Source organism: Scyliorhinus torazame, chromosome 5 (assembly GCF_047496885.1).
Source record: "Scyliorhinus torazame isolate Kashiwa2021f chromosome 5, sScyTor2.1, whole genome shotgun sequence".
Lineage (NCBI taxonomy): Eukaryota > Metazoa > Chordata > Chondrichthyes > Carcharhiniformes > Scyliorhinidae > Scyliorhinus > Scyliorhinus torazame.
In genome coordinates this window covers 72788013-72931458 of record NC_092711.1, presented here as the reverse complement: position 1 = coordinate 72931458, position 143446 = coordinate 72788013, and the positions used below count along the sequence as shown (strand labels likewise).

At 46.9% G+C, this 143446-nt stretch overlaps 4 protein-coding genes, 7 long non-coding RNA genes and 1 other non-coding gene across 22 annotated transcripts in view; 6 read left to right on the top strand and 6 right to left on the bottom strand.

Annotated features, from left to right (window-relative positions):
- LOC140418434 (uncharacterized) overlaps positions 1-30091 on the top strand; it is a 36491-nt gene extending 6400 nt beyond the window's left edge. The window contains exons 1-2 of one of the 2 annotated variants that reach the window (XM_072501905.1): positions 18141-18165; positions 28545-30091. In XM_072501905.1, coding sequence (XP_072358006.1) covers positions 28841-29884 — 1044 coding nt within the window. In that variant the 5' untranslated portion in view covers positions 18141-18165; positions 28545-28840 and the 3' untranslated portion in view covers positions 29885-30091. Of the gene's footprint in view, positions 1-18140; positions 18166-28544 lie in introns of those variants that run through there. The other variant, XM_072501904.1, reaches the window with a different exon arrangement.
- On the bottom strand, positions 8984-10671 carry LOC140418433 (uncharacterized). The gene has a single exon (XM_072501902.1). The coding sequence runs from the start codon at positions 10073-10075 to the stop codon at positions 9272-9274; it is 804 nt and encodes a 267-aa protein (XP_072358003.1). The 5' UTR covers positions 10076-10671; the 3' UTR covers positions 8984-9271.
- Positions 30092-40613: 10522 nt separating the features above from the next.
- Positions 40614-44118, bottom strand: LOC140418432 (uncharacterized). The gene is made up of 2 exons (XR_011945039.1): positions 44048-44118; positions 40614-43291 (listed from the first exon to the last, which is right to left on the bottom strand). It is a non-coding gene; the product is annotated as an uncharacterized lncRNA (long non-coding RNA).
- Positions 44119-46680: 2562 nt separating this feature from the next.
- LOC140418425 (uncharacterized) lies at positions 46681-51020 on the bottom strand. 3 transcript variants are annotated; one of them, XM_072501894.1, is made up of 2 exons: positions 50527-51020; positions 46681-48815 (listed from the first exon to the last, which is right to left on the bottom strand). In XM_072501894.1, the coding sequence occupies exon 2, from the start codon at positions 48382-48384 to the stop codon at positions 47194-47196; it is 1191 nt and encodes a 396-aa protein (XP_072357995.1). In that variant the 5' UTR covers positions 48385-48815; positions 50527-51020; the 3' UTR covers positions 46681-47193. The 3 variants fall into 3 exon arrangements, with proteins under 3 accessions (XP_072357995.1, XP_072357996.1, XP_072357997.1); XM_072501895.1 differs by having other exon boundaries at positions 50573-51020; XM_072501896.1 differs by having other exon boundaries at positions 50945-51020.
- An 8960-nt stretch (positions 51021-59980) lies between these two features.
- Positions 59981-78902, bottom strand: LOC140418430 (uncharacterized). Its single transcript, XR_011945037.1, has 3 exons — positions 78720-78902; positions 70800-70906; positions 59981-67277 (listed from the first exon to the last, which is right to left on the bottom strand). It is a non-coding gene; the product is annotated as an uncharacterized lncRNA (long non-coding RNA).
- On the top strand, positions 72961-73033 carry trnak-cuu (transfer RNA lysine (anticodon CUU)). Its single transcript has one exon. It is a non-coding gene; the product is annotated as a tRNA-Lys (tRNA).
- Positions 78903-79239: 337 nt separating the features above from the next.
- On the top strand, positions 79240-81280 carry LOC140418428 (uncharacterized). 2 transcript variants are annotated; one of them, XR_011945035.1, is made up of 2 exons: positions 79240-79421; positions 79600-81280. It is a non-coding gene; the product is annotated as an uncharacterized lncRNA (long non-coding RNA). The 2 variants fall into 2 exon arrangements; XR_011945034.1 differs by having other exon boundaries at positions 79240-79430.
- Positions 81281-85136: 3856 nt separating this feature from the next.
- Positions 85137-88389, top strand: LOC140418427 (uncharacterized). Of its 2 annotated transcripts, none has more exons than XR_011945032.1 (3): positions 85137-85226; positions 86754-86878; positions 87351-88389. It is a non-coding gene; the product is annotated as an uncharacterized lncRNA (long non-coding RNA). The 2 variants fall into 2 exon arrangements; XR_011945033.1 differs by lacking the exon at positions 85137-85226 and adding an exon at positions 85287-85864.
- A 3749-nt stretch (positions 88390-92138) lies between these two features.
- On the bottom strand, positions 92139-101675 carry LOC140418426 (uncharacterized). Of its 4 annotated transcripts, none has more exons than XM_072501899.1 (2): positions 101591-101675; positions 92139-98376 (listed from the first exon to the last, which is right to left on the bottom strand). In XM_072501899.1, the coding sequence occupies exon 2, from the start codon at positions 98043-98045 to the stop codon at positions 97059-97061; it is 987 nt and encodes a 328-aa protein (XP_072358000.1). In that variant the 5' UTR covers positions 98046-98376; positions 101591-101675; the 3' UTR covers positions 92139-97058. The 4 variants fall into 4 exon arrangements, with proteins under 4 accessions (XP_072358000.1, XP_072357999.1, XP_072357998.1 ...); XM_072501898.1 differs by having other exon boundaries at positions 101543-101674; XM_072501897.1 differs by having other exon boundaries at positions 101484-101653.
- Positions 101676-106286: 4611 nt separating this feature from the next.
- LOC140418431 (uncharacterized) lies at positions 106287-107894 on the top strand. The gene is made up of 2 exons (XR_011945038.1): positions 106287-107484; positions 107660-107894. It is a non-coding gene; the product is annotated as an uncharacterized lncRNA (long non-coding RNA).
- Positions 107895-110806: 2912 nt separating this feature from the next.
- Positions 110807-117068, bottom strand: LOC140418429 (uncharacterized). Its single transcript, XR_011945036.1, has 2 exons — positions 115755-117068; positions 110807-111697 (listed from the first exon to the last, which is right to left on the bottom strand). It is a non-coding gene; the product is annotated as an uncharacterized lncRNA (long non-coding RNA).
- A 12979-nt stretch (positions 117069-130047) lies between these two features.
- Positions 130048-138539, top strand: LOC140418424 (uncharacterized). Of its 3 annotated transcripts, XR_011945029.1 has the most exons (3): positions 130048-130141; positions 134191-134281; positions 135564-138539. It is a non-coding gene; the product is annotated as an uncharacterized lncRNA (long non-coding RNA). The 3 variants fall into 3 exon arrangements; XR_011945030.1 differs by lacking the exon at positions 134191-134281 and having other exon boundaries at positions 130056-130141; XR_011945031.1 differs by lacking the exons at positions 130048-130141; positions 134191-134281 and adding an exon at positions 130719-131414.
- Positions 138540-143446: the final 4907 nt, after the last annotated feature.

Below are 143446 nucleotides of genomic sequence, written 5' to 3'. Positions count from 1 at the left end.
TACCAGGATGTTGCCTGGTATGGAGGGAAAATCTTATGAGGAAAGGCTGATGGACTTGAGGTTGTTTTCGTTGGAGAGAAGAAGGTTAAGAGGAGACTTAATAGAGGCATACAAAATGATCAGGGGGTTGGATAGGGTGGACAGTGAGAGCCTTCTACCGCGGATGGATATGGCTGGCACGAGGGGACATAACTTTAAACTGAGGGGTAATAGATATAGGACAGAGGTCAGAGGTAGGTTCTTTACGCAAAGAGTAGTGAGGCCGTGGAATGCCCTACCTGCTACAGTAGTGAACTCGCCAACATTGAGGGCATTTAAAAGTTTATTGGATAAACATATGGATGATAATGGCATAGTGTAGGTTAGATGGCTTTTGTTTCGGTGCAACATCGTGGGCCGAAGGGCCTGTACTGCGCTGTATTGTTCTATGTTCTATGATCCTGGTGACATTCCACTTGTCACATCTTACCCACCCAGAAATGACCCATTTATACCTACTGGCTGCTTCCTGCTCGCTAACCAATCCTCTATCCATGCTGATATGTTGCCCCCACACCATGAGCTCTTATTTTGTGTAATAACCTTTGATGTGGCACCTTGGGAAATATCTTCTGGAATGGAAATGGAAATCGCTTATTGTCACAAGTAGGCTTCAACGAAGTTACTGTGAAAAGCCCCTAGTCACCACATTCCGGCGCCTGTTCGGGTAGGCTGTTACGGGAATTGAACCGTGCTGCTGGTATGCCTTGGTCTGCTTTTAAAGCCAGCAATTTGGCCCTGTGCTAAACAGCCCCAGATAATCCAGATAAAGCACATCTACAGGTTCCCCTTTATTGACATTCCTTGTTACTTCCTCAGAGAACCTTGATAAATTAGTCAGTCACGATTGATTCCCTAAACCCATTTTCAAACACTGTATCAAAAGAAAATTCAAATCTCCTCTACCCCTCTGGCTCCTTTGCCAATTACCTTAGAGGGACTCACTTTCTGTTAAAGAGCCTGTCAACCCCTCTCACCCACTCTCCCGAAAGTGAACAAATTTAATCAGGAAAAGTCCAACAAATTCAAATATTTTCCTGTTAAAAGTTTATTGACGAAACAGAACATGGTTAAAAAAAAACTAACAGAAAATTACTTGAGGATCAAAGACAACCAGAGTAACAGGATGTTCACAATGTTCTGGTCCCTAATGGTTTCCCTTCGGCTCCTCTGTACCCTGTTCCCGTGACTCCCTGCTTTCGACACAGGGGCACTGAACCCTGGGGGTCACATCATCATCAGCCCCTGTGATTCTCCCCCCACCCCCTCCCCCCACAAAACCTGATTGGTTGGAGGTCCAGTTTCCAGTTTAGCACAGGGCTAAATCGCTGGCTTTTAAAGCAGACCAAGGCAGGCCAGCAGCATGGTTCAATTCCCGTACCAGCCTCCCCGAACAGATGCCGGAATGTGGCGACTAGGGGCTTTTCATAGTAACCTCATTTGAAGCCTACCTGTGACAATAAGCGATTTTCATTTCATTTCATTTCAGTCAGGCGTCTAGCACCTTCCTGTCTCTATTAGCGACGCCCATGGCAGTTCCCCTACTGGGGAACAGGCCACGTTATTCTCAGCTAAATTCAGCGAAAGTCAGCTCTCAGCTTCATCACCTGGCTGTCACCGACACGAGCAATAGAGACAGAAAGGTGCCCGAGGGTCAAATAGGAAGACAAAACTTGTGGATTTGGACCCCCATAAAGGTCAGCAACTTCTTAGAAAAAAATCAAATTCCCAGTAAATAAATTAAAGGATCACACAACGGGACTTCAAGTTTTATAAGTTTTAATACAACAAACAAACGCACTAGAAGCTACTTTAACTTGGAAACCTACACAGTAAACTATAAACTAGAACTTTGCCCTTTTACACTATCTAAAATCACACTCCACCATCATAGTTACTCTGTCCTGGAATTTAATTGTCTCAGAACCTGTCCAAAGTGATGATTCATTCCTGAGGATTTACTTCCGTTCTTCAACCAAGACACTGAGAAACAAAAGGGAGAATAGAATAGAATGTGAACTGGCAAAATACATAAAAATGGACTGTAAACTCTTCTGTGGCTACGTAAAAAGGAAATGTTTGTCCGTTCCAGATAGAGTCAGGAGAATTTAGAATGAGGAATAGAGATCTCTCCAGCCACCTCGTTCAACTCTGGGATGTAGATCATCAGCTTTTGGGGATTTATTCCCTTTCAGCCCCATTAATTTCTCCAGTACAACTTTTTCACCAATACTAATCTCTGCCAGTCCCTTGGTTCTCTGGTGTTTTGGGGACAATTTCTGTATCTTCCTCTGTGAAGACAGACACACATTGTTTAGTTTCTCTGCCATTTCCTTACTCCCCATTCTAAACTCTCCTGTCGACTTCCGGTTGCGGCTATGCGGAGCTAAGCCGCACGAGTCAGCAGCTCCCGCGAAGACGGACTTTCGGGCTCGATAGAAGAGCCCCAACGGAACTTTTCACACAGCCAACCCGTGGGGAAGAGAGGAGAGAGGTCCCCCACTAACCTGTATGGACCGGACCCGCAGCGAAGGACCGGACCCGCAGCGAAACGGCCAAAAAAACGGCACTGGAGCAGCGGGAGAAGAAGAGTAAAACTCCATTATCATAGAATTTACAGTGCAGAAGGAGGCCATTCGGCCCATCGAGTCTGCACCGGCTCTTGGAAAGAGCATCCTACCCAAGGTCAACACCTCCACCCTATCCCCATAACCCAGTAACCCCACCCAACACTAAGTGCAATTTTGGACACTAAGGGCAATTTATCATAGCCAATCCACCTAACCTGCACATCTTTGGACTGTGGGAAGAAACCGGAGCACCCGGAGGAAACACACGCACACACGGGGAGAATGTGCAGACTCCGCACAGACAGTGATCCAAGCCGGAATCGAACGTGGGACCCTGGAGCTGTGAAGCAATTGTGCTATCCACAATGCTACCGTGCTGCCCCAACAATGTTACCGTGCTGCCCCAAACAAACAAAATGGCTGCGGCTGGGGACAAAGAAGAGATGCAAGAATTCATCAAGCGCTGCTTCGAGGAGCTGCGCAAGGAGATGGTGGCGCCTATGCTGGCAATAATTGAAGGACTTGGGGCAACCCAGAAAGCCCATGAGGTGAAGATCCAGGAGATGCAGGACAAAGTGAGTGAAAATGAGGACGGGTTCTTGGGCCTGGCGGTGAGAGTGGAGCGGCACGAGGCGCTACAAAAGACGTGGGCGGGAAGACTCGAAGACCTGGAGAACAGGTCGAGGAGAAATAACTTGAGGATCCTGGGTCTCCCAGAAGGAGTGGAGGGGGCCGACGCCGCGGCATATGCGGGCACAATGATCGGGGCGCTGATGGGCGCAGAGGCCCCCCCCCCGGGGTTGTTGGTGCTGGCGAGGAAGCCCAAGGCAAATGAGCCGCCAAGGGCGATGGTGGTGAGATTTCACCGGTTTACAGACAGAGAGAGGGTCCTGAAATGGGCCAAGAAGGAGCGGAGCAGCAAGTGGGACAATGCTGAGATTAGAATATACCCGGACTGGAGCACGGAGGTCGCTAAGCGGAGAGCGGGTTTCAACTGGGCCAAAGCGGTGCTGCATCGGAAAGGAGTGAAATTTGGAATGTTGCAGCCAGCGCGACTGTGGGTCACATATAACGGCCAACACCACTATTTTGAAACGCCCGAAGAGGCGTGGACCTTTATACAAACTGAAAAGTTGGACTCTAATTGAGGGTTTGTGAGGGTGGGGGGTATTTGAGGGTTGCAGTATGATGGCGGTTGTATATAGGGAGGCAAGCACGCGCAGGGAATGTTATATGGACTGGGGACGAGAGACAAGGCCGCAACAGAAGCTGCGTCGGGGGGGGGGCGGGGCAGGCTCTGGAAAGTGCGGGGTTTTTCTCCTGCGCGCGGAAAGAAAGGTGGGAGGGGGAACGTAGGAACGTCTACTGATGGGGAGATTCCCACACGAGGGGGTCAAAGGGATGGCGGGGGAAGCCGGGGTCAGGAGACTTACGGGAGTGATATGGGGGGAGCAAAAAAGCTAGACAGGGATCTGGGCGGGGGGGGGGGGGGGGGGAACGGTTGCTGCTGCACTGGCCGAAAGGGAATGGGATACAGAAGAGGTGGCCGGGATGGAGGTCCCCCGATTGGGGGCCTGGAGGGCGAGGTAGACGCGGACACGGGACTGGCCCAGAGAAGGAGATGGCTAGTCGGCGGGGGGGTGGGGGGTGAGAGCCCCTCCAATCCGGCTGATAACGTGGAATGTGAGGGGCCTGAATGGGCCGGTGAAGCGGGCTCGAGTGTTCGCGCACTTGAAGGGACTGAAGGCAGACGTGGCAATGCTCCAAGAGACACACCTGAAGGTGGCGGACCAGGTTAGGTTAAGAAGGGGATGGGTAGGACAGGTATTTCACTCGGGACTGGACGCGAAAAACAGAGGGGTGGCAATTCTGGTGAGAAAACATGTTTCATTTGAGGCCAAGACTATCAAAGCGGACAAGGGAGGGAGATACGTGATCGTGAGTGGTAGGTTGCAAGGGACGTGGGTGGTGTTGGTAAATGTATACGCCCCGAACTGGGATGATGCTGGATTTATGAAGCGCATGTTGGAGCGCATTCCAGACCTGGAGATAGGAGGACTGATAATGGGAGGGGACTTTAATACAGTGCTGGATCCAGTACTAGACCGCTCCAGATCAAGGACGGGGAGAGGCCGGCGGCGGCCAGGGTGCTCAGGGGGTTTATGGACCAGATGGGGGGAGTGGACCCATGGAGGTTTGCAAGACCGCAGGCCAGAGAATTTTCTTTCTTCTCCCACGTGCACAAGGCATACTCCCGGATAGACTTCTTTGTGCTGGGCAGGGTACTTATCCCGAGGGTGGAGGGGATGGAGTATTCGGCCATAGCCGTTTCGGACCATGCCCCGCACTGGGTGGAAGTGGGGCTGGGAGAGGAGAGGGACCAGCGCCCGCTGTGGTGGTTGGATGTGGGACTGTTGGCAGATGAGGTGGTGTGTGGTAAGGTAAGGGGGTGTATTGAAAGGTACCTGGAGGCCAATGACAACGGGGAGGTGCGAGTGGGGGTGGTGTGGGAGGCGCTGAAGGCGGTGATCAGGGGAGAGCTAATCTCCATCAGGGCCCATAGAGAGAAGACAGAGGGCAGGGAAAGGAAGAGGTTAGCGGGGGAGATTTTGCGAGTGGACAGGAGATATGCAGAGGCCCCGGAGGAAAGATTACTTGGGGAAAGACGACGGCTCCAGATGGAGTTTGACCTGTTGACCACGGGGAAGGCGGAGGCACAGTGGAGGAAGGCGCAGTGGGCGACCTACGAGTGTGGGGAAAAGGCCAGTTGGATGCTGGCACACCAGCTCCGCAAGAGGGCGGCAGAGAGGGAAATAGGGGGAGTCAAAGATGGTGGGAGAGTCATGGCCCAGAGTGCAACGGAAATAAACAAGGTATTCAAGGCCTTCTACGAAGAGCTGTACAGATCCCAGCCCCCGGGGGGGAAGAGGGGATGGTAAGATTCCTGGACCAACTGCGGTTCCTGAGGGTGGAGGAGCAAGAGGTGGCTGGTCTGGGGGCACCAATCGGGTTGGAGGAGCTGAGTAAGGGCTTGGGGAGCATGCAGGCGGGGAAGGCCCCGGGGCCGGACGGGTTCCCGGTGGAGTTCTATAGAAAGTATGCGAACCTGTTGGCCCCGCTATTAGTGAGGACCTTTAACGAGGCAAGAGAGCAGGGGACCCTGCCCCCAACAATGTCGGAGGCGACAATTTCCATGATTCTGAAGCGAGACAAGGACCCACAGCAATGTGGATCGTATAGGCCGATTTTGCTCCTTAATGTGGACACTAAGCTATTGGCAAAAGTGCTGGCCACGAGGATTGAGGACTGTGTGCTGGGGATGATACATGAGGACCAGACGGGATTTGTAAAGGGCAGGCAACTAAATACGAATGTGCGGCGGCTCTTAAACGTGATAATGATGCCATCGGAGGAGGGAGAGGCGGAGATAGTGGCAGCCACGGACGCGGAAAAGGCCTTTGACCGAGTAGAGTGGGAGTACCTCTGGGAGGTGTTGCACAGGTTTGGGTTCGGGGGAGGGTTTATTAGCTGGGTTAGGCTTCTCTACAGCGCCCCGGTGGCAAGTGTGGTGACGAACCGGCGGAGGTCGGAGTACTTTCGGCTGTACCGAGGAACGAGGCAGGGGTGCCCTCTGTCCCCCCGTTGTTTGCATTGGCGATCGAACCCTTGGCCATATCACTGAGGGAGTCCAATAAATGGAAGGGGGTGGTCCGCGGGGGAGAAGAGCATCGGGTGTCGCTATATGCGGACGACCTGCTGCTGTACGTGGCGGACCCAATGGAGGGGATGGTGGAGGTCATGCAGACTTTGAGGGAGTTTAGGGAGTTCTCGGGCTATAAGCTCAATGTAGGGAAGAGCCAGCTTTTTGTATTACAGGCAGGGGACCAAGAAAGAGGGATAGGGGACCTACCGCTGAGGAGGGCGGAGGGGAGCTTTCGGTATCTAGGGATGCAGATAGCCAGGAGCTGGGGGGCCCTACACAAACTGAATCTGACGTGGTTGGTGGACCAAATGGAGGTGGACTTGAAAAGATGGGACATGTTGCCGCTCTCGTTGGCGGGTAGAGTGCAGTCGGTCAAAATGGTGGTCCTTCCGAGGTTTTTGTTTGTGTTCCAGTGCCTCCCCATCTTGATTACCAAGGGCTTTTTCAAGAGAGTAGGTAGGAGTATTATGGGGTTTGTGTGGGCGAACAAGACCCTGAGGGTAAGGAGAGGGTTCCTGGAGCGCAGTAGGGACCGAGGAGGGCTGGCGCTGCCAAACCTAGGGAGCTACTACTGGGCAGCAAACGTGGCGATGATCCGCAAGTGGGTTATGGAGGGAGAGGGGGCGGCATGGAAGAGGATGGAGATGGCGTCCTGCAAAGAAACGAGCTTGGGGGCGCTGGTGACGGCACTGCTGCCGCTCCAGCCATCGAAGTACACCACGAGTCCGGTGGTGGCGGCAACGTTAAGGATCTGGGGCCAGTGGAGATGGCATAGGGGTGCAATGGGAGCCTCGGTGTGGTCCCCGATTAGGAGTAACCACCGGTTTGTCCCGGGGAAGATGGACGGGGGGTTCCAGGGCTGGCACCGGGCGGGGATTAGAAGAATGGGGGACCTGTTCATTGATGGGACATTTGCGAGCCTAGGGGCACTGGAGGAGAAGTTTGAGCTACCCCCGGGAAATGCATTCCGATATATGCAGGTGAGGGCTTTTGTGAGGCGACAGGTCAGGGAATTTTCGCTGCTCCCGGCACAAGAAGTTCAAGACAGGGTGATTTCGGGTGTATGGGTCGGGGAGGGCAAGGTGTCGGCAATACACCAGGAGATGAAAGAAGAGGGGGAAGCGCTAGCAGAAGAGTTGAAGGGTAAATGGGAGGAGGAGCTGGGGGAGGAGATCGAGGAAGGTTTGTGGGCGGACGCCCTGGGTAGGGTTAATTCGTCCTCCTCATGTGCCAGGCTTAGCCTGATACAATTTAAGGTGTTTCGCAGAGCGCACCTGACGGGGGTGAGGTTGAGTAGGTTCTTTGGGGTAGAGGACAGATGCGTAAGATGTTCAGGGAGCCCGGCGAACCATGTCCACATGTTCTGGACATGTCCGGCACTGGAGGGGTTCTGGAGAGGAGTGGCGGGAGCAATATCTCAGGTGGTGAAAGTCCGGGTCAAGCCAAGCTGGGGGCTAGCAATATTTAGAGTAGTGGAGGCCAGCATTCTGGCCTTTGCGTCCCTGGTAGCCCGGCGAAGGATCTTGCTAATGTGGAAGGAGGCAAAGCCCCCTAGCGTGGAGGCCTGGACAAATGACATGGCTGGGTTCATAAAGTTGGAGAGGATTAAGTTTGCCTTAAGGGGGTCTGCGCAGGGGTTCTACAGGCGGTGGCAACCGTTCCTAGACTATTTCGCGGAGTGTTAGAGGAAGGTCGGTCAGCAGCAGCAGCAACCCTTGGGGGGGGGGGGGGGGGGAGAACGAGAGACTGCTTGAGAGGACGGATGAGCGGGAGATAACATGGAGGGTGGGGGAAACTGGCACGAATGGGCAAGAGCCAGTGTATAAAGCTATGTAAATATATCATCTTACCATGTATATATCTTGCTCAGGGTGATTTTGTGTTATTTTGTTACGGGTGGGGGGGGGTTTATTGTTTGTAAGGGGAAAAATTGTTATGTTTTGTTAAAAAACTTTAATGAATATATTTTCAAAAAAATAAATAAACTCTCCTGTCTCTGCCTGGAATGGACCCACATTGGCCTTCGCTAATCTTTTCCTTTTCACATTCCTGTTGAAGCTTTTCCAGTCATTTTTTATGTTTCTCGCCAGTTTGCTCTCATCAGTTTCTTGGTCCTCCTTTGCTGAATTCTAATGGATCTCATGGAATCTTTAACTTTTCTTGTTAGCCACGGTTACATCACTTTTCCTGTTGGAATTTTGTTCCTTAAAGGAATCTATATTTGTTGTATATGTGTGAAATTAAAGTTGTTCAATCACAGAGGACCGTAGGCTGCTCTCACCTTTGACAGAGAGAGAGCTGACTGGAGGTGATTTAACCCGAGGGTCAGCACACCTCAGACGAGGGGCCTGGTTGAGAAGGCGGGGCCTTCATGAATAAACTCAGCCAGTACGGGAGTTGAATCCTCACTGTTGGCCTTGCTCTGCATCACAAACCAGTCGTCCTGACAACTGAGCTAACAAACCCCCTGATAAATATGTAATAATTCCTTAAATATTAGGTATTATCTGTACCAATCAGTTTCCCAGATCACCCCAGACAAATTGCCCCTCACACCGTGATAGTTTTCCTCTGTGAGGAACACCCAGATAAATTAAACAAAAAAAACATGTAACCACCAGGGCCCATCTCCATGGCAACATGGCTTGGGGGGGTGGGGGGGGGGGGGTTCCAAACAGAAATTGAAACTAAATATCTTCAAACTTCCAAACCCCCTTTCACTCTGTGATCCTTGTGCAATTTGAAGCCAGGGATTAGCAACAAGGCTCAAAGAGCATCAGCCCACTGGAGGCAAAGTGGTGAGACCGGTCAGTCCAGCAGAAAGAAACCCTCCGACCATCCCCACTGACCACCTGTCAGAATGAACAAAATGCAGTCCTGGGTGTAGAGCAGAAACAATAACAGCAGAATCTAACCCCTGTAATCGATTGTGAAATTGTTAGTGTCACAGCAGATGCGATTAAACATGCAATCCCGTCTCACATTGAGAGGTGGACGGTCTCTCCCCAGTGTGAACTCGCTGGTGTCTCCGCAGGTTGGATGAATCACGGAACCCTTTCCCACACTGAGAGCAGGTGAACGGCCTCTCCCCAGTGTGAATTCGCTGGTGTGTCCGCAGGTAAGATAACTGAGCAAATCCTTTCCCACACTGAGAACAGATGAATGGCCTCTCCCCAGTGTGAATTCGCTGATGTCTCTGCAGGGTTGATGAATCACGGAATCCCTTCCCACACTGAGAGCAGGTGAATGGCCTCTCCCCAGTGTGAACTCGCTGGTGTGTCTGCAGGGCGGATAACTGAGTGAATCCCTTCCCACACTGAGAGCAGGTGAATGGCCTCTCCCCATTGTGAATTCGCTGGTGTGTCTGCAGGCCGGATGACTGAGTGAATCCCTTCCCACACTGAGAACAGGTGAATGGCCTCTTCCCAGTGAGAATTCGCTGATGTCTCTGCAGGGTTGATGAATCACGGAATCCCTTCCCACACTGAGAGCAGGTGAATGGCCTCTCCCCAGTGTGAACTCGCTGGTGTGTCTGCAGGCCGGATGACTGAGTGAATCCCTTCCCACACTGAGAGCAGGTGAACGGCCTCTCCCCAGTGTGAACTCGCTGGTGTGTCTTCAGGGCGGATAATTGACTGAATCCCTTCCCACACTGAGAGCAGGTGAATGGCCTCTCCCCAGTGTGACTGCGTCGATGAGTCTCCAGCTCTGATGGGGCTCGGAATGCCTTGCCACAGTCCCCACATTTCCACGGTTTCCCCATGTCTAGGGTCTCCCCGTGGCTCTTCAGGTTGGATGATCAATTGAAGCCTCTTCCACAGACACAACATGGGTATGGTCTCTCCCTGCTGTGAATGTTATGTTTATTCAGGCTGTGTAACTGGTTAAAGTTCTTTACACAGTAAGTTCACTGGAACTGTCTGTGCGGAGTCTGCACGTTCTCCCCGTGTCAGCGTGGGTTTCCTCCGGGTGCTCCGGTTTCCTCCCACAGTCCAAAGACGTGCAGGTTAGGTGGATTGGCTGTGATAAATTGCCCTTAGTTTCGGAAAAGGTTGGGTGGGGTTATTGGGTTATGGTGATAGGGTGGAGGTGTGGGCTTAGGCAGGGTGATCTTTCCAAGGGCCGGTGCAGACTCGATGGGCCAAATTCTGGGAGTCTATGTACTCTCTCACTTGGTTGTGTGTTGTGTGGGTCTCGGTGCTTTTCCAGTCACACTGATGTTTGAAATCATTAGCTGACAGTTCGGGTAAACATTTCTCCTTCTAGATTCAAAGGCCGATGATGTTCAGGTTCCAAGTGACTCTGTCAGATCGAGACGTAATGTTTGAGATTTCTGTCTGTAATTCCTCCTCATCTAATATCCTGTAAAAACAATTTACAAAATTCATCACTGTTAGTACAGGATCAAAACTTAGAACAGACAATTCTCGTTTCTATGGAACATTTGTCCTCTCCTATTCCACGAAAGCTGTAAAGCTCCATCCCACATACTCTCCCTCCATTATCACTCTGCTGTATCTAATATTCACCCTTGCAATTCCCCTTAAGGTGCGGATTCATGTTGATTGACAGATCCAAGCTCACAGCTTCCTGTCCAGGAGATCACAACAAATATGAGCTGCAGTCGGCCATTCGGCCCATCGAGCCTGAACCATTCAATGGGATCATTGGCTGACCTACCTCAGCACCGTTTTCCCACACTATCCCCCTGTCACAATGGTCAGCACAGTGGTTAGCACTGTTGATTCACAGCTCCAGGGTCCCAGGTTCGATTCCGGCTTGGGTCACTGTCTGTGCGGAGTCTGCACATCCTCCCCGTATGTAGCGTGGGGTTCCTCTGGGTGCTCCGGTTTCCTCCCACAGTCCAAAGATGTGCAGGTTAGGTGGATTGGCCATGATAAGAACTAGAAGCAGGAGTAGGCCATCTGGCCCCTCGAGCCTGCTCCACCATTCAATGAGATCATGGCTGATCTTTTGTGGACTCAGCTCCACTTTCCGGCCCGAACACCATAACCCTTAATCCCTTTATTCTTCAAAAAACTATCTATCTTTATCTTAAAAACATTGAATGAAGGAGCCTCTACTGCTTTACTGGGCAAGGAATTCCATAGATTCACAACCCTTTGGGTGAAGAAGTTCCTCCTGAACTCAGTCCTAAATCTACTTCCCCTTATTTTGAGGCTATGCCCCCTAGTTCTGCTTTCACCCGCCAGTGGAAACAACCTGCCCGCATCTATCCTATCTATTCCCTTCATAATCTTATATGTTTCTATAAGATCCCCCCTCATCCTTCTAAATTCCAGCGAGTACAGTCCCAGTCTACTCAACCTCTCCTCGTAATCCAACCCCTTCAGCTCTGGGATTAACCTAGTGAATCTCCTCTGCACACCCTCCAGTGCCAGTACGTCCTTTCTCAAGTAAGGAGACCAAAACTGAACACAATACTCCAGCTGTGGCCTCACTAACACCTTATACAATTGCAGCATAACCTCCCTAGTCTTAAACTCCATCCCTCTAGCAATGAAGGACAAAATTCCGTTCGCCTTCTTAATCACCTGTTGCACCTGTAAACCAACTTTTTGCGACTCATGCACTAGCACACCCAGGTCTCTCTGCACAGCAGCATGTTTTAATATTTTATCATTTAAATAATAATCCCTTTTGCTGTTATTCCTACCAAAATGGATAACCTCACATTTGTCAACATTGTCTGCCATCTGCCAGACACAAGCCCATTCACTTAACCCATCCAAATCCCTCTGCAGACTTCTGGTATCTTCTGCACTTTTTGCTTTCCCACTCACCTTAGTGTCGTCTGCAAACTTGGACACATTGCCCTTGGTCCCCAACTCCAAATCATCTATGTAAATTGTGAACAATTGTGAGCCCAACACTGATCCCTGAGGGACACCACGAGCTATTGATTGCCAACCAGAGAAACACCCATTAATCCCCACTCTTTGTTTTCTATTAATTAACCAATCCTCTATCCATGCGACTACTTTACCCTTAATGCCATGCATCTTTATCTTATGCAGCAACCTTTTGTGTGGCACCATGTCAAAGGCTTTCTGGAAATCCAGATATACCACATCCATTGGCTCCCCGTTATCTACCGCTCTGGTATTGTCCTCAAAAAATTCCACTAAATTAGTTAGGCATGACCTACCCTTTATGAACCCATGCTGCGTCTGCCCAATGGGACAATTTCCATCCAGATGCCTCGCTATTTCTTCCTTGATGACAGATTCCAGCATCTTCCCTACTACCGAAGTTAAGCTCACTGACCTATAATTACCCGCTTTCTGCCTACCTCCTTTTTAAAACAGTGGTGTCACGTTTGCTCATTTCCAATCCGCCAGGACCACCCCGGAGTCTAGTGAATTTTGGTAAATTATCACTAGTGCATTTGCAATTTCCCTAGCCATCTCTTTTAGCACTCTGGGATGCATTCCATCAGGTCCAGGAGACCTGTCTACCTTTAGCCCCATTAGCTTGCCCATCACTACCTCCTTGGTGATCACAATCGTCTCAAGGTCCTCACCTGTCATAGCCTCATTTCCATCAGTCACTGGCATGTTATTTGTGTCTTCCACTGTGAAGACCGACCCAAAAAACCTGTTCAGTTCCTCAGCCATTTCCTCATCTCCCATTATTAAATCTCCTTCTCATCCTCTAATGGACCAATATTTACCTCAGCCACTCTTTTTTAAAAATATATTTGTAGAAACTTTTACTATCTGTAACATCTGTTACATCTTCTCCAGTCCTTCGAGATCCATTTTACAATATGGAGACTTGAACTAATCTGAGCAGCAGACTCACCGTTGTCCTCAAATGCCTGTATGTTGCAGTATTTTACACATTTTACTATTAGCTGAATGTACGATGGGACAGAATAAGATCCAACGGGCCAGTCTGTGACACTGTAGAACATCGGGCAGCACGGTAGCACAATGGTTAGCACAATGGCTTGACAGCACCAGGGTCCCAGGTTCGATTCCGGCTTGGGGTCACTGTCTGTGCGGAGTCTGCACGTTCTCCCCGTGTCTGCGTGGGTTTCCATCGGGTGCTCCAGTTTCCTTCCACAATCCAAAGATGTGCAGGGATATGTGGATTGGCTATGCTAAATTGCCCTTAGCATCCAAAAAAGTTAAGGGAAGGTGGGGTTACGGGGATAGGGTGGAAGTGTGGGGATAGGGTGGAGGTGTGGGGTTAGGTAGGGTGCTAAGGCCGGTGCAGACTCGATGCGCCAAACGGCCTCCTTCTGCACTGTAGATTCTGTGATTCTGTATCTACAAACTTGCCTCTTCCCCTTACTGCTAAAAAGTTGGCTTTTTCATTCTTAACCTGTCAGTGATGACATTAAGAATAATGTGTCAGAGAAAGCCTGGATTTCAGCTCGGTGACACTGGGCCAGACTAAAGTTTAATTCATAGGATTGTTGAGCTAATGTCTCCATTTCATTTGATGGACCTAGAAGGACTGAGGAAGATACAGGAAAGTTTATCGGAATGAAGCCTGAACGGACAGGTTACAGCCAGCAAGAAATGCAGAGGCTCGATGAGCCGTATGGTCTGCATCCACTCCCATTTCTTGTGTTTTCATGAACATCACGGTCAGTCATTTCCATGCAGACACAACCAACTAACAGTTCATCGCCATCCTTCCCATATTCCAGGATTCCAAACACACTTTCCAGGTGACAGTGATTTACTTGTACTTCTTGCGATCCAGTATTGTGTATTCACTGCTCACGATTTGGTCTCCCCCACACTGAGGAGATTAAATCTGGATTGGTGACTGTGGAACATCACCATTCAGTCTGCAAGCATAATCCTGAGCTTCTGACCATTTAATATTTTAATTCCCTGCCCCACTCCCACTCTGTCCTCGGCCTCCTGCACTGCTCCAATAAAGCTCAAAGGAAACTCGAGGAACAGAACCTCATCCTTGATCAGGCAATTTCTGACCTTCCAGACACAACATTCATTTCAGTAATTTCAGATTATAATCATCACTCCGATATTTTCAGACAGTTGGTGCTGGTAACGGTTCTGCTGTTGCCATTTATACCTCACCTGGACCTGTCTTTTATTTCTTCTCTTATCCTATTAGTTTATTTACTGATCTCATTGTCTCCCAGTTTTGTCTTGCACCATTATCCCCTTTGTCATTTAATCACTTCAGCCTCACATCCTCCCAAACTGCCCCCTCTGAAATGGCCCAGCAAGCCACTCAGTTCAAGGGCAATTAGGGGTGGGCTCAGCCAGCGACACCCACATCCCAAGAACAAATAAAGGAAAGTCGGCAGTTAGAAAGGCAAATGCAATGTTCGCATTCATTTTAAGAGAGCTACAATACAAGTGCAGGGATGTACTGCCATGCCTCTCATCAGACCACATTTTGAGTATTGTGAGCAGTTTTGGGCCCCGTGTCTAAGGAAGGATGTACTGGCCTTGGAGGGTGTCTGGAGGAGGATCACAAGAATGATCCCTGGAATGAAAGATTTGTCATATGAGGAGCGATTGGGGACTCTGGGTCTGTACTCGATGGAGTTTAGAAGGATGAATGGGAATCTCATTGAAACTTACAGAATACCCAGATAGAGTGGACGTGGAGAAAATGTTTCCACTGGTAGGAGAGATTAGAATCCGAGGGCATAGCCTCAGACTGAAGGGACGATCATTTAAAACTGAGGGGAGGAGGAATTTCTTCAGCCTGAGGGTGGTGAACCTGTGGAACTCTTCGCTGAAGAAGACTGTGGAGGCCAAGTCACATAAACATCGAACTTGATAGTGCAGAAAGACGCCATTTGCCCCATCAAGTATGCACACCGACCCTCTGAAAGAGCACCCTACTCAGAGCCACTCTCCCACCCTATCCCCTTAACCCCACCTAACCAACACATCCCCGGACACCGAAGGCAATTTAGCATGGGCAATCCACCTAACCTGCACATCTTTGGACTGTGGGAGGAAAGTGGAGCATCCGGAAGAAACCCACGCAGACACGGGGAGAAAGTGCAAACTCCACACAGACAGTGACCCAAGGCTGGAATTAACCTGCGTCCCTGGCACTGTGAGGTAGTAGTGCTAACCATGTGCCACCACGTGATGTCAGTCACTGAGTGTTTTTAAGATAGAGATAGATAGGTACTTGATTTATAAGGGGATCAGGTATTACAGGGAGAAAGCAGGTGAATGGGGATGAGATACATATCAGCCATGGTCAAATGGCCTAATTCTGCTGCCTTATCTTTTGTAATTATGGTCTCTTGACTTGTTTAGCCAGGCTCAAACTGTGACACCATTACATTAGCTCTCTCGCTACAAACGGTAAAATGGTCGGTAAGGGACCAACCATGAGAGGAACCCGGGAGGGAGCGAGCAGGCAGTGTATATACCGTATTGTAAATGAATCTAGTTCTTTACTCAGTGTGGATTCTCCAAGTCCTTATTATTATTTTTTTAAATTTAGAGTACCCAATTCATTTTTCCAATTAAGGGGCAGTTTAGCATGGCCAATCCACTACCCTGCACATCGTTGGGTTGTGGGGGCGAAACCCACGCAAACACGGGGAGAATGTGCAAACTCCACATGGACAGTGACCCAGAGCTGGGATCGAACCTGGGAACTTGGTGCCGTGAGGCCACAGTGCTAACCCACTGCGCCACCGTGCTGCCCTACCGTGTCCATATTAAACTTCCCCTGCAAAAGTCACAGAATTAGAAGTGAGATAATCAATCTCTCGCAGACATCATGTCTGTAAACATTTAACCTAGCTTTTCATAATATTACTGCAAAATACAAACTATGAAGTATGACCATTTCTTATATTTATCACGTTCGTCTCCCCCTCTCTTTCCCGGCCTCTGTACTTGTTGATAAACTATTCAATTTCCAAATTCTTCCAGCTTGGATAAAAGGTCACCGGCCTGAAGCATTCACTCTGGTCCTCTGCACAGATGTTGTTTGGCCTGCTCCGTGTTTCTACTATTTTCTGTTTTGAGGTCGGATTTCCAGCATCTACAGTATCTGGTTTTTGGGTCACTGTGGATCAGGTTTCTCTCACTGTTCCCTGTTTTTAAAATAAATTTAGAATACCCAATTATTTTTTTTCCAATTAATGGGCAAGTTAGCGTGACCAATCCACCTAACCTGCACATCTTTGGGTTGTGGGGGTGAAACCCACGCAGACATGGGGAGAATGTGCAGACTCCACACGGACAGTGACCCAGGGCCGGGATTTGAAATCGGGTCCTCATGCGCCATAGTCCCAGTGCTAACCACTGCGCCACGTGCCACCCTACTGTTCCCTGTTTAAAGGTGAAGAAGGAGTTTTTCAAGAATGAAACACATGAACTCTCACCCTGTCCAACATGAAACTGAACTCACTGTTAGTTCCTTATCAGTAACAATTTTAAACACAAAGTTTCCAGGCGGGATCGAAGCGGGAATTTCTCATGTAAAGTAAAGGTGATCAACAGCACACTGGGTAATGAGTTTGAATCCCCCCCACCCCCGGACAGAGGGGAACTGACCATCCACCACCCCCCCCCCCACCCCGGACAGAGGGGAACTGACCACCCCCCACCCTGGACTGAGGGGAACTGACCATCCCCCCCCCCCACACAGGACAGTGGGGAACTGACCATTCCCCCCTTCCAGGACAGAGGGGAACTGACCATCTCCCCTCCCCCCCCACCCTGGACAGAGGGGAACTGACCATCCTCCACACCCCGGACAGAGGGGAACTGACCATTCCCCCCCCACCCAGGACAGAGGGGAACTGACCATCCCCCCGCTCCCAGGACAGAGGGGAACTGACCATCCCCCCCCCACCCTGGACAGAGGGGAACTGACCATCTCCCCACCCCTGGACAGAGGGGAACTGACCATCCCCCCCCCACACAGGACAGAGGGGAACTGCCCATCCCCCCGCTCCCAGGACAGAGGGGAACTGACCATCCCCCCCCCCACCCCAGACAGAGGGGAACTGACCATCCCCCCCCCCACCCCAGACAGAGGGGAACTGACCATCCCCCCGCCCCTGGACAGAGGAGAACTGACCAACCCCCCCCACCCAGGACAGAGGGGAACTGACCATACCCACGCTCCCAGGATAGAGGGGAACTGACCATCCCCCCCCCCCCACCCTGGACAGAGGGGAACTGACCATCCCCCCACCCCCGGACAGAGGGGAACTGACCATCCCCCCCACACAGGACAGAGGGGAACTGACCCCCCCACCCCCACCCCGGACAGAGGGGAACTGACCCCCCCCCCCACCCCGGACAGAGGGGAATTGACCATCCCCCCACCCCGGACAGAGGGGAACTGACCATCCCCCCCACCCCGGACAGAGGGGAACTGACCCCCCCACCCCCACCCCGGACAGAGGGGAACTGACCATCCATCTCCAGCTCTAATTCGCAAACACAAAATGCCGCCAAGAATCAGCCAATCAGGCTGAGCCTGTGGCTGCGCCACAACACCCCATTTGCTTTACTATCTACTCTCTCAATATATCTTGCAGATATACAAAATCCTTTTCCTTCACCTCCCGCCTCTATCTCTCTCCTTTCGGAGACCAGGTGGAAGGTTTCCTCCCCGAAGGGCAACTTGACCAGAAGTTTGACAAATCTTTCAAACCTTCAGCCTCCATCACCATAAAGCAGCAGTGCGAACCACCGTGCGACCGGAGACTAGGAAGAACTGATGATGAAAGTTACTGGATTATTGTGAAAACTCAACTGGTTCACCAATGTCCTTCAGGGAGGGAACCTGCCACCTGATCTGGACCTACACAGGACTCTGGCCTCTACGAAAGGAGAGAGATAGAGGTTTGAGGTGAAGGAAAAGGATTTTGTATATCTGCAAGACATATTGAGAGAGTAGTTAGTAAAGCAAATGGGGTGTTGAGCTTCATAAGCAGGAATACTGATAGAAAAACCGGGAAGTGATGCTGAATCTTTATAACGCTCTGGTTATTGTGTCCGGATCCGGTAACCAGACTTTAGGAAGGAAGTGAAGATTCTGAGAAGTTGCAGATTTACCAGAATAGTTTGAGCAAAAGAAGCTGAGGGGAGATTTCATTCAGGTTCTCAAGATTCTGACGTGTTTGGATAAGGTAAACAAAACAATCTGGGACAGAGATTTACATTTTTGGATAAGAAATAGAGGGGGATGTGGGGGAGAATATTTTTACACAGTGAGTGATAATGACCCAAAACCTGCTGCCATGAAGGGGTGGAAATAGACACGATGAATAATTTTGAAGGACATTGGAGAGACACTGGAGGGAAATAAAGCTGCAAGGACACGGGATAGAGCAGGAGAATGGGATTGACTGGATTGCTGTAGTGAGCTGGCATGGTTCAATGGGTGGAATGGCCTCCTCTGTACCATTCTGACTCTATGGCTCTTTCCAAGAAATCCTTAAATCCTTACAGTGCAGAAGGAGCCCATTCGGTCCATCGAGTCTGTACTGACCCTCTGAAAGAACACCCTACCGAGGCCTACTTTCCCACCCTATTCCCATAACACTACCTCGCCTTTTGTACACAAAGGGACAATTTAGCACGGCCAATACACCTAAACTACACATTTTTGTGGGAGGTAACCGGAGCACCCGGAGGAAACCCACGCAGACTCGGGAGAATGTGCACAGTCCACACAGCCTTTCCTGTAATTGTACCTTGTAATTTAACTCTGGGCGTTCAGATATCACTCGGGTAAATCTGTGCTACATTCTGTCCTTCCTCAGGTTTGTTGCCCAGAGCTGAACACAGTTCTCCAGGTTTGGCTTAACCAGGGTTTGTGAATCTCGGGGCTTTTCCAGTCACACTGAGACCTGAAATCTTCCCTCACAGACAGAACAGACAAACCTTTTACCTTCCACACCCAGATGCTGCTGATATTCAGGGTCTGATGAACCGAGTGACTCTGTCAGATCGCGATGTGATGTCTGGTTTGAGTTTCCGTCTGTCAATCCTCCACTTCCAGTATCCTGCAAATGTACAGAAACCATCACCTGTCACAGTTAACTTCTCCGAACAAATGATTCACAGGAGCATCAGAGCAGATTTACGAGATGTAGCCAACAAGCATTCTCGCTGAACTAATTTTATTGTTTACACAAAGTGGCACAGTTCTAACTTTCTGAACACATGCACAGTCACTGTTTAAAGTTTCAATCTGGTATATATAAACACGCACTCTCACCTACCCTTGCAGGCACCGCTTATCTTGTTATTGTCCACTGTCCCTATCTGTTACTGAGACAGCCGTTACCTCCTGTTCCTTGTTATTGAAGCTCGCTGTCCTTGCGAGAACACAGCTGCAAATGCTGCTGACTTGTGCGTTCAGTTTTACAAAGGTCAATTAGAATCTTAGTAACAATCTGTAACCCCGTATCTGTTGTTTTATTCAGTCTGAAACCTCATTCTTAAATCATATTATTACCTTAACATGTACTATTTATTTCCCCTTTACACAGTGCAGGATAGAAATCCACAGCATTCTCTCCACCTGCTCCCTGGTCCAGGATGACCGCTCCTGCTCCCTGGTCCATTGTCCAGGATGACCGCTCCTGCTCCCTGGTCCAGGATGACCGCTCTTGCTCCCTGGTCCAGGATGACCGCTCCTGCACCCTGGTCCAGGATGACCGTTCCTGCTCCCTGGTCCAGGATGACCGCTCCTGCTCCTTGGTCCAGGATGACCGCTCCTGCTCCCTGGTCCAGGATGACCGCTCCTGCTCCCTGGTCCAGGCTGGCCGCTCCTGCTCCCTGTTCCAGGAAGACCGCTCCTGCTCCCTGGTCCAAGATGACCGCGCCTGCTCCCTGGTCCAGGATGACTCCCCTGCTCCCTGCTCCAGGATGACCGCTCATGCTCCCTGGTCCAGGATGACCGCTCCTGCTCCCTGGTCCATTGTCCAGGATGACCGCTCCTGCTCCCTGGTCCAGGATGACCGCTCTTGCTCCCTGGTCCAGGATGACCGCTCCTGCACCCTGGTCCAGGATGACCGTTCCTGCTCCCTGGTCCAGGATGACCGCTCCTGCTCCTTGGTCCAGGATGACCGCTCCTGCTCCCTGGTCCAGGATGACCGCTCCTGCTCCCTGGTCCAGGCTGGCCGCTCCTGCTCCCTGTTCCAGGAAGACCGCTCCTGCTCCCTGGTCCAAGATGACCGCGCCTGCTCCCTGGTCCAGGATGACTCCCCTGCTCCCTGGTCCAGGATGGCCGCTTCTGCTCCCTGGTCCAGGATGACCCCTCGTGCTCCCTGGTCCAGCATGACCGCTCCTGCTCCCTTGTCCAGGATGACCGCTCCTGCTCCCTGGTCAAGTTGACCGCTCCTGCTCCCTGGTCCAGGAAGACCGCTCCTGCTCCCTGGTCCAGCCTGACCGCTCCTGCTCCCTGGTCCAGGATGACCGCTCCTGCTCCCTGGTCCAGGATGGCCGCTCCTGCTCCCTGGTCCAGGATGACCCCTTGTGCACCCTGGTCCAGGATGACCCCTCGTGCACCCTGGTCCAGGATGACCGCTCCTTGTCCCTGGTCCAGGATGACCGCACCTGCTCCCTGGTCCAGGACGACCACTCCTCCCTGGTCCAGGATGACCGCTCCTGCTCCCTGGTCCAAAATGACCGCTCCTGCTCCCTGGTCCAGGATGACCGCTCCTGCTCCCTGGTCCAGGATGACTGCTCCTGCTCCCTGGTTCAGGATGACCACTGCTGCTCCCTGGTCCAGGATGACCGCACCTGCTCCCTGGTCCAGGATGACCACTCCTCCCTGGTCCAGGATGACCACTCCTGTTCCCTGGTCCAGGATGACTGCTCCTGCTCCCTGGTCCAGGATGACCGCTCCTGCTCCCTGGTCCAGGGTGACCGCTCCTGCTCCCTGGTCCAGGATGACTGCTCCTGCTCCCTGGTCCAGGATGACCGCTCCTGCTCCCTGGTCCAAAATGACCGCTCCTGCTCCCTGGTCCAGGATGACCGCTCCTGCTCCCTGGTCCAGGATGACTGCTCCTGCTCCCTGGTTCAGGATGACCACTGCTGCTCCCTGGTCCAGGATGACCGCACCTGCTCCCTGGTCCAGGATGACCACTCCTCCCTGGTCCAAGATGACCGCTCCTGTTCCCTGGTCCAGGATGACTGCTCCTGCTCCCTGGTCCAGGATGACCGCTCCTGCTCCCTGGTCCAGGGTGACCGCTCCTGCTCCCTGGTCCAGGATGACTGCTCCTGCTCCCTGGTCCAGGATGACCGCTCCTGCTCCCTGGTCCAGGATGACTGCTCCTGCTCCCTGGTTCAGGATGACCGCTCCTGCTCCCTGCTGCACATTGACTCTTGTTGTCATCAGCAGTCGCTCGATTCAAGGATGGCGTCTTCTCAGGTTTGTGTGTTTCTGCCCTGGGTCTTCATGAGACTGAACAGAGCTGCAGATTTTTGGACACATGGGGCAGGACATCCCATCAGACAGTGGGATCCAGAGAGCAGAATTTGCTTAATATGCTTTCCTCTGCTGCTGTTCTGCTTCATTAATCAGGCACCTGGGTCTCTACAAACCAGGGTCATGGTTGTCAAATTACCCAGGTCAACGGTAATGCAGTTTGATGGTCACAAAGAACAAAGAAAAGTACAGCACAGGAACAGGCCATTCGGCCCTCCAAGCCTGCACCAACCATGCTGCTCGTCTGAACTAAAAGCCCTTACCCTTCCGGGGACCGTATCCTGCTATTCCCATCCTATTCTTGTATTTTTCAAGACGCTCCTTAAAAGTCACTATCATCCCTGCTTCCACTACCTCCCCCGGCAGCGAGTTCCAGGCTCCCACCACCCTGTGTGTAAACAAATGTGCCTCGTCCATCTTCTTCAAAGCTTGCCCCTCGCACCTTAAACCTATGTTCCCTAGCAATTGACTCTTTCACTCTGAGAAAAAACTTCTGACTATCCATTCTGTCCATGCCCCTCATAATCTTGCAGACTTCGATCAGATCGCACCTCAACCTCCGTCATTCCAGTGAGAACAAACCAAGTTTCTCCAACCGCTCCTCACAGCTAATCCCTCCCTACCAGACAACACGCTGGTAAATCTTTTCTGTATCCTCTCCAAAGGCTTCCCATCCTTCTGGTAGTCTGTCGACCAGAATTGAACTCCATATTCCAAGTGCGGCCTAACTAAGGTTCTATAAAGCTGCAACATGATTTGCCAATTTTTAAACTCAATGCCCCGGCCGACGAAGGTAACATGTCATATGCCTTTTTGACTACCTTCTCCACCTGTGCTTCCACTTTCAGTGACCTGTGTACCTGTACACCCAGATCCCTCTGCCTATCAATACTCTTGAGGGTTCTGCCATTTACTGTATATTTCCCATCTGTATTAGACCTTCCAAAATGCATTACCTCACGTTTGTCCGGATTAAATTCCATCTGCCAACTTTCCGCCCAAGTCTCCAACCAATCTATATCCTGCTGTATCCTCTAACGGTCCTCATCGCGATCCATAATTCTACTAATCTTTGTGTCACCTGCAAACTCACAAATCAAACCAGTTACATTTTCCTCCAAAACATTAATATATATTACAAACAGCAAAGATCCCAGCACTGATCCCTGAGGCACGCCACTAGTCACAGCTCTCCATCAGAAACGTACCCGTGCACTGCTACCCTCTGTCTTCTCTGACTGAGCCAGTTCTGTATCCATCTTGCCAGCTCACCTCTGATCCAGTGTGACTTCACCTTTTGTACCAGTCTGCCATGAGGGACCTTACAAAGACCTTACTGAACATAGAACATACAGTGCAGAAGGAGGCCATTCAGCCCATCGAGTCCGCACAGACCCACTTAAGCCCTCACTTCCACCCTATCCCCGTAACCGACCCACTTAAGCCCTCACTTCCACCCTATCCCCATAACCGACAAATTAAGCCCTCATTTCCACCCTATCCCAATAACCCCTCCTCACCTTTTTTTTTTGGACACTAAGGGCAATTTAGCATGGCCAATCCACCTAACCTGCATGTCTTGGACTGTGGGAAGAAACCAGAGCACCCGGAGGAAACCCACCCAGACACGGGGAGAGCGTGCAGACTCCGCACAGTGACCCAGCGGGAAATCTAACCTGGGACCTTGGCGCTGTGAAGCCACAGTGCTAGCCACTTGTGCTAACGTGCTGCCCATGTAGTCCTTGTAGACAAATTCCACTGCCCTCCACTCATCAATTATCTTTGTCCCTTCCTCAAAAACTCGATCAAGTTAGTGAGACACGACCTCGCCTTCATAAAACCATGTTTACTTCTCGCTAATATGTCCACTTATTTCCAAGTGGGAATAAATCTTTTCTCAAAAGAATTCTCTCCCATAATTTCCTGCCACTGACGTGTAATTACCTGAATTATCCATGCTACCCTTCTTTTTTTTATTGGGTTTTTGAACAAAGTATATTTGGCGTTATGTACACAGAATATGATATATATATATGTACATATACATAGAAGAGAAGGGCACACAAACATATCACAAAAAAAGTAACAATAAAAAAGAAATAAAAAATCAAATGAAGTAACTGGTCGAGTATTATGCACCAGCTCAACAGCAGCAACTCTGTACAATTGGCAAAATTATTTATAGCACCGAAGTAGGCATCTGTTTGTGTGTGTGTGTGTGTGGTGGGGGGCGGGGGGGGGGGGGGCGGGGGGGGGGGGGGGAGACTGGGGAGGTAGATATACACTTGGGTGCCGGAGAAACAATTACAGAGGGCAATACTTGATGGGTCTGGTGTTGGTGTTGTCACTTGCTTCTCCCAGGCGGACTTCGCTGCCAGTATCGTCTCGCGCTCACCCGCGCTTTGGCCATTCCTCCCGTCTTTCACCTGTATACTATCCTTGCTACCCTTCTTTGTTTTTTTATAAATTTAGAGTACCCAATTCATTTTCTCCAATTAAGGGGCAATTTAGCATGGCCAATCCACCTAACCTGCACATATTTTTGGGTTGTGGGGGTGAAATATATTTTAGCAAATAGCTGCAGTGATATCAGAGTGTGGGTGGAGCTGGGCTGTCCATCTTCACTGCAGCTATTTGATAAACACCAGGTTCTTAAAGGTACTCTCACATGACAATTCTGAATTCTCCCTCTGTGTACCTGAACAGGCTCCGGAATGTGCTGACTGGGGGCTTTTCACTGTAACTTCATTGCAGTGTTAATGTAAGACTACTTGTGACAATAAAGATTAGGATTATAAAAAAATGTTCCAGCAAATTTCCATCCCACCCGCGATGATTCTCACGGCCGGAATTATGACCCCAACAAATGGGGTGAAGCCAAATCTTTAAAAGTCAATCTGTATTTCAAATTGTTGCCGTGCTGTCAGAGAAAAGGTTAACTTTTCTGCTTGTTTACAAAAGGGAAGAGGAAACATTCACAAAGCTTCCCACAACTTGTGAGCTCTGAAACATAATTTCAATGCTGAAGTTTATCTTCAGAGATTGAAACGTTTTGGTGTCTTTTCCAATTGGACCAGTAAATTGTGATTCGCACTGAAAGGTTTACTTTCACTCAGTAATTAGAACATTTCACTTTCTCAGCACTGACACTTCAGATCAAATCCCAATTGTTCTCTTCCCTTGTAGCTGGTGTGTGGAGATCAAGTTCACTGTAGATCTGTCAGCACAGAGACCGCACTGTGCTTCTGGATACACTCAGTTTGCAAGTAGATGAATCTTTTAAACATCAGCCAAGTGAAGGTCTTCCCCTGACTCTAAGGAGTGAGATGTCCCTGTAGTTGATGCTGTCTCCCTGTCACTGCTGTTTTTATTGCATCACACATGTTCCGTGGACCAGTCTCACAGCCCAAAAGAGGAGGGCAGGAAGGTGTGACAGTCGATGGGACTTTCTGTGTGTGAGCAGTTCAGCTGGAATTCCATCCTTGCCGGGTGCTTTCTGCTTGCTCAGCAATCAATGGCCTTTTCCAGCTCAAATGATGAGAATTCCTTGTCCAACTCAACCAAGATAGGAAGCTGTAGGAGAGTCAAACAGAGACTGGGCGATGCCCTTCTCACAGGGGTGCAGCTCACTGTTGTGTTCAACCCAGCTCCTCCTCACTCTCTCACCATGACTGACACTGAGCATGCTCAGAGCACACACCCACACTGCACCTGTGCACTGGCCTCGTACACTCACTGATCGGGAACTTTCTGCAGCGTGGGGGATTCTGGGTAACACAGCCGCCATAGAGCAATTAGTAAACAGGAAGATTCTATTTCCCAGTCAGCAAAACAGAAGATCCACAGTTAGGCAAGATGCTGGGCATGAATCACAATGAGAGGTTTGGATACTTTATTTAATACAGAAGCACATTATTCTGATAAGATATCACTTAGACATGGGCACAAGCAGGCTGATCTACAGTATGTACAGTATTTACAACACCTGGGACACGGTAAATCATCGCATCAAATCAGTGATAGATTTGTTTACTGTTCATAATTGTGACTGGGTCACACTCACGATTCATGCAAAATGCAACTCCCCAGGTTTTTTGACCCACTCCCTCCAGACCTGTTTTCACTCCAAGGGTCTTGACACCTGCCTTAGTCTTTATCAAGCCATGATCAGCTCACACTGCCCAACAACCAGCCTCTCCTGCACGGGGGCACAGGGTTTCCATCACCAAATATCTGTCCTGGTCCACGCACATCGACACTACCACCAAGAAAGCACAACAGCACCTATACTTCTTCAGGAAACTAAGGAAGTTTGGCATGTCCACACTAACTCTTCCCAACTTTTACAGATGCACCATAGAAATCATCCTATCTGGCTGCATCACTGCCTGGTATAGCAACTGCTTGGTCCAAGACCGGAAGAAACTTCAGAGAGTAGTGAACACAGCTCAGTCCATCACACAAACCTGCCTCCCATCCATTGATTCTATCCACACCTCCCGCTGTCTTGGGAAAGCGGGCAGCATAATCAATGACCCCTCCCACCAAGCTTACTCACTCTTCCAACTTCTTCCATCAGGCAGGAGACACAAAAGTCTGAGAACACGCAGAAACAGATTCTAAACAGCTTCTTCCCCGCTATTACCACTCCTAAACGACCCTCTTATGGACTGACCTGATTAATACTACACTCCTGTATGCTTCAACCAATGCCTTTGTCTATATATTTACATTGTGTACCTTGGGTTGCCCTATTATGTATTTTCTTTTTAGTTTACTTACTTTTCATGTACAAAATGATCTGTTTGAGCTGCTCGCAGAATAATACTTTTCACTGTACTTCGGTGTCCGTGACAATAAACCAATCCAATCCATATCGAGGGAGTAATCTGCCTCTCTTGCATTGGTGCACTGCATTTCCCTCATAACACAGTGTCATAGAAAGGTGACAGCACAAAACAAAGGCACTCAACAAATTGTATCTGTGCCAACTTTCTGCAACAGTCACAATCCCCTGTCCTTGGCCCTGAACTCTGCAGATATTTTTCTCCTCAAAAGATACGAACAGATGAGCAAGGAGCTGGAGTTGGCTATTCAGCCCAGTCTGCTCCACCATTTAATAACCTCATGGCTGATCTGACAGTAACAGATAGTTGTCCAATTCTCTTTTCAAGGCATCAATTGAATCTGCCTCCACCACATTTTCGAGCAGTGCATTCATGATCCCACATGCAGCACAGAATGGTTTTCTTCACATCATAAGACATAGGAGCAGAATTAGGACACACGGCCCATCGAATCTGCTCCGCCAGTAAATCATGGCTGATATTTTTCCCATCTCCATTCTCCTGCTTTCTCCCCATAACCCTTGATCCCCTTATTAATCAAGAACCTATCTATCTCTGTCTTCAAGACACTCAGTGATTTGGCCTCCACGGCATTCTGTGGCAAAGAGTTCCACAGATTCACCACCCTCTGACTCAAGAAATTCCTCCTCATCTGTTTTAATTCCTCCTCATCACCTGAGGAAGGAACTGTGCCCCTGAAGCATGTGATTCGACACAAACCTGTTGGACTTTAACTTGGTGTTGTAATACTTCTTACTGTGCTCACCCCAGTCCAATGCCGGCATCTCCACATCTAGACTAGTAAAGCAGAGAACCAGGCTGAAGCCCTGGGGATCGGGGTTCCACACGGCAGATCAACTCAGCAACCCAATTCAAGGGCAATTCAGGATGGGTGTAAATGAATACTGAAAATGTCAATCGCGTAACTTTTCCACACACAGAAATGAATGGGGTTTGAGAATGTTTCTGTGCAGTTTTAAACCGAGGGCCTTTAAGCAAACATGATAATCACTACACTACAGAAACAGGGAACAGCACCTTCCAAACCAACAACCACTCCCATCTAATCAGCAGATACCCTTACATCAAGAACACACCAGACACTCCCCGCACACATTGACTGACACACCCACACACTCAGGCATGCAGCCACTACCATCTAGGACAGGAGCAGCAGATATATATTTTTTTATTCAATTTTTGGCGGGATGTGGGCATCGCTGGCTAGGCCAGCATTTATTACCCATTCCGAGTTTCCCATCAGAAGGTGATGGTGAGTTGCCTTCTTGAACCATTGCTGTCCTTGAGGTGTAGGTACACCCACTGTGCTGTCAGGGACGTAGTTCCAGGATGTTGCCCCAGCGACAGTGAAGGAGCGGTGATATATTTTAATGTCAGGGTGCTGAATGACTTGGTGAACCTCCAGGTGATGGGGTTCCCGATGTCTGTTGCTCATGTCCTTCTAGATGGCAGTGGTTGTGGGTTTGGAAGGTGCTGTCTAAGGAACCTTGGTGAGTTACTGCAGTGCATCTTGTTGATGATTCACACGGCTGATTGGTTGATTTATTGTCACATGTACCGAAGAACAGTGAAAAGTATTTTTCTGTGGCCAAGGGAACGTACACAGTCCATACATAGTAGACAAAAAGAATAATTGACAAAGAAAATAATTGATTTTATTGTCAGTCTGCAGACAGGAGCTGGAGAACTGAACCCAGGCAGAGGAGAGGGAGGGAGAAAACTGGGAGTGGAGGAAAGAAATGGTGCAGATGGGGAGATGGGTTTGGATTTCAGCCCAGGGAGGAGGGAGAGTGTGTGGGAGGGGGATTTACAGCTTTGTGGGAACAAGAGAGGAAAAAATGTTCCAGAGAAACTAGAATTGTCTGTTCAGAATTTATATGCTCCACTGACAGTGATGACGTTTGTAAATTCCTTTTACAGGATATTAGAAAGGAGGATTTACAGATGTGAGACTGAAACTAAACATCATCTGACAGTCACTCAATTCATCAGGACCTGAAAATCCTCAGACTTTGAATGTTGAAGGAGAAACGATTGTCTCTTCTGTCTGTGAGAAACACTTTTAAACATCAGTGTGACTGGAAAGATATTGAGACAAACACACCTGAGTGAGAGTGTTCCAGTGAACTGACTGAGGAAAGAGCTTTAACCAGTTACACAGCCTGAAGAAACATCACGACCATTCACATTGGGGAGAAACCATACATGTGTCCTGTATGTGGAGAAGACTTCAAGCGATCATCCAACTTGGAGAGACACAAGGACACTGCACCATGGAGAGACCGTGGAAATGTGAGGGATTCAGTTACCCTTCCCTGCTGGAAAACCATTGGCGCAGTCACACTGGGGAGAGGCCATTCACCTGCTGTGTATGTGGGGAGGGATTCATTCAGTCATCTGGCCTTTGGTCTCACCAGCGGATTCACACTGAGGAAAAGCTATTCATCTGCACCTCCTGTGGAAAGAGGTTCAGGCATTCTTCAGCACTCACTGTACATCAACGCACTCACACTGGGGAGAGGCCGTTCGCCTGCTCCGACTGTGGGAAGGGATTCACTCAGTCATTCCACCTGCTGTCACACCAGCGTGTTCATAGAGGTGAGCGGCCATTCACCTGCTCTGTGTGTGGGAAGGGATTCACCGGATCATCCCACTTGCTGTCACACCAGCGAGTTCACATTAAGGAGAAACCATTCAGCTGCACTTCCTGTGGAAAGAGTTTCAGACAGGCATCCTCCCTCCTTGTACACCAACGGCTCCATACTGGGGAAAGACCGTTTACTTGCTTTGTGTGTGGGAAGGGATTCACAGTTTTACCCACCCTTCTGAGACACCAGCAAATTCACACTGAAGAGAAACCATTTGGCTGCACCTCCTATGGAAAGAGTTTCAGGCAGTCATCCAACCTCACTGCTCACCAACACACTCACACTGCGGAGAGACCATTCACATGCTCCGTGTGTGGGAAGGGATTCAATCGGTCGTCCAACCTCACTGCTCACCAGCGCACTCACACTGGGGAGAAACCGTTTACCTGCTCAGTGTGTGGGAATGGATTTGTGAAGTCTTTCAACTTGCTGACACACCAACGCACTCACACTAAGAGACCATTCAACTGCTGTGTGTGTGTGGGAAGGGATTCACTCAGTCACGATGTCTCCAGAGACATCAGCAAGTTCATAAATGACTGCAGGGGTTGGATTCTGCTGTTGTTGCTGTTGTTTAGTATTGATCATCTGACAATATTTTGTACTTGCTGATGTTAACCCCTATAACCGCTGGAACTTAATCTGCTGAAAATGTCATTTATTGTGGGGGCCACAGTGTCTATTTTTAAAAGCACCATCTGTGATCTTTCCCCTTCATTCAAGAACTCTCAGCAGAAACCTGTTTAGAATAAATTTCTGAACTTTTGCTTCTATTTTAAATAAATCTTTGGTGTAAAATCTACAATTCAGCATCTGAAAGATCCGACTCCAGGGCTCAAAACATATTTTTTCAATGGCTCGTCTTGAGATTTTCTCGAGAGATGCTCTCTGATTTTCAGGAGTTAATTTTTGGTTTCCATGGTCTCCTTTTCCACTTTCACTGACTCCTTTATTAAGTGATGTAGTCACGCAATCACATTCCCGTCTGTACAAGGGGCTGTTTAGCACAGGGCTAAATCGCTGGCTTTGAAAGCAGACCAAGGCAGGCCAGCAGCACGGTTCAATTCCCGTACCAGCCTCCCCAAACAGGCGCCGGAATGTGGCGTCTAGGGGCTTTTCACAGTAACTTCATTGAAGCCTACTTGTGATAATAAGCGATTTTTAAATTTCATTTGTGTTGAGTATTTTTTTAGTTTACTTTTAGTAGATGAGATAGCTCAAATACCAAAGACTGTGTACATATTAAATCTTTTAAATTGGAATCTATAAATTAGGGGCGGGATTCTCCGACCCCCCCCCTCCGGGTCGGAGAATCGCCGGGGGTCGCCGTGAATCCAACCCCCACCGTCCTCCAAATTATTCGGCACCCCAAAATTCAGCCCGGCGTGAATCGCGCCGCCCGCCTCGGAGAATGGCGGGGGCCGGCGCGACTCAATGGGCCCTGGGGCTGCCATAATTCTCCGGCCCACAATGGGCCGAAGTCCCGCCCGTTTTTTGCCAGTCCCGCCGGCGTAAATTGGAGTAGGTCCTTACCGGCAGGACCTGGCGACGTGGGCGCCCTCCGGGGTTCTTGGGGGGGCAGGGGGGATCTGGCCCCGGGAGGTGCCCCCACGGTGGCCTAGCCCGCGATCGGGGCCCACCGAAATCCATATACACCACATCAACTGCTTTACCCTCATCCACCTGTTTGGTCACCTTCTCAAAGAACTCTATAAGGTTTGTGAGGCACGACCTACCCTTCACAAAACCGTGTTGACTATCTCTAATCACATTATTCCTTTCCAGATGATTATACATCCTATCTCTTATAAACCTTTCCAAGATTTTGCCCACAACAGAAGTAAGGCTCACTGGTCTATAGTTACCGGGGTTATGTCTACTCCCCTTCTTGAACAAGGGGACAACATTTTCTATCCTCCAGTCTTCTGGCACTATTCCTGCAGACAAAGATGACTTAATGATCAAGGCCAAAGGCTCAGCAATCTCCTCCCTAGCTTCCCAGAGAATCCTAGGATAAATCCCATCCGGCCCAGGTGACTTATCTATTTTCACACTTTCCAGAATTGCTAACACCTCCTCCTTATGAACCTCAAGCCCTTCTAGTCTAGTAGCCTGAATCTCAGTATTCTCCTCGACAACATTGTCTTTTTCCTGTGTGAATACTGACGAAAAATATTCATTTAGCACCTCTCCTATCTCCTCGGACTCCAAGCACAACTTCCCACTACTGTCCTTGACTGGCCCTACTCTTACCCTGGTCATTCTTTTATTCCTGACATATCTATAGAAAGCTTTAGGGTTATCCTTGATCCTACCTGCCAAAGACTTCTCATGTCCCCTCCTGGCTCTTCTTAGCTCTCTCTTTAGGTCCTTCCTAGCTAACTTGTAACTCTCGAGCACCCTAACTGAACCTTAATGTCTCATCTTTACATAAGTCTACTTCCTCTTGACAAGTGTTTCGACTGCTTTAGTAAACCACGGTTCCCTCACTCGACCACTTACTCCCTGCCTGACAGGTACATACTTATCAAGGACACGCAGTAGCTGTTCCTTCAACAAGCTCCACATTTCCATTGTGCCCATCTCCTGCAGTTTTCATCTCCATCCGATGTATCCTAAGTCTTGCCTCATCGCATCATAATTGCCTTTCCCCAGATATAACTCTTGCCCTGTGGTATATACCTATCCCTTTCCATCACGAAAGTAAACTTAATCGAATTGTGGTCACTATCACCAAAGTGCTCACCTACTTCCAAATCTAACACCTGTCCTGGTTTATTACCCAGTACCAAATCCAATATAGCCTTGCCTCTCATTGGCCTATCTACATACTGTGTCAGGAAACCCTCCTGCAAACATTGGACAAAAACAGACCCATCTAAAGTACTCGAACTATAGAGTTTCCAGTCAATATTTGGAAAGTTAAAGTCCCCCAGAACAACTACCCTGTTGCTTTCGCTCCTGTCCAGAATCATCTTTGCAATCCTTTCCTCTACATCTCTGGAACTTTTCGGAGGCCTATAGAAAACCCCTAACAGGGTGACCTCTCCTTTCCTGTTTCTAACCTCAGCCCATACTACCTCAGTAGACTAGTCCTCATCAAACGTCCTTTCTGCCACCATACTGTCCTTGACTAACAATGCCATCCCTCCCCCTCTTTTACCACCTTCCCTGAGCTTACTGAAATATCTAAACCTCGGCACCTGCAACAACCATTCCTGTCCCTGCTCTATCCATGTCTCCGAAATGGCCACAACATCGAAGTCCCAGGTACCAACCCATGCCGCAAGTTCACCCACCTTATTCCGGATGCTCCTGGCATTGAAGAAGACATACTTTAAACCACCTTCCTGCCTGCCGGTACACTCCTGCAACTTTGAAACCCTACTCATGACCTCACTACTCTCAACCTCCTGTATACTGGAGCTACAATTCAGGTTCCCAAGCCCCTGCTGAACTAGTTTAAACCCTCCCGAAGAGCATTAGCAAATTTCCCCCCCAGGATATTGGTACACATCTGGTCCAGGTGCAGACCATCCCGTTTGTAGAGGTCTCACTGACCCCAGAATGAGCCCCAATTATCCAGAAATCTGAAACCCCTCCCTCCTGCACCATCCCTGTAGCCACGTGTTGAACTCCTCTCTCTCCCTATTCCTCGTCTCGCTATCACGTGGCACGGGTAACAACCCAGAGATAATAACTCTGTTTGTCCTAGATCTAAGTTTCCACCCTAGCTCCCTGAATCCCTGCCTTACATCCCTATCCCTTTTCCTACCTATGTCGTTGGTACCTATGTGGACCATGACTTGGGGCTGCTCCCCTTCCCCCTTACGGATCCCGAAAACACGATCTGAGACATCACGCACCCTGGCACCTGGGAGGCAACACACCAACCATGAGTCTCTCTCGTTCCCACAGAATCTCCTATCTATCCCCCTAACTATGGAGTCGCCAATGACTAATGCTCTACTCCTCTCCCCTCTTCCCTTCTGAGCAACAGGCACAGACTCTGTGCGAGAGACCTGTACCCCATGGCTTAACCCTGGTAAGTCCCCCCCCCCCCCCAACAGTATCCAAAGTGGTATACTTGTCACTAAGGGGAACGGCCACAGGGGATCCCTGTATTGACTGCTTCCTCCCAGCCCCTCTCACCATCACCCATCTATCTTTATTCTTCGGAGTAACTACATCCCTGAAGCTTCTATCTATGACCACCTCTGCCTCCCGAATGATCCGAAGTTCATCCAACTCCAGTTCCCTAACGCAGTTTCTGAGGAGCTGGAGATGGGTGCACTTCCCACAGATGAAATCAGCAGGGACACTAATGGCGTCCCTCACCTCAAACAGGAGGAACATTGCACTACCTTCCCTGTCATCCCCTCTAGATTAAAAAAAAGAAAGAAAGAGCTTACCTGTTATTCACTCCCCTTCTCAGCAAGCACTCACTCAGCAACCTCTGCGCCCCGCACGATAACACATGAGGGAAAATAAATAAAAACTACTTACAAGTCACCAGCCAATCCCTTACCTGCAGGCTGTGATGTCACGGTTCAACTTTCCACTTCTACCTGCCCTCGAGTCTTCCTCTTGATCCTTACAGCGGTTGGTTATTTTTGGTTAGAGGAGGGGGTACGGAGTGAAACACTGAAGAAATGTTTTGGGTTTAAGTGTCACTTGACAAGAGCTCCTCCACAAACCACCTCCAAGTTAGGGTGAGCACACGGACGTATGCAAATTTCCCCTGCAACGGCCAATCAGCAGCTCCGCTCTACTGCCCTCTGCTGCTAGGTGCAGACTCGATGGGCTGAATTGCCTCCTTCTACACTGTAGGAATTCTATGGTTCTAAGTCATTTATATTGATCTAAATAGTTGTGGCCCCAACACTGATCCCAGGGGCAGTCCATTAGTTAATGTGCCAATTTGAAAATGACCCATTTATCCCAACTCACTCTTTTCTGTTAGTTATCCAAGCCTCTATCCATGCTAAAAAATCATCCCCAACACTATAAGTCCTTATCGTGTGCAATAACCTTGTATGTAGTACCTTACGGGTTCAATTCCCATACCAGCTTACCCGAACAGGTGCCGGAATGTTGCGATCAGGGGCTTTTCACAGTAACTTCATACTTGTGACAATAAAAGGTGATCATTATTATTACTGAATGCCTCTGGAAATCTAAATTGAACTTGTTTTATTGTCACGTGTACTGAGGTACAGTAAAACGTATTGTTCTGCCTTCAGTCCAGACAGATCGTTCCATGCATGAAAAAACATAGGACATGCATAAATACACAATGTAAATACATAGGCACAGGCATCGGATGAGAAGATTTGTGAAGAGATCAGTTCAGTCCATAAGAGGGTCATTCAGTAGTCGTAACAGTGGGGAAGAAGCTGTTTTTGAACCTGTTAGTGCTTTTTCTCAGACTTTTGTGTCTCCTGCCCGATGGACGAAAGAAAAACACAGATGGGAGGGGTCTTTGATTATGCTGTCTGCTTTCTCAATGCAGCAGGAGGTGTAGATAGAGTCAATAGATGGAAGGCGGGTTCGCGTGATGGATTGGGCGGTGTTCACAACTCTCTGTTTCTTACGGTCTTGGGCAAACCACATCTACTGGTTCCCTTTATCCACCCTGCTTATTATATCCTCAAAGAACTTCAAGCTCCTCTTTTTGGAGGTGAGGATAGGGGATACAGAAGAGAGGGAGATCCCTTCAAAAGGAACTAACTTGTGTTGGAGATATTAAAAACATCTAACTGATTTGACTTTAATCCGGAATATTAATCCTATAACGGGGCTGGACTTGCTTTTCTTTAGAAACACACCCAAATGGATAAACAGCAAAGTTCTATCAAAGTAGTTACTTGTGAGCTCGCTGGTGTCTCAGCAGGGTAGATGAGTGAGCAAATCTCTTCTGACATATGGAGCAGTTGAATGGCTTCTCCCCAGTGTGAACTCGCTGGTGTGTCAGCAGGGTTGATGACTGAGTGAATCTCTTCCCACACGTGGAGCAGCCAAATGGTCTCTCCCCGCTGTGAATACGCTGGTGTTCCAGCAGGTCGGTGGACCCAGTAAATCCCTTCCCACACACAGAACAGGTGAACGGTCTTTCCCCAGTGTGAACTTGCTGGTGTTTCAGCAGGGCGGAAGAATTAGTGAATCCCTTCCCACAAACAGTGCAGGAGAATGGTCTCTCTCCAGTGTGAACTTGCTGGTGTGTCAGCAGGCGTGACGACCAACTGAATCCCTTCTCACACTTTTTGCAGGTAAACGGCTTCTCTCCAGTGTGAATTCGCTGGTGTACAGTGAGATCAGATAATTGCCTGAACCCAGTCCCACAGTCAGAGCACCTGAGGTCTCTCATTACTGTGAATATGTTGGTGGCGCAACAGTTTGCCAGAACTTTTATAGCAATTCCCACAGTCTGGGTATTTAAAAGGTCTCTCTTCAGAGTGAACACGCTGGTGAGCCAACAGGTTGCAAGACAGAGTGAATCCCTTCCCACACGTGGAGCAGGTGAACGGTCTTTCCCCAGTGTGACTGCGCCGATGAGTTTCCAGCTCAACTGGATAATTGAATCCCTTCTCACAGTCCCCACATGTCCATGCTTTCTCCCCGTTGTGTCTGCACTTGTGGTTCAAGAGGTCAGATGATTGGCTGAAGTCTCGTCCACACGCAGAGCATGTGTTTAGTTTCTCCCAACTGCGAATGGTGCTTTCTCCTTCCATATTCAAAATCCAAAGATATTCAGGTTACGATAAATTGGGCGACTCAATCAGATCCTGATATGATACCTAGTTCGAGTTTCCCAACTGCAAATTTGTCCCTTTCTCATACTCTGTGAAATTGATTAAAACCAGAAAAAGGTGTAAGTGCAAACCTACAAAAAGACAAAGGCAGGTTGTGAAACTGAGCCAACTGAATCTGGTGATGTGTGGGACCGGCACAAGGAAAAAGTGACCATAAAAACTGCTGAATGTTGTAAAAAACAAACTGGTTCAATTATGTTGTTCAGGGTAGGGAACCTGCCAAACTTGAGTTCATACAAATTTCTGCTGCCATGCCCCCTGAACTGAATCCCACTCACTCACTCATCACTCCTGTGCTCACTGATCTACATTGGGTCCCGGTTAAGCAACATCCTTGTTTGCAAATCTTGCTCCACCCTATTTCCAGCTACACAGATGTTTAAATCTTGAACCCAAATAAAACAGAAACACTTACATTCAGGTACTAATAAACTGAGTTTCTCTCAGGTTTTGAAGTGAATCTTGGGTGAGTTATTCACCTTAAAATTCTGCTTTCCTAATGTCCTGTAAAAAGTCATCACTGTCAGTCCAGGATTAAAAATTCAGAAGAGAAAAACATTTCTCTTGATTTGAGTTTGCTGTGTGTAAATCCTCCCCTTCTAACCTCCAGTAAAAAGAGTTTCCAGAATCCATTCCTGTCAGTCTAGAAGAGAAATTCACAACATTTTCTCCTCCTCCCACTCCCCCCTGATGTCATGTGCAGCCTCCCGGATGTTGCCCCGCCTGGATTAAACATTAGATTCTTATTCTGCCATCTCCACAGGGTGTTTATGGAGCCTCCACATCCATTCCGCCACCTCAGTTACCCTTCTATAATCAGCCGTTATTTACTCATTGAGGCATTTCTCATCCATTAGCAGATTTAGATCAACGAGTCAAAACTTTTCTCTTCTGGTCACTGGGACCCTGAAGCCCCGCCCACTCCATTACGTAAAACAAATAGTCCCGCGTGCGCACTGCTCCTGCTGAAACAAGATGGTCTTCAAATCTGGGCCTATTCTCAGGAAAAACCCTCCGATCTACAAACTCCGGACTTGCGGGGTCATATTTGGTCTTGGGGCCTACACCAGGTGTTTCTGAAGCCTCCGCTCCCTACCCACCCTCACCTCCCGGCTCCATTCCTCCCTCCGCCCCGCCCACTCTCTCCCATTAACAAAAACCTCTCCCGCAAGATGACGGGTCTCCCCAGGTTCCTGTTCGTTTTTCAATGCCTCCCCAGTTTCATCCCCAAGTCCTTTTTTAAGCAGGTGAATAGGATTGTTATGGGATTTGTGTGGGCGAATAAAACCCTGCGAGTTAAAAGGGCATTCGTGGGGAGGGGGAGGGGGAGGACTGGCTCAGCCGAACTTCTACAGCGATTATTGGGCGGCCAATGTGGCCATGATTAGAAAGTTGATGATGGAGGAGGGGGCAGCTGGAGACGGCGTCATGCAGAGGCACCAGCCGAGGGGCACTAGTCATGGTGCCGCTGCCGTTCTCACCGGCGTGATACACCACAAGTCTGGTGGTGACGGCGGCACTGAGGATTTGGGGACAGTGAAGGAGGCACAGGCAGGAGGAGGGGGCCTCAGTGTGGAGCCTGATACGGAATAACCACAGATTTGCTCCGGGTAGGATAGATGGGGGGTTCCAAGACTGGTATAGGGCAGGCATTAGGAGAATGGGGGACATGTTTATAGACGGGACTTTCCCCAGTGTGCAGGCGCTGGAGGAGAGGTTCGGCCTGCCCCTGGGGAATGCATTCAGGTACCTCCAGGTTCGGGACTTTCTTAAAAAGCAGGTGGGGACATTTCCGCTGCTGCCCCCGCGTAGGATACAGGACAGGGTTGTGTCTGGCATCTGGGTAGGGGAGGGGAAGGTGTCGGACATATATCAGGAGCTGCAGGAGGCTGAGGATGCCTCAGTGGAGGAGTTGAAGGGCAAGTGGGAGGAGGAGCTGGGAATGGATCTGGATGAGGGCCTGTGGGCTGATGCCCTGGGCAGGGTAAATTCCTCCTCATTATGTGCCAGGCTCAGCTTAATTCATTTTAAGGTGGTGTATCGGGCTCACATGACGATGGCGAGAATGAGTAAGTTCTTTGGGGTGGAGGACAGGAGCGCAAGATGTGCAGGGAGTCCGGCGAACCATGCCCATATGTTTTGGGCATGCCCGGCGCTTAAAGAATTCTGGCAGGGCTTTGCGAGGGCGATGTCCAGGATCTAGGACACTCGGGTGAAGGTGAGCCCAACAATAGCGATATTTGGGGTGTCAGAGGATCCGGGAGTGCAGGTGGCGAAAGAGGCTGAGGTATTAGCCTTTGCCTCCCTGGTAGCCCGGAGATGGATCTTGCTAATGTGCAGGCACTCAAAACCCCCGAGTGTGGAGACCAGGGTTAGCAATATGGCGGGGTTCCTCAGCCTGGAGCGAATAAAGTTCGCCTTGAGAGGGTCTTTGATGGGGTTCTCTCGGCGGTGGCAACCTTTCCTTGACTTTCTAGGGGAGCAGTGTCAGCAGCAGCTGCATCCCGGGGGGGGGGGGGGGGGGGGGGGCAGGGGGACACAGGTGGGGGGGAATTGTGGATATAATGTGAATTTTGCTTTGTATAAAGACAACACCCACCTTGTTTGTTTAATAATTCTCGTTTATTTTTGTTATGTAAAAACGTTGGTTGGAAAAAGCTTGAATAAAAACATTTATAAAAAAACCTCTCCCGTACTCACCCGCCTCTGGGCAAGGTGACACTGCGCATGTTCCGCGGAGTTCAGCACTGCGCCTGCGCACTGACCTCCCGCAGTGTGAATAGGGCACATTCACACCCGCAGGGAATGCTGGGTAACAGCAACGCCATTGAAGCATCCAAACAGAAGGAAACCAATTTTGTTACGCAATTCAAAGAAATTAATAAATACAACACATACATTCTTGTGAATATCTGCGCTGTTGTATGCCATTACTAAAAAACCTTTATTTTCCTGTCAGTACATGATTAGTTTTTTGAAATTTTTCCAACTTTTCCCTGACTCCTCTCAGGGTGCTAAGTCTGTGCGTCAATCCCACAGTCACTGGTTCCTCTCCTTCTCTATTTACTGATGCTGAACTGCAATTCAATGAGGGAAAATGTGAGATTGTTCATTTTGGAAGAATGAATGAGAAGGCGGGTTCTTGTTTAAATGGTGAGACTGCAGAAAGCTGTAGCCCAAAGGGACTTGGGGTTCTTGCTCATGAAGCTCAGAAAGCTAGCAGACAGGAGCAGAAGCTAATAGGGAAGGCAAATGTGATGCTGGTGCTTATGTCAAGAGAGATTTGGTCCCCTCATTTAAGGAAAGATATAATATAATTGGAGGCAGTACAGAGGAGATTCACTGCAATGATCCCGGACATGGAGGAATTTCCATGAGGAAAGATTAAACAAGTTGGGTCTGTACTCCTAGGAGTGCATAAGTACGAGAGGTGATATGATTGAAACATATAAGATTTTTAGAGGGTTAGACAGGGTAAATATTGGATGGATGTTTCCACTGATGGTAGAATGTAGGACCAGAGGTCATAGTTGCAGAATAAGAGGATTTGAGGAAGAATTTTGTCTCCCAAAGAATTATGTGAGAGAACAGAGAACATACAGTGCAGAAGGAGGCCATTCGGCCCATTGAGTCTGCACTGACCCACTTAAGCCCTCACTTCCACCCATCCCCGTAACCCAATAACTCCTAACCTTTTTTGGTCACAAAGGGCAATTTATCATGGCCAATCCACCTAACCTGCACGTCTTTGGACTGTGGGAGGAAACCGGAGCACCCGGAGGAAACCCACGCAGGCACGGGGAGAACGTGCAGACTCCGCACAGACAGTGACCCAGCAGGGAATCGAACCTGGGACCATGGCGCTGTGAAGCCACAGTGCTAAACACTTGTGCTACCGTGCTGCCAGGAAGCTTTGGAGGCCTCGTCCTTGAACATTTTCAGGGCTGAGATCAATAGGTTTTTAATAATTTATGGAAATCAGGGTTATGGAGAGAAGGCAGGAAAGTGGACTTAGTGTTGGATCAGACATTTTTTTAGTAAATGGAGGAGCATGCTTGAAAGGCTGAATGGCTTACTGCTGTTCCCATTGAATATTAATTATTCTATGGAACGATACAGCACGGATGAAAACTATTTGGCCCATTGTACCAGTGCTGGCTCTTTGGAAGATTCCTCCAATTAATTCCACAGTCATAATAATGATAATCTTTATTATTGTCACAAATAGGCTTACATTAACACTGCAATGAAGTTACTGTGAAAAGCACCTAGTCGCCGCACTCCGGCGCCTGTTTTGGTACACTGAGGGAGAATTCAGAATGTCCAATTCACCTAACAAGCACGTCTTTCGGGACTTGTGGGAGGAAACTGGAGCACCTGGAGCAAACCCACAAAGGTACGGAGAGATCGTGCAGACTCCGCACAGTGACCCAAGCCAGGAATTAAACCCGAATCCCTGGCGCTGTGAAGCCACAGTGCTAACTCTGTGCTAATGAGCCGCCCATTGATTAACTATGATTAACACAAACTGATTTGACTTGAATTTTATTCAGAATTAAATTTCTTACAATAGGGTTGGAGTTTAAGAACATCATCATCATAATAATAATAATCTTTGTTCTTGTCACAAGTAGGCTTATATTAACACTGCAATGAAGTTACTGTGAAAATCTCCTAGTCGCCACATTCCGGTGCCTGTTCAGCTACACTGAGCGAGAATTCAGAATGTCCAATTCGTGTAACAAGCACGTCCTTCGGGACTTGTGGGAGAAACAGACCCCAATGCCTATGGTTCAGTCCAGGCTGTGATGCCCAAAACAATCCAATCAGTGAAGTTACTTGTGAACTTGCTGGTGCATCAGTAGGTTGGAATCTGAGTGAATCCCCTCCCATACTGGGAGCAGGTGAATGGCCTCTCCTCTGTGTGAAGACGCTGCTGTACAGTGAGGTGAGACGATTGTCTGAACCCTGTTCTTTGAGTGGTAAGCTGCCGATTGGGCGGCACGGTAGCACAGTGGTCAGCACTGTTGCTTCACAGCTCCAGGGTCCCAGGTTCGATTTTCAGCTTGGGTCACTGTCTGTACGGAGTCGGCACATTCTCCCTGTATTTGCGTGTGTTTCCTCCGGGTGCTCCGGTTTCCTCCCATAGTCCAAAGATGTGCAGGTTAGGTGGATTGCCATTTTGAATTGCCCTTACTGTCTAAAAGGTTTAGGTGGGGTTACTGGTTTACGGGATTAGGGTGGAGGTATAGGCTTAAGTCGGGTGCCGACTCGATGGGCCAAATAGCTTACTTCTGAACTGTAAATTCTGTGATACAGTGAGAGCATCTGAATGGTCTCTCTCTTCAGTGTGAATATGTTAATGGGACATCAGTTCCCCAGAATCTTTATAACACTCTTCACAGTCTGGGCATTTAAATGGTCTCCCCCAGTGTGAACTCAGTGGTGTCTCAGCAGATTGGAGGAATGAGCAAATCCCATCCTACATAGGGAGATGAACAGCCTCTCCCCCATGTGAACATGTTGGTGTGTTTACAAGTGGTATGAGTGTGTGAATCCCTTTCCATACTCAGAGCACGTGAAAAGCATCTCCCAGCATGAGTGCACTGATGAACTACCGGCTGGAATGGCTAATCAAATGCCTTCCCACAGTCCCCGCCTTCCCACAGTCCCCACATTCCCATGGGTTCTCCCTAGTGTGACTGCATTTATGTTTCGAAAGGCCAGATGACCGACTGAAGCTTCGTCCACACATAGAACACGTGTACGGTTTCTCCCCACTGTGAACGTTGCTTTTTCCTTCCAAGTTCAAAATCCGATGATATTCAGTTTACGATAGATTTGGTGAGTGTTAGATGCTGATGCGATGTTTAGTTTGTGTTTCCTAACTGCAAATCCTCTCTTTCCAAGACCAACTACATTAACACCTATAACTGAGCTGGAGTTATTTTTCAATTCAGCAGAAACAGACTCAAATGAACATGGTTCAATCCTGAATATGATTAACAGCATAATCCAATTACAACAGTTACTTGTGAATTTATTGGTGTTTCAGCAGGTTGGAGGACTGACTGAATCCTTCCCACACATGGAGTAGGTGAATGGCCTCTCCCCAGTGTGAATGTATCGATGTGCAAGTAGGTGGGATGATTGTGTGAAACAATCAAGTAGGTGGGATGATTGAGCAGCACGGTAGCATTGTGGATAGCACAATTGCTTCACAACTCCAGGGTCCCAGGTTCGATTCCGGCTTGGGTCACTGTCTGTGCGGAGTCTGCACATCCTCCCCGTGTGTGCGTGGGTTTCCTCTGGGTGCTCCGGTTTTCTCCCACAGTCCAAAGATGTGCAGGTTAGGTGGATTGGCCATGATAAATTGCCCTTAGTGTCCAAAATTGCCCTTAGTGTTGGGTGGGGTTACTGGGTTATGGGGATAGGGTGGAGGTGTTGACCTTGGGTCGGGTGCTCTTTCCAAGAGCCGGTGCACACTCGCTGGGCCGAATGGCCTCCTTCTGCACTGTAAATTCTATGAAACCCTTCCCACACTGGGAGCAGGTGAATGGCCTCTCCCCAGTGTGAACTCGCTGGTGTCTCAGCAGATTGGCTGAGTGAGTGAATCCCTTCCCACACTGGGAGCAGATGAATGGCCTCTCCCCAGTGTGAACTCTTCTCGTGTGTCCGCAGGGTATATGAGTGAGCAAATCTCTTCCCACACTGGGAGCAGGTGAACGGCTTCTCCCCAGTGTGAACCCGCTGATGTAATGCTAGGTTAGTTCACCAATTGAATCCCAACCCACACACAGAGCACGTGTATGGCCTCTCCTGAGTGTGAATTTGCTGGTGTCTCAGCAGAGTGAATATGTGAGCAAATCCTTTCCCACACTGGGAGCAGTGAATGGCCTCTCCCCAGTGTGACTGCGTTGATGAGTTTCCAACTGGCATGGGTAATTGAATCCCTTCTCACAGTCCCCACATTTCCATGGCATCTCCGTCACGACTGCAATTATGTTCCGAAAATCCAGATGATTGGCTGAAATCTTGTCCACACACAGGACACATGGTACAATTTCCCCCACTGTGATCGGTGCTTTTTCCATTCATGTTCAAAATCCAATGATGTTCAGGTTACAATAAATTGGCTGGCTCCATCAGATTCTGATATCATGTTCGATGTCAGTTCCCCAATTGCAAAGCCTCCTCTTATAATACCCTGTGAAATGGATTTAAAACAGAAAAAAGGGAGTGAGAGAGAACCCACAAAAACACAAAGGCAGGTTGTGAAATTGATCTGAATCAATCTGGTAATTTGTGGGAAACAGGAAAATGTAACCATGAGAACTGCTGGATTGGCATAGAAACCCAACTGGTTCACCTCTATTGGAGTAGAGAAAGTGAAAGGGACTGTGGGAGGAAATCAGAGCACTCTGAGGAAACCCACGCAGACATGGGGAGAACGTGCAAACTCCACGCAGTCACCCAAGGTCGGATTTGAACCCGGGTTCTAGCACTGTGAGCAGTAGTGACATCCACTGTGCCACCCCGTTTTTTTCTTCTCTGCCACTGCGCTGCATCGGTAAGACATTGGGATTCAAAGGCTAATGCAGTTTGCTGGACAAGTTGTCTCCAGTCTGATCAATGGGTAACAAGCTCCTCCTAGTGGGGAGCAGAGGGGAGTTGGTATTGGTTATCTACAATGTTGTACGATTTTTCTTCTGCTTTGGTTTATTTTTATGAAAATGCTCCACCCAGTCACTGGACATTTGCCCGCTACAAAGATGGCGATCACGCATGCGCCCTGATGCACATGACATCTATTAAAGATGGAGGCCGATAACCTGGGCCTGCAGCCCCGCTCGCTGCAAACTGGGTGGTCCAGTAAGCTCTTTTCGGAGATTTGTGGTTTACATAACATATTCACGCAGCGTTTCCGTAGATTCACGCGATTCCTCGCTCCCTCCGTACTTACCAATTTCGGAGCTGAATAAACCGCTCCCGACGCCATTACCCACACTGCGCATGCTTCCATCACAGCGGGCCCCGCCCCTGATTCACTCCGATTGGTTGGAGGACCAGCCGCTCCCGGTCGGTGCTCCAGACCCGCCCCCTCTTCTTATTGGTCGGAGCTGCCGTCAATCACACATTGTGAGGGTGACAGATCCGCAGGGAATTGGGTCTCCAAATAAAACCTGCTGATGGCCACAAGGTGAGAATAAAAACCTGCTGGTCCCAAATCGGCTGGTCTGGGGCTTTTTCCTGGGAACAGTCACAGGCTAATGACTGCCATCTTGATTCAGGAAGTACAGTAAGAAGTCTTACAACACCAGGTTAAAGTCCAACAGGTTTGTTTCGAATCACTAACTTTCGGAGCACTGCTCCTTCCTCAGGTGAACGAAGAGGTGGGTTCCAGAAACATATATATAGACAAAGTATTCAAAGTATCGTCCTGCATCTTTGACTTTGTCTATATATATGTTTCTGGAACCTACCTCTTCGTTCACCTGAGGAAGGAGCAGTGCTCCAAAAGCTAGTGATTCGAAACAAACCTGTTGGGACTTTAACCTGGTGTTGTGAGACTTCTTACTGTGCTCACCCCAGTCCAACACCGGCATCTCCACATCATGGTGACTCCCTGAGGAGTAGCAGAGCTCATGTACGGCCATCATGGTGAGGGAACAGGAAGTGGGTGGGGCTTCAGTGACTAGGGGAGAAAATGATTGAGTCGTTAACTTCACTCTGTACAGAGGTTAGAATTGATCCAAACCAGAGTAGAGGATGGGAGAAAACTGGGAGTGGAGGAAAGGAATGGTGGAGATGGGTCAATGAGTTAATAATCTTTATTAGTGCCACAAGTAGGCTTACATTAACACTGCAATGAAGTTACTGTGAAAAGCTCCTCGTCACCACACTCACCCGGTGCCTTTCCGGGTACACAGAGGGAGAATTCAGAATGTCAATTAACCTAACAAGCACGTATTTTGGGACTTGTGGGAGGAAACCGGAGCGCCCGGAGGAAACCTATGCAGACACAGGGAGAACATGCAGACTCCACACAGACGGTGACCCAAGCGGGAATCAAACACGGGACCCTGGCACGGTGAAGCAACAGTGTTACCCACTGTGCTACCGTGCTGCCTTTATGGCTAACAGTTATTCGATTCATTAGGATCAGAATGTTACAGACGTTGAATGTGGAAGGAGTAATGTTAAGTCTATTCTGCCCATGGGAAAAGATTTCAAATATTATTGTGACTGGAAAAGTGCCGATACACACACACCCAAGTAAGAGTGTTCCAGTGAACTGACTGTGAAAAGAGATTCACCCAGTTACACAGCCTGTAGAAAGATCATACTTTCGTCAGTGGGAGATATTTGGCAAAGTATAATTTGGGGAAAAAGTGAAGTTAATTTAAATAGAGAGACTGCAGAATACCACAGTAGAGAAGGATCTATGTTTCTTATACATGAAGCACAAGTGTATTTATTACCTCACACTCCTCCAGATTGATCTCCATTTGCTTCGTTGCTGCCCAGCTGATCAGTCTACTGATATCTTCCTGTAGTCTACAACTTTATTCCTCACTGTTAACCACAACACTGCAAAGGTCTCAACCATGACCCTTTGTTGAAGTCTAAATCATTAATATATAACACACAAAGCATGGAATCCTGTCCTGAACAATCCAGAACTCCGCTGGAAACAGTCTTCTGGTCACAAAAATACCTCTGGACCAATCCCCTTTGCTTCCTGCTGCTCCAGCTGATGTTTCCAGCATAATGGAAGTGTCCTGGTTTTCCCACATGGAACTGGATGTGTATTCCACAGGGCTGGGATGTGCTGTCATATCTTTATTTATTTCATTATTAACTGACTTGAGTCAATAAACTTCACAATAAAACAAATAAAGATTCAGCAGATACTCACCAATTAGTGTTTTCCATTATCCTGAAGTCACCTTATTTTTATAGGAAGTTAACTGAAGTGTTTTCCTGACCTCTCCCATTATCTAAATGCCTCAGATTTTTATTCACTGAAAAATTCAGATTGCGTCACTGTTCAATCGCTTGTTATTTAGCTTCCTCTTCATCCCTAGATTTGATTTATTGAACACTGACCGTAATTATATAATTAATTTCAGTTTTAAGCTATTTCATGAATTTGGTTTTAATTTATAGTTGATTCCTGCAGTAACCAGACCTGTGCTCAGTCCTCTAGCTGTGCACTGACGAGTTTTTAATGAAGTTTGAACATAATCTCCCTGCTCTATATTCTGGTCCTGAAACAAGGAAAGTGTCCCAAATGCCTTCTGGACCACCTGATCTACCTGTCCAGCCACCTTCAGCGGTCTGTGGATATGCAGTCCAAGGTCTCTCTGTTTCCCAATACTTCTCAGCATCATCCTATTTATTGGTCATTCCCTTGCCTTGTTTACCCATCCAAATTCATTTATCTCCCACTGCTCCAGATTAAATTCCATTTAGCACTTTTCTGTCCATCTGACCCAGTCCATGGCTTTCTCCCTCATTCACTAAAACATATGAGCAACGTTTGTATAATCCTGGTGCATACATTTAAGTCTCAATCATTGATATAGACCGGAAAACTGTAGAGCCCCCCAGGAAACAGACGTCCAGGCATCATTGAGTCCCAGATGTGACTAACAGCAGCAACAACAGCTGAATCCAAACCCTGCTGTTGTCTGTGAACTTGCTGATGCCTGTGCAGGTTGTTTGACTGAGTGAATCTCCTCCCACACACGGAACAGTTAAACAGCCTCTCCCCAGTACGACTCCCACGTGTGGGCCACACGGTAGCACAGTGGTTAGCACTGCTGCTTCACAGCTCCATGGTCCCAGGTTTGATTCCCAGCTTGGGTCACTGTCTGTGCGGAGTCTGCATGTTGTCCCAGTGTCTGCGTGGGTTTCCTCTGTGCTCCGGTTTCCACAGTCCAAAAATGTGTAGATTAGGTGGATTGGCCATGCTAAATTGCCCTTAAATGTCCAAAAAGGTGAGGTGGGGTTATGGGTTAGGTTGGAGGTATGGGCTTAAGTCGGGTGCTTAAGTCCAAGGGCCGGTGCACTCGATGGGCCAAATGCCCTCCTGCACTGTAAATTCTATGATTCTGTTTCCGTGTGAACTCGCTGGTGTCTCTGCAGATTTGGTTTACTTTTAAATATTTTTTCACAGTCAGAACATTTAAAAAGTTTCTGACCAGTGTGAACAAGTTGGTGTCTAGTCAGGTGGGATGACTGAGTGAATTTCTTCTCACATACGGGGCAAGTGTACGGTCTCTGCCCAGTGTGAACTCGCTGGTGTCTCAGAATCTGGGATGAACGAGTAAATCCCTTCCCACATAGGGAGCAGGAGAATGGCCTCTCCCCAGTGTGAGTGCGTTGATGTATCAGTAAACAGCTTTTACTTTTAAAGCTCTTCTCACAGTCAGAACATTTAAACGGTCTCTGATCAGTATGAACAAGTTGATGTGTCATGAGATGAGATGACTGAGTGAATCCCTTCCCACACACGGAGCAGGTGAATGGCCTCTCCCCAGTGTGAGTGCGTTGATGTATCAGTAAATACTTTCTGCTTTTAAAGTTCTTCTCACAGTCAGCACATTTAAAAGGTCTCTGATTAGAATGAACCTGATGGTGAGTCTGGAGATTTGATAAAGCATTAAATCCCTTCCCACATTCCAGACACGTGAATGGCCTTTCACCGGTGTGAGTGCGTTGATGTATCAGTAAATCCATTCTGCTTTTAAAGCTTTTTTCACAGTCGGCACATATAAATGGTCTCTGATCAGTGTGAACAAGTTGGTGTTTCAGAAAGTGGGAGGAACAAGTGAATCCTTTCCCACACACAGAGCAGGTGAACGGCCTCTCCCCAGTGTGAGTGCGTTGATGTATCAGTAAATCCTTTCTGCTTTTAAAGTTCTTCGCACAGTCAGCACATTTAAAAGGTCTCTGATTAGTGTGAACAAGTTGGTGTTTCAGGAGGTGTGATGACTGAGTGAATCCCTTCCCACACACGGAGCAGGTGAATGGCCTCTCCCCAGTGTGAGTGCGTTGATGTATCAGTAAATCATTTCTGCTTTTAAAGCTCTTCTCACAGTCAGCACATTTAAACAGTCTCTGGTCAGTATGAACATGCTGGTGTGTGATGAGGTTGGATAGCTTAGTGAATCCCTTCTCACACACAAAGCAGGTGAATGGCCTTTCCCCAGTGTGAATACGTCGATGAGTTTCCAATTCAGACGGGTAATTACATCCTATCCCACAGTCCCTACATTTCCACGGTTTCTCCATGGTTATTGACAGGTTATCAGGTGACGGTGGGATGCAGATTTGAAGTCACTATCAGATCAGCCGTGATGTTATTAAATGGTGGAACAGGCTCACGAGGCTGAATGTCCAATTGCTGCTTCTTGATTCCTTTGGTGCGAATGTCCTTATGTCTCTTCAACTTGGATCATCAGTTGAAGCCTGAGTACGGTGTCTCCCTGATGTAAATGTTGCAATTTAATTTCATGCTGTGTGATTGGTTAAAGCTCAGTCCAGCTAACTGTGGAAAATTACTTCGATGTCTGTGTCTCGGTGCTTTTCCAATCACAGTGATTTTTGAATGTTTTCCCAAAGACAAAACAGACAAACATTTCTCCTTCCACGTTGAAAGGCCGGTCCTGATGAATCAAGTGACTCTGTCAGATCTCAACATGATGTTTGCATCTGCAAATATTCTGTAAAAGGAGATTACATTGAAATACTGTGAATATATAAGACACAAACAGGCCATTTTGTCACAGATTCTGCTGCTGTCCATACTCGGCACTCGTCCTCGACTGTCACACCTATCAATTCTCAGCCTTTCAGCTGATTTTCGATTCCATTTTCTCTCATGTGCTTGTCCAGTTTCCTTTTGAAAACATCTCAGCACTTTCCTCAGCTCATTTCTATGTAATGAATAACACATTCTAAACCTGTGATGAATAAATTTGTCAGTATTGCCCCCTTTGATTTATTTGTAGCTGTCTTGTATTTATGACTCAATGTTTATTCCTTGTTTACGATAGAATAAATGCCCACTCCATTTATTCCTTTCTGAGAGCTATAATCTGTCATTTTACAGAAGTCATCACAGTCAATGCAGGACAGAAATCACAAAGAGATAAACCTTTCTGTTGGATTGAGTTTGTTGAGTGTAAATTCTCTCCTTCTAACCCCCTGTGAAAGGAGTTTACAAAAGTCATCACTGTCAGTCCTGGATAGAAATTCTAAACAGACAATTCTAGTTTCTCTGGAGCAATTGTCCCCCTCTTGTTCCCCAAAGCTGAAAATCCCTGTCCCACACACTCTTCCTCCTCCCTGGGCTGAAATCCAAACCCATCTGCACCATTTCATTCCTCCACTCCCAGCTTTCTCCCTCCCTCTCCTCTGTCTGGGTTCAATTCACCAGCCCCTGTCTGCAGACTGACAATAAAAACTGACAATAAAAAGGCAGCACGGTAGCCTTGTGGATAGCACAATTGCTTCACAGCTCCAGGGTCCCAGGTTCGATTCCGGCTTGGGTCACTGTCTGTGCGGAGTCTGCACATCCTCCCCGTGTGTGCGTGGGTTTCCTCCGGGTGCTCCGGTTTCCTCCCACAGTCCAAAGATGTGCAGGTTAGGTGGATTGGCCATGATAAATTGCCCTTTGTGTCCAAAATTGCCCTTAGTGTTGGGTGGGGTTACTGGGTTATGGGGATAGGGTGGAGGTGTTGACCTTGGGTAGGGTGCTCTTTCCAAGAGCCGGTGCAGACTCGATGGGCCGAATGGCCTCCTTCTGCACTGTAAATTCTATGAAAAACAATGGGTCTTATTGTGGGTTTGGGGCCTCCAGCGGGTGTTTGTGAATCCTCCCCTTCCACCTGCCAGGGTTTACTTCCTTCCCAGAGATCAGAGTCCTCATTGATTTGAGTGCAAAGTGTAAGCTCTTATTTATTGTCCCCATACCCCATCCTCTGATGTGAACCATCCTCCAGTGTCTGAAGCAGGATGGTGCCCATTAACCTGGGCCTGTTCCCGGGAGGGAGATGCCCTGCAGCTGCAAACCAGGGAGCTGACAATCATAGAATTTACAGTGCAGGAGGAGGCCTTTCGGCCCATCGAGACTCCACCGGCCCTTACAAAGAGCACCCTACTCAAGCCCACGTCTCTACCCTATCCCTGTAACCCCTATTTAAACTTTCTGGACACTAAGGGCAATTTAGCATGGACAATCCACCTAACCCGCACATCTTTGGACTGTGGGAGGAAACCGGAGCACCCGGAGGAAACCCACGCAGACACAGGGAGAACGTGCAGACTCTGCACAGACAGTGACCCAAGCCAGGAATCGAACCTGGGACCCTGGAGCTGTGACGCAACTGTGCTGCCCTGCTCCAGAAGGAGCTACGCTCTGAAAGCACAAACCTGTTATACTTTAACCTGGTGTTGTCAGACTTCTTACTGAGCTCACCCCAGTCCAACGCCGGCATCTCCACATCATAATTGTGAAGGGTTTGCTCCAGGTCACAATGCCCGGGGACTGATTGACGGCGCGTTCGGAGCAATAGTGAGAGGGGGCGGAGCTAGAGGACCGACGGAGAGGGGCTAGTCCTCCAACCAATCAGAGTGAATGGGAGGTGGGGCAAATCCCGGGCTTTCGCTCACTACGCATGCGCCCCGCCGCACACTTCGTCCACTCGGGCCTGTCTCGGGAAAAAGCCCGAGCAGCTTTCGCCGGTTCAAATGCCGCATCCGAGCTTCATATTCTGGGCTTGGGCCGACACGGAGTGTTTATGAAGCCTCCCGACCCATCCACCGGCTCTATCCCTCCCTCATGACTCACTGAGCGTGATCTGACCGGCTCAAGATTTCCACCCGACCGCCTGAATCCTGAACTGTCACCGGCACTGCGCATGCTCCCGCTCACATGGGAGACACCGGGTCCAGCCCCGCCCCTCATTCTCTCCGATTGGGTGGAGGACCAGTCGCTCCTCCACGCACGACCCTGTCTTCCTATTGGTCCAGAACTGCCGTCAATCACTCCCTGCGCATTGTGAGCTGAAGCATGCGCAGTGTCGATGCTGGACTCGGCCGGGAGGTTTCTCTGAAACCCGGTGGAGGCTCCAAACCCCAATAAGAAGTTTCCGGGCCCGGGTTTGCATCGAGCGGGGGGGACAGCTGCGGCCTGCTCCCGGTGACAGGCCTGAGTTAACCGCCGCGGTCTTTAAAGAGGCTGCAAACACACAGAGGAAAATAAATCAGAGATAGAGTTAGTTGTGAAATCAATGGGATATTGTAAAACAGGAGGTCAGGGTTACAGTCAACAACAACAACTTCTATTTATATAACACCTTTAACATCATAAATCATCCCAGTCAACCTCACAGGAACATTCTAAAACAAAGTGAGACACCCAGACACAAAAGGAGATTTAGGGCAGGTGACCAAAAACTTGGTCAAAGAGGTGAGTTTTAAAGAGTCTGAAAGGAGGTAAGTGAGAGGAGACGGGGAGGTTCAGGGAGGGAATTCAGTGCTTGGGACCGACGGAACTCCGCCAGGAATCGCAGTCAGATTCATGGTGGAGTAATTAGATTCGGGGGTGTACAAGAGTCCAGGATCAGAGCAGATATCCCAGGGGGTTGTGGAGCTGGAGGAGATGACAGACACAGGGAGAGATGAGGCCATGGAGGGATTTGAAAACAAGGGTGAGAATTGACTGGGAGTGAATGCAAGTCTCGGAGCACAGGGATCATAGGGGAAAGGAATTTGCTGTGAATTAAGACATGGGTAGCAGACATTTGGATGGCTTTACGTTTACAGAGGTAGAAAGTAGGAGAGCAGCCAGGTGTGTAATGGAATTGTCGAATCGGGAGGTGACGAAGGCATGACCGAGGTTTCAGCCCCAGCCGCACAGACACAGGAGAGAGGCCGGATAATGTAACGCAGGTGGAAACGGGCAGTCTTACTGATAGCACAGACATGAGTCCAAAGATGTGCAGGTGAGGTGGATTGGGCATGCTCAATTGCCTTAGTGTCCAAAAAGGTTAAGTGGGGTTACTGGGTTATGGGGATAGGGTGGAGGTGTGGGCTTAGGTAGGCAGCCTTCAGGACGTGCGGCAACGCAGTATCGCCAAGCAGAAACTGATAGCCAAGTTCCATATGCATGGGTACAGCCTCAACCGGGATCTTGGATTCATGTTGCATCACATTCACCCCCCCCCCCCCCCCCCCCCAAATCTGGCCTGGGGTTGCGAAATCCTATCAACTGCGCTGGCTTGAGACAGTTCACACCTCTTTAACCTGTGATTATCCCTCTCTTCAGTTGCACTGTCTGGACCTGTAAACACTTAATTACCTGCAAAGACTCTCATTCAAAGTATCATCTTGCATCATTGAATTTCATAGCAGTCATAGAATTTGCAGTGCAGAAGGAGGCCATTTGGCCCATCGAATCTGCACCGGCTCTTGGAAAGAGCACCCGACCCAAGGTCAACACCTCCACCCTATCCCCATAACCCAGTAACCCCACCCAACACTAAGGGCAATTTTGGACACTAAGGACAATTTATCATGGCCAATCCACCTAACATGCACTGGACTGTGGGAGGAAACCGGAGCACCCGGAGGAAACCCACGCACACACGGGGAGGATGTGCAGACTCCGCACAGACAGTGACCCAAGCCGGAATCGAACCTGGGACCCTGGAGCTGTGAAGCAATTGTGCTATCCACAATGCTACCGTGCTGTCTATATATGTGGTTGTGGAACCCGCCTCTTCATTCACCTGAGGAAGGAGCTGCGCTCCGAAAGCTAGTGATTTGACGCAACCCTGTTGGACTTTAACCTGATGTTGTAAGACTTCTTACTGTGCCCACCCCAGTCCAATGCCGGCATATCCACATCAAGACTAGTAAAGCAGAGAACCAGGCTGAAGCTCTGGGGATCGGGGTTCCACACGGCAGATCAACCCAGCAACTCAATTTAAGGGCAATTCAGGGTGGGTGTAAATGAATAATGAAAATGTCAATCATGTAACTTTTCCACACACGGAAATGAATGGGGTTTGATAATGTTTCTGTGCGGTTTTAAACAGAGGGCCTTTAAGCAAACATGAGAATCACTGTACTACAGAACCAGGGAACAGCGCTTAGCGCACTGACCGAGAATAGTAAACAGTGCGTCCTTATTGCACTGACGAACCTCCTATTGTGTGAGTACAATTTGACTGAAAATTAGGCTATTGGCGGAGAAATTGATCTGACATTAGAATCATAAAATTCCACAGCATAGAACATAGAAAATACTGCACAGAACAGGCCCTTCGGCCCACGATGTTGTGCCGAACCTTTGTCCTAGATTAATCATAGATTATCATTGAATTTACAGTGCAGAAGGAGGCCATTCGGCCCTTTGAGTCTGCACCGGCTCTTGGAAAGAGCACCCTACCCAAACTCAACACCTCCACCCAACACCAAGGGCAATTTGGACATTAAGGGCAATTGATCATTGGCCAATTCACCTAACCCGCACATCTTTGGACTGTGGGAGGAAACCGGAGCACCCGGAGGAAACCCACGCAGACACGGGGAGGACGTGCAGACTCCGCACAGACAATGACCCAATCCGGAATCGAACCTGGGACCATGGAGCTGTGAAGCAATTGTGCTATGCACAATGCTACCGTGCTGCCCTTAAGAACAAATAAATCTACACTATATCATTTTACCGTAATCCATGTACCTATCCAATAGCTGCTTGAAGGTCCCTAATGTTTCCGACTCAACTACTTCCACAGGCAGTGCATTCCATGCCCCCACTACTCTCTGGGTAAAGAACCTACCTCTGATATCCCTCCTATATCTTCCACCTTTCACCTTAAATTTATGTCCCCTTGTAATGGTGTGTTCCACCCGGGGAAAAAGTCTCTGACTGTCTACTCTATCTATTCCCCTGATCATCTTATAAACCTCTATCAAGTCGCCCCTCATCCTTCTCCGCTCTAATGAGAAAAGGCCTAGCACCCTCAACCTTTCCTCGTAAGACCTACTCTCCATTCCAGGCAACATCCTGGTAAATCTTCTTTGCACCTTTTCCAGAGCTTCCACATCCTTCCTAAAATGAGGCGACCAGAACTGTACACAGTACTCCAAATGTGGCCTTACCAAAGTTTTGTACAGCTGCATTAGAAAACCATTCACAACTAACACGTGTCAACTCTGACTACAATTCCTGCCATTCTCCATCACAGTATTTTGCAGGGTATCATTTGGAACTTTGCGGGTGTAAGGTAATGCATTTGTTTAACTATTGAACAATAAATAACAATGATACAACTTATCTGCAAATTTAGATGAGTAACGTCAACAATGTTTCGAATAATAATAATATGGGACATTTGGTGTGTGAGGGGAACGTGATAACCAGTACACTGAAAAAACAGCTGATTGGCAATGAGCCCATTGGACTGGTGTTTTGAAAATCTGGTGTGTTATCTGTAAAAATGATAAAAGTCGAATAAAAATATAGATTGAAAAAGAGCAAATCGATTAGTCTCAATGTCCTCTCTGTGATCTTGAAGTTTCTCTATTCCAATTATTTTTCCAATTTGCTTTTGAAAAAGGAGTTTCTGCAGAATCCTTGCTCAGTTTGATTTAACGAGAACGTTCCCCTGGTCCAATGATCAGAAGATTTGGACCTGAAGATGGTGTACTTTACGATATAAACATTATGTAACCATGCAATTGGTTTCATATTGAATTTTTTTGCTGAAGTATCTTGTCATTATTTCTGAGTTGATAACAGAATCTAATTACATTTGATCTACATCCTGTTTACAGAGTCTGTCTATTAGAGAAGGAAAGGATTTGTGAAGCTTAACAAAGCCCTCTAGAGATCACTTTGCTGAATTAGTTTACTTTATTAGATTTCAAATGAATTATGAAATGTAGAAATGTCCGTCCAGCAAATATTTCCTCTCATTCAGTAATAATATAATTCTTACGTTCCTTCGAAAAACATCAAACAATTTTACTCAGTATTTGTTGCGTTACTCAAAACTTGATATTATTTGACATTTATGTCCTCATCTGAAATTGAGACTCTCTGAAATATACAACATTGAATTGCAAACATGACTGACAAAGAAAATAAATCGAGTCACTGGGTAATATAAATTCTGTTGAGTTCATTTGAGATTGGCCACATCAGTTTTTAAACACAATCAAATATCTTCACAGGTAGGAGATTAAAGAATGATAGGTTTATTATATTTGACCCTCTTTGTTCTGGGTATGAAACATTCCGCAGCCTAAATCCAGTTCATGTTAATGAAAGGAGGGGTGACAGCAAACACGCACTGAGCCTGGATTTCCTCATCTCTGAGTGGCTTTTCCTGTTTCTCTACCACAAAGCCCGATTTTCAAAGGTGTTTTAGTTAAATCTCTGCTATTTTCTCTAATTCAGTTAGAGTATCATTTGTCTCTGTCTGTGTGAGCACACATTACCATTAGATATGTTTCAGATGGTGATTAAAAATGTTAATCTACATCCATAAATCCATTAAATTTTGTAGTGGATTGAACAAACTGAGAATAACCGAACTGTCAAAATGGGATCATCTTTTTCTGATCTTTGCTTCTTCAATACTCACTACCTCCGACTTCTCTGAATGAAGTTTGAGGCCGAGATGAGACCAAATATATATCTAATACACGGGATTCAGATGGCATGCAGAAACAAACGCATGTTCTCCAAACTTCCCTTAAACTAAGTGAGAAGTATTCAATGTTCCTGCCCAGTTTTGAATGGAGGACCTTTCGCGGCGTTAGATGAACATGATAACCACTACACTACAGAAACAGGCAGCAGCGGAGCAGCCAATGGGCCTATGCTATGTTCAACTGCAGTGTCTTGCTGCAGCTTCTGATGGTTAGGCTGAGACGCCATGTCATTTATTACTCTCCTCTACCTTCCCCACATGTTTATTTCCAGCAACTTATTTTTTCTTCCATCGATCTGTTTTTCCCCCACCAATGTGCCCCCCCCCCCCACTTGGACAATCTGCTCCCTGTTCCTAGTCTTCCTTTCACTCACTGCTTACTTTTATTCTGCCGTTCAGGTTCTAATCTCTTAACGTGCCTCTATCAGTACTGTTCTTAGCCTTTATAACCCCCATTTACATTCCCTTTTTCTTTCTGTCCAAGTCATTTTAGTCATTCTCCACCTATCGCTGGCCCTCTATCCAGCCCCACATCTCCACGAACCCCTTGCCCCCTGTCCCATTCACCACCCACCCACAATAGTCTAAATCTGACCCTATTTCCACTTCAGATTTTGCTGAATCAATTTTTGTGGCTGATGGAAGACCAAACCTCCTATTCCTCTCACATACAAGATTCAGGTAATATTCAGGGACAAACGGATGTTGTGGAAATTTTTCCTCAGACTAAATGAGAAGCATTTAATGCTTCTGCCAGTTTCAAACCGGGGACCTTTCACGTGTTAGGTGACTGTGATAACCCGTACTCTAAAGAGCTGACAGCACAGGACCCAATGGACCTGTGCAACATTCAACTGCACAGTCTTGCTGCAACTTTCAATGGGCAGCACATGTGGCTAGCACTGTGGCTTCACAGCGCCAGGGTCCCAGGTTCGATTCCCTGTTGAGTCACTGTTTGTGCGGAGTATGCACGTTTTCCCCGTTTCTGCGTGGGTATCCTCCCAGTGCTCCGGTTTCCTCACACAGTCCAAAGACGTGCAGGTTAGGTGGATTGGCCATGCTAAATTGCCCTTAATGTCCACAAAGGTGAGGGGTTATTGGGTTATGGGATAGGGTGGAAGTGAGGGCTTAAGTGGGTTGGTGCAGACTCGATGGGTCGAATGGCCTCCTTCTGCACTGTATGTTCCATGTTCTAATGGTTCAGCTGAGAGGCCGTGTCACTGATTACATGAAGACAACTATTTCTTTAAAACAGATGTCTCAACTTGTAAGACCGTAAGATATAAAACTGATATTAAACTTTAGCATTTGTTCAGTAACTATCGAACGGAATAATGCTCTCTGTTCAATCATTAATGCATCATTCTTATCTTCCTACAGAAAATTTCCCCCAATTTTACTCAATATTTTGTTTTATTATTCAATGTTGAACATCAGTATATTTATTTGTTATATATGACTTCATTTTGAATTGAATAGCCCGAGTCTTCACCCTGAATAACTCTGAAATATACACCATTGAATTGCAAACATGACTGACCAAGAAAAGAAAGCGTTTCACTGGGTAACAGAAATCCCATGAATCTTTGTTCAGTTTGACCACAGTCAGCTTTTGAACAAAGTCAAATATAGTTAAATGGAAGTGAATTGAGAATTATGAGTTGCTTATATTTGACCCCTCTGTGTTTTGGTGTGAAACATTCTGCAGCCTAAATAGCGTTCACATATAAGAAAGGAGGGGTGACAGCAAATCCGTACTGAGCCTGGATTTCCTCATCTCCCTGAGTGGCTTTTCCTGCTTCTCTGTCATTAAGGCCGAATTTTTCAAAAATGTGGTTCAGTTAAATCTCTGTCATTTCCTCAAATTCAGTTACAGTATCGTTTGTGTTTGTCTACATGAGCATACATTACATGTAGATATGTTTTGTACAATATTAAAATATTAATCTACGTCTACAAAGCCATTAAATTCTTTTGTGAACTGAACAAACTGCCAAGATCCGCACTTTGTTTTTTCATGTATGGAACGATCTGTCTGGACTGTACGCAGAACAATACTTTTCACTGTACCTCGGTATACGTGACAATAAATCCAATCCAATCAAAGAGACAGTTTCTTACTCATCTTCAGATTGAACAATGAGTCTTCTTAAAAATTATTCATTCATGGGAGGTGGGTGTCACTGGCTGGGCCATCATTTACTGCTCATTTCAATGGCCCTTAAACTGCGTGTCTTGTGAGGCTATTTCAGAGGGCACTTACAAATCAACCACAACATTGCTGTGGATCTGGAGTCACGTGTAGGCCAGGCCACATACGGAGAGCAGATTTCTTGAAGGACATTAGTGAACCAGATGAGTTTTCACAACAATCAAGAGTGTTATCATTAGACTTTTAATCAATTTCAGCATCTGCCATAAGCAGATTCGATCCCAGATCCCCAAAGCATTAACCTGGGTCTCTGGATTATTCGCCCAGTAACAATACCATTACTCCAATGCCGAGCCCACATATTCTTGACAGAATATGGTGTCTCATGTTGTGTTCTGTGATCTTGTCTTGCAATGATTCTACAGAACTGCTGGTGAATTAGCCAGAACGATGATTTATTAATGTACACGTGGTAAGGTAATGATCAGAATGCTATACAGACTAAGTTATCACAGAGTTACATTAGACTCTGTTGGAACTACCCTGATGTGCGACTGGCCTCGTGTATGCCTGGCAACCTTCTGCTGGTAGCCGGATGTCACCTGACTGATGCCTGACGCCAACTACTGGTGGGAGGTCACACTGCTGAGTACATGTAATATTATATACAGGCTTATCACCACATCTCATAACTTCTCAAAATTATTGAGTAATTTATTTTTTCAAACAAATTCTGATCGATCTGCAGTTTCTGGAAACATTTTGGTTGATCGTGTTATTTTTTAAAATAAAGATCTAGATCAAGCAGGACGGGTTGCATCTGAACCAGAGGGGCACCAATATCCTGGGAGGGAGGTTTTCTAGTACTCTTCGGGAGGGTTTAAACTAATTTGGAAGGGGAATGGGAACCGGATTTGTAGTCCAGCAACTAAGGTAGCCGATATTCAGGATGCCAAAGCGTGTAATGAGGCAGTGGGGAAGGGAACACTGACAAAGGAGAGTACTTGCAGGCACGGAGATGGGTTGAAGTGTGTATACTTCAACGCAAGAAGCATCAGGAATAAGGTGGGTGAACTTCAGGCATGGATCGGTACTTGGGACTACGATGTGGTGGCCATCACGGAAACTTGGATAGGAGAGGGGCAGAAATGGTTGTTGGAGGTCCCTGGTTATAGATGTTTCAATAAGATTAGGGAGGGTGGTAAAAGAGGTGGGGGGTGGCATTGTTAATTAGAGATAGTATAACAGCTGCAGAAAGGCAGTTCGAGGAGTATCACCCTAATGAGGTAGTATGGGTTGAAGTCAGAAATAGGAAAGGAGCAGTCACCTTGTTAGGAGTTTTCTATAGGCCCCCCCAATAGTAGCAGAGATGTGGAGGAACAGATTGGGAAACAGATTTTGGAAAGGTGCAGAAGTCATAGGGTAGTAGTCATGGGCGACTTTAACTTCCCAAATATTGAGTGGAAACTCTTTAGATCAAATAGTTTGGGTGGGGTGGTGTTTGTGCAATGTGTCCAGGAAGCTTTTCTAACACAGTATGTAGATTGTACGACCAGAGGAGGGGCAATATTGGATTTAGTACTGGGTAATGAACCAGGGCAAGTGATAGATTTGTTAGTGGGGGAGCATTTTGGAGATAGTGACCACAATTCTGTGACTTTCACTTTAGTAATGGAGAGGGATAGGTACGTGCAACAGGGCAAGGTTTACAATTGGGGGAAGGGTAAATACGATGTTGTCAGGCAAGAATTGAAGTGCATAAGTTGGGAACATAGGCTGGCAGGGAAGGACACAAATGAAATCTGGAACTTGTTCAAGGAACAGGTGCTACGTGTCCTTGATATGTATGTCCCTGTCAGGCAGGGAAGAGATGGTCGAGTGAGGGAACCATGGTTGACAAGAGAGGTTGAATGTCTTGTTAAGAGGAAAAAGGTGACTTATGTAAGGCTGAGGAAACAAGGTTCAGACAGGGCATTGGAGGGATACAAGATAGCCAGGAGGGAACTGAAGAAAGGGATTAGGAGAGCTAAGAGAGGGCATGAACAATCTTTGGCGGGTAGGATCAAGGAAAACCCCAAGGCCTTTTACACATATGTGAGAAATATGAGAATGACTAGAGCGAGGGTAGGTCCGATCAAGGACAGTAGCGGGAGATTGTGTATTGAGTCTGAAGAGATAGGAGAGGTCTTGAACGAGTACTTTTCTTCTGTATTTACAAATGAGAGGGGCGATATTGTTGGAGAGGACAGTGTGAAACAGATTGGTAAGCTCGAGGAAATACTTGTTCGGAAGGAAGATGTGTTGGGCATTTTGAAAAACTTGAGGATAGACAAGTCCCCCGGGCCTGACGGGATATATCCAAGGATTCTATGGGAAGCAAGAGATGAAATTGCAGAGCCGTTGGCAATGATCTTTTCGTCCTCACTGTCAACAGGGGTGGTACCAGGGTATTGGAGAGTGGCAAATGTCGTGCCCCTGTTCAAAAAAGGGACTAGGGATAACCCTGGGAATTACAGGCCAGTTAGTCTTTTTTCGGTGGTAGGCAAAGTAATGGAAAGGGTACAGAAGGATAGGATTTCTGAGCATCTGGAAAGACACTGCTTGATTAGGGATAGTCAGCACAGATTTGTGAGGGGTAGGTCTTGCCTTACAAGTCTTATTGAATTCTTTGAGGAGGTGACCAAGCATGTGGATGAAGGTAAAGCAGTGGATGTAGTGTACATGGATTTTAGTAAGGCATTTGATAAAGTTCCCCATGGTAGGCTTATGAAGAAAGTAAGGAGGCATGGGATAGTGGGAAATTTGGCCAGTTGGATAACGAACTGGCTAACCGATAGAAGTCAGAGAGTGGTGGTGGATGGCAAATATTCAGCCCGGATCCCAGTTACCAGTGGCGTACCGCAGGGGTCAGTTCTGTGTCCTCTGCTGTTTGTGATTTTCATTAATGACTTGGATGAGGGAGTTGAAGGGTGGGTCAGTAAATTTGCAGACGATACGAAGATTGGTGGAGTTGTGGATTGTAAGGAGGGCTGTTGTCGGCTGCAAAGAGACATAGATAGGATGCAGAGCTGGGCTGAGAAGTGGCAGATGGAGTTTAACCCTGAAAAGTGTGAGGTTGTCCATTTTGGAAGGACAAATATGAATGCGGAATACAGGGTTAACGGTAGAGTTCTTGGCAATGTGGAGGAGCAGAGAGATCTTGGGGTCTATGTTAATACATCTTTGAAAGTTGCCACTCAAGTGGATAGAGCTGTGAAGAAGGCCTATGGTGTGCTAGCGTTCATTAACAGAGGGATTGAATTTAAGAGCCGTGAGATGATGATGCAGCTGTACAAAGCGTTGGTAAGGCCACATTTGGAGTACTGTGTACAGTTTTGGTCGCCTCATTTTAGGAAGGATGTGGAAGCTTTGGAAAAGGTGCAAAGAAGATTTACCAGGATGTTGCCTGGAATGGAGAGTAGGTCTTACGAGGAAAGGTTGAGGGTGCTAGGCCTTTTCTCATTAGAACGGAGAAGGATGAGGGACGACTTGATAGAGGTTTATAAGATGATCAGGGGAATAGATAGAGTAGACAGTCAGAGACTTTTTCCCCGGGTGGAACAAACCATTACAAGGGGACATAAATTTAAGGTGAAAGGTGGAAGATATAGGAGGGATATCAGAGGTAGGTTCTTTACCCAGAGAGTAGTGGGTGCATGGAATGCACTGCCTGTGGAAGTAGTTGAGTCGGAAACATTAGGGACCTTCAAGCAGCTATTGGATAGGTACATGGATTACGGTAAAATGATATAGTGTAGGTTTATTTGTTCTCAAGGGCAGCACGGTAGCATTGTGGATAGCACAATTGCTTCACAGCTCCAGGGTCCCAGGTTCGATTCCGGCTTGGGTCACTGTCTGTGCGGAGTCTGCATGTCCTCCCCGTGTCTGCGTTGGTTTCCTCCGGGTGCTCCGGTTTCCTCCCACAGTCCAAAGATGTGCGGGTTAGGTGAATTGGCCAATGATCAATTGCCCTTAATGTCCAAATTGCCCTTGGTGTTGGGTGGAGGTGTTGAGTTTGGGTAGGGTGCTCTTTCCAAGAGCCGGTGCAGACTCAAAGGGCCGAATGGCCTCCTTCTGCACTGTAAATTCAATGATAATCTATGATTAATGTAGGACAAAGGTTCGGCACAACATCGTGGGCCGAAGGGCCTGTTCTGTGCTGTATTTTCTATGTTCTATGTTCTATGGAATGTGGTTCACGCTGTAATCACTAATGGCTTGAAAAAAGAACAATAGAGCTTTAGTTACTGGACTCTTGTCACCTCGTTGTCATGGAATTCAGCCCTTGTCCTTGACAGCAGCATAAGCATAGTGTCAAATTGACTTGCAACTGTGCAGTTTTAATCTATGATGGAATTATGCTGTTTCATGTATCTATTGAAGCTATATGTTTTGAGATGACCTGAGGTTATGGGTGCTGAAATTCTCATTTTTAAATGGGTATTTAAAACTGGGGCTAAATATTTATGCTTAAACAGCTATCTTTTACATAGAACATAGAACATAGAACATACAGTGCAGAAGGAGGCCATTCGGCCCATCGAGTCTGCACCGACCCACTTAAGCCCTCACTTCCACCTTATCCCCATAACCCAATAATCCCTCCTAACCTTTTTGGACATTAAGGGCAATTTAGCATGGCCAATCCACCTAACCTGCACGTCTTTGGACTGTGGGAGGAAACCGGAGCACCCGGAGGAAACCCACGCAGACACGGGGAGAACGTGCAGACTCCACACAGACAGTGACCCAGCGAGGAATTGAACCTGGGACCCTGGCGCTGTGAAGCCACAATGCTATCCACTGTGCTACCGTGCTGCCCTAATACCGTGCTTTACCTATACTAGTTGTATTAGAAATACCTGGCTTCTACACGGTTCAATTCCCGGTTTGGGTCACTGTCTGTGCGGAGTCTGAGTGTCCCAGTGTTTGGGTGAGTTTCCTCCGGGTGCTCCAGTTTTCTCCCACAAGTCCCGAAAGATGTGGTTAGGTGAATTGGACATTCTGAATTGTCTCTTGGTGTACCAGAACAGGCTCCGGAGCGTGGCAACTAGGGGATTTTCACAGTAACTTCATTGGAGCGTTAATGTAAGCCTACTTGTGACATTATTTTTATTGTAAATGTCCTCTACACCCCCTCGAAGAACTTCACATCCTTCCTAAAGTGTTGGGTTCATCTATAGGGTTCCATTCTAGAGGGATAGAATTGAAAAGCACGGACAAAATGTTCAACTTGTTTAGAACCAGGGTTAGACTACACTGGGAGCACTGTCAACATTGGTGATCTCCATTTAGAAAAAGGAAATAAAGGCATTGGATAAAGTGCAAGATTCATAATATACAGAACTGAGAGCATTTAACACTCAGGAAAGGCTGGGGCTGCTTTTTTCTGGAAAAGAGAAGACTGATGGGTGACCTGATGTTATCTTTCAGACTGTGAAGGGATTCAATAATCCAATAAGAATTTCAGCAGAAACCTCTTTACCCAGCAAGTGGTGAGAATATGGAACTCACTCCACAGCGAGTGGGTGAGGTGAACAGCATGAATACATTGAACGTAAAGCTAGATACATACACGAGGGAGAAAGAATAGGAGATGCTGATGGGGGAGATGTAGAGGGGTGGGTGGAGGATCATGTGGAGCATAAATACTGACACAGACCATGGATAATCTCAGCCGGTATGGGAATTTAACCTGTGCTGTTGGTGTCACTCAGCACAAACCAGCCATCCAGCCAACTGAGCTAACCGATCCCAATGTAAATCTGTAATAATTCCTTAAATATTGGTGATTGCCTGTCTCCCACCATCCTATTTAATGTAGTTTCCCAGTGCACCTCAGATAACTTGCCCCTCATACCCTGATAGTTTTCTTCTGTGAGAAGCATCAAGATAACTTAAACAAAAGAACCATCGGGCAGCACGGTGGCGCAGTGGGTTAGCCCTGCTGCCTCACGGAGCCGAGGTCCCAGGTTCAATCCCAGCTCTGGGTCATTTTCCATGTGGAGTTTGCACATTCTCCTCGTATTTGCGTGGGTTCACCCCTACAACCCAAAGATGTGCAGGCTAGGTGGATTGGCCACGCTAAATTGCCCCTTAATTGGAAAAAATGAATTGGGTACTCTACATTTTAAAAAAACAACAAAAGAACCATGTCACCACCCTAGCCCATCTTCATGGCAATGTGGCATGCTTTTTGGGGTTTCTAAACAGAAATGGCAATGAAACATCTTCTAACCTCCAAACCCCCTTTCACCCCTTGTGAAAGGGTAGCACGGTAGCATTGTGGATAGCACAATTGCTTTACAGCTCCAGGGTCCCAGGTTCGATTCCTGACTTGGGTCACTGTCTGTGCGGAGTCTGCACATCCTCCCAGTGTGTGCGTGGGTTTCCTCCGGGTGCTCCAGTTTCCTCCCACAGTCCAAAGATGTGCGGGTTAGGTGGATTGGCCATACTAAATTGCCCATAGTGTCCAAAATTGCCCTTAGTGTTGGGTGGGGTTACTAGGTTATGGGGATAGGGGAAGCTGTGGACCTTGGGTCGGGTGCTCTTTCCAAGAGCCGGTGCAGACTCGATGGGCTGAATGGCCTCCTTCTGCACTGTAAATTCTATGATCTATGAAATGTGCAACCAGATATTCGCAAGAAGGCTCAGAGAGAATCAGCCCACTAGAGGCGAAGTCGTGAGACCGGCCAGTCCAGCAGAAAGAAATCCTCTGACCATCCCCATTGACCAACAGAATGAACAAAATGCAGTCCTGGATGTAATTGAGAACAGAAACAAGAACAGTAGAATCCAATCCCTGTAATCAGTTGTGAACTTGTTGGTGTCTCAGGAAGTGCGATGAATTACAAAATCCCTTCGCACATTGAGGGCAGGTGAACGGCCTCTCCCCAGTATGAACTCCCTGGTGTGACTGCAGATGGCATAACCGAGTGAATCGCGCAAATAGAGGTAAACGGGTGTGAGATAATCGGGATTATGGAGACATGGCTGCAGGGTGACCAGGGATGGGAACTGAATATATTCAGTGTTTAGGAAGGACAGACAAAAAGGAAAAGGCAGTGGTGAGGCAGTGCTGGTTAAAGAGGAAATTAATGCAATAGTGAGGAATGATATTAGCTCCGACAATGTGGAATCTGTATGGGTAGAGCTCAGAAACACTAAGGGGAAAATAAATCAGTAAAGAGACCCCCAAACTGCAGTGGTAATGTTGGGAATGGCCGAATACAGGAAATTAGGCTGAAGTTTCTATGGGTACATGAAGAGAAAAAGATTGGTGAAGACACATTTAGGTTCCTTTCAGCCAGAAACAGGGGAATGTATACAGGGGACAAAGAAATGGCTGGGCAAATAAATACATAATTTGGTTACGTCTTCACAAATGAGGGCACAAATCAGATACCAGAAATGTTGGGGAACGCAGGGTTTAGTGACAGGGAGGAACTGAGGGAGATCAATATTAGTAAAGAAATGGTGTTGGGGAAATTTATGGGATTGAACGCCGATAAATCCCCAGGGCCTGATAATCTGCATCCCAAAGTACTGAGGGAAGTGGCTCTAGAAATAATGGATGCATTGGTGGTCATGTTCCAGGATTCTATAGACTCTGGAACAGTTCCTGCAGATTGGTGGGTGGCTTCTGTAACTCCAGTATTTAAAATGAGAGAGAAAACAGGGAATTATAGATCAGTAAGCCCGACATCAGCAGTGGGAAAAATTCTAGAATCCATTATCAAAGATTTTATAGCAAAGCACTTAGAAACCAGTGGCAGGATCGGACAGAGTCAGCATGGATTTATGAAGGGGAAATCATGCTTGACGAAATTGACTGGAATTCTTCGAGGGTGTAACTGGTAGAGTTGACAAGGGGGAGTAAGTGGATGTGGTATATTTGGACTTTCAGGTGGCTTTTGACAAAATCACTCACAAGAGATTAGTGTGTAAAATTAAAGCACACGGGATTAGGGGTAGTGCATTGAGATGGACAAGAAACCGGTTGGCAGACAGGAAACAAAGAGTAGGAATTAATGGTCTTTTTCAAAGTGGCAGGCAGTGACTAGTGGGGTACTGCAGGGATCGGTGCTAGGAGCCCAGATGTTCAGAAGACAGATTAATGATTTTTTTTAAAATTTAAAATACCCAATTCTTTTTTCCAATTAAGGGGCAATTTAGCATGGCCAATTCACCTACGCTGCACATCTTAATAATAATAATCTTTATTGTTACAAGTAGGCTTGCATTCACACTGCAATGAAGTTGCTGTGAAAAGAGTTGAATGATAAGCCTTGATCATAATGAATGGCGGAGCAGGCGTGAAGGGCCAAATGGTCTCTTCCTGCTCCTATTTTCTATGTTTCTATGTAATCCCTTCCCACACTAAGAGCAGGTGAATGGTCTCTCCCCAGTGTGAACTCGCTGGTGTGTCTGCAGGATGGATAACTGTGTGAATCCCTTCGCACAGAGGGAGGTGAATGGCTTCTCCCCAGTGTGAACTCGCTGATGTCTCTGCAGACTGGATAACTGTGTGAATCCCTTCCCACACTGACAGCAGGTGAATGGCCTCTCCCCAGTGTGAACTCGCTGATGTTTCTGCAGATTGGATGAATGTGTGAATCCCTTCCCACAGAGAGAGCAGGTGAACGGCCTCTCCCCAGTGTGAATTCGCTGATGTTCCCGCAGGTTGGATGAATCACTGAATCCCTTCCCACACACAGAACAGGTGAACGGCCGCTCCCCAGTGTGAATTCGCTGGTGTCTCTGCAGGGTGGATGAATCACTGAATCCCTTCCCACAATGAGAGCAGGTGAACGGCCTCTCCCCAGTGTGACTGCGTCGATGAATCTCCAGCTTCGATGGGGCTCTGAATCCCTTCCCACAGTCCCCACATTTCCACGGTTTCTCCATGTTTTGGGTCTCCTCGTGTCTCTCCAGATTAGACAATCAGTGGAAGCCTTGTCCATACACAGAACATGTGCACACTGTCTCTCCTCACCGTGAATGGTGTGATGTTTTTTCAGGCTGTGTAACTAGTTAAAGCTCTTTCCACAGTCAGTTCACTGGAACACTCTCACTCGGGTGTGTGTTGTGTGGGTCTCGGTGCTTTTCCAGTCACACTCACGTTTAAAATCTTTTGAAGCCGACAGATCGGACAAACATTTTGCCTTCTCGCCGAGGATATTCAGTTCAGGAGGAATCGATTGAGTTTGTCACATCGAGACGTGACCTTTGAGATTTCTGTCTATAATTCCTCCTCTTCCAATATCCTTTGAAAACAATTAGCAAAAGTCATCATTGTTAGTACAGGATAGAAACTCAGAACAGACAATTCTAGTTCGTATGAAATGTAATTTCCTCTATTGTTCTCCAAAAGCTGTAAATCTCCATCCCACACAATCTCACTCCATTCTCACTCTGCTGTATCTAATATTCACCCTCCCAATTCTCCTGAAGGTGCTGATTCATGCTGATTGACAGATCCAAGCTCAGCTCACTGCTTCCTGACCAGGACACAGAAATTATAACAGGAGCAAGAGTAGGTCATTCGGCCCACCAAATCTACTCAACCATTCATTGAGATCCTTGGCCGATCTACTTCAGCACCATTTTCCCACATGGTCCCCATATCCCTCGATATCTTCAATATCTAGAATCCTATCAATATTTGTCTTGAACATACCTGATGACTGAGGATCCACATTCCTCTGGGGTAGAGAATTCCAAAGCTTCACCACATCCTTGAGTGAAGAGATCCCTCCTCATCTCAGCTTTCACTCTATTATCATACCTGTTCCCCATAACCCTGAACTCCATTGTCAATAAATTATCTGTCCAACTTCTACTTCAATATATTCAATGACCCCCCCAGATACAACTGGTCCCTGTGGAAGAGAAATCCAAAGACTAACAACTCTCTGAGGGAAGAGTTGACTGGAAATCTATAACGTAACTACAGTCTTAGATTACAAGGCGAGAAATAATAATACGTTTACTGTATTACAGAACGGTAAACAATATATCCAATCTGTACCATGTAACAACACTGGACATATCTCTGTCCATTATTAATTTAATTGCCCTGAAATGCCAGCCATCTCCTGGGGAACTCACCCCTTTAATTGTGAACATGAGGAAAGAGACAAGCCTTTTTTGAAATTTAGAGTCCAATTTTATTTTTGCAATTAAGGTGCAATTTAGCCTGGCCAATCCACCTAACCTGCACATCTTTGGGTTGTGGAGGCGACACCCACGCAGATACAGGGAGAATGTGCAAACTCCACACAGATAGTGACCAGGGGCCAGGATCGAACCCGGGTCCTTGGTGCTGTGAGGCAGCAGTGCTAACCACTGTGCTGCCAGAGACCATCCTTTTAGTCAGTTAAATAAATGCATCAACTTGTTAAGGAGATGGGTGGGAGGAGATGGAAACACTTTGTGCAGCCGCTATCCTTCATGTAATTTTTTTCCCCAATTAAGGGGTAATTTAGCGTGGTTCCAGGTTGGGCTCAAAGCATCAATGAAGACTCTGATCTCTGGGAAGGAAGGAAACCCTGGCAGGTGGGCGGGGAGGATTCACAAACACCCGCTGGAGACCCCAAACCCCCAATAAGACCCATTGGTTTTATTGTCAGTCTGCAGACAGGAGCTGGAGAACTGAACCCAGGCAGAGGAGAGGGAGGGAGAAAACTGGGAGTGGAGGAAAGAAATGGTGCCGATGGTGAGATGGGTTTGGATTTCAGCCCAGGGAGGAGGGAGAGTGTGTGGGACGGGGATTTACAGCTTTGGGGGAACAAGAGAGGAACAAATGTTCAAGAGAAACTAGAATTGTCTGTTCAGAATTTCTATCCTGGACTGACAGTGATGTCTTTTGTTTATTTTTAATTAAAAGTTTTCTTTTTTAAAAGAGTACCCAATATTTTCCCCCCAATTGAGGCGTAATCTTTGCGAGGCCAATTCACCGACCTGCACATCTTTTTGGATTGGGGGGTGAGTCCCACACAGACACGGGGAGAATGTGCAAACTCTGTACGGGCAGTGACCCGGGCCGGGATCAAACCCCGGTCCTCGGTTAACCAGATGGAAACTCAAATCAAACATCACATCATGACTTAAGTCACTTCATTCATCAGGACCTGAATATCATTGGCCTGTGAATGTGGAAGACAAAATGTTTGTCTGTTCTGTCCGTAGGAAAAGATTTTCTTTTTTTAAAATAAATTTAGAGTACCCAATTATTTTTTTCCACTTATGGGGCAAGAGAGATAGGAGAGAGAGAGAGGAGAGAGAGGAGAGAGAGAGGGGCCCGTTGGAAACTAGATCTAGTAAGGGAATGCATTCCGAAATATGTTTTACCCTCGAAGTGGGTAATATTGTTGTTTTGCTTTTCTTGTTGTCCTAAGAGAGCTGCCCCGGCAGCAGTAAGCTGGTGAATGGGAGTGAGAAGGGGGGTGGGTAAAGCTGCAGCCGGTGAACCAGTTTTGGCTGGTTCGGCAAGCTTAGCTTCTGGGTCAGAGCCGGGGGAGTGGGTTTGATTTCAATTTGTGTGTCTAGGTGGGGCGTTGGTGGGAAATGGGGGCATGGGGGGAATGTGGTAGCTCACTGATGATGACTATAGAACTGTTTTTGCTTTACTCTGAGGATATGGGTATGGCGGTCATCTAGGGTGGACTCTTGGCTGTACTTTTTGAAGATTTGCTGGATAGTCCCTCACGGTGGAAATGGCTGATTCCGTGATTTTCATTGAATTTTACAGTGCAGAAGGGGGCCATTCGGCGCATCGAGTCTGCAATGACTCTTGGAAAGAGCACCCTACCCAAGGTCAACACCTCCACCCTATCCCCACAACCCAGTAACCCCACCCAACACCAAGGACAATTTTGGACACTAAGGGCAATTTATCATGGCCAATCCACCTAACCTGCACATCTTTGGACTGTGGGAGGAAACCGGAGCACCCGGAGGAAACCCACGCACACACGGGGAGGATGTGCAGACTCCGCACAGACAGTGACCCAAGCCGGAATCGAACCTGGGACCCTGGAGCTGTGAAGCAATTGTGCTATCCACAATGCTACCGTGATGGGAGGGGGCGGGGGGGGGGGGGGGATCCCCTAATTCAGGGCAGGTCACCTGGACCGTAAAGGAATTGGGTGAACCAGTGAAGGTCAAGGGTTTTCGCTCACCTGAAGATTCTAAATGCTGGTGTGGTGTTCTTGCAGGAGACTCACTTGCGGGTTAGAGATCCGACCAGATGCGGAGTGGTGAGCCAAGTGTTTCACTCGGGCTTTGACGGAAGGGCTCGTTATGCTGCAATTTTAATCAATAAAGGGGTCACTAGGGTCATTGCGGACACTAATGGGAGATACATGGTGGTCAGTGGGTTATTGGCAGGTACATTGGTGGTGCTGGTGAATGTCTATGCCCCTAACTGGGACGATGTGTCATTTTTAAATTAAATTGTTGGGACCCATCCCAGACCGGGATACACATCAATTAATCCTTGGAGCGAACTTCAATTGTGAACTGGATCCAAAAATGGACTGATCCAAGCCCATTTGGCCACTACAAACACAGAAAAATGGAGTGAAATCTGGACGAACCAACCGGCACGACCCAGGCACCGGAAACGACCACAGCAAACCCGGCAAAGGATAAAGAAATCTGTTCCCATCAGTAGATTGTAAAAGGATTATGGGACACAGATTTAAGATTGTGAGCAAGATCTACAGGGGGGATATGAGGAAGAAATTTTACACAGTGAGTGGTAATGACCTGAACTCAATGCTTACACACAAAGGTCGATAATCTCCAGGTCCTGATAACTCGAATGGTGCTGTCAGAATTTGATGTGAGGATTGGTTGTGAGTTTCCTGTCTGCGAATCCCTTTCTAAGCCCCTGCGAAAGAAGTTTACAAAAGGCATCACTGTCAGTCCAGAAGTAAAATTCTGGAAAGATAAATATTTCTCCCGGTTTGAATTTACTGTGTGTAAATCCACCCCGACTAATCCCCTGTAAAAGGAGTTTCCAAAATTAATCACTATCAGTCCAGGATAGAAATTCACCACATTCTCTCCTCCTGCTCCCTGGTCCAGGATGACCGCTCATGCCCTCCCCCTCCCTCTCACCGCTGCACACTGCCCTCATCATCAGCAGTCCCCTGATTTTAGGGTGATATTGACTCAGGGTTGTGGGTTTCTGCCCTGGGTCTTTGTGTGACTGAACAGAGCCTCAGAGCTTTCGACACATGGGACAGGACGTCCAATGAGACAGTGAAATCCAGAGACCAGGATTGGCTTCCTTTCCATCTCTGCCACCGCTTTGCATCATCAATAAGACATTGGGACTCAAAGGGTGAGGCAGTTTGATGGACAAGTTGCCTCCATTCTGAACAATGAGGAACAAGCTCCTCCCACTCACTGAAACATCACCCCCGACAAAGATGACAAACGCGCGTGCGCCCTGATGCACATCCAATAAAGATGGTGGTCATTAACCCGAGCATGAGGAGCCGTAGCTCCGCTCAGTACAAACTGGGTACCGTAAACTCTTTTCCTTTTTTTAGAAAAACTTTTTATTGGCATTTCTCATATTTATAAACAATCTTAAACTCTTTTCTGAGGTTTGCGGCTTACAACAGCTTTACACGACGTTTCCGCCCACCCCCACGATCTCTCGCTCCCTCCATATTATTAATCGCCTCTCACCGATTTCGGATCTGAAGACACAGCCCTTCTGCATCTCCATTACCCACACAGCACATGCTTCAATCGCAGCGGGCCCCGCCACTCATTCATTGGTTGGAGGACCAGCGCTGTCGGTCGGTCCTCCAGTCCTGCCCCTCCACCTCCTATTGGTCTGGAGCTGCCGTCACTCACCCAGGCATTGTGAGGGTTACAGATGGTGAGAACAGCCAGACTCAGACTGTGCACTGATTGTCCAATAATAACAGTGAGAGTCTCAGTGGGACAATTTGACAATAATAGTGGAGATGGGGCCCAGAAGATAAACAGCAAATGATTCACTCACTTTGAGAGTAACAAACACAGTGTCTGTTCCCATAATAAGAGTCAGGCTGCAGTGTGTGAGTGAACACATCGTTGTAGAATCATAGAATTCCAACAGTTCTGAATGAGGCCATTCGGCCCATCGAGTCCATAGCAACCCTCTGAAAGAGCACCGTACCATGGTGAATTCCCCACCCTTTCCACGTAACACCTCCCGGGGACAATTTAGCACAGCCAATCCACCTAATCTGAACATTTTTGGACTGTGGGAGGAAACCAGAGCACCCAGAAAGGAAATCTACGCAAATGCAGGAAAACTCCACAGAGACAGTGACCCAAGGGCGGAATTAATCATAGAATCCACAGTGCAGAAGGAGACCATTCAGCCCATCGAGTCTGCACCGGCGTTACCTGATCTAGCCAACTCTGATCAGGTTAACTCTGAAATGTGGTTAATTCTGAATTGCCCAGCAAGCCACTTAGTTTAAGGACAATTAGAAATAGGCAACCAAGCTGGTTTGCCCGTGACACTCACATCCCATAAAGAATAGAGAAAATAAAAGGGCTGTTTCCAGTGCCAGTTTCAAAGGAATCAGTACTGGGCCCTTCACTCCTGGTTTACATCATTGATTTGAGAGTAAATGTAGGAACATGAGGAAGAGGTTTACCTGTGACACAAAAATGATTAAACACTTGATAGTGAGGAAGATAGCTGGAGGGAAAACAAGGCAAAGGATTACATGATAAATGGCAGGACAGGACTAGTTAGGCCAGGGCTAGATTCCTGTGCACAGGAAGATTGCACCAGAGAGAGCACAGAGGGGATTTAACAACATTGACCAGAAATTGACAATGTTTGCTCTGAGGAAAGTTTGGCTAAACTGGGGCTGTTTTCTTTTGAACAGAAAAGGCTGAAGGGAGACCAAAATGAAATTGTAAAAAGCAGCCTGGCTGGCTCAGTCGGCAGAGCATGGGAGTCTTAATCCCAGGGCCGTGGGTTCAAGACCCACTCTGCGCGCTTCAGCTTCTTTAATCTGAGAACATTGAGCTGAACTGTTTTTTGGGCGGCAGTGGTTAGCACTGTTGCTTCACAGCGGCAAGGTACCGGGATTTAATTCCCACTTGGGACACTGTCTGCGCAGAGTCTACACATTCTCCCAGTCTCTGTATGGGTTTCCTCCCACAAGTCCCGAAAGACGTGCTTGTTAGGTGAATTGGACATTCTGAATTCTCCCTCTGTGTACCCGAATAGGTGCCAGAGTGTGGTTACGGAGATTTTCACAGTAACTTCATTGCAGTGTTAATGTAAGCCTACTTGTGACAATAGTAAAGATTATTCTAAATGTATAAAATTCTGGGGGATCATGGTGGCACAGTGGTTGTGTGCCTGCGTGCTGGGGACCCGGGTTCAATCCTGGCCCCGGGTCACAGTCTGTAAGGAGTTTGCACATTCTCACATTGTCTGTGTGGGTTTCACCCCCACAACCCAAATATGTGCAGGGTAGGTGGCTTGGCCAAATTAAATTGCCCCTCAATTGGAAAAAAATAGTAATGTATATATTTTTTAAATTCTGAGGGATCTAAATAGATTGGATAGGAAGGTCCGATTCCCTTTGGTTGAGTGATACATATAAAAGGGGGCAGAGATTTAGGGAAGGACTAGGAGGTTTGGAGGGTGGTGAGGATCTGTGACATGCTGCCTGAAATGATGGCAGAAACCCTCATAACATTTAAAAAGTATTCAGGTAGACATTTGAATTGATGTAACTTAAAAAGCTACAGACCACAGTCTGCAGAGGGCAGTAGAGTGGAGCTGCTGATTGGTTGTTGAAGGGGAAATTTGCATACATGCATTGTGGTCACCGTAACTTGAAGGTGTACCTGTGCAAGAGACCTTAGCTGTTCAAGTGAAGGCAAGCATCCAGCAGAGGGCAGTAGACCTTTACTGAGTGAGTGCTTCCTGAGAACGGAAGTTTAAAAAATTAAAAAACTTACTGTCGGGAGTTTCCAGCTGAATCCAGTCGGAGTGAGGACAGAATGACTGCTGGGTAAGTAGTAAAGATTTAATTTGTTTGCACAGGCCCATAACAGCTGATTGCTGTTTTTGTGTGGGGCGCAGTGGATGCTGGTTAAGTGTTTTATTTTTACCTGTATTTAAGTTGGGCAGTTTCTAAACCCTAGACACTACACTTGTAGTGTCCCCCACCCTTCCACCTCCTTTAACCGAAGGGGTAGAGTGAATAACAGGTAAGCTCTTTCTTTCTTTTTCTTTTTTTATCGAGAGGGGATGGCAGGGAAGGTTGTGCAATGTTCCTCCTGCAGAATGTTTGAGGTGAGGGACGCCGTCAGTGTCCCTGCTGATTTCATCTGTGGGAAGTGCACCCATCTCCAGCTCCTCAGAAACCTCGTTAGGGAACTGGAGCTGGAGTTGGATGAACTTCGGATTATTTGGGAGGCAGAGGTGGTTATAGATAGAAGCTTCAGGGATGTAGTTACTCCAAAGAATAAAGATAGATGGGTGACGGTGAGAGGGGCTGGGAGGAAGCAGTCAGTACAGGGATCCCCTGTGGCCCGTTCCCTGTAGTAATAAGTATACCGCTTTGGATACTGTTGGTGGGGGGACTTACCAGGGGTAAGCCATGGGGTAGAGGTCTCTGGCACAGAATCTGTCCCTGTTGCTCAGAAGGGAAGGGGGGAGAGGAGTAGAGCATTAGTCATTGGAGACTCCATAGTTAGGGGGATAGATAGGAGATTCTGTGGGAACGAGAGAAACTCGTGATTGGTGTGTTGCCTCCCAGGTGCCAGGGTCCGTGATGTCTCCGATCGTGTTTTCGGGATACTTAAGGGGGAGGGGGAGCAGCCCCAAGTTGTGGCCCACATAGGTACCAACGACATAGGTAGGAAAAGGGATAGGGATTTAAGGCAGAAATTCAGGGAGCTAGGGTGGAAACTTAGATCTAGGACAAACAGAGTTAATATCTCTGGGTTGTTACCTGTGCCACGTGCTAGCGAGACGAGGAATAGGGAGCGAGAGGAGTTGAACATGTGGCTACAGGGATGGTGCAGGAGGGAGGGGTTCAGATTTCTGGATAATTGGGGCTCATTCTGGGGTCGGTGGGACCTCCACAAATGGGATGGTCTACACCTGGACCAGAGGGTTACCAACATCCTGGGGGGGAAATTTGCTAATGCTCTTCGGGAGGGTTTAAACTAGTTCAGCAGGGGATTGGGAACCTGAATTGTAGCTCCAGTATACAGGAGATTGAGGGTAGGGAGGTCATGAGTAAGGTTTCAAAGTTGCAGGAGTGTACCAGCAGGCAGGAAGGTGGTTTAAAGTGTCTCCCCTTTAATGCCAGGAGCATCTGGAATAAGGTGGGTAAACTTGCGGCATGGGTTGGTACCTGGGACTTCGATGTTGTGGCCATTTCGGAGACATGGATAGAGCAGGAACAGGAATGGTTGTTGCAGGTGCCGGGGTTTAGATATTTCAGTAAGCTCAGCGAAGGTGGTAAAAGAGGGGGAGGGGTGGCATTGTTAGTCAAGGACAGTATTACGGTGGCAGAAAGGACGTTTGATAAGGACTCGTCTACTGAGGTAGTATGGGCTGATGTTAGAAACAGGAAAGGAGGGGGGGTTTTCTATAGGCCTCCGAAAACTTCAAGAGATGTAGAGGAAAGGATTGCAAAGTTGATTCTGGATAGGAGCGAAAGCAACAGGGTAGTTGTTATGGGGGACGTTAACTTTCCAAATATTGACAAGAAACGCTATAGTTCGAGTACTTTCGATGGGTCCGGTTTTGTCCAATGTGTTCAGGAGGGTTTCCTGACACAGTATGTAGATAGGCCAACGAGAGGCGAGGCCATATTGGATTTGGTACTGGGTAATGAACCAGGACAGGTGTTAGATTTGGAGGTAGGTGAGCACTTTGGTGATAGTGACCACAATTCGATTACGTTTACTTTAGTGATAGAAAGGGATAGGTATATACCGCAGGGCCAGAGTTATATCTGGGGGAAAGGCAATTATGATGCGATGAGGCAAGACTTAGAATGCATCGGATGGAGAGGAAAACCGCAGGGGATGGGCACAATGGAAATGTGGAGCTTGTTCAAGGAACAGCTACTGCGTGTCCTTGATAAGTATGTACCTGTCAGGCAGGGAGGAAGTGGTCAAGTGAGGGAACCGTGGTTTACTAAAGCAGTCAAAACACTTGTCAAGAGGAGGAAGGAGGCTTATGTAAAGATGAGACATGAAGGTTCGGTTAGGGCGCTCGAGAGTTACAAGCTAGCTAGGAAGGACTTAAAGAGAGAGCTAAGAAGAGCCAGGAGGGGACATGAGAAGTCTTTGGCAGGTAGGATCAAGGATAACCCTAAAGCTTTCTATAGGTATGTCAGGAATAAAAGAATGACTAGGGTAAGAGTAGGGCCAGTCAAGGACAGTAGTGGGAAGTTGTGCGTGGGGTCCGAGGAGATAGGAGAGGTGCTAAATGAATAATCTTCGGCAGTATTCACACAGGAAAAAGACGATATTATTGAGGAGAATACTGAGATTCAAGCTACTAGACTAGAAAGGCTTGAGGTTCATAAGGAGGAGGTGTTAGCAATTCTGGAAAGTGTGAAAATAGATAAGTCCCCTGGACCAGATGGGATTTATCCTGGGATTCTCTGGGAAGCTAGGGAGGAGATTGATGAGCCTTTGGCTTTGATCTTCAAGTCATCTTTGTCTGCAGGAATAGTGCCAGAAGACTCGTGGATAGCAAATGTTGTCCCCTTGTTCAAGAAGGGGAGTAGAGACAACACTGGTAACAATAGACCAGTGAGCCTTACTTCTGTTGTGGGCAAAGTCTTGGAAAGGTATTGTGATGAATGATATCTGTATACACATGTACCTTTAATGCATAGGCCCCTTTACAACCGGGTTTGGAACCCTGGGGGACTCTGCCTCCGGCCCCAGGAAGCTGTACATAAGGTTACGTTCAGTAGGCAGCGTGCAGTGAGCACACTTCTCGGCAGCTGTCTGGTTCTCTGGTAATTCAAGCCTTTGTATTATCAAACTCCTCTCCTGAGTCATAATTGAGGGTATCTGAGGTTTATAAGAGATTGGATGTATAATCATCTGGAAAGGAATAATTTGATTAGAGATAGTCAACACGGTTTTGTGAAGGGTAGGTTGTGCCTCACAAATCTTATTGCGTTCTTTGAGAAGGTGACTAAACAGGTGGATGAGGGAAAAGCAGTTGATGTAGTGTACATGGATTTCAGTAAAGCATTTGGTAAGGTTCCCTATGGTAGGCTACTGCAGAAAATACGGTGGCATGGGATTCAGGGTGATTTAGCAGTTTGGATTAGAAATTGGCTAGCTGGAAGAAGACAAAGGGTGGTGGTTGATGGGAACTCTTCAGACTGGAGTCCAGTTACTAGTGGTGTACCACAAGGATCTGTTTTGGGGCCACTGCTATTTGGCACTTTTATAAATGACCTGGAGGAGGGCGTAGAAGGATGGGTGAGTAAATTTGCAGATGACACTAAAGTCAGTGGAGTTATGGACCGTGCGGAAGGATGTTACAAGTTACAGAGGTACATAGATAACCTGCAGCACTGGGCTGAGGGGTGGCAAATGGAGTTTAATGCAGAAAAGTGTGAGGTGATTCATTTTGGAAGGAATAACAGGAAGACAGAGTATTGGGCTAATGGTAAAATTCTTGGCAGTGTGGATGAGCAGAGAGACCTCGGTGTCCATGTACATAGATCCCTGAAAGTTGCCACCCAGGCTGAGAGGGTTGTTAAGAAGGCGTACGGTGTGTTAGCTTTTATTGGTAGAGGGATTGAGTTTCAGAGCCATGAGGTCATGTTGCAGCTGTACAAATCTCTGGTGCGGCCGCATTTGGAGGATTGCGTGCAATTCTGGTCGCCGCATTATAGGAAGGATGTGGAAGCAATGGAAAGGGTGCAGAGGAGATATACCAGAATGTTGCCTGGTATGGAGGGAAGATCTTAGGAGGACAGGCTGAGGGACTTGAGGCTGTTTTCGTTTGAGAGAATGTTAAGAGGTGACTTAATTGAGGCACACAAGATGATCAGAGGATTGGATAGGGTGGACAGAGAGAGCCTTTTTCCTCAGATGGTGATGTCTAGCACAAGGGGACATAGCTTTAAATTGAGGGGAGATAGATATAGGACAGATGTCAGAGGTAGGTTCTTTACTCAGAGAGTAGTAAGAGTGTGGAATGCCCTGCCTGCAACAGTAGTGGACTCACCAATACTAAGGGCATTCAAATGGTCATTGGATAGACATATGGATGATAAGGGAATAGTGTAGATGGGCTTTAGAGTGGATTCACAGGTCGGCACAACATCGAGGGCCGAAGGGCCTGTACTGCGCTGTAACGTTCTACGAACACCTACTTTGTAAACACGATGAGCTGAATGAAATGCAACAGGAACAACAAACCTAACAAAATCCCGGATAGTAACTCTCACTACGAAGAAGGTCAGCAGTTTGCCCAGTTGACCTGTCAAGTATGCTAATGCGGTAATTTTAAAATGTACCTGCATACATAAGAGTACAACAGCAAATTATTTAACTTCCCCAATGTGATCGGTGTAATTAGTCTCAAATTTAACCCGGAATGGTCATTTAAATTTTCCCAGTCACTCTGATATCTGAAATCTTTATCCACGGACAGAACAGACAAACCATTTTACCTCCCAATGATATTCAGGTCGTGATGAATCGAGTAAGTCTGCCAGATGATGATGTGATGTTTGGTTTGAAGTTCCCGTTAGTAAATCCTCCTATTTCTAAAGGAGTTTCCAAAGAAACTTCACTTTCAGTCCAGGGGAGAAATTCACAAGATTCTCTCTTCCGGCTTCCGGGTCAATGACGGCCGCACATGCGCCCTGTTGCACCTGAGCAAGATGGCGGCCGCGCAGGCGCCTTGTGGCATATCGCCCCCAAAACAGATGACAGCCGTTAACAGGGGCCGATCAGAGAGAAGAGCACCGATGCGGCCGCCCCATTCGGTACAAACACCGAACTGTATGAAAAGTGCCGGAAGCAATTTATCAGCCTGAGGAACGTAATGAAATAATGGCGGGTAAGACTACCCACAATGCCGGGCGAGGATGAATACGCCCTATCTTCGTCACAGGAGCCAGAACGCGCCCCGGAAATCGCCTCTTTGTACGGAGCATGCGCGGTGCTGCTCCTGGCTGAGCGCAGCCGCGGTGAGAGTGAGTGCGGCTTCCAGAGGCTGAATGAGAGCCGCCCGGAGCGGTGACAATGGTGAAAACCCAAACCCCCAATAAGACCCATTGGTTTTATTGTCAGTCTGCAGACAGGAGCAGGAGAACTGAACCCAGGCAGAGGAGAGGGGGGAAGAAAACTGGGAGTGGAGGAAAGAAATGGTGCGGATGGTGAGATGGGTTTGGATTTCAGCCCAGGGAGGAGGGAGAGTGTGTGGGACGGGGATTTACAGCTTTGGGGGAACAAGAGAGGGAAAAATGTTCCAGGAAAACTAGAATTGTCTGTTCAGAATTTATACCCTGGATTGACAGTGATGACTGTTGTAAACTCCTTTTACAGAATATTGGAAGTGGAGGATTAACCGACAGAAAATTCAAACCAAACATCACATCGAAATCTGACAGTCACTTAATTCATTAAGAGCCCAATATCTTCAGTCTTTGAATTTGGAAGGAGAAGTGTGACTGCAAAAGCACCGAGACCCACTCCCAATGAGAGTTTTCCAGTCCACTGACTGTGGAGAGAGTTTTAACCAGTTACACAGCCTCAAAAAAAGTATCACATCATTCACTGCTGGGAGAAATTAAACGCATGTTTGTGTGTGGACAAAGCTTCAACCGGAAGAGACATAAAGACCCCTCACCATGGAGAAACTGGAAATGTGTGGACTGTGGGAAGGGATTCAGTTACCCATCACAACTGGAAGTTCATCGTCGCAGTCACACTGGGGAGAGACCGTTCCTCTGCTCCATTTGTGGGAAGGGCTTCACCCATTCATACAACCTTCTGACACACCAGCGAGTTCACACTGAGGAGAGACCATTCACCTGCCCTGTTTGTGGAAAGGGATTCACTCGGTCATCCCACATTGTGACTCATCAACGTGTTCACACTGATAAGAGACCGTTTACATGTCCTGACTGTGAGAAGAGGTTTAAATGTAAAAAGGATCTGCTCACACATCAACATATTCACACTGGGGAGAGACCGTTTTCCTGCTCCTTGTGTGGGAAAGGATTAATTCAGTCATCCCACCTGCAGACACATCAACTTGTTCACTCTGATAACAAATGTTTTAACTGTCCTGACTGAGACGAGCTTTAAAAACAAAAAGGATTTACTAACACACCAATATGCTCACACTGCGGAGAGACCTTTCACCTGCTCTGTGTGTGGGAAAGGATTCAGCCGTCCATCTGCCCTACTGAACCACCAGAGAATTCACACTGGGGAGAGGCCATTCACCTGCTCTGACTGTGGGAAAGGATTCATTAATTCATCCAACCTTCTGATACACCAGCAACTTCATACAGGGGATAGACCGTTCACCTGCTCTGAATGTGGGAAGGGATTCATACGTTCATACAAACTTCTGACACATCAGCAGGTTCACAGCGAGGAGAAGCCGTTCACTTGCTCAGTGTGTGGGAAGGGATTCACTCGTTCATCCAACCTATTGACTCACCAGCGAATTCACACTGGCGAGAGGCCATCGCCAGCTGTGTGTGTGGGAAGGGATTCAGTCAGTCATCCAACCTATTGAATCACCAGCGAATTCACACTGGGGAGAGGCCATTGACCTGCTCTGTGTGTGGGAAGGGATTCACTCGTTCATCCAACCTATTGAATCACCAGCGAATTCACACTGGGGAGAGGCCATTCACCTGCTCTGTGTGTGGGAAGGGATTCAGTCAGTCATCCAACCTGCTGACACACCAGAGAGTTCACAGTGGGGAGAGGCCGTTCACTTGCTCCATATGTGGGAAGGAATTTTCTCATTTATCTTCTCTTCTGAAACATCATCGAGTTCACACTGGGAGCAACCATTCAACTGCAATGTCTGAGGAAAGGGGTTTACTCACTCATCCCACCTGCTAACACACCAGCGAGTTCACAAGCGACTACAAGGTTTAGATTATACCATTATTGATGCTGTTAATCATGTCCAGGACTGAATAATGTTTACTCTGACTGTCTTAATCTACTGAATAAATGTGAAATAAATCAGCTTTGTTTGAAATGTTGTTGCAGATATTTGTCTTTCCCACCTGAGTGTTGAACATCACCTGTCTGGAGCTCAGAAAGGACAATCTGGGGAAGGATCACACGGCAGGAACAGAACTTCAGCCTGGACACAGTCCTTCAGGGTCACACTGAGAGGGACAAATGACACTTTGCTGACATTGAAGAGTGATGAGAAAGACCAAAGTCCCCGTGTGGGTTAATCCTGCGATGTGTAATAAATATGTTCCATCCGCTCTCCTCCAAATCTCAGAACCCCTAGACATGGAACAGAAGTCTTCTTTACAACTGTGTTCAGAGTCGGGAAGAACAATGGTGAATGCTGGAAATGTAATAATAATAATTGCTTATACATGTAGGCTTCAATGAAGTTCCTGTGAAAAGCCCCTAGTCGCTGCATTCCAGCGCCTATTCGAGGAGGCCGGTACGGGAATTAAACCCGTGCTGCTAGCCTTGATCTGCATTACAAGCCTGCTGTTTAGGCTACTGTGCTGTCAAATCAGTGATTGGTGTAAAACTGTGATGTTCCTGATTGAATGTAAAGCAGCTGGTTTCAGTTTCCAGGCTGAAAATGCATCGGAATCCGTCTAAAACATTTTAATGTGTTTGTGTGACAGTCACAATGAATTCATTGAATTGAAACCTACTTAAAATAGATTGCTGGAAGTTTGCATTAAAAACCAGCTGGAGGACATCACAGGGACCTGGTAACAGCAGAGAGAATTAGACAATAGTTTCATTCACAGATGAAGAAGGAGCTCCAGTTTGTGTCCAAGAATTCCCAGTTTTATTGATGTGTGCTTCCCACATTCTGTCCTTTTAAATAAACCTCACCCCTACCAGCCTTTAACAATCAGAAACATACCAGAGAAAAGGGCGAAGCTGTGCCTGCCCCTTTAACTGGGAGCTGAGCATTGTCAGAGCCCTGACTGTCCCTTTAAGAATGAGTGATGTGTTCAGCTGAAGATTCCTATTGGCCGTTTTCTGGGTGGTCTCCTTATTCTGATCGTTCTCAGTGATCCTCGGGTGTGTGAAACTGCTCTCCTGTCTCTCATTCTCTTCTCTCTCAGATTATCACAGGCAGGAAGTCTGTTCATGGTGATAACATGAAACTGACGCCTGCTGTTTCATTCTCAGGAAACACAACTTCCTGTTTCTGTGCTGCCGGTTCCAAACCACACATCTCACTTCTGAGCAGAAAATAAACCCAGGGACCACAATCTGGTGAGAACATCTGTCAGTGCAGCCTATATCTGTCCACAGAGTCAGGGCAGAGTCACACAGATCACATTGTGGTGACATTTACAAATGAGCCGGTTATTTCTGTTCAGAGTCTCCATTCCCGGACAAAACCGTCTGTGTCTGTGGATCAGTCACTGAGTTTCCTCTGCTCTCTGTAGCTGGGAACTGATAACCTGCTCCCTTATATTTTATATCGTTCTTTCTGTGTTACTTGTTTCCTCTATTTCTCAGCTTTTATCTCTTGCCACCTCACCTTTCTGTTTTTTTAAATCTCTCAGTTCTTCTATCAGTCTTTCTTTATCCATCTATATTTCACTCCTATTCCTATTTAATTGAGGTGTTCAAAATCATGAAGTGTTTGTGATAGATTGAAGAAGGAAAAAGAGCGAGAAAAACAGAAATGTTGGAAAGTCAGCAATTCTGGCAGCATCGGTACAGAGAGAAACAGAGTTAACGTTTCGAGTCCTTGTGACTCAGAGCAGGAGAAACCGGGATTGTCCCTCTGAGATAAGGAAAGTGAAGGGGAGATTTAATAGAGGTGTTTAAAATGAGGAAAGATTTGTGATAGTGTCGATGGGGAGAAACTGTTTCCCAAGAGCAGGAGGGTTTGTAACCAGAGGACACGGAGATTTAAGATATTTTACAACAGAACCCAAGGAGGTGTTGAGGAGAATTGTTTTTACACAGTGATGTGATGTGATCTAGAATTCACACTGACACGCTGCAGGAAGCAGATTTAACAGTAAATTTCAAAGGGAATTGGATAAATTCTTGTGGACGGTAAATTGGCAGAGTTATGGTGAATGGGGTTAATTGGACAGTTCACTCATCTTTGTGACATTCTGAATTTTGCTCAAACTGATGTTTTAACATTTGACCTTTTCAATCACAGTGTGTCTCAAAGAGAAGATTAAAACTTTGGTTTTGATGAGCTGTCGGATACATTTCCTGTGTGACAGTAACTCGAAAACCACAAGAAGGAACTGAATATTTTCAGTACCTCTAACAGACATACCTCGAATATCAGAAATCTCTGGAGTTCCGCATGTCCTCATTGCTCTCCCCTTGGGTATAACAGCTCTCAGTCAGGTGGAGTCAGTCACACGTGTCTCTGTCATGTTTCCATTCCTATTTTATCACACACCTCCCAGTGACACTCACCACAACACAGAAACCTCAAAATATCATTGTTTCTTCACACCTTGTCCTCCTATTACAATTGGATATTTACTGGGCCTTTTGTCTCCATTAATGTCAGCTTACATGCAGGTTAAATGACCTCAGAGGCACTGGAACCAGACTGTTTATTGTACCAGACTCCAATCAGCGCAGGACCTGCAGTGGTAACATACACCAGAATTGGAATAACAGGCAGGTTATTGTCTAATAAAGGGTGCGGCATGGTGGCCGCCTAGTGCTTAGCGCTCATTCATAAATCATAGAATTTACAGTGCAGAAGGAGGCCATTCGGCCCATCGAGTCTGCACAGGCCCATGGAACGATCACGCTATCTTACCCCACACCTCCACCCTATCCCAGTAACCCAGTAACACCATCTAAACTTTTTGGACACTAAGGGCAATTTTTCATGGCCAATCCACCAAACCGGCACATCTTAGGAATGTGGGAGAAAACTGGAGGTGTCGGAGGAAACCCATGTGGACACGTGGAGAACGTGCAGACTCCGCACAGACATTGACCCAATACGGGAATCGAACCTGGGACCCTGGAGCTGTGAAGCAATTGTGCTAACCACTGTGCTACGATGGCACTGCTGCCTCACATTGCCAAGGTCCCTGGTTCGATCCAGGCCCTGGGTCACTGTCCGTGTGGAGTTTGTAAATTCTCCCCGAGTCTGTGTGTGTCTCACCCCCACAACCTGAAGATGTGCAGAGTAGGTGGATTGGCCACACTAAATTTCCCTTGGAAAAAAATGAATTGGGTATACTAAATTTTTTTTTTTTTAAAGGTTATTGTCTAATGGGACAGAGTAACACACACCAGAAGCGGATTATATTATGTTGTCAACAAACCATGACTACTTCACTATTATTTGAAAACCAAATTTAGTTTTGGTTCTCTTGATACTCTATCATCATTACATTTGATCCAATGGTGTTTTCACTCACAAACTGCAGCCTGACTTATTATGGGAACAGACAGTGTTAGTTGCTCTCAAACTGAGTGAATCCTTTGCTGTTCTCCTCTGGGCCCCATCTCCACTATTATTGTTACTGAGACTCTCACTGTTATTATTGGAGAATCAAGGAGCACGGTGGCACAGTGGTTAGCACTGCTGCCTCACGGTGCTGAGGGCCCAGGTCCCATCCTGGCTCTGGGTCACTGTCCATGCGGAGTTTACACATTCTCCCTGTGTTTGCGTGGGTTTAGCCCCACAATCCAAAGATGTGCAGGGTAGGCGGATTGGCCACGTAGTCTAAAGTTATTTTAAAAAACATTATTGGACAATCAGCGAGTCAGCCTGAACCTGTGGTGGCTGTCACCATCTGGAACTGTCACAATGCCCGGGTGATTGACAGCTGCTCAGGACCAATAGGAAGAGGAGGGGCAGGACTGGAGGCCCGACCGAGAGGTGCTGGTCCTCCAACCAATCGGAGTGAATGAGGGGCGGGACCAGCTGATATTGAAGCATGCGCAGTATCAGTAATGGCGATACTGCTTCTTCTTTGCATACATAATTTGTAAGACGCGATTAACAATATGTAGGGTGCGTGAGATCGCGGGGAAGGTCGGAAACGCCGCGTAACTACATTGTGTGGGTCATTAAACTCTGACAAGAGTTTACCGCACCCAGATTGCACTGAGCGGAGCTGAATCCCCTCATTTTCAGCCTGGATTATCGGCCGCCATCTTTATTGGATTGAGTGTGCACCATGGCGCATGCGTGGTCGCCATCTTTGTCGGGTGCAACGTTTCTATGAGTGGGAGGGGCTTGTTATCCATTGTTCAGAATGGAGACAACTTGTCCGTCAAACTATATCACCCTTTGAGTCCCAATGTCTGAATGATGGGGTGGTGGATTGATGGAAAGAAAGGGAAATACATCCTGCTCTTCCGATCCCAATACCTGATGGTCTCAAGATCTGTGGTTCTGTCCACCCATGGCAAAAACTCAAGACCCTGAGTAGACGTCATCCTCAAATGAGGGACTGCTGATGACGACGAGGGGCAAAGTATAAGCGTGGAGAGGGCAGTACAGTGGTTAGCACTGGGACTACGGCGCTGAGGACCCGGGTTTGAATCTTGGCCCTGGGTCATTGTCTATGTGGAGTTTGCAAATTATCTCTGTGTCTGCATGGGTTTCACCCTCATGTGCAAGGTAGGTGGATTGACGATGCTAAATTGTCCCTTAATTGGAAAAAGTGAATTGGGTACTCTAAAGTTAGTTTCAAAAAATTATTGGACAATCAGCCTGAGCCTGTGGCGGCTCTCACCACCTGGAACTGTCACAATGCCCGGGTGATTGACAGCGGCAACGGCTCCGGACCAATAGGAAGAGGAGTGGCGGGACTGGAGGACCGACCAAGTGCAGCTGGTCCTCCAACCAATCGGAGTGAATGAAGGGTGGGGCCAGGCTGTGATTAAAGCTGCGCAGTATCAGTAATTGCTCCTTAATTGGAAATAATTAAATATATAAATAAATAATTGGGTACTCTAAATTTTTTTTTTTTTTAAGTGCAGCGGGGAGCATGAACTGGACTAGGGAGCAGGAGAAGGGAATGTTGGGAATTTCTATCCTAGACTGACAATCATAGAATCCCGACAGTGCATAAGGAGGCCATTCAGCCCATCAAGTCTGCACAGATCCTCTGAAAGAACACCCTACCTAAGCCCCCGCCCTGTTCCCATAACCCCACCTAACAAACATATCTTTGGACACGAGGGGCAGTTTAACACGGCCAATCCACCTTTGGACTGTGGGCGGAAACTGGAGCACCCCGAACAAATCTACGCAAACACGGGCAGACAGTGACCCACACAGACAGTGACCCAAAAGGCCGGAATTGAATCCAGGTTCCTGGTGCTGTGAGGTAGCAGTGTTAATCGCTGTGCCACTGTGCCGCCCCACACAACGGTGGATTTGGGAAACTCCTTTTCCAGGAAGTTAGAAAGGGAGAATTTACGCACGACAAACCCAAACCACAAATTTATTTACTGAATTCCATTTTTGGATTGACATTGATACCTTTTGTAAATTTCATTTTCAGCGTCTTAGAAGAGGATTTACAGGCCGGAACCTTGAGCAAACTCTTACATCACAATGTGACAGCTTCATTCGATTCATCAGGAAGTGAACATTATCGTCCTTTGAACGCAAGTGTTTGCATTTCAGGTCATTGCCATTCGCTGTTTTTACACACTCTCACTCACACACACACATACACTCCCTCTCTCTGTCTCTACCTCTCTCTCCCAAATGCTCTCTGTCCTACACCCAGTCTCTCACTCTCTCTCGCACCCTCTCTCTCACCCTCTCTCTCGCGCACCCTCTCTCTCACTCGCGCCCTCTCTCTCACTCGCGCCCTCTCTCTCACTCGCGCCCTCTCTCTCACTCGCACACTCCCCTTCTCGCACAACTCCCCCTCTCTCAAACACTCCCCCTCTCTCACACACACTCTCCCCCTCTCCTCCTAAAGAGGTGAACCAGTTGTTTTTGATGACAACCCAGCAGTTTTCATGGTCACCTTTTCCCAGTGCCGGCCCCACAAATGTCCAGATTCATTCAGCTCAATTTCGCAACCTGTCTTTGTGTTTTTGTGCGTTCTCTCGCACTCCCTATTTTCTGTTTTGATTCAATTTTGCAGAGTATTGGAAGTGAAGGAACTTCAGTAAGGAAATTCAAACTAAACATCACGTCATGATCTACTCACCAAAACGTTTGTAACATAAATATCATGGGAGTTTGAAGATGGAAGGAAGATGCACCATTCACAGAGGGGACAAACCGTACACATGTTGTGTGTGTGGACAAGGCTTCAGTCGATCATCTGGCCTTTCGAAACATAAATGCAGTCACACCGGGGAAAAACCTGGGAATGTGGGGATTGTGGGAAGGGATTTGCTTATCCGTCCAAGTTGAAAATCCATCAGCGCACTCACACTGGGGAGAGACCGTTCACCTGCTTCGAGTGCGGGAAGGGATTCATACACTCATACCACTTGCAGACACACCAACACGTTCATGCTGGGGAGAGGCCATTCACCTGTTCGCAGTGTGGGAAAGGATTTGCTCATTCCTCCAATCTGCTGAGACACCAGCGAATTCACACTGGGGAGAGACCATTTAAATGTCCAGACTGCGAGAAGTGTTATAAAAGTTCTTGGGAACTGATGTCCCATCAACGTGTTCACACCGAGGAGAGGCCGTTCAGGTGCTTTCACTGTGGGACTGGGTTCAGACGATCATCTGACCTCTCTGTACATCAGTGAGTTCACACTGGAGAGAGACCATTTAAATGTCCAGACTGTGAGAAGTGTTATAAGAGTTCTGGGGAACTGATGTCCCATCACCGTGTTCACACTGATGAGAGGCCGTTCAGATGCTCTCACTGTGGAAGTGGATTCAGGCGATCATCTGACCTCACTGTACACCAGCGAGTTCACACTGGAGAGAAGCCGTTCACCTGCTCTGAGTGTGGGAGGGGATTCACTCAGTTATCCAACCTGCTGATGCACCAGAAAGTTCACAAGTAACTTCAGTGATTGGAGCTCGCTGTTAATCACATCCTGGACTGGAACATGTTCATTGGGGTCAGTTGCTGCTGATGTTCATAAGCTCTAATCCAGTCACAAGGAATTAAATTCTGAAAAAAAATCAAGTAAAATCAGTTTGTGTTAAACAAAGCGTGTGGTGTCTTTTTAATATCGCTAACACAAGTTAGTTCCTTTTGAAGTCTCCTCCATCCTCACCTCCAACAACAACTGTGAGAAGCTTCTTTGTCACTAAGATTGAGACAATCTGATCAGCTGTCTCTGCTGCTTTCCTCCACTAACCTACCGGACCAAACGGTCTCAAGTCCATTTTTGTCCAAGTTCTGAACTTACATCTTTCTCCATGTTCTCTCCTGCCTCCTGTCGAACTCACCATGTCCATGAGACACCCCTTCTGCTCCACTGATAATTCCAATAACCTGCTGACAACCCAACTTCTCCATGTGAGCCGATATTGTGAACATCTCTCTATCACGGCTGGTACTGTCTCAGCGTTAAATCCAGTCATTACGCATCCCAAAAAAACACTTGGCTCTCCCATCTTTGCAAACTACTGCTCCATCTCCAAACTCCCTTTCCTCTCCACAGTCTTTGTACTTGGTGTCCCCAAGGATCTCCCTCGGCCCCTCCTATTTCCCATCTACAAGCTGCCACTGGGTGACATCATCCAAAAGCAGCGTGTTAGTTTTCACATGCACACTGACAACACCCAGCTCTACCTCACCACCATCCCTCTCCATTCCTCCACTGTTACTAAATTATCAAACTGCTTATCCCACATGCGGTACTGGATGAGCAGATATTTCTTCCAATTAAAAATTGGGAAGATCAAACCCATTGTCTTCAGTCACCATTAGAAATTCCGTTCCCTAACTCCCGAGTCCATCCCTCTCCCTGGGAACTGTCTGAGGCGGTACCACACTCTGCACAATCTTCGTGTCAGATTTGACCTCAAGAGGGGTGGTCCAGTGGCACAGTGGTTAGCACTGCTGCCTCATGGCACCGAGGACTCGGGTTTGATCCCAGCCCCGGGACACTGTCCGTGTGGAGTTTGCACATTCTCCCCGTATCTGCGTGGGTCTCACCCCCACATACAAATGTGTGCAGGGGAGCTGGACTGGCCACACTAAATTGCCATAAATGAATTTTATAAAATCTTCTATTTCTACATTCTGTCCCTGTCACATTCTGGTGATCATTGTCTGTCTTGCTGCCCTGCATTACTGCCTTGTCCCTTCTCATTAACTTTCTAAATTTCCCCTCACCACAACCCTGTCTCCTCACCCACTAATATGTTTAAAGCTCTCTCTCCAGCCCTGGTTGTGGGATTCACCCAGGCACTAGTTCCAGTGTGGTTCAAGTGAAGGTCACTCCAATAGTCTAAACACTCTCTTTCCTCACTATTGGTGCCAGTATAATAATAATCTTTATTCTCACAAGTAGGCTTACATTAACACTGCAATGAAGTTACTGTGAAAATCCCCAAGTCATCACACTCAGGAGCCTGTTCGGGTACACAAGGAGAATTTAGAATGTCCAAATTCTCCAAAAGCACTTCTTTTGGGACTAGCGTGAGCAAAATGGAGTACCCGGAGGAAACCCACGCAGACTTAGGGAGAACGTGCAGACTCCGCACAGACAGTGATCTTGGCGCTGTAAAGCAACAGTCCTAACCACTGTGCTACCGTGAGTACCCTATGAATTAAACCCCATTTATCCAGGCCAATCATTGAACAAAGCGAACATCTCATTCACTCTATGCCAATTTACTCATGACGCAGGTATTCATTTGGAACACATTTGTGCGAGCTCTTTTAACAGAATCTGGATTCTTGGATCTTTCTCCAGTTTCTCTCATATCTTCTCTCTCCCTCCGAGTTTATATTGTCCACGAGACCCAACTTCTGTTCCCTCGACTCCATTCTCACAAAAGTTGACCATCCAACCTCTCTATGTTAGTTGATTCTGTTTCCAGTTCTCTCTCATTTGGTTCTGTCCTTCTCCCTTTAATGCAACAACATCACCCATCCTAAACAGAACACTTGACCCCACCATCTTTACAAATATCCAAGACATCTCCAATCTCCCTTTCCTCTCCAAATTCCTTGGACTTGGTGTCCCCCAAGGATCTATCTTCAGCCCCTCCTACTTCTCATCTACATGTCTTCTCAACCTTGTCCCTTGCCTGAGGTGTGGTGGTCCTCAGGTTAAATCACCACCAGTCAGCTCTCCCTCTCAAAGGGGAACGCAGCCTGTGCTCATCTGGGACTCTGGCGACTTTAACTTTTATCTTTCCTAAGGTTTGCCGCCCAGAATGGAACACAGTTCATGCAGTAAATGAGGAAAAGACAGCAGGAATTTCTCGAAGCTGTGATTTACATTTTTGGTTCCCAGCAGTTACTTCAATAATTTCCTCATTCTCCCTAAACTACCCTGCCTGTTAATTCTATTATTTCTGATAATTCCATTACTGTAGCTATAAACATCACACATTAGAATTCAATCTGTTCCATTATTCACTTTGGTTTACGTTTATGTTGAGGTTAACAACATACAAACTCTGTCCTCCCCCCGATCCGATTAGAGTTTCCAATGAGTCGATTCTGTGGAATGGAATGTCTTATCAGCGTTTCCACGGTGACCTGTCTGCAGTGAAGCGCCTGCTTGAGTTTCTAACTCAGACTAAACTTCTCTCTCCCATAACACACATTATATCAGACATTGGATGTCAATGTATTTCAGCCATGTTGTGTTAATGTCTCCAAAACCCTAAAAGGAGTTTCAGATACACAAACTTTTAAATGTGGGAGGACAAGTTGATAAAGTGTTTCAAAAACACATGGGATCCAAGGTTTTATAATTCTAAGTGTGAAGTACAAAAGGACAGAGGTCATGTAAATCTGTACAAATCATTGGTTAGGCTGCAGTTGGAATATCAGATTAGGTTTTGGGGATCTTACACCAGGAAGGATGTCAAGGCCATGGAGAGGGTGTAGAAGAGATTCACTGAGATGATCCCAGGGAAGAGAGGGTTTAGTTACCAGGAAAGATGAGAGAAACTGGGGCTCTTTTCATTCGAACAGAGACTGACTGGAGATCAGAGAGGGTTTGATTCCTGCGTTGGGTGACTGTGTAGAGTTTGCACCTTCTCCCCGTGTCTGCATGGGTTCCTTCCAGGTGTAACGGTTTCCTCCCACAGTCCAAAGACGCATAGGTTAGGTGGATTTACGGGGATAGGGTGGAGGAGTGGTCCTGAGTGGGGTGCCATTTTGGAGGGTAGGTGCAGTCTCGACGGGCCGAATGGCCTCCTTCTGCAATGTAGGGATTCTATGGAACAGAAAAAGTCTCATATGAAATATCAAGCAAACTGTACAACAATGTTCAGGACTCTCAATGTCCCTCTGGGCCTGCGGGGGTGGGGGCAGTGGGGGAACCGGTGATGGTTTCTCTGATCTCTGAATGAAATGTTATTTTTAAAGTGAAGGGTGTCTGTATTGGAAAATCTGAGTACCAAGTGCCAGCTTGAACCATTCTCCAATCAGTTACAGCGCAGCTCCCTCTACATTGCCCCATGAAACACTCCCAAGGCAGATACAAAATGGTGTTAGATACAGAGTAAACCTACCTCGATGCTGTCCCCATCAAACATTCCCACAATAGGTATAGCACAAGGTTAGATACAACGTAAATCCTCCTTGGCACTGTCACCATCAAATACTCCCAAAACAGGTACAGCATGGGGTTGGATACAGAACAAAACCCCTTCTACGCTGACCCCATCAAACACTCCCGGACAGATACACCACGGGGTTAGATACAGAGTAAAGCTCCAGTTGCACTCTTTACGATCTCTTATTCTATCTTCAAATAAGAATCAGAAGTTCGGTTGATTGGAGATGTCCAAAGTACAACTTTATTTGCTAATCATTCACCTTGATACACTTGCATGAAAACGTAATCAAAAATGTTGATCAAAATAATACATAAACTGGTCAGAGCATAGCGAAAAGATGTAAACAAAAGCATAAGAAAAGTATGAAGAAAATTACTTCAAACAAAAATCAGTAGATGGTTCATAAATTCATAAAAGCATAAATTCGGAACAAAACCTTAACCACAAACTCATACTCTTAAAATACATTTTTACCGATTATCTAATCCCTCATTTACTCTCATTGGTTTCTAATTATCAGCTGGGACTTCCTGATTTATTCAAATAAATGTCTGCGACTTAGAAAATGATTTATTATTCAAATATTGGGCATTACTTAAGATTTCCTAATGTCCATCAAATTAATTCAGGGTGTATGTGCACCAGCCACCTGTGCCAATCTTACGAAGATAAGGTACTTGCATTAACCTTGCTGTTGCTAAGTATTTCATACTAAATGTAATGGAATACAATGGTCTTAATTGTTACATGAAACACTGATGCAAATTTTTATGAAACAATGCCTGAATTTCTGCAAATATGGCAATAGATTATTCCTTATCTGAAACAATGACTATCTTTCCACAGTCATGGCTTTTTGAATAATTCCATTCTCTAGCTATGCACTCAATCTATCCTTAAAGGTGCCAAATAAATCAATTTGATAAATGTGATGTGCTGCATTTTTGTAGATCGAATTGGGGCAGGACCTACTCAGTTAATGGTAGGGAGTTGGGGAAAGTTATAGAACAAAGAGATCTAGGAGCACAGATTCATAGCTTCTTGAAAGTGGAGTCACAAGTGGACAGGGTGGTGAAGGAGACATTCGGCATACTTGGTTTCATTGGTTAGGACATTGAATACAGGAGTTGTGATGTCTTGCTGAAGTTGTACAAGACATTAGTACAGTCACACTTGGAATACTGTGTACAGTTCTGGTCAACCTATTATAGAAAGGATATTATTAAACCAGAAAGAGTGCAGAAAAGATTTACTTGGTTACTACCAGGACCTGATGGTCTGGGTTACAAAGAGAGGTTGAATAGGCTGGGACTTTTTCCCTGGAGCATAGGAGACTGAGGGGTGATCTTATAGAGGGCTGTAAAATAATGAGCAGCATAGATAGGGTTGACAGTCAACATCTTTTCGCAAAGGTAGAGGAGTCTAAAACCTGAGGGTTTAGATTTAGGGTAAGAAGTGAGTTACAAATGGGTCGAGAGGGGCAATATTTTCACACGTAGCATGGTGAGTGTCCAGAACGAGCTGCTAGAGGCAATAGTAGAGGCAGGTACAATTTTGTCTCTTAAAAAGCATTCAGACAGTTATATGGGAAAGCTGGGTATAGAGGGATAGGGGCCAAATGCGGGCAATTGAGAATGGTTTAAAAACTGGGCGGCATGGACAAGTTGGGCCTGTTTTCATGCTGTAAACCTCTATGACTCTATCCAACTGCAGCAAAACATCCCTACATTTATATTCCATTTCCTTTGCAATAAACAATAATATTCCATTAACCTTCCTAATCACTGGCTGTACCTGCAGACTAACTTGGGATCAGGCACCCCAGTCCCTCAGAGTTCTGCAATCTCCTTCCATTTAAATAATATTGTTTTATTTAATACTTTCTGACAAAGTGGACAATTCACATTTTCCAAAGTTAAGCTCCACCTGTCAGGTTTTTGCCACTCACTTAACCTATTTGTAGTCCTTTGTAGACTTATTAAATCCACTTCACAAATTACTTCCCTCCCGGTCTTTCAGGCATCAGAAAATGTAGCCGACATTCAATCCCGCCATCCAACACATTCAAACAGATTGTAAATGGGTGAGAGCCCAGCACTGATCCTGGTGACATTCCACTTGTCACATGTTACCCACCCAGAAATGACCCATTTATACCGACTGGCTCATTCCTGTTCGTTAACCAATCCTCTATCCATGCTGATATGTTGACCCCACACCATGAGCTCTTATTTTGTGTAATAACCTTTGATGTGGCATCTTGGTAAATACCTTCTGGAAATCCAGATAAAGCACATCTACAGCTTCCCCTCAAGTGAATAAATGTAATCAGGAAAAGTCCAACAAATTCAAATATTTTCCTGTTAAAAGTTAATTGATTAAACAGAACATGATTTTTAAATATTGCGACTGGCGAGGGATAATCACAGGTTAAAGAGGTGTGAATAGTGTCAAGCCAGGACAGCCTTCTTCGCAGCCTTCAACACATCATCAATGAAGACGAACATCTTGCCAAGGTCATCCGCACACCCCCACTACCTGCCTTCAAACAACTGCGCAACCTCAAACAAACCATTGTTTCCAGCAAACTATCCAGCCTTCAGAACAGCGACCACGACACCACACAACCCTACCATGGCAACCTCTGCAAGACATGCCAGATCATCGACATGTGGACCACCATTACACGTGAGAACACCACCCACCAGGTACGTGGTACATACTTGTGCAACTTGGCCAATGTTGTCTACCTCATACGCTGCAGGAAAGGATGTCCCGAAGCGTGGTACATTGGCGAGACCATGCAGACGTTGCGACAACGGATCAACAGACATCGCACGACAATCACCAGGCAGGAATGTTCCCTTCCAGTCGGGGAACACTTCAGCAGTCAAGGCGGCCTTCAGGATGGGCGACAGCGCAGAATCGCTGAACAGAAACCTACAGCCAAGTTCTGCACGCTTGAGTACGGCCTCAACCAGCACCTTGGATTCAAGTTGCATTACATTTACCCCCCACCATCTGGCCTGGGCTGGCAAAATCCTACCAACTGACCTGGCTTGAGACAATTCACACCTCTTTAACCTGTGATTATCCCTCTCTCCAGTTGCACTGTCTGAACCTGTAAAGATTTAATTACCTGCAAAGACGCGCATTCAAAGTATCATCTTGCATCTGACTTTGTCTATATATGGGTTTGTAGAACCGACCTCTTCATTCATCTGATGAAGGAGCTGCACTCCGAAAGCGAATGATTCCAAACAAACCTGTTGGACTTTACCTGGTGTTGTAAGACTTCTTACTGTGACCACCCCAGTCCAACGCCGGCATCTCCACAGCATTGGCATGAGCACTAGAGAGACAGAAAGGTGCCTGTGGCTCATAAAGCAATCAAAACTTATGGATTAGGATCTCTGTAGAGGTCAGCAACTTCTTGGAAAAAAATCTAATTCCCAATCAACAAACTAAAGGATCACACGATGGGACATCAGGTTTTATGACTTTTAATGCAACAAACAAACAAACAAACTAGAAGCTACTTAGGCAAAGGGTCATCTGGACTCGAAACACTAGCTCTTTTTTCTCCCTACAGATGCTGACAGACCTGCTGAGATTTTCCAGCATTTTCTCTTTACTTTTCGAAGCTACTGTAACTCGCAAACCTACACATTAAACTATAAAATAGAATTTTGCCCTTTTACACAACCGAGAATAATACTATTATAGTTTCTCGGTCCTGGAAGTCAAAACATAATTGTCTCAGAACCTGTTCAAAGTGATGATTCATTCCCGAGGATTTACTTCCGTTCTTCGACCAAGACACTGAGAAACAAAGGGAGCACAGAATAGAATGTGAACTGGCAAAATACATAAAAATGGACTGTTAAAGTTTCTATGATTATGTAAAAAGGAAACTTTTGGCTCAGACAAAGGTTTGTCCATTCCAGATAGTCAGGAGAATTTAGAATGAGGAATAGAGATCTCTACAGCCACCTCGTTCAACACTCTGGGATGTAGATCATCAGCTTTTGGGGATTTATTAACTTTCAATCCCATTAATTTCTCCAGAACTACTTTTTCACCAATACTAATCTCTGCCAGTCTCTTGGTTGTCTGGTGTTTTGGAGACTATTTATGCATCTTCCTCTGTGAAGACAGACACACATTGTTTAGTTTCTCTGCCATTTCCTCATTCCCCATTATAAACTCTCCTGTCTCTGTCTGGAATGGACCCACATTGGTCTTTGCTAATCTTTTCCTTTTCACATTCCTGTAGAAGCTTTTCCAGTTGGTTTTTATGTTTCTCAGCAGATTGCTCTCATCAGTTTCTTGATCTTCCTTTGCTGGATTCTATTGGATCTCATGGAATCTTTAATTTTTCTTGTTAGCCACGGTTACATCACTTTTCCTGATGGATGTTTGTTCCTTAAAGCAATCTATATTTGTTGTATATATGTGAATAAAAAGTTGCAAAAATCCCAGAGGACCAGAGACTGCTCTCCCCTTTCACAGAGAGAGAGCTGACTGGAGGTAATTTAATCCGAGGGTCAGCACACCTCAGGCGAGGGACCTGGTTGACAAGGCGGGGCTCTTCATGAATAAACTCAGCCTGTACGGGAGTTGAATCCTCACTGTTGGCCTTGCTCTGAATCACGAACCAGTCGTCCAGTCAACTGAGCTAAGCGACCCCCTGATAAATATGTCATAATTCCGTAAATATTAGGTATTCCCTGTACCAATCAGATTCCCAGTCCACCTCAGACAACTTGCTCCTCAAACCCAGATAAGTTAAACAAAAGAACCATGTAACCACCAGGGCCCATCTCCATGGCAATGTGGCATGCTTTGGGGGTACCAAACAGAAATGGAAACTAAATATCTTCAAACTTCCACACACCTTTTCTCTCTGTGATTCTTGTGCAATTTGAAGCCAGGTATTAGCAACAAGGCTCAAAGAGCATCAGCCCACTGGAGGCAAAGTGGTGAGACTGGCCAGTACAGCAGAAAGAAACCCTCCAACCATCCCCACTGACCACCTGTCAGAATGAACAAAATGCAGTCCTGGATGTAGAGCGGAAACAATAACAGCAGAATCCAACCCCTGTAACCGATTGTGAAATTGTTGGTGTCACAGCAGGTGCGATGAAACGTGCAGTCCCATCTCACATTGAGAGGTGACTGGCCTCTCCCCAGTGTGAACTCGCTGGTGTCTCCGCAGGTTGGGTAACTGAGTAAATCCTCTCCCACACTGAGAGCAGATGAATGGCCTCTCCCCAGTGTGAACTCGCTGGTGTCTCCACAGGTGGGATAACTGAGTGAATCCCTTCCCACACTGAGGGCAGGTGAATGGCCTTTCCCCAGTGTGAACTCGCTGGTGTCGCCGCAGGGTGGATGAATCAATGAATTTCTTTCCACACTGAGAGCAGGTGAACGGCCTCTCCCCAGTATGAACTCGCTGGTGTCTCTGCAGGTCGGAGACTTCAGTAAACCCTTTCCCACACTGAGAGCAGATGACTGGCCTCTCTCCAGTGTGAACACGCTGGTGTTTCTGCAGGTTGGATACCTCAGTAAATCCCTTCCCACAGAGAGAGCAGATGAATGGCCTCTCCCCAGTGTGAAATCGCTGGTGTCTCCGCAGGGTGGATAACTGAGTGAATCCTTTCCCACACTGAGAGCAGGTGAATGGCCTCTCCCCAGTGTGAACTCGCTGGTGTGTCCGCAGGTCAGATACTTCACTAAATCCTTTCCCACACTGGGAGCAGGTGAATGGCCTCTCCCCAGTGTGAACTCGCTGGTGTTTCTGCAGGTCGGATACTTCAGTAAATCCTTTCCCACACTGGGAGCAGGTGAATGGCCTCTCCCCAGTGTGAACTCGCTGGTGTCTCAATAGGTGGGACGAATCGCAGAATCCTTTCCCACATTGGGAGCAGGTAAACGGCCTCTCCCCAGTATGAACTCGTTGGTGATTCTGCAGGTTGGATAATTGAGTAAATCCTTTCCCACACTGAGAGCAGGTGAATGGCCTCTCCCCAGTGTGACTGCGGCGATGAATCTCCAGCACAGATGGGGCTCTGAATCCCTTCCCACAGTCCCCACATTTCCACCGTTTCTCCATGTTTTGGGTCTCTTTGTGTCTCTCCAAATTGGGCAATCACAGATACAACACGGGTCCGGTTTCTCCTCACTATGAATGCTGTTCTTTTTTTTTCAGGCTATGTAACTGGTTAAAGCTCTTTCCACAGTCAGTTCACTAGAACACTCTCGATCGGGTGTGTGGGTCTCGGTGCCTTTCCAGTCACACTGGTGTTTGATATAATTAGAAGCTGACACTTCAGGTAATCATTTCTTCTTCTAGATTCAAAGGCGGATGATATTCAGGTTCCAAGGAATCGTGTGACTCTGTCAGATCGCGATGTAACGTTTGTAATTTCTCCTCATCTAATATCCTGTGAAAACAATTTACAAAAGTTATCAGTGTTCGTACAGGATAGAAACTCAGAACAGACAATTCTAGTTCCTCTGGAACATTATTTCCTGTCTCGTTCTCCAAAAGCTATAAATCTCCATCCCACACAATCTCCCTCCATTCTCACTCTGCTGTATCTAATATTTACCCTCCCAAATCTCCTAAAGGTGCTGATTTATGTTGATTGACAGATCCCAGCTCAGCTCACTGCTTCCTGACCAGGACACAGAGATTAGAATAGGAGCAAGAGTAGGCCATTCGGCCCACCGAGTCTGCTCAACCATTCAATGAGATCCTTGGCCAATCTACCTCAGAACTGATTTCCCACACTATCCCCCATATCCCTTGACATCTTCAATATTTAGACACCTATCAATCTGTGCCTTGAACATACTTGATTATTGAATCTCCAGAATCCTCTGGGGGAGAGAATTCCAAAGTTTCTCCACGTCCTGGAGTGAAGAAATCCCTCCTCATCTCAGCTTTCTCTCCATTTACTGCCAGTTCCCCAGAATGCTCCACACCCTCAATCAGAAATCTGTCTGTGGGGAGGCATGGGGGGGGGGGGGGGGGGCAGCATGTGATACGGCTACGGAGTAGCTGCTTTTCCGCAGGTTCTGGTGCCACTCACCTGTAATCTGACACTTATCCTGATTGCCCGGCACTCATCTATCTAATCCTTGAATTAATGTTTGTTATCATGTCCTTGGTAGAATCAGAGTTTGGTCAGGTATGATTATGCCGAAAAAAGTCAGGAAATCCATTGGTAAAACAGCGCAGATGGATTCAGCAGGAATGGAGCCGCCTTTTCAACATGGCGGCCTGACCCTCAGGTGGTCCCTCTACCCCGCGCTCGCCGGGTGGTGGCGAAAATGATGACTGCCAACATTATCCGTGTTATTGACCAGAGGCGGAGTGTGCTGACTCAATATCTGTGTCCTCATGAGGACCAGCTGCAAAATGGCATGAAGAGGCTCAATGATCCGGAGGAGAGAATCCTGAACGTTCAGCAAGATGCCTCCTCGACGGAGGCAAGAATTCAATCTTTTGAAAACCAGCCGAGTGGCGTGGCGGAGGTCCTGGGGGACCGAGGGTCGGAGAAAGAACATCCAAGTCGTTGGCCTGTCAGATGGTCATCATAGAATTTACATTGCAGAAGGAGGCCACTCAGCCCATCGAGTCTGCACCTTGGAAACAGCACCCCAGCAAAGCCCATACCTCCACCCCATCCCCGTAACCCAGTAACCCCACCTAACCTTTTAGTTGGACACTGAGGGAAATTTATCGTGCTCAATCCACTGAACCTGCACGTCTTTGGACTGTGGGAGGAAACAGGAGCACCCAGAGGAAACCCACGCAGACACGGGGAGAACGTGCAGACTCCGCACAGCCAGTGACCCAAGCCAGGAATCGCACCTGGAACCCTGGAGCTGTGAAGCAACTGTGCTAACCACTGTGCTACCGTGCTGCCCATAAATGATGTTATGTTCTGTCCATTTAGTGTGGAGGGTAAGGCTCCCGTTAGGTTCTTCGAGGACCGACTGCCACGTTTTCTCAAGCTGGATGTGAAGCCTGGCCGTTTCAAATTAGAAAGGGTGCATCGGTCTTTGAGGCCAAGGGATAGTTTTCATCCCAGGCCTGTAATCATTCGCTTCCACAACTTGAGAGAATGTCCTGGAGAGGGAACGGTGAGGTGGCACCTGGCTCCAGGAGGGAGTGAGGATTTACTTCTTCCAGGAATTTTCGGCAGCAACACAAAGAAAGCGTTGAGGCCTCAACGAAATTCAACGGCAACTCAAGGCTGTGGGGAGTGAATTACGTTATGATTTATCATGAGACCCGAAAAATGGTATCCAACAACTTTGTCAAGTCTTTCAATAATCCAACTATTACCTTGATCTTCATTAAAACCACAAAGAGCGAGGATCTGGAGAGATGGTTTGTAGCTCGGACAAACTCAGGTTCTAATCCGGATTCTTTCCCTGTCATGGTGTTGTCTGAATTTCAGAATCACAGAAATACACATAGGGACAGGAGTAGGCCATCCAGCCCCTCGAGTCTGTCCTGCTATTTAATGAGATCATTGCTGATCTGTGACCAAACTCCATGTCCCTTAATATCTTTGCTTAACAAAACTCTACCTCAAATTTAAACTTAACAACTGGTCCAACTTCATCTGCTGTTTGTGGGATAGATTCCAAAACCTCTCCCACCCTATATGTGAAGAAGTTCTTCCTAACATCTGTACTGAACTGTCTAGTCCTAATTTTTAGACAATGATCCCTAGTTTTAGAATCTCCAATCAGTGGAAATAGTTTATCTTCATCTACCCTGTCTTTCCCTGTTAATATCTTAAATATCTGATCACACCTTAAATGTCTAAATTCTAGCAAAAACAGGCCTAATTTGTGGTTAAAATTTTGGGTCAGATACGCTGCATTCTCTCCCTCACCTCTCACAGCATCCTGGGACACAATTCATCCAGACCTAGTTATCTAATAATCTTCTGGGTGGCACGGTAGCACAGTGGTTAGCACTGCTAATACTAGCAGTAGCTCACAGCACCAGGGACCTGGGTTCGATTCCAGGCTTGGATCACTGTCTGTGCGGAGTCTGCAGTTTTCCCCATGTCTGCGTGGGTTTCCTCCGAGTGCTCCGGTTTCCTCCCACAAGCCCCAAAAGATGAGGTTCTTCGGCGAATTGGACATTCTGAATTCTCCAGCAGTGTACCAGAGCAGGTGCTGGAATGTGGCAACTAGGGGTTTTTATAGTAACTTCATTGCAGTGTTAATGTAAGCCTCCTTGTGTCACGAATAATAAAGATTATAATGTAAGCCTACTTGTGACAGTAATAAAGATTATGAATGGGCCAAAGAGCCTCTTTCCGTGCTGTAAAACTCTATGATTCTAAAGATAAAGGTGGTAGAGGGAGGGAAGGATTGAATTAATAGAGAAACTGCCAAAGCCACAACATTCACCAGCTCTGAGGACACACCTTAGCTCCCTTTCCAATCTGAAAGCAGCCTGAGCTGGATTTACATTCCCCTTAATTGATCATTGCTGGGTGATAATCCTGTACTTCCTCACCTCACACCACTGTGACAGCACCTTCACTACACAGACTGCAGCAACTGACCAAACATCACCTTCCCAGTTATTCCTGAAGGCACCGCCTTCCCAACCTGGCCCCTTGCCTGAGGTGTGGTGATCCTCAGGTCACATCACCGCCGGTCAGCTCTCTCCCGGGGTCAGACCCTGGTTCACAGCCGCCATCTTGGGGAAGCAGAGCGCATGCGCTGGCGTCTTGGTGACGCAACAGCTGGGGAGCGGACCCTGAAGGTTTCTGATCCCATCCGGGTCCTAGTGCCCACTGATCGATCGGATTGCAACAGGTTTTTAAAACATTTCACCCACGCCCAGGCTGCAGCTGATGTTTGGAGCCTGAAGGCGCCTCTGGATTACGTAGAAATTCAGTGTGAGAGGCTGCAGCCTCTGTATAGCTACCTGAAGGGGTTTTTCCGACGGTTGATTACATTTCGTGGTCGTTTCGCTGATTTTCATGGTCCTTGGGCTGGTTTAGCACAGGGCTAAATCGCTGGCTTTGAAAGCAGACCAAGGCAGGCCAGCAGCACGGTTCATTTCCCGCACCAGCCTCCCCGAACAGGCGACGGAATGTGACGACTAGGGGCTTTTCACAGTAACTTCATTTGGAGCATACTTGTGACAATATGCGATTTTCATTTTCATCTCATTTCCACTCCAATATCAGGATGTTTGTGTGATATTTTCTTACCCTCAGAGTAATTTTTCTTTATTTAAAATACATTTCAGCAGCAGGCTTTCTGGTGATTTTTAAAGGAATAAAGGTTATTTATTATCACACTATTTCCCTGGATGTTTGAACATCTCAGTCTCTCGTCTCTTTCACACTCACTGACACATACACAGGAATTAGGTACAGATCAAGTTGAAGCTGTAATGATGAAAATGGAATGTAGACTGCAATCTTTATATCGCCTGTTGTCTTCTTGTTGAGCTGATCCTTCAGTTGGAGTGAAGCATTTTTAGAAACAAGTAATTCTCATGAGTCTCTGAAGCTTCTTGTAGATGAATAGCCAGGAGGTTGGTTCTCAGGTGGACTTGGAAGCTGGAATAAGTACAGTACTGTGGCTGCACTGGGAGACATTCAGCTCTGCTGGTTCAGCTGGTTCCTGTTGCTTCAGATGCTTCTCACACACACATTTGCTTTGTTCGGGGTTTATTATACTGCAACCCTGACAATTAACTGCAGGGTTAAAGCTCTAAGACCCAGAACACCCCGATACAATAGCAGTTACGATGCTCACTCGCACTTATCTCTGTCCCAATTCGAGCTCATTCTCCTGTGTTCAATACGGCACTTGGAGAACAACAGTCCAGAGATTTCATATTCCTCAAATGCTGGTTCATCCTGACACAACGAGACATTTAAACTTCACAGGTGGCTGCAAGGTTCCCTTATTCAGATCCATGTTTAATTAAATATTGGTCACATAATTGAATATCGCCCACAGTTTAATGTCCATAATAACCTGTTAAGTTGCAGCCACCTTGACAGAGTTTGTGGATCTTACAGTCTATAATATCTAGTATCCTTGTGCTGAGCGTGACATCTTGAATCTACTCTTGGATCTGGTTAAAACAGTGCATTGTAGCTGGGTGGGATGGGCAGCACGGCAACACAGTGTAACACTGTTGCTTCACAGCTCCCGGGTCCCAGGTTCCATTCCCAGCTTGGGTCACTATCTGTTTGGAGTCTGCACATTCTCCTTGTGGGTTTCCTCCGAGTGCTCCGGTTTCCTCCCACAAATCCCTAAAGACGTGCTGTTAGGTAATTTGGACATTCTGAATTCTCCCTCTGTATACCCGAACAGGCACCAGGATGTGGCGACTGGAGTCTTTTCACAGTAACATCATTGCAGTGTTAATGTACGCCTACTTGTGACAATAAAGATTATTATTATTATGGACGGGGTGGGTGGTTACTCTGGCTGCCGACTTCTCTTCCGTGGTCTTGTCTGTTCCCAGTGGCCCTGCAGAGGGAGCATGCAGTACCCACCGGAATGCTTGACACCTTCCACAACCAGTGGATACCTCAGCGGACAGAGTGTTTCAGAGACACTGGGAACAATATTCTGGTTCAGTTAGGAAGGTTCCCAACACTTTTGTTGGGATTTCTAGATGATTTTGGTCTTTTATTTTGACTGGACCACATGCTTGGGGAAAGCAAGAGAGGAAAGAAGGTTCGATAGAAACTAGAATGATCTGTTGTGAATTTCTATCCTATTCTTACAGTGATCATTTTTGTAAACTTCTTTTTCAGGCATTAGAACGGGAGGATTGGCAACTGGGCAACTTGAACCAAATATAACATCGAGATCTGACAGTCACTCAATTCATTAGGATCTAAATATCACAAACTGTCAATGTGTTTGTCTGTTCTGACTGTGGGAAGAGATTTCAAACATCAGGGAGAGGCCGTTCACCTGCTTTCAGTGTGGGAAAGGATTCACTCAGTTATCCAACCTGCGGACACACCAGTGAGTTCACACTGGAGAGAGGCCATTCACCTGCTCTCAGTGTGGGAAGGGATTCAGTGATTCATCCAACCTGCGGACACACCAGCGATGTCACACTGGGGAGAGGCCATTCACCTGCTCTCAGTGTGGGAAGGGATTTACTCAATTATCCACCATGCAGAGACACCAGCGAGTTCACACTGGGGAGAGGCCATCCATGTGCTCTTAGTGTGGGAAAGGATTTACTCAATTACCTCACCTGCGGAGACACCAGGGAGTTCACACTCAGAGCAGCCTTCTCGAAGGTCAACCCACGGAAAGCCACTGGCCGGATGGGGTACCTGGATGAGCACTTCAACCTCTCTTTACAATAATCTGAGGTCCCTATCTGCTTCAAGAAGACGACCATCATCCCTGTACCACAACAAAGCAAAGCAGCGTGCCTAAATGACTATCGTCCAGTGGCTCTGACATCCATCGTGATGAAGTGCTTTGAAAGGTTAGTCATAAGAACAAAGAACAAAGAAATGTACAGCACATGAACAGGCCCTTCGGCCCTCCAATCCCGTGCCGACCATGCTGCCCGACTAAACTACAATCTTCTACACTTCCTGGGTCCGTATCCCTCTATTCCCATCCTATTCATGTATTTGTCAAGATGCCCCTTAAATGTTACTATCGTCCTTGCTTCCACCACCTCCTCCGGTAGCGAGTTCCAGGCACCCACTACCCTCTGCGTAAAAAACTTGCCTCGTACATCTACTCTAAACCTTGCCCCTCTCACCTTAAACCTATGTGCCCTAGTAATTGACCCCTCTACGCCGGGGAAAAGCCTCTGACTATCCACTCTGTCTATGCCCCTCATAATTTTGTAGACCTCTATCAGGTCGCCCCTCAACCTCCTTCGTTCCAGTGAGAACAAACCGAGTTTATTCAACCGCTCCTCATAGCTAATGCCCTCCATACCAGGCAACATTCTGGTAAATCTCTCTGCACCCTCTCTAAAGCCTCCACATCCTTCTGGTAGTGTGGCGACCAGAATTGAACACTATACTCCAAGTGTGGCCTAACTAAGGTTCTATGCAGCTGCAACATGACTTGCCAATTCTTATACTCAATGCCCCGGCCAATGAAGGCAAGCATGCCGTATGCCTTCTTGACTACCTTCTCCACCTGTGTTGCCCCTTTCAGTGACCTGTGGACCTGTACTCCTAGATCTCTTTGACTTTCAATACTCTTGAGGGTTCTACCATTCACTGTATATTCCCTACCTGCATTAGACCTTCCAAAATGCATTTCCTCACATTTGTCCAGATGAAACTCCATCTGCCATCTCTCCGCCCAAGTCTCCAAACAATCTAAATCCTGCTGTATCCTCTGACAGTCCTCATCGCGATCCGCAATTCCACCAACCTTTGTGTCGTCTGCAAACTTACTAATCAGACCAGTTACATTTTCCTGCAAATCATTTATATATACTACAAACAGCAAAGGTCCCAGCACTGATCCCTGTGGAACACCACTGGTCACAGCCCGAATCAACTCCAGCCTCCCGGATTGCCTTGATCCACGACAGTTCGCCTACTGCTACAACAGGTCCACAGCAGACGCCATCTCCATGGCCCTGCACTCTACTCTGGAACACCTAGATAACAAAGGCACCAGATACACCATAGAAAGCATTCTTTCTGGTTGTATCACAGCCTGGTATGGAGTCTGCTCTGCCCAAGACCGCAGGAAACTACAAAAGGTTGTGAATGAAGCTCAATCCATCATGCAAACCAGCCTCCCATCCATTGACTCTATCTATAATTCCCGCTGCCTCAGAAAGGCAGCCAGCATAATTAAGGACCCCATGCGCCAAGGACATTCGCTCTTCCACCTACTTCCGTCAGGAAAAAGAGACCAAGGTTTGAGGTCACGTACCAAACGACTCAAGAACAGCTTCTTCCCTACTGCCATCAGACTTTTGAATGGACCTACCTCGTATTAAGTTGATCTTTTCTCTACACCTTGCTATAACTGTAACATTATATTCTGCAGTCTCTCCTTCCTTCCCTATGTACGGTATGCATTGTTTGTACAGCATGCAAGAAACAATACTTTTCACTGTATACTAATACATGTGACAATAATAAATCAAAACTGGGGAGAGGCCATTCACCTGCTCTCAGTGTGGGAAAGGATTTACTCGAGTATTCAACCTGCAGTCACACCAGCGAGTTCACACTGGGGAGACACCGTCCACCTGCTCTCGGTGTAGGAAGAGTTTCACTCGGTTATCTCACCTGCAGTCACACCAGTGAGTTCACACTAAGGAGACGCCGTCCACCTCTCAATGTGAGACGGGATTGCATGTTTCATCGCATCAGCTGTGACACCAACAATTTCACAATTGATTACAGGGGTTGGATTCTGCTGTTATTGTTTCTGCTCTACATCCAGGACTGCATTTTGTTCATTCTGACAGGTGGTCAGTGGGGATGGTTGGAGGGTTTCTTTCTGCTGGACTGGCCGGTCTCACCACTTCGCCTCCAGTGGGCTGATGCTCTTTGAGCCTTGTTGCTAATAACTGGCTTCAAATTGCACAAGGATCACAGAGTGAAAGGGTGTTTGGAAGCTTGAAGATAGTTAGTTTCCATTTCTGTTTCAAACCCCCCCCAAAGCATACCACGTTGCCATGGAAATGGGCCCTGGTGGTTACGTGGTTCTTTTGTTTAATTTATCTGGGTGTTCCTCACAGAAAAAATCTATCAGGGTGTGAGGGGCATGTTGTCTGAGTGGACTGGGAAACTGATTGGTACACGGAATACCTAATATTTAAGGAATTATTACATATTTATCAGGAGGTCGGTTAGCTCAGTTGGGCTGGACGGCTGGTTTGTTATGCAGAGCAAGGCCAACAGTGAGGATTCAACTCTCGTACTGGCTGAGTTTATTCATGAAGGCCCCGCCTTCTCAACCAGGCCCCTCGCCTGAGGTGTGCTGACCCTCAGGTTAAATCACCCCCAGTCAGCTCTCTCTCTGTCAAAGGGGAGAGCAGCCTATGGACCTCTGGGACTTTTGCGACTTTTATTTCACATGTATACAACAAATATAGATTCCTTTAAGAAACAAAAATCCAACAAGAAAAGTGATGTAACCATGGCTAACAAGAAAAGTTAAAGATTCCATGAGATCCATTAGAGTTCAGCAAAGAAGGACCAAGAAACCGATGGCGAGAAACATAAAAACCAACTGGAAAAACTTCCACAGGAATGTGAAAAGGAAAAAATTAGCGAAGACCAATGTAGGTCCATTCCAGCCAGAGACAGGAGAGTTTATAATGGGGAGTAAGGAAATGGCAGATAAACTAAACAAATCTGTGTCTGTCTTCACAGAGGAAGATACAGAAATTGTCCACAAAACACCAGAGAACCAAGGGACTGGCAGAGATTATTGGTGAAAAAGTAGCACTGGAGAAATTAATGGGGTTGAAAGTGAATAAATCCCCAAAAGCTGATGATCCACATCCCAGAGTGTTGAACGAGGTGGCTGGAGAGATCGCTATTCCTAATTCTAAATTCTCTTGACTCTATCTGGAATGGACAAACCTTTTGTCTGAGCAAAATGTTTCCTTTTTCCGTAGCCACAGAAGCTTTTCGAGTCCATTTTTATGTATTTTGCCAGTTCACATTCTATTCTATTCTTCCTTTTTTTTCTCAGTGTCTTGGTTGAAGAACTGAAGTAAATCCTCGGGAATGAATCATCACTTTGGACAGGTTCTGAGACAATTAAGTTTCAACTTCCAGGACAGAGTAACTATAATCTTGGAGTGTGATTGTAGGTTATGTAAAAGGGCAAAGTTCTAGTTTATAGTGTAATGTGTAGGTTTCCGAGTTAAAGTAGCTTCTAGTTTGTTTGTTTGTTGTATTAAAAGTCCCGTCATGTGATCCTTTAAGTTGTTGACTGGGAATTTGATTTTTTTATAAGAAGTTGCTGACCTTTACGAAGATCCTAATCCACAAGTTTTGTCTTCCTATTTGAGCCTCACGCACCTTTCAGTCTCTATTGCTCGTGTCACTGACAGCCAGGTGATGGAGCTGAGGGCACAATTTAGCTGAGAATAACGGGGCTTGTTCCCCAGGTGGGAAACTGCCATGGGTGTCGCTAATATGGGCTGATTTAGCACCGGGCTAAAGAGCTGGCTTTTAAAGCAGACCAAGGCAGGCCAGCAGCACGGTTCAATTCCCATACCAGCCTCCCCGAACAGGCGCCAGAACGTGGCGACGAGGTGCTTTTCACAGTAACTTCATTTGAAGCCTACTTGTGACAATAAGCGATTTTCACTTCATTTTTCAGAATAGAGACAGGAAGGTGCTGGAAGCCTGACTGAGAACCTCCAACCAATCAGGGTTCAGGGGAGGGTGACTGGGGGTGTCGGTGATTCGACCCCCAAGGTCCAGTGCCCCCGTGTCCAAAGCAGGGAGTCACATGAACAGGGAACAGAGAAGCCGAAGGGGAACCATTTGGGACCCAGAACATTGTGAACATCCTGTTACTCTGGTTGTCTTTGATCCTCAAGTAATTTTCTGGTTTTTTTTAGCCATGTTTCTGTTTCATCAATAAACTTTTAACCGGAAAATATTTGAATTTGTTGGACTTTTCCTGATTAAATTTATTCACTTTCGGGAAAGTGGGTGAGAGGGGTTGACAAGCTCTTTAACAGAAAGTGATCCCTCTAAGGTAATTGGCAAAGGGGGCAGAGGAGATTTGATTTTTCTTTTGACAGTGTTTAAAAATGGCGTTCAGGGAATCAATCGTGATTGGCGAATTTAGCAAGGTTCTCTGAGGAAGTAACAAGGGATGTCAATAAAGGGGAACCTGTAGATGTACTTTATCTAGATTTCCAGGAGGTATTTCCCAAGGTACCACATCAAAGGTTATTACACAAAATAAGAGCAGCAAATGAGCTGGGGTGAGGTGGACCCTGGTAACATTTTGGAGATTGAAACATCTGGTATCACTGATGGTGTGGATATGGGGTCAGAAACTCATCTTGGGGTCAAATCTGACATGGAGATTGTGCAGAGTGTGGTTCAGCCTCAGACAGTTCCCAGGGAGAGGGATGGACTCGGGAGTTAGGGAATTGAATTTCTAATGGTGACTGAAGACAATGGCTTTGGTCTTCCCAATTTTTAATTGGAGGAAAACCTTTCATCCAGTACTGGACGTGGGATAAGCAGTTTGATAATTTAGTAACAGTGGAGGAATGGAGAGGGATGGGGGTGAGGTAGAGCTGGGTGTTGTCAGTGTACTTGTGAAAACTAACACGGTGCTTTGGGATGATGTCACCTCGTGGCAGCTTGTAGATGGGAAGTAGGAGGGGCCGAGGATAGATCCTTGGGGGACGCCGAGTACAAGGACTTTGGAGAGGTTAGGGAGATTGGAGATGTCTTCGAAATTTGCAAAGATGGTGGGGTCAAGTGTTCTGTTTAGAATGGGTGATGATGTTGCATTAAAGTGAGAAGGACAGAACCAAATGAGAGAGAACTGGAAACATATCAACTAACATAGAGAGGTTGGATGGTCAACTGTTTTGTGTGAATGGAGTCAAGGGAACAGAAGTTGCGTCTGATGGACAATATAAGCTCAGAGGGAGAGAGAAGATTGGAGAGAAACTGGAGAAAGATCCGAATTCAGGGCTCAGACGAGGAGGAACTTTAGATGTAGTTTGGTCTGGTGGGTTAGTGGAAGGGAGGGAAGCAGCAGAGGCAGCTGATCAGATTGCCTCAATCTCAGTGACAAAGAAACCCCATGAACTCCACATACTTGTTGTCGGAGGTGAGGATGGATGAAACAGGGGGAGGGGGGGACAACATTTCAAAAGGAAGAACTTTTGTTAGAAATATTTTAAAATACTTGATGCACATTGTTTCACGCAATGCTGATTTATTTGACTTTTACCTGGAATATTAACCCATAACTGAGCTGGAGTTTATTTACTGTTAAGGGCACGTCCAGAAAGGAAATTTGAAACATTTGTCCTCACAGTTTGTCTTTGCAATTTGTATAGCACAAGGAGAGGTTGAGAACTCCAGAAATGATGTCCCCGACTACTTGTGATGGTTTCTTAGCAAAGAAAATGTTTATGATGGAATAGAAAAATAAATAAAATGGCTTCACACATCCCAATACTTTAAACAGTTCCAAACAATCTTAATTTAACTACCTCAGAGCTAACCTTCCCCAATCTGTCCAGCAACGCCTTATAGATTTTAAGATCTATAAAATGCAGAAACCTTGTCCCAAACTTTGCCTTTACTCCAATTTGCTCGAGGTTAACCAGCAGTTAACTGGCTTTTCAAATCTGGCTTCCTTCACACAACTTTCTGGGCTGAGATTCAAACAGTATCTTCACAGGTTTCAGGGGCTTTTTACAGTAACTTCATTTGAAGCCTACTTGCGACAATAAGCAATTTTTATTTCAGTATCCCCTTAACTACGTTCCTTCCCTTTGATCTCGCCATCATTTTACCCAATTTCTTTCAAACAAATCTCTCCCAGAATTGATTAACATAATCCCTTTACTTTAACATTCATAATTTTAAAAAGTGAATTTACTTTATCCATACTTCATTCCTGACACCTTTCTTTCACACCTTGCATCTTTTGAATCACAACCACCCATTCACATCTGTTTCTGTTCTCTACCCAACCTGACTACATTGTTTCGGTAAACATCTGGTTTGAAGTCTAGCTGGGCTCGTTAACACATCAAACTCAGTTTAAATTCACACAGCTACTCTTTCTCCCACTGTAAGGACCACTCTCACACTTCACCAGTTACAAAAAATGATATTACACATAGAAAATAGTTCAATTTCTTGGATTCTTTTCACAAATTTTCTTGATAAAACATCAGGAGAATTCGACATTTATGAACAAGGTTCATTCCTGGATGTGGTTAACAGTAAAATATAATCACTAATTATTTGCAAACACACTGGTGACTTGTGAGGATGGACAACCGAGTGAATCTCTTCCCACACACGAAGCAGGGGAACGGTCTCTCCCCAGTGTGAACTCGCTGGTGTCTTTGCAGAGTGGATGACTGAGTGAATCCTTTCCCACACTTGGAGCAGGTGAATGGCCTCTCCCCAGTGTGAATTCGCTGGTGTACAATGAGTTCAGATGACTGCCTGAACCCAGTTCCACAGTCTGAGCACCTGAACGGTCTCTCATCAGTGTGAGCTCGCTGATGACGCATTAGGTTGAGGGAACTTTTATAGCACTTCCCACAGTCTACACATTTAAAAGGTCTCTCGTCCGTGTGAACCTGCTGGTGTTTCAACAGAGTGGAAGAATCAGTGAATCCCTTTCCACACTTGGAGCAGGTGAATGCCTCTCCCTAGTGTGAACACGCTGGTGTTGTTGCAGCCCTGATGATCGAGTGAATCCCTTCCCACACTCTGGGCAGGTGAATGACGTCTCCCCACTATGAATCCGCTGGTGTCTCAGCAGGTTGGATGACCAGGTGAATCCCTTCCCAGACGCTGGGCAGGTGAAAAGTCTCTCCCCAGTGTGACTGGGCTGATGGACTTCCAGCTCCGACAGGGATCTGAATCCCTGCTTACAGTCCCCACAATTTTCCGCACTGCCAGCATTGCCATTTTCTTGCATGTTCAAAATCAGGTGATATTCAGATCCTGATGTGATGTTTGTTTTCAGTTTCCCAACTGCAAATCCTCCCCTTCGAACACCCTGTGAAATTGATTCAAAACAGAAAATAGGGAGTGAGAGAGAACCCACAAAAACACATAGGCAGGTTGTGAAATTGAGCTGAATGCATCTGGTCATTTGTGGGGCCGACACTGGGTACAAGTGACCATGAAAATTGCTGGATTGTCATAAAAAACCAACTGTTTCAGTGATGGCCTCAGGGAAGGCAACCTACCACCCGGTCTGGGCTATACACAGGATATGAACATGTGAAATAGGAGCAGGAGTAAACCATAAGCCCCATTGAGCCGCTCCAACATTCACAATGATCATGGCTGATCTTGGTTTAATCTCCAACTTCCTGCCCTCCTCCCCAAATCTTTTGATTCCCTGAAAATCTCTATATCTCTGGGCATGAAATTTCCATTTTAATCTTAATCGTGCTTCTTTAACTGAATTTGTTAAAGGCGCACTAGCAGCCCTGACCTCAATTAAAAGGTGATCACAAATGTGTTCCAAATGAATACCTGAGCCATGAGTAAATTAGCATAGAATGAATGAGTGTTCGCTTTGTTCAGTGATTGCCTGGATAAATGGGATTTGATTCATAGGGTACTCATGGTAGCACAGTGGTTAGCACTGTAGCTTCACAGCGCCAGGATCACCGTCTGTGCAGAGTCTGCACTTTCTCCCCGTGTTTGCGTGGGTTTCCTCCGGGTACTCCAGTTTCCTCCCAAGTCCCGAAAGACGTGCTGTTAGGTAATTTGGACATTCTGAATTCTCTGTGTACCTGAACAGGCGCCGGAGTGTGGAGACTAGGGGATTTTCACAGTAACTTCATTGCAGTGTTAATGTAAGCCTACTTGTGACAATAAAGATTATTATTACACTGGCACCAGTAGTGACAAAAGAGAGTGTTTATACCATTGGAGTAACCTTCACTTGAACCACCCTGGAACTAGTGCCCGGGTGAATCACACAACCAGGGCTGCGGAGAGAGCTTTAAACCATTGGTGGGTGAGGAGAAATTTGGAAAGTTGATGAGACGGGACAAAGCAGTCGTGCAGGGTAGCAAGGCAGATAATGATCACCAGAATGTGACAGGAAGGGACAGAACGTAGAAATAGAAGATTTTATAAAATTCATTTATGGCTATTTAGCGTGGCCGATCTACCTACTCTGCACACATTTGTATGTAGGGGTGAGACCCACGCCGACACGGGAAGAATGTGCAAACTCCACAGGCTGAGATCAAACCCGGGTCCTCGGCGCCACGAGGCAGCAGTGTCCTCCTGAGGTCAAATCTGACACCAAATTTGTGCAGAGAGCGTTTCAGCCTCAGACAGTTCCCATGGAGAGGGATGGACTCGGGAGTTCGGGAACGGAATTTCTAAGGTGACTGAAAACAATGGCCTTTGTCTTCCCAATTTTTAATTGGAAGAAATTTCTGCTCATCCAGTAGCGGATGTGGGATAAGCAGTTTGATAATTTAGTAACAGTGGAGGAATGGAGAGGGATAGTGGTGAGGTAGAGCTGGGTGTTGTCAGTGTGCATGTGAAAACTAACACGCTGCTTTTGGATGATGTCACCCAGTGGCAGCTTGTAGATGGGAAATAGGAGGGGCCGAGGGGAATTCTTGGGGACACCAAGTACAAAGACTGTGGAGAGGAAAGGGAGTTTGGAGATGGAGCAGTAGTTTGCAAAGATGGGAGGGCCAAGTGTTTTTTTGGGATGCGTGATGACGGTGGATTTAACGTTGAGAGAGACAGTACCAGCAGAGATAGAGAGCTCTTCACTACATCGGCTCACATGGAGAAGTTGGGATGGCAGCAAGTTATTGGAATTATCAGTGGAGCAGAAGGGGTGTCTCATGGACACGGTGAGTTCGACAGGAGAGAACATGGAGAAAGATGGAAGTTCAGAACTTGGGACAAAAATGGATTGAGACAGTTTGGTCCAGTAGGTTAGTGGAGGAAAGCAGCAGAGGCATTGTCTCAATCTTAGTGACAAAGAAGCTTCTCACAGTTGTTGTTGGAGGTGAGGATGGAGGAAACGGGGAGAAGGAGACCTTCAAAAGGAACTAACTTGTGTTAGCGATATTAAAACAACACCACACGCTTTGTTTAACACAAACTGATTTGACTTGATTTTTATTCTGAATTTAATTCCTTGTGACTGGATTAGAGTTTATGAACATCAGCAGCAACTGACCCCAATGAACATGTTCCAGTCCAGGATGTGATTAACAGCGAGCTCCAATCACTGAAGTTACTTGTGAACTTGCTCGTGCATCAGCAGGTTGGATAACTGAGTGAATGAAATGAAATGAAATGAAAATGAAAATCGCTTATTGTCACGAGTAGGCTTCAATGAAGTTACTGTGAAAAGCCCCTAGTCGCCACATTCCGGCGCCTGTTCAGGGCTAAATCCCCTCCCACACGCAGAGCAGGTGAACGGCTTCTCTCCAGTGTGAACTCGCTGGTGTACAGTGAGGTCAGATGATCGCCTGAATCCACTTCCACAGTGAGGGCACCTGAACGGCCTCTCCTCGGTGTGAACACGTTGATGGGACATCAGTTCCCCAGAACTCTTATAACACTTCTCGCAGTCTGGACATTTAAATGGTCTCTCCCCAGTGTGAATTCGCTGGTGTCTCAGCAGATTGGAGGAATGAGCAAATCCTTTCCCACACTGCGAACAGGTGAATGGCCTCTCCCCAGCATGAATGTGTTGGTGTGTCTGCAAGTGGTATGAGTGTATGAATCCCTTCCCGCACTCGAAGCAGGTGAACGGTCTCTCCCCAGTGTGAGTGCGCTGATGGATTTTCAACTTGGATGGATAATCGAATCCCTTCCCACAATCCCCACATTCCCATGGTTTTTCCCCGGTGTGACTGCATTTATGTTTCGAAAGGCCAGATGATCGACTGAAGCCTTGTCCACACACAGAACACGTGTACGGTTTGTCCCCTCTGTGAACGGTGCATCTTCCTTCCATCTTCAAACACCCATGATATTTATGTTACAAACGTTTTGGTGAGTGTAGATCATGACGTGATGTTTAGTTTGAATTTCCTGACTGAAGTTCCTTCACTTCTAATACTCTCCGAGATTGATTCAAAACAGAAAATAGGGAGTGAGAGAGGACGCACAAAAACACAAAGACAGGTTGCGAAATTGAGCTGAATGAATCTGGACATTTGTGGGGCTGGCACTGGGAAAAGGTGACCATAAAAACTGCTGGGTTGTCATCAAAAACAACTGGTTCACCTCTTTGGGAGGAGAGGGGGAGTGTGTGAGAGAGGGGGAGTGTGTGAGAGAGGGGGAGTGTGTGAGAGAGGGGGAGTGTGTGAGAGAGGGGGAGTGTGTGAGGGAGGGGGAGTGTGTGAGAGAGGGGGAGTGTCTGAGGGAGGGGGAGTTGTGCGAGAAGGGTGCGAGTGAGAGAGAGGGCGCGAGTGAGCGAGAGGGCGCGAGTGAGCGAGAGGGCGCGAGTGAGCGAGAGGGCGCGAGTGAGAGAGAGGGCGCGAGTGAGAGAGAGGGCGCGAGTGAGAGAGAGGGCGCGAGTGAGAGAGAGGGCGCGAGTGAGAGAGAGGGCGCGAGTGAGAGAGAGGGCGCGAGTGAGAGAGAGGGCGCGAGTGAGAGAGAGGGCGCGAGTGAGAGAGAGGGCGCGAGTGAGAGAGAGGGCGCGAGTGAGAGAGAGGGCGCGAGTGAGAGAGAGAGGGCGCGAGTGAGAGAGAGGGCGCGAGTGAGAGAGAGGGCGCGAGTGAGAGAGAGGGCGCGAGTGAGAGAGAGGGCGCGAGTGAGAGAGAGGGCGCGAGTGCGAGAGAGGGCGCGAGTGCGAGAGAGGGCGCGAGTGCGAGAGAGGGCGCGAGTGCGAGAGAGGGCGCGAGAGAGAGAGAGGGCGCGAGAGAGAGAGAGAGGGCGCAAGAGAGAGGGTGCGAGAGAGAGAGAGAGGGCGCGGGAGAGAGTGAGAGTCAGTGGGTGTGGGACAGAGAGCATTTGGGAGAGAGAGGTAGAGACAGAGAGAGGGAGTGTATGTGTGTGTGAGTGAGTGTGTGTAAACACAGTGAATGGTAATGAGCTGAAACACAAACACTTGCATTCAAAGGACGATAATGTTCACTTCCTGATGAATCGAGTGATAAGCCGGTTAAGCTGGACTATCGTGGACGGGGTTGGGTTAAAGTGTTGCCCCACTATATTCACAAGTTCGTCAAATGTTTTGGTGTCCGGCACAGCTGGGTACGTAAGGCTCCTAATCACTCCAAACGTATGCGGCTCGCAGGCGGTGAGCAATATGACCACCTGGCGCTCGTTTTCAGTGATATTGTTTGCCCGGAAATAGTAACGCATCCGTCGTGTGTACTGGTTCCAGCTTTCCAGCGCAGCATCAAAAACATCCAAACGTCCGTACAGAGGCATGGTATAATAGAAAACAACTTCCAACCTGTATCCAACAAAAATCCAGGGAGGTGGCTTCAGCAGTGTAGACAGCTATTCACTTTTACCTTCGTCGCCAGTTTTGTAAGGGCCACGAAGAATCCGGCACGAGTTTTAAGGATACAAAATAATAATGTTTATTTACTATAACAATATATACATAACAGTAGCAGTAAGTTCCCTTGCTACCTTCTCCTTCCTGCTGGTTCCTGAACTGGCCAGCTTATTTATACTAGGAGTTTCTCCGCCCCCCTCATTGGGGAAGTTCATACTCCCATAGGATTGTGGGATAGTCATTAGTCCCCAGCCAATCGTAAGTAGGCAGGTTATAACAAGGGTGAAACCCACGCAGACACAGAGATAATTTGCAAACTCCACACGGACAGTGACCCAGGGCCAAGATTCAAACCCGGGTCCTCAGCGCCGTAGTCCCAGTGCTAACCACTGTATTGCCCTCTCCACGCTTATACTTTGCCCCTCGTCGTCATCAGCAGTCGCTCATTTGAGGATGACGTCTACTCAGGGTCTTGAGTTTTTGCCATGGGTGGACAGAACCACAGATCTTGAGACCATCAGGTATTGGGATCGGAAGAGCAGGATGTATTTCCCTTTCTTTCCATCAATCCACCGCCCCATCATTCAGACATTGGGACTCAAAGGGTGATATAGTTTGGACAAGTTGTCTCCATTCTGAACAATGGGTAACAAGCTCCAAAGATGGCGATCACGCATGCGCCATGGTGCACACTCAATCCAATAAAGATGGCGGCCGTTAATTCAGGCTGAAAATGAGTGGATTCAGCTCCGCTCAGGACAATCTGGGTCCGGTAAACTCTTGTCAGAGTTTAATGACTCACAAAATGTGGTTACGCAGCGTTTCCGACCTTCCCCGCGGTCTCACGCATTACAAATTATGTATGCAAAGAAGAAGCAGCCGCTCTCCATCGCCATTACTGATACTGCGCATGCTTCAATATCAGCTGGTCCCGCCCCTCATTCACTCCGATTGGTTGGAGGACCAGCCCCGCTCGATCGGGCCTCCAGTCCTGCCCCTCCTCTTCCTATTGGTCCGGAGCCGCTGTCAATCACCCGGGCATTGTGACAGTTCCAGATGGTGACAGCCGCCACAGGCTCAGGCTGACTCGCCGATTGTCCAATAATGTTTTTAAAAATAACTTTCGACTACGTGGCCAATCCCCCTACCCTGCACATCTTTGGGTTGTGGGGCAAAACCCACGCAAACACAGGGAGAATGTGCAAACTCCGCATGGGCAGTGACCCAGAGCCAGGATGGGACCTGGGACCTCAGCACCGTGAGGCAGCAGTGCTAACCACTGTGCCACCGTGCTCCTTGATTCTCCAATAATAAGTGAGAGTCTCAGTAACAATAATAATGGAGATGGGGCCCAGAGGAGAAACAGCAAAGGATTCACTCAATTTGAGAGCAACTAACACTGTTTGTTCCCTTAAGTCAGGCTGCAGTATGTGAGTGAAAACATCATTGGATCAAATGTAATGATGAGACAGTAAGTATATAGAGAACCAAAACTAAATTTGGTTTTCAAATAATAGTGAAGTAGTCATGGTTTGTTGACAACATAATATAATCCGCTTCTGGTGTGTGTTACTCTGTCCCATTAGACAATAACCTTTAAAAAAAAAAATTTAGAGTACCCAATTCATTTTTTTCCAAGGGGAAATTTAGTGTGGCCAATCCACCTACTCTGCACATCTTTGGGTTGTGGGGGTGAGACACACACAGACTGAGGGAGAATTTACAAACTCCACACGGACAGTGACCCAGGGCCAGGATCGAACCCGGGACCTTGGCACTGTGAGGCAGCAGTGCCACCATAGCACATTGGTTAGCACAGTTGCTTCACAGTTCCAGGGTCCCAGGTTCGATTCCCGTCTTGGGTCAATGTCTGAGCGGAGTCTGCACGATCTCCCCGTGCCCACATGGGTTTCCTCTGGGAGCTCCAGTTTCCTCCCACATTCCTAAGATGTGCAGGTTTGGTGGATTGGCCATGCAAAATTGCCCTTAGTGTCCAAAAAGGTTAGATGGTGTTACTGCGTGTAGAAGCCAGGTATTTCGAATACAACTAGTATAGGTAAAAGATAGCTGTTTAAGCATAAATGTTGAGCCCCAGTTTTAAATACCCATTTATACAGCATAATTCTTTTACTGAGGTCCGTTGTTCTGGCAAATGCATATTTTCAGAGTCAGTGTGACATTAAAACAGCACAGTTGCAAGATAATTTGACACTGCTTGTGCTAATTGTCAAGGATAGGGACTGAATACACAGCAACATGAAGGCACCATTGTTCACAATGCAGATAACAGCTGGGTCAGAAAAGCTAATGTTGCACATTGAAGATGGACGGCTTGCCATCAAATCAAATGTGTTTGAGTCTAACCCAAACCAATTAGGATTATATTGGGGGTGTGATTAGATGACTTAAGACAGATATGAAAGTGTATAACTGAAAAGTTTCCGCCCGCCATTTTAGTGTGTTGTGTTTATGTGTAGTCTTTCTGCGTTGTCTTTAGTGTGTTGTGTTGTCTTTGGTGTGTTGTCTTTCTGTTAGTTTAGTCAGTTTTGTCCTTAATAGTCTCCATTTTAGAGATGTCTTTTGGGGGTTCTGTCAGTCTACCAGTCTGTGTCAGTGATGTTAGTCCATTTTTGTCTTTGAGTTTGAGTTTAGCTGAAGATTAGCTTTCTCTCTCTCTTCATGTTTCATTGCCAGACTTTGACCTTTTAAAAGTTACTTTTGAGCTGTCTGCCTAAGCAAAGAAAGATAATGTCTGTAATTCTCTGAAAGCTTCGAATTGTCTACGAATTGCCTTTGAAATGACTTTCAAATTGTAATCAAGCGACTACAAATAAAACAATTCTTTTGGCACCTGAGAAGTTTTAACTGCAAATTTCTGCTGAGTTCCAGTATTCGCAAAGTGCTACTGATAACCGAATAGCAGAGATAATATAAATTCCTTCAATTTTACACAGTCGAATAATACAAGGAATCGAACAACTTGGCAGAGTCCAGAAATATTACAAATCTTACAACTTGTCGTATTGCGCCAGGACTTTGATTCATCAACTAAGCTTCCCCCAAACTTGGCGTAGTTCGACAGGTTAAGATCCCATAAATTAAAGATTCTTATAATTGGCATAGTCAGGCAGAAGGGGGGAGTACTGAACGACCTTCGGAGGCCCAGGTGACGACGGAATGCTTCGAAGATAATCGGAGGAGGTCCAGAACCTTCGGGAAGCTTCGGAGATAGTCGGAGGAGGCCCAGAAGACAGCCGGAACCCATGGCTAGACTAGGGTAAGAAATATCTTTTTCACCCATTAAAAATCTTAAAGCCACATCAATCAGTACTTCGACACTTGAAAAGAACATTTTTTATAGACTGTGTTAAATAAATCTAGTGCCAGTCGTTCAGACTATCATAGACGTGACTGGAAGATTAGTCACTGCAGTAATTAAAGTAAAACGGGACTGAAAAAAATATATATATATAGTCACGGCAGTCAGCGATCAAGAAAATTAATGGCTGATCCAAATCAAAGTGTAGATTCAGAGCCTTTAGCAGGCAGAAAATTACTCCCCACTACACCCAAGGGGGGTGCTGGAATACCAGATGTTTCTGTTGAAGATATGTTGGGGGATTTTAGATCTTTCATTCGTAGACAATTTGGACTGTCTGAAGTTGCTACAAAAATTGAATCAAAATATGATATCCCCAAAGGACAGTGGTCCCTTCAGCTGAACACATCATTCATTCTTAAAGGGACAGTTAGGGCTCTGACACTGCTCAGCTCCCAGTTAAAGGGGCAGGTACAGCTTCGCCTTTTCTCTGTTATGTTTATGATTGTTAAAGGCTGGTAGGAGTGAGGTTTATTTAAAAGGACAGAATGTGGGAAGCACACATCAATAAAACTGGTTATTCTTGAACACAAGCTGCAGCTCCTTCTTTATCTGGGAATGAAACTATAGTCTAATTCTCCCTGCTGTTACCAGGTTCCTGTGATGCCCTCCTGCTGCTATTTTAATGCAAACTTCCAATTCAATGAATTCATTGTGACTGTCACACAAACACAATAAAATGTTTTAGACGGATTCCGATGCATTTTCAGCCTGGAAACTGAAACCAGCTTTACATTCAATCAGGAACATCACAGCTTTACACCAATCACTGATTTGACAGCACAGTAGCCTAAACAGCAGGCCTGATGGAATGCATCCCAGAGTGTTAAAAGAGATGGCTATGGAAATTGTAAACGCACTAGTGATAATTTATCAAAATTCACTAGATTCTGGGCTGGTCCCAGAGGATTGGAAAGTAGCAAACGTGACACCACTGTTTAAAAAAGGAGGTCGGCAGAAAGCGGGTAATTGGGGACCAAGGGCAATGTGCCCAAGTTTGCAGATGACACTAAGATGAGTGTTAAAGCAAAAAGTGCGGAGGATACTGGAAGTCTGCAGAGGGATTTGAATTGGCTAAGTGAATGGGATAGGGTCTGGCAGATGGAATACAATGTTGACAAATGTGAGATTATCCATTTTGGTAGGAATAACAGCAAAAGGGATTATTATTTAAATGATAAAATATTAAAACATGCTGCTGTGCAGAGAGACCTGGGTGTGCTAGTGCATGAGTCGCAAAAAGTTGGTTTACAAGTGCAACAGGTGATTAAGAAGGCAAATGGAATTTTGTCCTTCATTGCTAGAGGGATGGAGTTTAAGACTAGGGAGGTTATGCTGCAACTGTATAAGGTGTTAGTGAGGCCACACCTGGAGTATTGTGTTCAGTTTTGGTCTCCTTACTTGAGAAAGGATGTACTGGCACTGGAGGGTGTGCAGAGGAGATTCACGAGGTTAATCCCAGAGCTGAAGGGGTTTGATTACGAGGAGAGTTTGAGTAGACTGGGACTGTACTCATTGGAATTTAGAAGGATGAGGGGGATCTTATAGAAACATATAAAATTATGAAGGGAATAGATAGGATAGATGCGGGCAGGTTGTTTCCACTGGCGGGTGAAAGCAGAACTAGGGGGCATAGCCTCAAAATAAAGGGAAGTAGATTTAGGACTGAGTTTAGGAGGAAGTTCTTCACCCAAATGGTTGTGAATCTATGGAATTCCTTGCCCAGTGAAGCAGTAGAGGCTCCTTCAGTAAATGTTTTTAAGATAAAGATAGATAGTTTTTTGAAGAATAAAGGGATTAAGGGTTATGGTGTTCGGGCCAGAATGTGGAGCAGAGTCCACTAAAGATCTGCCATGATCTCATTGAATGGTGGAGCAGGCTCGAGGGGCCAGATGGCCTACTCCTGTTCCTAGTTCTTATGTTCTTATGTACCCATCACAACTGGAAGTTCATCGTCGCAGTCACACTGGGATGAAACCGTTTGTCTGCTCCATTTGTGGGAAGGGATTCACCCATTCATACAACCTTCTGACACACCAGCGACTTCACACTGAGGAGAGGCCATTCACCTGCCCTGTGTGTGGGAAGGGATTCACTTGGTCATCCCACATTATGACTCATCAACTTGGTCACACTGATAAGAGACCATTTACATGTCCTGACTGTGAGAAGAGTTTTAAATGTAAAAAGGATCTGTTGACCCATCAACGTATTCACACTGGGGAGAGACCGTTCTCCTGCTCCCTGTGTGGGAAAGGATTCATTCAGTCATCCCACCTGCAGACACATCAACTTGTTCACTCTGCTAACAACTCTTTTAACTGTCCTGACTATGAGAAGAGCTTTAAAAACAAAAAGGATTTACTAACACACCAATATGCTCACACTCTGGGGAGAGACCATTCACCTGCTCTGTGTGTGGGAAAGGATTCAGCCGTCCATCTGCCCTACTGAACCACCAGAGAATTCACACTGGGGAGAGGCCATTCACCAGCTCTGAATGTGGGAAGGGATTCACTCGTTCATCCAACCTATTGAATCACCAGCGAGTTCACACTGGGGAGAGGCCATTCACCTGCTCTGTGTGTGGGAATGAATTTTCTCATCTTATCTTCTGGAACATCATTGAGTTCACACTGGGAGCGGCCATTCAACTGCAATGTCTGAGGAAAGGGGTTTACTCACTCATCCCACCTGCTAACGCAGCAGCGAGTTCACAAGCAACCACAAGGTTTAGATTATCCCCGTATTGATGCTGTTAATCATGTCCAGCACTGAATAACGTTCACTCTGACTGTCTTAATGTGCTGATGAGGTTTATTATTCTGAATAAATGTGAAATAAATCTGCTTTGTTTGAAACATTGTTGCAGATTTTTGTCTTTCCCACCTGAGTGTTGAACATCACCTGTCTTGAGCTGAGAAAGGACAATCTGGGGGAGGATCACACGGCAGGAACAAAACTTCAGCCTGGACACAGTCCTTCAGGGTCACACTGAGAGGGATAAATGACACTATGGTCTTTCTCATCTCTCTTCACTGTCAGCAAAGTCTCCGTGTGGGTTAATCCTGAGGTGTGTAAGAAATATGTTCCAGCCACTCTCTTCCACATCTCAGAACCCCTAGACACGGAACAGAAGTCTTCTTTATAACTGTGTTCAGAGTCGGGGAGAACAATGGTGAATGCTGGAAATTTAATAATAATAATTGCTTATACATGTAGGCTTCAATGAAGTTACTGTGAAAAGCCCCTAGTCACCACATTCCGGCGCCTGTTCAGGGAGGCCGGTACGGGAATTAAACCCGCGCTGCTAGCCTTGATTCGCATTACAAGAACATAAGAACTAGGAACAGGAGTAGGCCATCTGGCCCCTCGAGCCTGCTCCGCCATTTAATGAGATCATGGCTGATCTTTGTGGACTCAGCTCCGCTCTCCGGCCCGTACACCATATCCCCGAATCCCTTTATTCTTTAGAAAGGCATCTATCTTTTTCTTATAAACGTTTAAAGAAGGAGTCTCAACTGCTTCACTGGGCAAGGAATTCCAGAGATTCACAACCCTTTGGGTGAAGAAGTTCCTCCTACACTCCGTCCTAAATCTACTTCCCCTTATTTTGAGGCTATGCCCCCTAGTTCTGCTTTCCCCGACCAGTGGAAACAACCTGCCCGCATCTATCCTATCTATTCCCTTCATAATTTTATATGTTTCAATAAGATCCCCCCCGCATCCTTCTAAACTCCAATGAGTACAGTCCCAGTCTACTCAACCTCTCATCATAATCTAATCCCCTCAACTCTGGGATCAACCTAGTGAATCTCCTCTGCACTCCCTCCAGTGCCAATATGTCCTTTCTCAGGTAAGGAGGCCAAAACTGAACACAATACTCCAGATGCGGCCTCACCAACACCCTATACAATTGCAGCAAAATCTACCTAGTCTTGAACTCCATCCCTCTAGCAACGAAAGACGAAACTCGATTAGCCTTCTTAATCACCTGTTGCACCTGCACACCAACTTTTTGCGACTCGTGCACCAGCACACCCAGGTCCCTCTGTACAGCAGCATGTTTTAACATCTTACTGTTTAAATAATAATCCATTCTGCTGTTATTCCTCCCAAAATGGATAGCCTCACACTTGGCAACATTGAATTCCATCAGCCAGACCCTAGCCCATTCACCTAACCTATCCAAATCCTTCTGCAGACTTCCGGTATCCTCTGCACTTTTTGCTTTACCACTCATCTTAGTGTCGTCTGCAAACTTTGACACACTGCACTTGGTCCCCAACTCCAAATCGTCTATGTAAATTGTGAAAAGCTGCGGGCCCAACACTGATCCTTGAGGGACCCCACTAGTTACAGGTTGCCAACCAGAGAAACACCCAGTGTTAGTTTATGCAGCAACCTTTTGTGTGGCACCTTGTCAAAAGCTTTCTGGAAATCCAGATATACCACATCCATTGGCTCCCCATTATCTACCGCACTGCTAATGTCCTCAAAAAATTCCACTAAATTAGTTAGGCACGACCTGCCCTTTATGAACCCATGCTGCATCTGCCCAATGGGACAATTTCCATCCAGATGCCTCGCTATTTCTTCCTTGATGATAGATCCCAGCATCTTCCCTACTACCGAAGTTAAGTTCACTAGCCTATAATTACCCGCTTTCTGCCTACCTCCTTTTTTAAACAGTGGTGTCACGTTTGCTAATTTCCAATCCGCCGGGACCACCCCAGAGTCTAGTGAATTTTGGTAAATTATCATAGTGCATTTGGAATGTCCCTAGCCATCTCTTTTAGCACTCTGGGATGCATTCCATCAGGGCCAGGAGACTTGTCTACCTTTAGTCCCATTAGCTTGCCCATCTCTACCTCTGTGAAGACCGCCCAAAAAACCTGTTCAGTTATTCAGCCATTTCCTCATCCCCCATTATTAAATCTCCCTTCTCATCCTCTAAAGGACCAATATTTACCTTAGCCACTCTTTTTTGTTTTATATATTTGTAGAAACTTTTACTATCTGTTTTTATATTCTGAGCAAGTTTACTCTCATAATCTATCTTACTCTTCTTTATAGCTTTTTTAGTAGCTTTCTGTTGCCCCCTAAAGATTTCCAAGTCCTCTAGTCTCCCACTAATCGTTGCTACTTTGTATGCTTTTTCCTTCAATTTGATACTCTCCCTTATTTCCTTAGATATCAACGGTCAATTTTCCCTCTTTCTACCATCCTTGCTTTTTGTTGGTATATACCTTTGCTGGGCACTGTGAAAAATTGCTTGGAAGGTTCTCCACTATTCCTCAACTGTTTCACCATAAAGTCTTTGCTCCCAGTCTACCTTAGCTAGTTCTTCTCTCATCCCATTGTAATCTCCTTTGTTTGAGCACAAAACACTAGTGGTTTGATTTTACCTTCTCACCCTCCATCTGTATTTTAAATTCCACCATATTGTGATCGCTCCTTCCGAGAGGATCCCTAACGATGAGATCATGAATCAATCCTGTCTCATTACACAGGACCAGATCTAGGATCGCTTGTTCCCTCGTAGGTTCCATTACATACTGTTCTAGGAAACTATCGCGGATACATTCTATAAACTCCTCCTCAAGGCTGCCTTGACCAACCTGGTTAAACCAATCAACATGTAGATTAAAATCTCCCATGATAACTGCTGTACCATTTCTACAGGTCAATTTTCCCTCCTTCTACCGTCCTTCCTATTTGTTGGTATAAACCTTTGCTGAGCACTGTGAAAAATCGTAACTGAATCCCTTCCTACAGTCCGCACATTTCCACAGTTTCTCCATGGTGAGGGGTCTTTAGGTCTCTCCCGGTTGAAGCTTTGTCCACACACAAACAAGCGTTTAATTTCTCCCTGCAGTGAAAGATATGATACTTTTTTTGAGGCTGTGTGACTGGTTAAAACTCTCTCCACAGTCAGTGGACTGGAAAACTCTCATTGGGGGTGGGTCTCGGTGCTTTTGCAGTCACACTGCTGAAACAGAACAAACACTTCTCCTTCCAAATGCAAAGAATGAAGATATTGAGCTCTTAATCAATTGAGTGACTGTCAGATTTCGATGTGATGTTTGGTTTGAGGTTTCTGTCGGCCAATCCTCCACTTCCAATATCCTGTAAAAAGAGTTTACAAAAGCCATCACTGTCAATCCAGGGTAGAAATTCTGAATTGACAATTCTAGTTTCTCTCTTTTGGTCCCCTAAAGCTGTAAATCCCCGTCCCACACACTCTCTCTCCTCCCTGGGCTGAAATCCAAACCCATCTCACCATCTGCACCATTTCTTTCCTCCACTCCCAGTTTTCTCCCTCCCTCTCCTCTGCCTGGGTTCAGTTCTCCAGCTCCTGTCTGCAGACTGACAATAAAATCAATGGGTCTTATTGGGGGGTTTGGGTTCTCACCATTGTCCCCGCTCGCGGCGGATCTCATTCAGCCTCTGGGAGCCGCACTCACTCTCACCGCGGCTGCGCTCAGCCCGGAGCAGCACCGCGCATGCTCCACAGAGAGAGAGAGAGAGGCGACTACCGGGGGCGGGACATTCTGACGCCTGCGCGTTCTGGCTCCTGTGATGGAGATGGAGCGTATTCATCCGCGCCGGGCATTCCGGGTAGTCTTATCCGCCATTATTCCGTTACGTTCCTACGGGTGATAAATTGGTTCAGGCACTTTTGATACAGTTCGGTGTTTGTACCGAATGGGGCGGCCGCATCGGTGTTTTTCTCTCTGAACGATCCCTGTTGACGACTGTCATCTGTTTCGGGGTCGATATGCCGCAGGGCGCCTGCGGGGCCGCCACCTGTCTCAGGTGCAGCAGGGCGCATGCGCGGCTGTCCTGGACCCGGGAGCCGGAAGAGAGAATCCTGTGAATTTCTCTCCTGGACTGAGAGTGAAATTCCTTTGGAAACTCCTTCAGGAAGAGGAGGATTTGCCAACGGGAACTTCAAACCAAACATCACATCATCATCTGACAGACGTACTCGATTCATCAGGACCTGAATATCATTGGGAGGTAAAATGGTTTGTCTGTTCCGTCCGTGGATAAAGATTTCAGATATCAGAGTGACTGGAAAACTTATAATGACCATTGCAGGTTAAATTTGAGACTAATTACACCGATCACATTGGAGAAGTTAAATAATTTGCTGTTGTACTCTTATGTATGCAGTTAAAATTTAAAATTACCGCATTAGCATACTTGGCAGCTAAACTGGGCAGACTGCTGACCTTGTTCGTACTGAGAGTTACTATCCCGGATTTTATTAAAGTTTGTTGTTCCTGTTGCATTTCATTCAGCTCACCGTGGCTACAAAATAGGTAGTCAGCCTAATCTCAATTTCCAGATTGTGGTCTGTAGCTTTTTAAGTTACATCAATTCAAATGACTATCTGAATACTTTATAAATGTTAAGAGGGTTTCTGCCATCATTTCCGGCAGCATGTCACAGATCCTCACCACCCTCTAAACCTCCTAGTCCTTCCCTAAATCTCTGCCCCCTTTTATATGTATCCCTCAACCAAAGGGAATTGGACCTTCCTATCCAATCTATTAAGATCCCTCAGAAATTAAAAAATATATAAATTTATATTTTTTTCCAATTAAGGGGCAATTTAATTTGGCCAAGCCACCTACCCTGTACATAGTCATAGAATTTACAGTGCAGAAGGAGGCCATTCGGCCCATCGAGTCTGCACCGGCTCTTGGAAAGAGCACCCTACCCAAGGTCAACACCTCCACCCTATCCCCATAACCCAGTAACCCCACCCAACACTAAGGGCAATTTGACATGGCCAATCCACCTAACCTGCACATCTTTGGACTGTGGGAGGAAACTGGAGCACCCGGAGGAAACCCACACGCACACCGGGAGGATGTGCAGACTCCGCACAGACAGTGACCCAAGCCGGAATCGAACCTGGGACCCTGGAGCTGTGAAGCAATTGTGCTATCCACAATGCTACCGTGCTGCCCCAAATTTGGGTTGTGGGGGTGAAACCCACACAGACAATAGGAGAATGTGCAAACTCCTTACAGACTGTGACCCGGGGCCAGGATCGAACCCGGGTCCCCAGCACACAGGCACAGAGTCACTGTGCCATCATGATCCCCCAGAATTTTATATATTTAGAATAATCTTTATTATTGTCACAAGTAGGCTTACATTAACACGGCAATTAAGTTACTGTGAAAATCCCCTAGTAGTAACACTCTGGCATCTATTCTGGTACGCAGAGGGAGAATTCGCAATGTCCAATTCACCTAACAATCACGTCTTTTGGGACTTGTGGGAGGAAACCCATACAGACACTGGTGAACGTGCAGACTCCGCACATAGTGTCCCAAGTGGGAATTGAATCCCGGGATCCTGGTGCTGTGAAGCATCAGTGCTAACCACTGTGCTACTGTGCCACCCATAAAACAGTTCCGCTCCATGTTCTCCGATTAAAGAAGCTGAAGCGCGCAGAGTGGGTCTTGAACCCACGGCCCTGGGATTAAGACTCCCATGCTCTGCCGACTGAGCTAGCCAGGCTGCTTTTCATAATTTCATTGTGGTCTCTCTTCAGTCTTTTCTGTTCCAAAGAAAACAGCCCCAGTTTATCCAAACTTTCCTCAGAGCAAACATTGTCAATTTCTGGCTGATGTTCGTAAATCCCCTCTGTACTGCCTTCATTGGCCGGGGCATTGAGTATAGGAATTGCCCATGATAAATTGCCCTTAGTGTCCAAAATTGCCCTTGGTGTTGGGTGGAGGTGTTGAGTTTGGGTGGGGTGCTCTTTCCAAGAGCCGGTGCAGACTCAGGGGGCCGAATGGCCTCCTTCTGCACTGTAAATTCAATGACAATCTATGATTAATCTAGGACAAAGGTTCAGCACAACATCGTGGGCCGAAGGGCCTGTTCTGTGCTGTATTTTCTATGTTCTATGTATAGAACCTTATTTAGGCTACACTTGGAGTATAGTGTTCAATTCTGGTCGCCACACTACCAGAAGGAAGTGGAAGCTTTAGAGAGGGTGCAGAAGAGATTTACCAGGGTGTTGCCTGGTATGGAGGGCATTAGCTATGAGGAGCGGTTGAATAAACTCGGTTTGTTCTCGCTGGAATGACGGAGGTTGAGGGGCGGCCTGATAGAGGTCTACAAAATTATGAGGGGCATAGACAGAGTGGATGGTCGGAGGCTTTTTCCCAGGGTAGAGGAGTCAATTACTAGGGGGCACAGGTTTAAGGTGCGAGGGGCAAGGTTTAGAGGAGATGTACGAGACAAGTTTTGTTACACAGAGGGTATTGGGTGCCTGGAACTCGCTGCCGGAGGAGGTGGTGGAAGCAGGGATATTTAAGGGGCATCTTGACAAATACATGAATAGGATGGGAAGAGAGCGATACGGATCCAGGAAGTGTAGAAGATTTTAGTTTAGACGGACAGGCACAGGCTTGGCGGGCCGAAGGGCCTGTTCCTGTTCTGTACTTTTCTTTGTTCTTTGTTCTACTCTCTCGAGTGCAATCTTCCTGTGTACAGGAATCTAGCTCTGGCCTAACTAGTCCTGTCCTGCCATTTATCATGTAATCCTTTGCCTTGTTTTCCCTCCAGCTTTCTTCCTCACTATCAAGTGTTTAACCATTTTTGTGTCACAGGTAAACATCTTATTCATGTTCCCACATTTACTCTCAAATCAATGATGTAAACCAGGAGTGAAGGGCCCAGTACTGATTCCTTGGAAACCGGCACTGGAAACAGCCCTTTGATTTTCTCTATTCTTTATGGGATGTGAGTGTCACGGGCAAACCAGCTGGGTTGCCCATTCCTAATTGCCCTTAAACTGAGTGGCTTGCTAGGCAATTCAGAATTAACCACATTTCAGTGAGTTGGCCAGATCAGGTAATGCCAGTGCAGATTCGATGGGCCGAATGGTCTCCTTCTGCACTGTAGATTCTATGATTCATTCTGACCTTGGGTCACTGTCTATGTGGAGTTTGTACATTCTTCCTGTGTCTGCATAGATTTCCTCCGGATGCTCTGGTTTTCTCTCAGTCCACAGATGTGCAGGTTACATGGATTGGCTGTGTTAAATTGTCACTGGGAGGGGTTGTGGGGATAGGGTGGGGAATTCGCGAAGGTTAGTTGCGCTTTCAGGGGGTTGCTACAGACTCACTGGGCCGAATGGCCTCCTTCTGCACTGAGGAGATTCTATGATTCTAAATTGGATCCAATGATATGTTCATTCACACACTGCAGCCTGACTTATTATGGGAACAGGCACTGTGTTTGTTACTCTCAAAGTGAGTGAATCCTTTGCTGTTTCTCCTCTGGGTCCCATCTCCGCTATTATTGTCTGATTGTCCCACTGAGACTCTCACTGTTATTATTGGACAATCAGAGAGTCAGACTGAGCCTGTGGCTGCTCTCACGATCTGTAACCGTCACAATGCCCGGGTGATTGACGGCAGCTCCCGATAGGAAGAGGGGGGCGGGTCTGGAGGACCGACCGGGAGCGGCTGGTCCTCCAAACAATCGGAAAGATTGAGCGGTGGGGTCCGCTATGATTGAAGCATGCGCAGTGTGGGTAATGACAAAGCAGAAGGGCGTCTTTTTGAGATCCGAAATTGGTAAGTGGCGTTTAACAATATGGAGGGAGCGAGAGATCGCGGAGATGAGCGAAAACGTTGTGTAAAGCTGTTGTAAGCCGCAAACCGCGGAAATATTGACGGGACCCAGTTTGTACCGAGCGGGGCTGCAGCTCCTCAAATTCGGCTCGGGGTAACGACCGCCATCTTTATTGGATGTGCATCAGGGCGCATGCGCGGTTGTCATCTTTGACGGGGCGATGTTACAATGAGTGGGAGGAGCTTGTTCCCCATTGTTCAGAATGGAGACAACTTGTCCATCAAACTGGATTCGTCTTTGAGTCCCAATGTCTTATTGATGATGCAAAGCGGTGGCAGAGATGGAAAGAAAAGGAAGCCAATCCTGCTCTCCAGATTGCACTCTCATTTCACTATCTCCGTGTGTTTCCTCCGGGTGCTCCGGTTTCCTCCCACAGTCCAAAGATGTGCAGGTTAGGTGGAGTGGCCATGCTAAATTGCCCTTAATGTCAAAATGGTTTGGGTGGGGTTACTGGGTTGAGGGGATAGGTTGGGAAGTGTGTATTTAAATTGAGTGCTCTTTCCAAGGGCCGGTGCAGACTCGATGGGCTGAATGGCCTCCTTCTGCACTGTAAATTCTAAGATTCATTGGACATTCTGTCCCATGTGTCCAAAGCTCTGCAGCTCTGTTCAGTCACATGAAGACCCAAGGCAGAAACTCCCAACCCTGAGTAGACAACACCCTCAAATCAAGGACAAGAGGGTCACTGTGCAGCGGGGGGGTGAGCGGTCATCCTGGACCAGGAGGGGAGAATGTTGTGAATTTCTATCCTGGTCTGACAGTGATTAAATTTGGAAACTCCTTTTACAGGGGATTAGTAGGGGAGGATTTACACACCGCAAACTCAAACCAGGAGAAATATTTATCTTTCCTGAATTTCATTTCTGGACTGACAGTGATGCCTTTGTAAACTTCTTTCACAGGGGCTTAGAAAGGGGTTCGCAGACAGGAAACTCACAACCAATCCTCACATCAAATTCTGACAGCACCATTCGGACCTGGAGATTATCGACCTTTGTGTGTAAACATTGAGTTCAGATCATTACCACTCACTGTGTAAAACCTCCCCTGTAGATCTTGCTCACAATCATAAATCTGTGTCCCATAATCCTTTTATAATCTGCTATTGAACAGCTTTTCTTTATCTTTTGTACAGGCCAAGAGTCCACCCAAGATGGCTGCCACACACGTACCCATACACTCAGAGTAAAACAAAAACAGTTCTTTAGTCATCAGGTAGCTAACCCGTCTCCCTCCCCACCCCCTATATGTCTACATTGTGCTTCATAAAGAAAATCTCCCTTCACCCCAAACAGAAAAACAGATTTTATCAGAAAATATCAAAACTATATAGAGGAAATAACAACACCCATCCCATAGGAAACGTAGATCTTGTCCAATACAGATAACTGGACTCCAGTCCATGTTTTACAATGTTCTCCTCCTCCAGTGTCTCAAAATGGCAGTCTTTGCACTCCTATGCGAGCTGCAGCTTTGCCGGGTATACCATCCCGAATCAAACTCCTATCTTACACAGAGCAGCCTGAAGCTTATGAAAGGCCGCTCAGTTCCTCACCAGCCAGCTCCCACATCTTGGTGAATCCTCACTCGGATAACTGAGTGAATCCCTTCCCACACTTAGAACAGGTGAATGGTCTGTCGCCGGTGTGACTACGGTGATGAGTCCCCAGCTCACATGGGGATCTGAATCCCTTCCCACAGTCCCCACATTCCCATGGTTTCAGCAAGCTGCTGGTATCCTTGTCCCACTCCACATTGACGATCAGTTTATGTCTTGTCCCCACAGAGAGCATGTGTCCGGTCTATCCCCGCTGTGAATGGCGTAATGTTTTTTCAGACTGTGTGACTGGTTAAAGCTCTTTCCACAGTCAGTTCACTGGAACACTCGACTCGAGTCGCGTGTGTATCGGGTATTTTTTCAGTCTCACTGATCTTGAAAACCTTTTCCTACAGACAGAACAGACAAACATTTCTTCTTCCACATTCACAGGCCAATGATATTCAGGTCCTGATGAATGGAGTGACTCTGTTAAATCTTGATGTGAAGTTTGATTTGAGTTTCCATCTGTAAATCCTCCCCTTGTAATATCCTGTAAAAGGAGTTTACAAAAGTCATCACTAGGGGCAGTGGTTAGCCGAGGACCCGGGTTAGATCCCAGCCCTGGCTCACTGTCCGTATGGAGTTTGCACAATCTCCCCATGTCTGCGCGGGTCTCACCCCCACAATCCAAAAAGATGTGCAAGGTAGGTGAATTGGCCACGCTAAAATTACTCTTTAATTGGGGTAATAAGAAGAATTGGGTGCTCTAAATTTTTTTTGTAATAATTTAAATTAAAAAAATACAGCCATCACTGTCAGTCCAGGATAGAAATTCTGAACAGACAATTCTAGTTTCTCTGGAACATTTTGCCACATCCCACACACTCTCCCTCCTCCCTGGGCTGAAATCCAAACCCATCTCTTTCCTCCACTCGCAGTTTTCTCCCTCCCTCTCCTCTGCCTGGGTTCAGTTCTCCAGCTCCTGTCTGCAGACTGACAATAAAACCAATGGGTCTTATTGAGGATTTGGGGCCTCCAGCGGGTGTTTGTGAATCTTCCCCGCCCACCTGCCAGGGTTTCCTTCCTTGCCAGAGATCACTGTCCTCATTAATGATTTGAGCCCAACCTGGAACCACGGTAAATCGCCCCTTAATTGGGAGAAAAAAAATTACGTGAAGGCTCATGACTCCACAAAGTGTTTTCAACTCCCCCACCCGTCTCCTTAACACAGGCATTGTCAAAGTCGGGGGCGCGACCCGCGGGTGGGTTGTGGGCAGGTGTCGGGAGGGCCACGGAGCCGTCCGTCACGGCGCTCCCAAACACGCAAATCCGTCTGCAACCCCGCAGCAGCCAACTTTTAATAATTTATTTACACACACAGTAAGATCTACTCATGCACAACAGTACTACCAACTAAACTATCTCTAATGCTAACGCCTATACCTAACTTCGGTGCCCACTTAGTCAGAGGAACAATGGCTGTTGTTTGGATCTGAGGCTGTTGGGTTCGAAGGTATACAGGAGAACAGCTAAGGTCGTCCGTCTGATAGCGAGCGTTGACCTTGAACTGGTGACGCTGGTGGAAGGGTCTCTCCGCTTCAAGAGCCAATTCCAAGAGAGCGATTCTCTTGTGGGGGTTCCTTCTTATACTTGGAGGGGCTTTGCGCGCTTTTAGGCGGGCCTTAAACTTAGTCCCAATTAATTGCGCCGCTTCTCGATCTTGACAAATGAAGGGGTGGGTGCCCTGATGGCTGGGCGTGTCTTAGGTGGCTGTTGGCTTTGCTTTGTTTGTGCTTTTTGGTTGGGGAACTGGCACTGGAATGTCTGTAATAGTATCGGTTACCTGAGTATCATTCCTTTGTTTCCCGGAGATGGGCCAACAATATGCTAATCGACCCATAGTTTCAATTCCATCTGGAAGCTGTTTCCCAAATATGCATTCAGGCGCTGTGTCTACTTGTTTTCTAGTATTGTCCACAGTTCCCTATGTTCTTTGCGAGCGTCCATTTTGTATTCTGGAAGTGGCCATCCCAGATGGCTAAATGATGAAGTGGAAGTCTCTTTCTCCAAGAATGGCGAATGATCCAACGATGGTTTCACCGCAGCTGTAACTTCAACCAAGAATGTCAGCGTTTTAAATCTTGATTTTAAACATTCCAAGTGCCTGCAGGTTGTATTAGGAAGCTTTATCAATTAACTGATTGATTTTTAAGTGTCTTTTATTTTTTAACATTTTTAATCGTAATGTTTGGGTGAAATGTGATGTAACTCCAATTTCTAGAGGATTAAAACATTTTCAGTTTCTGCATTTTTTTCCTGTGAAACTTTATCAAACAACCGCCCCCCCCCCCGAAGTTGTAAAAAAAAAAAGCCGGCTGTTGCCAGCGAATTTGCGCAATCAAAGATGCAGAAGATTTTTTTTTTTATTCTATGTATTCTTCATGTCTGAAGGGAGGCAGAGAGTAGGTCACACCCCCTGAACATTGACATCACGGGCTTTGGATGCGATTGCGATTCCTCCCTTTTGTCAGCTGCAAACAAGGTAAGGGAAAATGGTGGGTCGCGAAGATCGGCCAGCATGGGTCGTCAAGGTCGGCCGGTGTGGGTCATCAAGGTCAGTCGGCGAGGGTCGCAAAGGTCAGCTGGCGTGGGTCGTCAAGGTCGGCCGGGTTGGGTCCCGAAGGTTGGCCGGTTGATTAAAAATGGATCCCCGGAAACAAAGTTTGAAAAACATTGCCTTAACAGGTTGACGCATTTATTTGACTGACAAAAAGCATGGTGCTTAGCACTGCTGCCTCACAGGGTCAAGGACCCGGGTTCGATCCCGGCCCTGGGTCACTGTCCGTGTGGAGTTTGCACATTCTCCCTGTGTCTGCATGGATCTCAGCTCCACAGCTCAAAGATGTGCAGGGTAGGTGGATTGGCCACGCTAAATTGCACCTTAATTGCAAAAAAAAAAAATTGGTTACTCTAAATTTATTTCAAAAAAGGATTGTCTCTTTCCTAATGTTCACAATTAAAGGGGTGGGTTTCCCAGGAGATGGCTGGCATTTCAGGGCAATTAAATTAATAATGGACAGAGATATGCCTAGTGTTGTTGCATGGTCCAGATTAGATATGTTATTTACAGTTTGTAATAAAGTAAATTTGTTATTATTTCTCATCTTGTAATAAAGGACCGTGGCTATGTTATAGATTTCCAGTCACCTCTTCCCTCAGAGGGTTGTTAGTCTTTGGATTTCTCTTCCACAAGGACCAGTTGTATCTGGGGGTCATTGAATATATTGAAGCACAAGTTTGACAGATATTTTATTGACAATGGAGTTAAGAGTTATGGGGAACAGGTAGGAAAATAGAGAGAAAGCTGAGATGAGGAGGGATTTATTCACTCGAGGATGTGGTGAAGCTTTGGAATTCTCTACTCCAGAGGAATGTGGAGCCTCAGTCATCAGGTATGTTCAAGGCAAATATTGACTGGTTTCTAGATATTGAAGATGTCGAGGGATATGGGGATTGTGTGGGGAAAATGGTGTTGCGATCGATCGGCCAAGGATCTCATTGAATGGTTGAGCAGACTCAGTGGGCCAATTGACCGACTCTTACTCCTATTCTAATCTCTGTGTCCTGGTCAGGAAGCAGTGAGCTGAGCTTGGATCTGTCAATCAACATGAATCAGCACGTTCAGGAGAATTGGGAGGGTGAATATTAGATACAGCAGAGTGAGAATGGAGGGAGAATGTGAGATGGAGATTTAGAGCTTTTTGAGAACAAGAGAGTAAATAATGTGTACTAACAATGATGACCGTTGTAAATTGTTTTTGAAGGATATTGGAAGAGGAGGAATTACAGACAGAAATCTCAAACATCATGTCTCGATGTGACAAACTCACTCGATTCCTTCTGATCTGAATATCATCGGGCTCTGAATATCATCGGCGAGAAGGAGAAATGTTTGTCCGATCTGTCGGCTTCAAAAGATTTTAAACGTGCATGTGATTGGAAAAGCACCAAGACTCACACAACACAACCGAGTGAATGAGTTCCAGTGAAATGAAAATGAAAATCGCTTATTGTCACAAGTAGGCTTCAAATGAAATTACTGTGACAAGCCCCTAGTCGCCACATTCTGGCGCCTGTTCGGGGAGGCTGGTACGGGAATTGAACCGTGCTGCTGGCCTGCCTTGGTCTGCTTTCAAAACCAGCGATTTAGCCCTGTGCTAAACCAGACCCTAACTGACTGTGCAAAGAGCTGAAACCAGTTACACAGCCTGAAAAAACAACACACCGTTCACAGTGAGGAGAGACAGTGCACATGTTCTGTGTGTAGACGAGGCTTCCACTGATTGTCCAATCTGGAGAGACACGAGGAGACTCACAACATGGAGAAACCGTGGAAATGTGGGGACTGTGGGAAGGGATTCGGAGCCCCATCTGTGCTGGAGATTCATCGCCGCAGTCACACTGGGGAGAGGCCATTCAGCTGCTCTCAGTGTGGGAAAGGATTCATTGATTCATCCACCCTGCGGAAACATCAGCGAGTTCATACTGGGGAGAGGCCATTCACCTGCTCTCAGTGTGGGAAGGGATTCATTCAGTTATCCACCCTGCGGACACACCAGCGAGTTCACACTGGGGAGAGACCGTTCACCTGCTCTCAGTGTGGGAAGGGATTTACTCAGTTATCCACCCTGCGGACACACCAGCGAGTTCACACTGGGGAGAGACCGTTCACCTGCTCTCAGTGTGGGAAGGGATTCATTGATTCATTCACCTTGCTGAGACACCAGCAAGTTCACACTGGGGAGAGGTCGTTCACCTGCTCTCAGTGTGGGAAGGGATTCACTCAGTTATCTACCCTGCAGAGACATCAACGGGTTCACACTGGGGAGAGACCGTTCACCTGCTCTTAGTGTGGGAAGGGATTTAGTGATTCATCCACCTTGCTGAGACATCAGCGCATTCACACTGGGGAGAGACCGTTCACATGCTCTCAGTGTGGGAAGGGATTCACTCAGTCATCCAGTCTGCAGACACACCAACAAATTCACACTGGGGAGAGGCCATTCACCTGCTCTCAGTGTGGGAAAGGATTCACTCAGTTAACCAACCTACAGACACACCAGCGAGTTCACACTGGGGAGAGGCCGTTCACCTGCTCTCAGTGTGGGAGTGGATTCACACAGTCATCTAGTCTGCAGAAACACCAGCGAGTTCACACTAGGGAGAGGCCATTCACCTGCTCTTAGTGTGGGAAGGGATTACATAGAAACATCGAAAATAGGAGCACGAAGAGATCGTTTGGCCCTTGGCGCCTGCTCCGCCATTCATTATGATCATGGCTTATCATCCAACTCCATAGCCTAATCCCGCTTTCCCCTCCATCTCCTTTGATCCCCTTCGCCCAAAGTGCTATATCTAACTGCTTCTTGAAAACATTCAATGTATTGGCCTCAACTATTTCCTCCAGTAACAAATTCCACAGGCTCACCACTCTCTGGTTGAAGAAATTTCTCCTGATCTCTGTCTAAATGGTCTGTCCTCAGACTGCGACCTCTGGTTCTGTACACTCCCACCATCGGGAAAATCTATCCTGCATCTACCCTGCACCTACCTTCGCTGCACTCCCTCTGGAGCAAGAACATAATTCCTCAGATAAGGAGACCAAAACTGCACACAATATTCCAGGTATGGTCTCGCCAAGGCCCTGTATAATGACAGCAAGATACTCCTGCTGCTGTACTCTAATCCGCTTGCGGTGAAGGCTAGCATAGCATTTACCTTCTTTACACCTGCTGTAGCTGCATGTGTACCTTCAGTGACTGGTGTACGAGGATACCCAGGTCTCGTTGCGTAGTCCCCTCTCCTAATCTATGGCCGTTCAGATAATAGTCTGCCATCTCATTTTGTTCCCTCATCTAAATAGTTAATATATAGGGTGGCACAGTGGTTAGGCCTGCTGCCTCACGGCGCTGAGGACCAGTGTTCAACCCTGCCCCGGATCACTGACTATGTGGAGCCAAGTTCTTCCTGTGTCTCCGTGGGTCTCAACCCCATAACCCAAAGATGTGCAGGGTCGATGAATTGGCCACACTAAATTGCCCCTTAATTAGAAAAAAGGAATTGGGTACTTTACATTTTTTTTAAAAATCATTAATATATCTTGTGAATATCTGGGGCCTGAGCACCGATCCCTGCGGTACCCCACTAGTCACTGCCTGCCAATTTGAAAAAGACCCATCCGTTCCTACTCTTTGTTTCTTGTCAGTTTTTTTAATCCATATCAACACACTGCGCCTAATTCCATGTGCTTTTATTTTACACACTAATCTCTTATGCGGGACAAAAGCCACCTGAAAGTCCAAATATACCACATCCACTGGCTCCTCCTCGTTAACTCTACCAGTTACACCTTCGAAGAATTCCAGTAGATTTGTCAAGCATGATTTCCCCTTCATAAATCAATGCTGAGTCTGCCAGTCCTGCCACTGTTTTCTAGGTTTTGTGGGACTGAACAGTAGCACTGTTGCTTTACAGCGCCAGGGTCCAAGGTTTGATTCCTGGCTTGGGTCACTGTCTGTGCGGAGTCGGCATGTTCTCTCCGTGTCTGTGTGGGTTTCCTCCGGGCGCTCCGGTTTCCTCACAGAAATCTCAAAAGACGTGCTGTTCTTTGATTTGGACATTCTGAATTTTCCCTCTGTACCCGAACAGGCGTCAGAGTGTGACGATTCAGGGCTTTTCACAGGAACTTCATTGCAGTGTTAATGTAAGCCTACTTGTGGCAATAAAGATTATTATTATAAGTGCTTTGCTACAAAATCTTTGACAATGGATTTGAGACTTTTCCCCACTACCGATGTCAGGCTTACTGGTCTATAATTCCCTGTTTTCTCTCTATCTCTTGTTTTAAATAGGTGAACTACATAAGGCACCCTCCAATCTGCAGGATTTGTTCCAGAGTCTATAAAATCCTGGAAGGTGACCACCAATGCATCCACTATTTCGAGAGTGATGCATGATCAATGACCACTAAAGCGAGGTTGTAGTCCAACTGAAGGCTTTGATAAGCTAGATGTTTCCCCCAGCAGCTCGGGTACAGAAAGAAGGCTGCTGGGCGGCATGGGCTCTTATACCCGCCTTACAGGGCAGAGCTACCATACTGCTTGACCAATAGGAAACATACAATATCTACCAATGGTGTTCCAGCATTACCAAGAACCGTAATACCTCTACACAGCCTACCACATTCACCCCCTGTTAAAAAAGAGTCCGTCGGGGGTGGTGGCTTGATATTACAACATGGTAACGTGGTAGAATTTATAGTTATGGAGGTACCATAAACCTCCGTACAGCGTTTTGTCTTATTGTCGTAACTATTTACAGATTCACAATTAACTATAGACGGCGCTGGTGGGGAAACCGGTTGACCTGAGAAGGGTGCGACTGTAGGCGGGGGGGTAGACAGGGCCGACGGAAGGACCGATCCTCCTGGGACGGGGGCACCTGTGGGAAGGAGGGACTGGTGGCTGGGGTGTGCGTGGGGCTCCGGCGGGCACCAGGCATCGCACGTGGCGTCCGCAGGACAAAATGGCGGCACCCGGGGGCCGCATGTGGCCCTGGAGGAAGAAGATGGCGGCGCTCGCTGGCCGCATGGGGACTGTGGAGAGGGTTGTGGTGGCGGTCTGCATTTGCCACCGGAGACCGCAGCGACCGCCCGGGCCTGGCATACCACCACTAAGTGGCCCTTTTTACCGCATCCCTTGCAGGTGGATGCGCGGGCCGGACAGCGCTGCCGGGGGTGCTTGGCCTGCCCGCAAAAGTATCAGCGGGGCCCCCCGGGGTTGCCAGGCCGCCTTGCAGCACAAGCTTGTTGGGGGGATGGGAAATGTCTTGGGGTCGGCCGCGGGGGAGTTCCACGCTGCCCAGGGGGCTGCCGCATGGTCGGGGACGCTAGTGCGGGCGTTTTGGGAAGCCACATCCAGGGAGCCTGCAAGGGCCCGTGCCTCCCTTGAGGCCTCGGGTGTCTTTCTCCAGCAATCGCTGGCGGATTTGGGAAAACAGCATACCTGCAACGAAAGTGTCCCAGATCAAAAGTTCTGTGTGGTTGCTCGCCGAAACTTGCGGGCAGCTGTAGTTTCTCCCCAACACCAGGAGCGCATGGTAGAATTCTTCCAGCGATTTCCCCAGGGATTTGTCGCCTCGTTGCTCTCAGATGTCGGGCGTAGACCTGGTTTACCCGGCGAATATAATGTCCTTTTAGCAGCTCCAATGCAGCATCGAAGTCGTCCGTGGCCTCGATGAGGGTGTAAATTTCCGGGCTCACCCTTTAGTGCAGGACTTGCAATTTCTGTTCTCCCGTGGGTGTGTTTTCGGCTATTCCGAGATATCCGTTAAAACACGCCAGCCAGTGCTTGACGGTTGCCGCGGAGTTTGCCACGTGGGGGCTAAGTTGCAGACACTCCGGCTTGATTCGGAGCTCCATCCTTTTAAATCTACCTTATTAAAGTGATGCACGATCAATCACCACAAAAGCAAGGTTGTAGTCCAACTGAAGGCTTTAATAAGCTAGATGTTTCCCCCAGCAGCTCAGGTACAGAAAGAATGCTGCTGGGGCGGCACGGGCTCTTATACCCCGCCTTGCAGGGCAGAACTACCATACAGCTTGACCAATAAGAAACATACAATATGTACCAATGGTGTTCCAGCATTACCAGGTACCGTAATACCTCTACATAGACTACCATGGAGAGTCACTTTTTTAAGTACTTTGAGTTGCAGATTATCGGGCCCTGGGGATTTATTAGCCTTCAATCCCAACAATTTCCCCAACACCACTTCGCTATTGATCTCCTTCAGTTCCTCCCTCTCACTAAATCCTGCCTTCCCCAACATTCCTGTGTCTGAATTGTGTCCACATTTCTGAAGACAGAACCAAAATATGTATTTATTTGCCCAGCCATTTCTTTGTCCCCTATTATACATTCCCCTGTTTCTGACTAAGGAAGCTACGTTTGTCTTCACCAATCCTTTCCTCGTCATATACCTATAGAAACTTTAACAATCAGCCTAATTTCCTGTTTTGTGCCATTCCCAACATCACCACTGCAGTTTGGGGTCTGTATACGACGCCCACTTATTATTTTGCCGCTTGCTGTTTCTCGGCTCTACCCATACAGATTCCACATTGTTGGAGCTAATATCCTTCCTCACTATTGCATTAATTTCCTCTTTAACCAGCACTGCCACTCCACTGCCTTTTCCTTTTTGTCTGTCCTTCCTAAATACTGAATATATTCAATTCCCATCCCTGGTCATCCTGCAGCCATGTCTCCATAATCCCCATTATCTCACACAATTCACTTGGTTATGCTGTCTGCAGTCACACCAGGGAGTTCATACTGGGGAGAGGCCGTTCACCTGCCCTCAATGTGTGAAGGGATTTAGTAATTCATCGCACTTTCTGAGACACCAACAAGTTTGCAACTGATTACAGGGATTGGATTGTGCTGTTATAGTTTCTGTTCTCAGTTACATCCAGGACTGCATTTTGTTCATTCTGTTGGTCAATGGGGATGGTCAGAGGGTTTCTTTCTGCTGGACTGGCCAGTCTCATGACTTTGTCTCCAGTGGCCTGATTCTCTCTGAGCCTTCTTGCGAACATCTGGTTTCACATTTCACAAGGGTGAAACAGTGAGGTTAGAAGATGTTTCATTACCATTTCTGTTTGGAAACCGCAAAAGTCATGCCACATTGACTTGAAGATGGGCTATGGTGGTTACATTGTTCTTTTGTTTAATTTATCTCGGTGCTTCTCACAGAAGAAAACGGGCAAGTTGTCTGAGGTGCACTGGGAAACAACATTAAATAGTATGGTGGGAGACGGGCAATCTCCGGCAATATTGAAGGAATTATTACAGATTTACACTGGGATCGGTTAGCTCAGTTGGCTGGATGGCTGGTTTGTGCTGAGTGACACCAATAGCACAGGTTCAATTCCCATACCGGCTGAGGTTAGCCATGGTCTGTGTCAGTATTTCTGTTCCACATGATCCTCCACCCACCCTTCTACATCTCCCCCATCAGCATCTCCTATTCTTTCTCTCTCATGTGTGCATCTAGCTTTACGTTCAGTGTATTCATGCTGTTCACCTCACCCACTCGCTGTGGAGTGAGTTCCACATTCTCACCACTCGCTGGGTAAAGAGGTTTCTACTGAAATTCCTGTTGGATTATTGAATCCCTTCATAATCTTAAAGATTTCCATCAGGTCACCCATCAGTCTGCTCTTTTCCAGAAAAAAGCAGCCCCAGCCTTTTCCTGAGTGTTAAATGCTCTCAGTTCTGTATATTATGAATCTTTGTTGCACCTTCTCCAGTGCCTCTATTTCCTTTTCTTAATGGAGATCACCAATGTTGAAAGTGCTCCCAGTGCAGTCTAACCCTGGACTTATCAATTCTACCTTTTAGAGTGGAAACCTATATATGGGCCCCACACTTTAGGAAATATGTCAAGTACTTAGAGAGGGTGTAGAGGACATTTACAAGAATCATAGATCATAGATTATCATAGAATTTACAGTGCATAAGGAGGCCATTCGGCCCATCGAGTCTGCACCGGTCCCCGGAAAGAGCACCCCACCCAAGGTCAACACCTCCACCCTATGCCCATAACCCAGTAACCCCACCCAACACTAAGGGCAATTTTGGACACTAAGGGCAATTTACCATGGCCAATCCACCTAACCTGCACATCTTTGGACTGGAATGGCACCAGAGATGAGGGACTCCAGTTAGTTGGAGACTGGAGCAGCTGAATTTCTCTGAGATCACAGCATCTGGAGGGTGGGGAATGGGGCCATTCAGCCCTTTGGGACCGTGTCGGCTCCCTGTGGAGGAAGCCAGTCTGTCCATTGCCCCGTTCTATCCCCGAATCCCTGTAGGTTTATTTCTCTCAGTGCCTTTCCAATTGAAATCCTTCCGTCATTTCTGCATCTCCCACCCTCAAAGGCAGTAGGTTCCAGGTTGTTATCACTCGCTTTACATGTACACAAAGCTGCTAGAGCACAGAGGAGTCTATTTGGCCCATTTTCCCCGTGCCAGCTCTTTGTACAGTGACCCATTTAATCCCATAGTTTGACTGTTTTGTTTTCTTTTTCAGAATGTACCAAATTCCCTTTTGGAAGTTACAGTCCAATGAGATTCTGGCACCATTTATAGACAGCGCATTCCAAATCACAACAACTCGCTGTGTTTTACAACAAATAATTGTGCATATGGTGTATCTGGAGTTTCACAGAGTATTCAAAATGGTGTCAACACCATGATTATTACACAAAATTAAGACTCTACCTTTATCAATTATTTTGGTGAGGACACAGTGTGTAATATGTCCGGGTGTAGGGACAGTGAGAACAAATGTACATTTCTATAAAACCTCACTCCCACTGGACCTCCTAAAGTGTTTTAAAGCCAATGGAGTACTTTTGAAATATATTCACTGTTGTAATGTAGGAAGCTACAAGTACGCATGTGTAATCACGTTTAGTTTTTAAAATTGTGGGTGGCACGGTGGTGCAGTGGTTAATTGTCGATTGACCACACTAAATTGCCCCTTCGTTTGAAAAAATAATAATTGGGTACTCTAAATTTTTTTTTTAATAGTTTTGAAATTGTTATTTTCAGAGTGTATTCACTGTCATTAGTAACAAGGT

Excerpts from the sequence above, each read along its gene's own strand:
- LOC140418425 (XM_072501894.1), bottom strand. The coding sequence starts at position 48,384 with ATGGAGAAACCGTGGAAATGTAGGGACTGTGGGATAGGATGTAATTAC.
- LOC140418433 (XM_072501902.1), bottom strand. The coding sequence starts at position 10,075 with ATGGGGAAACCGTGGAAATGTGGGGACTGTGGCAAGGCATTCCGAGCC.
- LOC140418426 (XM_072501899.1), bottom strand. The coding sequence starts at position 98,045 with ATGGAGAAACGGTGGAAATGTGGGGACTGTGGGAAGGGATTCAGAGCC.